Here is a 144179-nt window from a genome sequence, read left to right as displayed (position 1 = left end):
CTCCAAGTCAGCGTGAAAGGGATTCATTGAAGAGCGGTACATGCCCATGCCACATACCCAGTCCCGCACCCCCAGTGAACCCATGTCGGCGTCAAAGAGGTTCGTTGAAGAACGGCACATAGATACACAGTGCCACATATCCAGTGACCCAAGGTGGCATCAGAGATGTTGATTCGAGACTAACACAGGCCGAGTGACCCATACCCGGCACTACAAGTCAGCGTGAAAGAGATTCATTGAAAGGCGGTACTTACTGATGCCACATACCCAGTCCCGCACCCCCAGTGACCCATGTCGGCGTCAAAGAGGTTCGTTGAAGAGCGGCACATAGATACACAGTGCCACATATTCAGTGACCCAAGTTGGCATCAAAAAGGTTCATTCGAAACTAACACAGGCCGAGTGACCCATACCCGGCACTACAAGTCAGCGTGAAAGAGATTAATTGAAGAGCGGTACTTGCCGATGCCACATACCCAGTCCCGCACCCCCAGTGACCCACGTCGGCGTCAAAGAGGTTCGTTGAAGAGCGGCACATAGATGCAGAGTGCCACATATCCAGTGACTCAAGATGACATTAAAAAGGTTCATTCGAAATTAACACAGGCCGAGTGGCCCATACCCAGTACTCCAAGTCAGCGTGAAAGAGATTCATTGAAGAGCGGTACATGCCCATGCCACATACCCAGTCCCGCACCCCCAGTGACCCATGTCGGCGTCAAAGAGGTTCGTTGAAGAACGGCACATAGGTACACAGTACCACATATCCAGTGACCCAAGGTGGCATCAAAGATGTTCATTCGGAACTAACACAGGCCGAGTGACCCATACCCGGCACTACAAGTCAGCGTGAAAGAGATTCATTGAAGAGCGGTACTTACTGATGCCACATACCCAGTCCCGCACCCCCAGTGACCCATGTCGGCGTCAAAGAGGTTCGTTGAAGAGCGGCACATAGATACACAGTGCCACATATCCAGTGACCCAAGTTGGCATCAAAAAGGTTCATTCGAAACTAACACAGGCCGAGTGACCCATACCCGGCACTACAAGTCAGCGTGAAAGAGATTCATTGAAGAGCGGTACTCGCCGATGCCACATACCCAGTCCCGTACCCGAGTGACCCATGTCGGCGTCAAAGAGGTTCGTTGAAGAGCGGCACATAGATACACAGTGCCACATATCCAGTGACCCAAGGCGGCATCAAAGATGTTCATTCGAAAATAACACAGGCCGAGTGACCCATGCCCGGCACTACAAGTCAGCGTGAAAGAGATTCATTGAAGAGCGGTACTTGCCGATGCCACATACCCAGTCCCGCACCCCTAGTGACCCATGTCGGCGTCAAAGAGGTTCGTTGAAGAGCGGCACATAGATACACAGTGCCACATATCCAGTGACCCAAGGTGGCATCAAAGATGTTAATTCGAAAGTAACACAGGCCGCGTGACCCATACCTGGCACTACAAGTCAGCGTGAAAGAGATTCATTGAAGAGCGGTACTTGCCGATGCCACATACCCAGTCCCACACCCCCAGTAACCCATGTCGGTGTCAAAGAGGTTCGTTGAAGAGCGGCACATAGATACACAGTGCCACATATCCAGTGACCCAAGGTGGCATCAAAGATGTTTATTCGAAACTAACACAGGCCGAGTGACCCATACCCGGCACTACAAGTCAGCGTGAAAGGGATTCATTGAAGAGCGGTACTTGCCGATGCCACATACCCAGTCCCGCACCCCCAGTGACCCATGTCGGCGTCAAGGAGGTTCGTTGAAGAGCGGCACATAGATACACAGTGCCACATATACAGTGACCCAAGGTGGCATCAAAGATGTTCATTCGAAACTAACACAGGCCGAGTGACCCATAGCCGGCACTACAAGTCAGCGTGAACGATATTCATTGAAGAGCGGTACATGCCCATGCCACATACCCAGTCCCGCACCCCCGGTGACCCATGTCGGCGTCAAAGAGGTTCGTTGAAGAACGGCACATAGATACACAGTGCCACATATCCAGTGACCCAAGGTGGCATCAAAGATGTTCATTCGAAACTAACACAGGCCGAGTGACCCATACCCGGCACTACAAGTCAGCGTGAAAGAGATTCATTGAAGAGCGGTACATGCCCATGCCACACACCCAGTCCCGCACCCCCAGTGAACCCATGTCGGCGTCAAAGAGGTTTGTTGAAGAGCGGCACATAGATACACAGTGCCACATATCCAGTGACCCAAGGTGGCATCAAAGATGTTCATTCGAAACTAACACAGGCCGAGTGACCCATACCCGGCACTACAAGTCAGCGTGAATGAGATTCATTGAAGAGCGGTACTTGCCGATGCCACATACCCAGTCCCGCACCCCCAGTGACCCACGTCGGCGTCAAAGAGGTTCGTTGAAGAGCGGCACATAGATGCAGAGTGCCACATATCCAGTGACCCAAGGTGGCATCAGAGATGTTGATTCGAAACTAACACAGGCCGAGTGACCCATACCTGGCACTACAAGTCAGCGTGAAAGAGATTCATTGAAGGGCGGTACTTACTGATGCCACATACCCAGTCCCGCACCCCCAGTGACCCATGTCGGCATCAAAGAGGTTCGTTGAAGAGCGGCACATAGATACACAGTGCCACATATCCAGTGACCCAAGTTGGCATCAAAAAGGTTCATTCGAAACTAACACAGGCCGAGTGACCCATACCCGGCACTACAAGTCAGCGTGAAAGAGATTCATTGAAGAGCGGTACTTGCCGATGCCACATACCCAGTCCCGTACCCGAGTGACCCATGTCGGCGTCAATGAGGTTCGTTGAAGAGCGGCACATAGATACACAGTGCCACATATCCAGTGACCCAAGGTGGCATCAAAGATGTTCATTCGAAACTAACACAGGCCGAGTGACCCATACCCGGCACTACAAGTCAGCGTGAAAGAGATTCAGTGCAGAGCGGTACATGCCCTTGCCACATACCCAGACCCAGACCTCCAGTGACCCATGTCGGCGTCAAAGAGGTTCGTTGAAGAGCGGCACGTAGATACACAGTGCCACATATCCAGTGACCCAAGTTGGCATCAAAAAGGTTCATTCGAAACTAACACAGGTCGAGTGGCCCATACCCGGTACTCCAAGTCAGCGTGAACGATATTCATTGAAGAGCGGTACATGCCCACGCCACATACCCAGTTCCGCACCCCCGGTGACCCATGTCGGCGTCAAAGAGGTTCGTTGAAGAGCGGCACATAGATACACAGTGCCACATATCCAGTGACCCAAGTTGACATCAAAAAGGTTCATTCGAAACTAACACAGGCCGAGTGGCCCATACCCAGTACTCCAAGTCAGCGTGAAAGAGATTCATTGAAGAGCGGTACATGCCCATGCCACATACCCAGTCCCGCACCCCCAGTGAACCATGTCGGCGTCAAAGAGGTTCGTTGAATACACAGTGCCACATATCCAGTGACCCAAGGTGGCATAAAAGATGTTCATTCGAAACTAACACAGGCCGAGTGACCCATACGCGGCACTACAAGTCAGCGTGAAAGAGATTCATTGGAGCGGTACTTACTGATGCCACATACCCAGTCCCGCACCCCCAGTGACCCATGTCGGCGTCAAAGAGGTTCGTTGAAGAGCGGCACATAGATACACAGTGCCACATATCCAGTGACCCAAGTTGGCATCAAAAAGGTTCATTCGAAACTAACACAGGCCGAGTGACCCATACCCGGCACTACAAGTCAGCGTGAAAGAGATTCATTGAAGAGCGGTACTTGCTGATGCCACATACCCAGTCCCGCACCCCGAGTGACCCATGTCGGCGTCAAAGAGGTTTGTTGAAGAGCGGCACATAGATACACAGTGCCACATATCCAGTGACCCAAGGTGGCATCAAAGATGTTCATTCGAAACTAACACAGGCCGAGTGACCCATACCCGGCACTACAAGTCAGCGTGAATGAGATTCATTGAAGAGCGGTACTTGCCGATGCCACATACCCAGTCCCGCACCCCCAGTGACCCACGTCGGCGTCAAAGAGGTTCGTTGAAGAGCGGCACATAGATGCAGAGTGCCACATATCCAGTGACCCAAGATGACATCAAAAAGGTTCATTCGAAACTAACACAGGCCGAGTGGCCCATACCCAGTACTCCAAGTCAGCGTGAAAGGGATTCATTGAAGAGCGGTACATGCCCATGCCACATACCCAGTCCCGCACCCCCAGTGAACCCATGTCGGCGTCAAAGAGGTTCGTTGAAGAACGGCACATAGATACACAGTGCCACATATCCAGTGACCCAAGGTGGCATCAAAGATGTTGATTCGAAACTAACACAGGCCGAGTGACCCATACCCGGCACTACAAGTCAGCGTGAAAGAGATTCATTGAAGGGCGGTACTTACTGATGCCACATACCCAGTCCCGCACCCCCAGTGACCCATGTCGGCGTCAAAGAGGTTCGTTGAAGAGCGGCACATAGATACACAGTGCCACATATCCAGTGACCCAAGTTGGCATCAAAAAGGTTCATTCGAAACTAACACAGGCCGAGTGACCCATACCCGGCACTACAAGTCAGCGTGAAAGAGATTCATTGAAGAGCGGTACTTGCCGATGCCACATACCCAGTCCCGTACCCGAGTGACCCATGTCGGCGTCAGAGGTTCGTTGAAGAGCGGCACATAGATACACAGTGCCACATATCCAGTGACCCAAGGTGGCATCAAAGATGTTCATTCGAAACTAACACAGGCCGAGTGACCCAAACCCGGCACTACAAGTCAGCGTGAAAGAGATTCATTGAAGAGCGGTACTTGCCGATGCCACATACCCAGTCCCGCACCCCCAGTGACCCATGTCGGCGTCAAAGAGGTTTGTTGAAGAGCGGCACATAGATACACAGTGCCACATATCCAGTGACCCAAGGTGGCATCAAAGATGTTAATTCGAAAGTAACACAGGCCGAGTGACCCATACCCGGCACTACAAATCAGCGTGAAAGAGATTCATTGAAGAGCGTTACTTGCCGATGCCACATACCCAGTCCCGCACCCCCAGTGACCCATGTCGGCGTCAAAGAGGTTCGTTGAAGAGCGGCACATAGATACACAGTGCCACATATCCAGTGACCCAAGTTGGCATCAAAAAGGTTCATTCGAAACTAACGCAGGCCGAGTGACCCATACCCGGCACTACAAGTCAGCGTGAAAGAGATTCATTGAAGAGCGGTACTTGCCGATGCCACATACCCAGTCCCACACCCCCAGTAACCCATGTCGGTGTCAAAGAGGTTCGTTGAAGAGCGGCACATAGATACACAGTGCCACATATCCAGTGACCCAAGGTGGCATCAAAGATGTTCATTCGAAACTAACACAGGCCGAGTGACCCATACCCGGCACTACAAGTCAGCGTGAAAGAGATTCATTGAAGAGCGGTACTTGCCGATGCCACATACCCAGTCCCGCACCCCCAGTGACCCATGTTGGCGTCAAGGAGGTTCGTTGAAGAGCGGCACATAGATACACAGTGCCACACATCCAGTGACCCAAGGTGGCATCAAAGATGTTCATTCGAAACTAACACAGGCCGAGTGACCCATACCCGGCACTACAAGTCAGCGTGAAAGAGATTCATTGAAGAGCGGTACTTGCCGATGCCATATACCCAGTCCCACACCTCCAGTGACCCATGTTGGCGTCAAAGAGGTTCGTTGAAGAGCGGTACATAGATGCACAGTGCCACATATCAAGTGACCCATGTTGGTCCGACGGTTGGTTAGCATGGGTCGCAGCCCGACCCGCTACCCATTCAACCATGGACTATCGAGATACCAGGTTTTGGGGAATACGGTTCGATAGATAGATAGATAGATAGATAGATAGATAGATAGATAGATAGATAGATAGATAGATAGATAGATAGATAGATAGATAGATAGATAGATAGATAGATAGATACCGCAAAGTGCGTGAAATAATTTGAGAATGCTAATCGCATTAAATATTGGCGGTGCATTCATATTTAGAGATGATTGGCGACTTTAATGCTATTGGCAATCTATCTTATGGTTGTTGGGTAATTGTTAATGATATGTTCTATTGCAAAGCAAGAGAGCCGAACATTTACATCTATGAATCAGCTCTCCTAAGGATAAAGTCACACCCAGGAACGACGTGCATGCTGAGAGAGACGCTAATCCCTTTGATGGAATTTGCGCGTTCGGCTGGATTCGCCAGCCAGATGTGAAGCCTTATTCCCTTTCTTTACCCCTGAGTGAGGATATTTTTAGCCGCATATATTTTAGTCGGGCGAGGAGGAAAGGGCTGGCGGCGAACTTCTCTCTGATTCAAGAGGGGGGAACTTTGGGTCAGTTGGTCCGAGATGTTTGAAGAGGAAAATAACCGCGACTTCAGACGGGACAGGATGAGCGGACAGGACTAGCGGTAACTAGCAACTTAGGTGTATTACCATGAAACACATAGCAGCAAAATGTCGCATCTGCGCGCAGCGCGCCTTGACATACGGATGAACAAAATGAAACACACGTGGCAGAAAGCACCTTAGCACTATGGAAAGTGCCAAGGGGCAAAAAATTTACTATCACAGGCTAATCAAAAACCGAGTTTCTTTATCTAGGAGAGCCACCGACGGCTCACTTACGCACGTGTCTAGGCCAAGTCTGCGCATGTGTGCCGCTTCCATAATTTCTCAGGTCAAGGCACGTTGCGCGGCGATGCAATATTTTGCTGCTATGTGTTTCATGGTAATAAACCTCAGTCGCTAGGTACCGCTCGTCCTGTCCAGTCCATCGTCACGTCCCGTCTAAAGTCGTGGTTCATTTCCTCTTTAAACTTCTCTCTGGCTTGTGCGAGCGGGCGCGGCGCTACTTGAACGTGTTCCCGTCACGTGCAGCGGAAAGATTTTGAGATGTTTTAGTTCGTTCTCCGTGAAATTTACGTGAGGTCAATTCATACGAGCCCGTCGAAGCACCATTGTGCAGCGTTTTGGTGCAACGGTAACTACAGCAAGCGGACTGCGCAGACATGCGACGCGCATCATCAGCCGCGGTGTGTGTATGTGTTGTGAACTATTCTGGAGGTATCGTATTTTACTCGACGAAGACGAGCGGCGTCTGCGAATCGCCAGCGTGAACTGGAAAATCTTCTCACTATCTGATCGCTTGGCGTAAAAACTAAATCATAAGAGGGCTCGGGTACGGCCCACCTAATGATCCCTAAAGATGTAAGCACCAATCGTTATAAAATGTTTACATCAGCCGTCGGCATCGTTGTCACGCGTTTCAAGTCTAGTCGACTTGAAATCGGTATGCTATGTCTACGTTAGCCTCCTCTATATGAGGTCAATGGAGCTGCTCAACACAGCGATCACGGCGATTGGTAAACCAGCATGATACATATAAGCTTTGTGCTTCGGCATTGGCTTTTGCCGAGTAAAGTAGCAATATCCAAAGGGAATCGCGTAAAAAGAATCTCATGGCTATTTGTGAGAGCACAATTTCGTAAAACGGGTGAGTGCGTCGTAGAGGACGGAAAAAGGATTTAAAAAACACGGTGGAAAACGATTTTAAGACCTACGGCATTCGGTCGTCAGCGTTCTGAAAACCGAACATCGTAGGTCTCAAAATCGTATCTTGCACCGTGTTTTAGAGCGCAGCTCTTAGGCACCCGTTCCTGCGGCGAGCGTCGGCGTCGGCGGCGCAACAGAGCGAACGAGCACAGCGAAAGGTAAAAGCCAACACGAAGCGCAGCGGGGGATGAAAGACGCGAGGAGCAAAGCGAAGCAGGAGGGTACAGCGAAACCATGAGGCGGAAAGTGGAGGAGGAGGGTACAGCGAAAGCGGGAGTAGAAAAGCGTAGTGCGGCGACGATGGCTACGAGATGGCGCCAGAGTAGCGCGCGTCGTCTAGGATGTCTGTCGGCGGCGGCTGCTGCGAATCGCGCCCACACGTCACCCACGCTCTGGCTCTCGCAATCTCAAGATTAGTGAGGCAATCGCGGCACACTTCGCTTCGTTTGCAACGTGCCGCACTAGACTGATTGTCCGCGCCAGCCAATATATCGGGAAATGAAAACACGTACGGAGCTGCGCTGTAATTTCGCATTAGGGAGTATCGTAATCGTCAGTAAATTTTTTTAAACTTTCTTTTTCGTTTAATAGCTTGGCTAACGTTAGCTGGGGCACCCTATTTATTGAACATTGGTTGCTGTGCTTGCTTTCCAGTTGAAGTTGTGGTTGCTGCATGTTGTTAGAGTTGTCGGACGATCTCGCCGCTGCCACCAGTTGAAGGGGTTGTAGGTCGCAGAGAGGAACTTGGGAGGAATTAGGCGTACAGGGTTTATTTACAGATAGTTACATCAGGACAAGAGATACATTCGACAGTCTGGCGTTACTCCCAAATGGAGCACGCATGACGAAGCATACAGCATGCGAGCACGAAGCTTTAAACACACCCAGCACACTGCTGGTCGAGCACGATGACGAGCACGAGTACATTGACGAGCATACAGCACACAGCTTACGAGCACGATGACGAGTACATTGACGAGCACGAGCACACCTTAGCAGCCGACAAACAGCCGCTTATAAACACTCCGTTCTCCCTAGATCCCTAGGTGAGGGAAAAACGGCAGTTCACCGCCGATTCGCAGCGTCAAACGTCAACGCAGTCGACCCGCCGGTTGTCCATTATCTTGAGTATTGAAAGGCGCGTTGGGTCCCCGAGCTGACCCCCGCAGCGTGGCCGCCAGTTGTCTATTGTCTTGCGTCCTGTAGTCGCCACGTGTGTCAGCCGACTGTGACGAATCCTGGGGCCCACGTACCACAAAGCACCCTTTTGTTAGGGAAACTCTTCTTGGTGCAGAGAGACCATGAAGACCCGGCAAATCAGCCAACAATAGACGGGGCACCAAACGTGGCCCGCCCTGCTGCCGTCACCGATTCTCCGAACGAGGCGCATGGTGGAATAACGCTGCCGTAGTCTGCAGTTCTCCGAAGGAAGTTCATGGTCGGTTAGCGCTGTCGTCCTCGCTGGTTCTCCGAAGGGCACCGCCACCGCGGGTCGATCGAAGCACGTGCAGCGGGCTGAAATAGCTTTGCAGAGCAATACCCCTGCAGGCCGATCCCAACAATGTGAAAGTCAGCTTGAAAAAGCCCATCTGGCTACTGGCTGTTTGCTTTTCTTGTACATAATAAAAATTAAACTTCCTGCAGGCAAGCGACGTACGGTGGTGCTTCCCACCATGCGGGTAGCACAAGTTCTCCTCTACTCGCCAACTGTATTCGAGCAGTTGTGCAGGTATACTGCGTGCTCGAGGGAAGCCGCGGGCTGGCAGCGTCAAGAATGCAATGGTGAGTAATTCCGTCCAGAATTTTGATGTGGCATGCAATATTTAAAGGAAAGGAGAGAAATATGATACATCCATATTGTTATATGTTCTATGTTGCAGCTGTATCTTGTGTGTACTACATATTCAAGAGCCAAGCACTAGTCGGCTAAAGAAAAAAAAGACGTTCAGTGCCTATGACGTTTCGCTCTGCTGAGGACGAGGTAGTGGGTTCGATTCCCGGCCATGGCGGCTGCACTCCGATAGGGGTAGGGTGTCGACGAAACTCTCGTGTACCATGTTTTGGGCGCGCCTTAAAGGTACTTTGCGAAAAGGGGCCCAGGGTGCATGTTAAGGAACCCATGTTATTTTACTGTAATTTCCCTTGCCCTTGTACATTATCTTTCCCTATACCTTTCCCACAGCCGCGGGGCAGCTCAGGTGTCCGTGGGTAAGGAAGACAGTTAAGGTGGCCACGGCCGTTATTTTTCTACCTTCTTTTTGTCCTTCTTAGTGCAATAAAATACTGATATCCACTGCCCTAGGTAGTCAAAATTAACCTGGGGCCATTCACTATATTCCTTCTTAGTGCAATAAAATACTAATATCCACTGCCCTAGGTAGTCAAAATTAACCTGGGGCCATTCACCTTGGCTAACGTTAGCTGGGGCACATAGGGTGCCCCAGCTAACGTTAGCCAAGCTGTTCAACGAAAAAAAAAATCTAAAACACGGTTCAAGGTACGATTTTAAGACCTACTTTTAAGACCTACTTTGGTCATCAGAGTTCTGAAAACCGAACACCGCATGTCTTAAAATCTCATCTTGCTCCGGGCATTTTTAATCTTTTTTTTTTCGTTGAACAGCTTGGCTAACGTTAGCTGGGACACACGGTATACGGCGTCCCTCATAACCCATTTTGGAGCTCGGAACCAACTCGGACGTCGCTTATTGAAACAAATTTGAAACGCAGAAATGATTTTATGGGACAACCACTAGACCAATTTTATTGAAGTTTGTTGCGATAGAGAGACAGAGCGAAAAGGGAGAGTTAAATTCTGGTGACTGCAAAAGCAGAATTTTTATTTAGGAATCGGAATTGCAATTGTTTACAAGAATTCCTGAAAATCAGCAAGTGTAAAAAAAATAGAAGCACAACGTTTAAAATCCATAACTCTGCACTCATAACTCGCACTCTGCAAGCCAGGTATCGCAGTTCTATAATATGCCTCTATTAGAGTATACCCGTATACACTTGTACAGAGCGCTTAATGCAGCTTGGCATTCATAACACTCTTGAAGAGATTGCAGAGGCCCAGGAGCGCGCACAGCTAACTCGCCTGACAACAACGAAGGCAGGGAGATCCATCTTGCAGGAACTCGGATATCACCCCGATAGAGTAGCGGAGGAGTTCTCTGACGTTCCTCCGTCGATTCGTGAGAACATTACGGTCGCGCCAATACCTAGGAACATGCACCCCGATCATAATCGCGGTAGAAGGAGGGCAAGGGCGGCCAACCTCCTTAGGCAAATACACCGTGATCAGCGACAGGTCAGCTTTCTGCATGCCGCTTCTTGTAAGGGACGTCGGGCGTTCACCATCGTCACTGTTGATGATCGGCAAGGAATCACCAATGCTGCCTCGGTTCGGACGAGGGACTCCGAAATAGCTGAACAAATGGCTATTGCACTAGCCCTGCTGGATAGCTCACGGGATGTCATCTATAGTGATTCAAGATCTGCAGTCAGAGCATTTGAAAAAGGCACCGTTTCCAAACAGGCCCTCAGACTTATTGGGGGCAAGGCAATCACGCACCACTTCATTTATTCGTTTCCGGCACATCAGGGTCAGATAAAGGGTGCTCCTCCCAACCTCAACGAGTCGGCTCACGGGGCTGCGCGTGAACTTGCCCACCGCGCTACCCTCGACCAATCGGAAGCCGACTCCCCAGAGAACAGGGACACGCCCTCCACCTACAACAAGATTACTAAACACTACTATCTCAGCTGTAGAACCTACTTTGTTCCTCATTCGCGCCTCAATAGAGCTCAAGCATTAACGCTCCGTCTACTACAAACGAATACCTATCCGAATCCGTCACTCTTACATACAATCTATCCGGATACTTACACCAACGCTACCTGCCACGATTGTGGAGATATAGCCACGTTAGACCACATGCTCTGGCGGTGTGCCCGATCACGCTCTATCATCGCTAACAGCTCGGCCAGATGGGAGGCGGTTCTCCTTAGCCCTCTTCTGGCTGACCAACTCTGGGCTGTCCAGCAGGCCCACGATGCGGCCGAGAGGCTCGGCCTTCCGGTTCCCACGTGGGAGCGGCCCGCTTCGTGAAAACTCACGATCTGCAGGACTTCATTAAAGTTTGACCATACTATACTATACCATTAGAGTATCCAAGGTGGACTAATTTGATATATGAATTTACAGTTTATGATAATTATTTACGGTGCTACAATGGTCTTGCAAAAGTCCTACTCGCGAATCTGGGGTACATTTCAGAGGGGTGTATAATACATCAATTTTGCCCGCTTTAAATGTATTATTAGGCGCAGTTTACATAATTTTTATTGCTGAGTAACCGAGTTGCAAACTTGATAGATTCGTTTTCCGAGATTTCTCAGTGTTGAACAATGATAAAAAATGGACGACCTAAATAAAAGATCAGCTTGCAAAAGTCGCTAGATTTTAACTTTTTCTTTTAAATGCAACAAACCTCATCGAATTTGGTGCAGTGGTTGCCGAGAAAAATAATTTCTCCGTTCCCATGCATTTACGTAGATAGGAGTCCTTGAGCTAAAGCTTCCTCTTAAACCCCGTAATTTGTTTTTTTTTTCAGTACTATAGGGGCGGCTGGGCCCATGCACTGCACTGAGTGTTTTCGCATATAATATGTCCCATTGAATTCAGTCAATTGGTCCCTATGCTCGACCTTGGTATCGGCGTCATGAGAATACTAAACACCAACTGCACCGACGCAATTGGCTTTCTGTGTTGGTTGCTCATTTAACGACCTCAATATTGCGCGTTTTTATGCTATTTCTAGCGAAATACTGTTGAACGCAAGAGTTATTTCAAAGTTTGTCGTTTCCGGATATCCGACAAAGACAATAAGGCGCGGCTATAATGCCAAAAGGTGGCAAATGGAGGCTTCCCCTTCGAAGTCTGTGACGAAGAGTAGTATACTAGATGAGCTCATCTTTAAACATTTGTCGATATCCCGATCACGGTCAGCCCACACCGTTCAATGAACACTGTTCGAGACGTGACCTGGGGCTGTGTCTGTAACGATCCATATATTTTCCATATTCAGCTCGTGATCATCCATCGCGCCGAGTAGTCAATACTGGCGATCTATGAAGCATGGCCGTGACCGAGCCAATGTCTAAACATAAAATAAAGAGAGATAAATATTATGTAGATCGTTATAAATATGGCCCCTTGAGGATAATTTCACACCCCTTTTGAAGCAGCGCTTCTAGAAGGATCCAAGGAACCCAACGTCATCATCAATATGGAGTGGATCATTATGAGGCACAATATACTATAAAGTTCCTAATCAGTCCCTAACGCTTCTGTTTGGCGCTGATAGATGTGCAGAAAGGACAGACCCAACGCTATTTCGAGCATGAACGGTGGAGTTTCAGAGGGAGGATTACATCTGAAAAAATGTGATCTGAAAGAGCGTCCTGCTAAAAACTGTAACGCTTCGCTCACTGCGTGAATTACTACGTGTACAGCGAAGAGCAGTGAAAAAAGCCTGATTTTATTGTAAGCATAATTTATATTTACTTAGGCTGTTCAAGGATGTTAGCAGTTGCCAAGCGCCATATTTATATTAATCTATTTAGCTTACGCTGTTATTGTGCGATGCCTTTATGAATATGCTTGAGGTTATACTCCGGAATCAGTGTCTTTGATTTGTGTGAAGCACCAACTATATGTTTCGTCTGCTGGTGCTATGTGGTCGTTTTTCCAGTTCAGATTCTGGAAGCCCAGCGCTCAGACTAAGCACGCAGAAAAGAGCGACACGCATGCGCTGGTTAGCAACCACAGGAGTTTATTGTTTTTTGCCTTGAACTTTATGCATCCACACAAAAAAAAAGAAATAAAGAAACACTAGGGGTAGGGAACACATAGCAGACCTTTCACGATAGATACAATATATATTTTTTGCGCAGGCATTAAAATCGAAAAAAAAAGATATTGTATTTATCGTGATAAGTCTGCTAGCGTCCAGAATCCCCCTTTTTTCCCTTTCTTTGTTGTTTTTTGCGGATGTGTAAAGTCTAAGGCAAGAAACAATAAACTAGTACGCTTGCTAGCCAGCGCAATGTGTGTGTCGCTCTTTTCTGTGCGCTTCGCCTGAACAGGTCTTCCAGAATCTGAACGACGCTACTCCAACGAGTCCAAGTTTCTACCCTACTGTCGTTTTTCTGGAGCTTGATTTAAAGATAAAGAAATCAAAACTACTCTGACCACAGTGGTAGCAAAGTTACACATTCTTTTCCATATTGTTTTTCTTTCATTGAGGAAAACCATTAATTGCTTCTCAAGGTGCGCGCAGATATCACAACTTGCGGTGCTGTGCACAACATCACTCGCGCATAGCTTTATCGATGTAAATTTTCCATCCGGACCAATGGTCGCATTCTGGTTCAGGATTTTTATTAACATCCCAGCTATATCTTTACCGACACCTGGCCAGGTTCACCAGGGCTGGCCCACCAAGACTCCGCGTGGACCCGCGCGGTCTCAGATTCAGTTCTGCCCGGACCTGCTTACCCGAGCGCATATGGGCTGGCACTTCGGTGGACTCGCTCGAGCTCACCCGTGAGTACGAGTTGAGCTCGATTTGGCGAGCGAGCCCGCTGCCGCGGCGGCTCCCAGCGCATTTCTCACGCCCACTCTCGATCGGTGCACGAAGGCGAGGTCCCGCAGTGATGACCGCGCGCGTGACGCGGCTCCCGCATGCCCCGGCCTGACCGACGTCGACCGAGCGCAGCTCCCAATAAATCTACGCGAAAAACATCTGCCGGTGCGAAAGGCATCCCTTGATTTACCGCGCTCCGCCCCAACTGTTGGCGCGCGGCGGATGCCGTGCCTCGTCACGAGGACGTCGCGCTTGCTTGCTGACCGCTGTAACACTGTGGAGGAGCCAACATTTCTCCGCAGGGGGGCAGCGACACATGTGTCACGTGGGCCGTCTGCACAAGGGTCACCCACGTTACGTGGGCAGGGCACAGAGTCCCTACTTTGCGTTTCTGCCGCTTTGCAATCATAAGAGGCAAAGTGGATCGCTTCGGAATAATTTAGAACCTGTGTCTTATTTACTGAAACATACTTCGGGTTATGTTCACATTGGCGTACAAATTCTGAGGTCGAACTCATAAACGTTTTCTTTCGTAAGTCTTAGTTCCCCCCTACTGGCCGGCCACCTTCGCTAATATGTCCCAGATAGCGATCAGCTGGCATCTGTCGTTAAAATTTTGCCAGCAGTTTCGTCTTAAGAATGTTCGTGAATGTGAGCCAGGTAGGCCAGTTTTTATGAACCGTCTCTTACGCAATCACCGCCCGCGATTGGCCCTCGCCGCAGCGGCCGTCTTCTGATCATGCCGACCAGTGTCGTGAGTGGAGAGTGCCTGTACGCCGGTCGATATGGAAACGATCTCACATGCAAGAAGTTTTGTGAATATATACTGTCCCTGCATTCAGTTTACCCATTCCACCACCATTCCAACTGTTTCTCATGTGTGAAATGCATGTCTAGAAACAAATTGTGAACCGTAAGTGCGTCGAGCGAGGCATATTATATGCTACTAGTATGGGCGCATCACTATCTGCCTGGAACAGACTCTTGAGCAGGCAGCCTGTTGGGCTCATCTTTTGAAAGTGGCACAACATTGCGCCGTCGCGCGCTGGAGGACTGCTTCTGTTTCCCCAATTAAGGGTAAAAACTCGCATAATGCTGCAGAATTTCAATATGATATTCCTCCGTTGATCTGCACGCGAACTGGTTTGGTAGCAATTCGGACGCATAAAGAAAAACAACCGCATCGCAATTTTATCTTTGCTGCAGGCAGCGCGAAAAGGCCAAGGTATCTTGATTATCAGAGCAGGAAATGGAAGCCCAATTTTTTTTGTTAATATTGCGCAAAAAATAGCGGCACCAACGAGATAAGATGATTTGGCGGTACACTTACGCGTGTTAGTACCATACTTATGCAGAGAAACTTGACAACAGGTGCGTACTTTTGTGTGTAATGTGATCCTTGTTCACGAGAAATTAACTATATATTGTTACGGGGATCTTGGGAGTATAGAAGATTGTATTTACGATATATATATAAAAAATGAGTCAGAGTAGTTAAGATGGCTGACCACCAACAACACGTAGCAGCCAGCGTCCCGCAACCTTCTTCTTCCTCTTTTCTTTCATACTTCCGTAACAATATGCTCCTGATGACTTATAAACTTGAACGCATGTCATAGAGTACCGACCAGCTCGCTCTCAAGTCTTACCCCTGGTGACATCAGTCTACGACGCCACGCGTAGCCTTGCGTGCAAACGGAAAGGCGGCCTCGTCACCCGTCTTTAGATTTAGGGTCCCTTCGAGCTTAGCAGACCAGATAAGAGGGACTTGGGCCAGTATAATCTAACGATTCTATTCCAATTCTTTTCGTTTTAGTGCTTCGTCAGCGGTGCGAGCTGCGTTCAGGCAGTATAGGTTTTTCGTGACCCGTGGATGAGAAGAATAGAATCACAAATCGCTGCATCCGGCCTTGTTCGACATTGCGGAAGTGAAACTCTAAGCTATTTGATTTTACGGTGCCAAAACCACGATCTGATTTGATCTGATTGTGAGACACGCGGTAGTGAATGACTCGGGATTAATTTTGACCACCTGATGATCCTTAACATGCACCTAATGCATGGCATGTGGTTTTTTTCGCATTTCACCGCAATCAAAATGCGGCCGCCGTGGCCTGGATTCAATAGCGCGACCTCGTGCTTAGCAGCGCAACGCCATAGCCCATAAGCCACCACGGCGGGTAATATTTCAGAAATGTAAGCTGTCACACTAGGTTAACTTAACTCTACAATGTATCTTTAAGATGGCCGTATTCGTAGCCGAAATCTGCATCCGTAACAATATCGTTGATCCATACCCAGGAATTCTCGACATTGCCCCTTCACCATTCTGTAGAACTTCACGGCGATGCACAAGCGTAACTGAATGGGTGAAATTTTTAGAAAATTATATTTCAATATATCGGACGAGTATCAACAAGTTTCAACTTACTGCGCCGATAGGATAGTCCCTTCTAAATACATATGCGTTTATGGCACTTAGTCGGAACATTGGTGGGGCGTTATAGCAGTGTGTTGGTCAGAGATGGGCGGTGAAGTCACACCACAGGAGCAAATCGTTTTGCACCCTCCCGGCAGAGGGCACATTGACTTGAAGAAGTTAAAGCCCCTGAAACTTCGTTTCAGGCGGTTCAGAAGCTTCAGGGGCTTTAGAAGAAGCGCCAAATTTGAACCGTAATGTGATTTATTATAGCTGGAGTTGGAAAGGTAACTGCAGAGCGAGTGTCATCAGTCTGTTTACACGCGCAGGTTTTTGAGAGGTAGAAGGAAGGGAGAGGGAGTGTATATGCGTGTGCAAGTAATGAGCGCGGGCGTGTGTTTGTGTCACCGTATTTGAATCTGCGTACGCACCAGCACGTGTATGCGTTTGCGTGCGTGCGTAGATTTTTGTGCGTTTTCGTGGGAGCGTGTAAATTGGGCTCATATCTGTGTGTGTGTGTGTGTGTGTGTGTGCGTGTGTGTGTGTGTGTGTGTGTGTGTGTGTGTGTGTGTGTGTGTGTGTGTGTGTGTGTGTGTGTGTGTGTGTGTGTGTGTGTGTGTGTGTGTGTGTGTGTGTTGTGTGTGTGTTTTTTTGAACGACTTCCCTGCTCACACTTACGCTCGGGAACGAAGATGATATAGAGTTTATTTAAACCAATATTTAAATCCACGAGACCAGAAAGAATGACACCACATTTATAGCATTATCTCTTTCTGAAAGCGAAACCAACGAAAACCAAGCGCCTGAGACATCAAGATCCCCGCCCCAGATTTCGTCACGATAGGTGCCATGCTGTTTACCTTCGTTATCTTCCATCCCTTAGTTTCTGCGACCAAGCAAGCTTTCGGCGGCACACGTCGGCTGCTATATTGACATTAGAACTTGAAACTGCTTGCTTCAAAAAAAAATAAAAAAAATAAACAGCGTGAATAAAAATCGAAAGCGGACTGGCCGCAAGGAACATGCTCACGGAGCCCTGCCATTGATGACAATATCACAAAAGGCTAGGTGCGGTCTAGTCGATCTTAGACACATGTTCGCACGCATGCATACTGAAACACGAGCACACACGTTCGTAAACGTACACATTCACACGCGCCCATGCATGCACCGCAAGCACTCAAGCGCACCACCAGCTGGCGCACGCACGCACACATACACTAACACGCACGTATGCAGACACGGCGCGAATGCTCATACACGCATACACGCACTCGCGCGAATGCAAATGCAAATACGGATGCACACGCACGCGCACACATTCACGCGCGCACACGCGCGCACAGTCATACACACTCACGCTCCAAGACGTGCACACGCATAATCACTCTCTCTCGCTCCCGGCTGCCTCACAAAAACTTGCGCGTGCAAACAGACTGCTAACTGTGCCATAAGCTCCAATAAATCGATTTACGATTTGAACTCGCGCCTTTTCAAGCGAGTCTGCCCTTGCCGAGTGATTGCAGAATGATTTGATCCTGTCGCGTGACTTCCCCGCCCGACCCTGACCATAACACAGCTTCAACGCAGCACCAATGTCACGACTAAGTGCCGTCAGTGCAGACGTTGTTACGAGGGCGTACCCTCTCGGCGCTGTCAGCTGAAACTTGTTGATACCCGGCCGATATTTTTTGCAACATAATTTTGCAACAATTTTGGCCATTCAGCGACGCTTGTGCATTGCCGCGAAGCTCCACAGAATAGCGAAGGTGGCAAAGTTCAGAATTTCTGGACATGAAAATATTGTAGTTCATTTAGCTTTATTTTGACTAATGAGGCGTGGCGCTACGCGAGAACGTGGAGGGGTAGCGAAGGCGGGCGATGTGTTATAAGGACGCTGCGTCGTCGGGCTGCTCGGCTGATAGTGGCTTATCAGACGTGGCTAGCCTGAACATCAATCAAATCGAGCAGGGTAATCGGAGCAGGCCTCACTGTTTCAAAAAGCGGGAGTCAACGTATCCGATAGCGCTTGAGCGCAGGCTCTGAGTTTCTAAACAAAGGGGCGTGGTGATGCAAAGTTATAGCAGGCGAACACTGCGCTATATTAACGCGAAAGCGTTATGGGCCGCGTGTCGCAGAAAATCTGGTGTCTCCGTCTAGCGTCGGCGCCGGGCGTCCTGTGAGCGAAATTGCTCTACGAAATTGCTCTATATTCTATAAGGCACTAAAGTTCTCCTAGCACCAAAGTTGCTCGCACCTGATCTTGCATTATTTACAAAGTTATTCCTCCGAATTTTGAGAATGACAGCCCAAGAACAAATGTCATGAAAAAAAAAAAAAAAAAAACACAGACAGTGCATGCCTTTTATGTTAAACCTTCTCAGACTGAAATATAAGAAGTACGAAACAATAACAGAAGATTGGCCCACGCAAGGGGCCGCGCATATACCAGAAAGCTCGCCTCCGTGCATAGCGCTCGCCGCCAGCGTTTCACGGTAAACTTTACGGTTACATAAGCTGTAGTTGTCGGGAGGTGTGAGAAGCAGTCAGGGATCTTTGAATGCTATCACGTTCCACTCTTAAAGCCGAAGCTTAAGCGTCCTCCAAATTTTATCTTTGCAGTTCGCCATGCCATGAATGATGGAACGTTTATTGGTAATTTGCACCTAAACATTAACCCCATATTTAAGCATAGTTTGGAGAAATTTATTTTGCTTGCCCTGAAACTTCCGGTAGTACCACCGCATTTCCGTGAAGAATACGAAAGTTAATTTGCCTTAGATGTTGTCAAAATTCAACTTGCAATTTAACTATATTTAAGAAACTCAATAAGTTAAACGTAATTATTAAGTATCTGTTAATCGCGTAATTTAAAAAGTTCTACCTAAGTTTGTAGCTAAAACAGTGCCTCGAAAACTACTACTCCGTCATTCAACAAAAATATCGGATACCGGGTCGCGATCTTCCATTCCTGTTTTTTCGCGATATCACAAGGAGGAGAATAAGAAAAAAAGAGGGAAAGGCAGGGAGGTTAGCCAGTGTAAGTACCGGCTCGCTTTCCAACATCAGCGAATGGACTGTAATGGGGAAAAAAAGGAAGCTCCTGAAATTTTTCGCAGTGTAGTATCATAAGTATGACACAACGCTGGTCCATTACGTCGATGAAGAAAGCCTGGATACTTTCCACACAAGCGGAGCAAGCACATACTGCTACTGTGGACTTGACCGATCCAGATTGGTTACCCACCTTGTAAATACTATGCAAATATGCATTCTATTTCATTCCTTCTTCGTCTCTCTCTCTGTCTCTCTCTCAACATCCTGTTTGTTGTCTTTTCGCAACAACACAATCAGAGTGGTCTCACTGCTCTGAAAGCAATCATGCCAACAGGAGTTAGTGTAGTTCACATATGGCTGTAGAGTGAGTTGTTAAATTTCGGGATCAGGATGGACTTTTGACACCGAATCTTTCAGCCATTCTTAATGCAGAGCTACGATGTGCCCATTTTTCCATAGGTTAAGCCTCTGCAGAGAAACAGACTTCGCGTGAACAGCTAGTACACACTAGAGATACCAATCCTCCAGGCACAAACACTCACACTACCCAACGATGTTATCCAATCTGAGAACAGACCTTGCAAGTAAACCGGCGTTTCAAGCACGCTTGGTAAGCACCCCACACACTTCATAGTTATGGGTGTGCGCCAGAGCACTTCCTTCTTCGTATATTTTAACAAGTTTAACACTCCTAGGGCTTGATCTAGTACACATAAATTGCCAGATTGACAGCCGTCGCCCTAGCACAATCGGTAGCGCAACGCGCACATATTGCGAATGTTGTGGGTTCGGATCGATCGCGGGGGCAAGTTATCTTTTCGTCCACTTTAATTTTCTCTGCATCTTATTATTTTCTACATTTCAATAAACCACAGGTAATTTGCCCCATGCTTTCCTTGGCTTCATTGTCTGTTGTATTTATATGGTCGTGATTGAAGTTCCGAGGATGTCATTCTTTAAATTGCCGCATGCTTTTGCGCTTGCCAAGCCCACTGAAAGACCCGCGCCCGTATTCCCCAAGACGTCTTACGATAGAATTGTTCGTAAGAGAAAAGTTCAACTAATCCTGATGCTAGACATATTATTAGCAAAGGCGGCCGGCCAATGGCAAAGATCACTTTGAGAATTCGAGGCCTGGGTACCTGCTAGGTACGGGGTATTCGCGATGCAGATAAGCAGTGGCTTACACATAATATTTGCTGCCCATTTTTTACACGCTCCCAAGTCCCTCTACGAAATTCGCCGACTACCTCGCAAGCCACACTTTCGAAAAAGTTAACGTAATTTGTTGTGCCCCCTGCAAAGACGCAATTGCGCCATCCGCCAAAGGCGTTTATTTGATAATTCTTATCCTGAATAAAAAAGAAAGACATCCTGTGAAGATATATCCCCTAATGTGTAGAGCGGTGCAGGTGTGCTACTTAAATGTTTAATGTTACCCCAGTTCTCGTCGTTACCGATGATCCGATGCGAATAACATCAAGTTTTGCCCGACATTGGAGAACACAGCAGTTTCCGAGACCTCATAAACCTACATAAGTAACAAACCTTTCAGGGTAACTACCTGTGCTACGGAAGCATGCAGTAGTTTGCTCCGATTCTACAAGGAGTAATTCTTTTCTAACTAACCAACAACACCTGAGCTATATACCCACTCGTCCGAACTTGTTCAATTTTTTTGGCAAAAATATTTCGAGTTACAGAACTGGAAAATACGTAGGGAACGTGTTGTGCACATAGACTAATAATAAGCCTCTTGCCCGTTATTCTAAAGCAAAATTAATTTCGGACGGCGTTACAGTTCTGTGCAGAAATGAACATTTGCTCCTACCTAAATTAGTGACGCGCCGTTATTGTAGCGAAGCTGAAATCTTTAGAAACATAACACTACAGCGTCTAATGATCATCTTCAAGCTTTTTAAGTTAAGATATCAGGAGGTAAACGTTGCAGCTTTAATTTCCATCTTCGTCCGACTGGCGACAGCTTATCCTCCTCGTATGCACAAGGTGGAGATGGATGCCAGCCGAGTGAAATTAAAGGCAGGCCTCAAAACGCACGCGCCTCGACTCGCCTAAACATCCGTTGAGACTTGTGTGCACGCCTACCATAGCTTAGTCTTCTACGTTCGCTTATGAAACACTGTTAATCCCTTTCTTTTATCCGAGCACCGTCGCTGTCCGTCTCCATGTTAGAATGCGAAATTGCCAAACGAGCGTTTCAGGAGAAGAGAGGTGTGCCCGATGGATAATATGCGTCGAAGGACGGGCAAGGACACTCGCGCCACAGAAAAAGATAGGTTTCACAACGCTGGAAACAACGGAGAGAGACACTTCGCGCAATGTGGCTGTACCGTGTCTCTCGAATCCACGCGGTTTCATCAGCGCCGCCTTGTTCGGTGCTTCCAAGGCGAATCCGTGTTCGCGCGAGGGGGGAATCATCAGCCACCGCCTAAGACCAGCACACGACACGAGAGAGCGAACGCCACGAAACACACAGCCGCACCGTCAAATGCGAGCGAGTGCGATCGACGGCTGTCACACGGCGCGACGCATTTCGCGCATGCGACGCCACCAGTCAGTAAGGAGCGGCCGGGCTTCCGAGAAGGCCAACGCCTGCATGTCGCGCCAAAGCGCGAAAACACAACAGGTCCGCGTATTGGGACAAAGTCGCAGAGAAAGAGCTGACTGTAATGGGTGCCGGAGATGCTCAGCTATAGTGCCCGAAAGGCCGCAATGCCTGCAAAGGTGTACATGCAAGACAAGATGGTCTGCGCAAGGCCGTTCCGTTCGCTGACCGCTCTCGGAGCCGCGTTTGCGCAAGTGGGCGTTTGCGTCCACATTGCCGTTGTTCGCCTGCAACGGGGCGTGTTGTAGTGGCAGCAATTAACGCGCTTATTTCTCGCTGGGCGGCGACAACAGGTGCGCCGCATGCCTATACCGCAACTGTCACGGGCCATCGCTCTCCGTAACTGTACACACGCACATGCTCCGGGCAATGTCGCGGGCCAGAGCCGTCGTTGCGATACGGGTGGCGCACAGCAGCCGCGGGCCTTTAGGAGCGCGCTTCAGAGTGAGGGGCCTCTGGAGACACCGCGACCTTAGATCTGGCAGCCTAGAGCGAAGGGACCAGGCTGTTGCGTGCGTGCACGCCTAATCTACATTAGCGACTCCTGGGCAGTCGGCTCACCACGCCAGCCAATTAAGGGGCTTTCAGGGCAAAGCACGGCATAGAATTAATCGACAAGCCAACGAAAATGCTGCTTCTGATGCCGAAATGGTTTAGGAAATTACCCATCATGGCTAGTATATCGGTGAAACGACATGCCTCTCCATCCTTGTTGCATAAAGAAAACCTTGTCGCACGCTCGTAAGTTTGAGCAGGAGGCCTGTCGAATTTCTCTAAACGTAGCCGAGACCCTGCGTTGCTGCGTATAAACAGACACACATTTTTCGACATAAACTGAGCATCGTCGCAGATTTTTTACCACAGCGAAAACAAGATGCTTCCATAACCTGCTCCTTATCAGTCCTATACTTACGCTAAATAGGTAAGACGCTCTTATAGTTGGAGGTCACTAACGAAGCGTTGTTCTTTTGGCATCGCTGGCCAGCACTGCAACAGCGGGCAGCAGCTGCCTCCACAACTTCAGTCACTGATGCAGCTCGCTCGCTGTACTTCCACTAGCCACTAGACCAGAGAATACATCGAGCTGTTACTCTGTCATCGCCAAGTGACTACAAATAAAACGCCGTGAAAACGCGATACCAGGAAGACGTACAGTGCCAATGTTATTCGCACGAGGACGATGCTCCGCACTTTTCCGCAGGCCAGCTTCCCTGTCGTGACGTACGCTCTCTGTATCAATGCAGGTACGTCTACCGGCGGTAAGTGTCTTCAAACAAGCTCTGAGGAACGCTTCAAAATGAGTAGTGGCAGAAAATGAATAGCGCGTTGCAATTCTTTTTTCTTTCTATTTTACTGTGAAGGAATATCGCGTTTAGCAAAATAACTTTCGACTTTCGAACCACGTGATTAATGCCGTCATACGCCTCACACGTGTGAACATGAGTGTCAGCAGACTCTCAGCTACCTTTACCGAAATTTCGTCAAAATTTAATCAGGTTTGCTGGTGTGTCAAGTGAAGCACGTTTTTATTTTTCCATCTTTGACACGCAGAGAAAATGCGTTTCCAAGACGGACATCTCGCAAGTGAACAGGCGTGCTCTGAAATACGTGTTTATGACAAGATGAAAATTAACTGATCGTGCGAGCATTTCTAATATGCTTGAGAAAAAAGAACTTTATTTGTTTGATAATTTGCAGCATATAGTAAAGACTTGGTGAGTACCGACGTAAGTACATTTATCGTGATGCGTTCTCATATTGCCTAAAAAAGGCATACATGAAGAATGTATTGGATTGCTAGAGTTCGCATCACAGTGCATGCAGTAGTTTCAGCAGTGTCATCTATGACGATGTACGAGTTGTATTGCTCTTAAGCTCTGGGGCCTGATTTCTAGTGTTTTATTCATTTTTCTTTCGTAAATTCTGTTTGTCTTTGGCGTACCGGCTTGGCTAACGACAGGTTTAACTCCACGATTTGTTGACATCTGTTCATACAAACCGTTCTAAAGCGTAAGAACATTTTTGTGAATGCGGGCCTTCTTCTCTGCTAACAAGTGTTCGAACATGCGGCCGATTAGAGCAGCGCAGAGATTCCTCAAATGACAAACTAGCATTTCTATCGGGCAATATTTTGTCAGAAATGTAATCCGGCCTGCGAGATTGGCTAGTATGCTATCATTACAGTGGTGTTCGTAAGTGCATTTTGTTGCTTTAAGTAATAATGAAAAATAATATATACTCAGGCTGATCACCACTTGATTATTAGCGAGAAGAATAAGCACAACCGAGGCGGTCGATGTTTTGTTACAACCACATGAAGCCAACTGTCATGACCTTAAGACAATCCCAGGGCTAGGTCTAGTACACATAAACAAATACTGAACAAATTATACGACAGCCAGAGCATATTTCAATGTTATAGCATCGCACGCGTAATACAGAAGTAGTGAATGCGGCTCCCACCGGTGGCAAGTTACCTTTTAGTCCACTTCCATTTCCCTGCCCTTTTCTTATTATTTCTATATTTCAATAAAAACAATTATTCCATTTATTTAATAATTTCAGACAATTAGAATCTGCTGGCTGGCGCCACATGAAATTACGATTTTTCAGTAACTCGTACTTCTGGCGCCAGTGGGCAATGTTTTGCGTAATTAAAGTAGTTCATAATGAAGGTAACAAACTTTGAAACATTTCTAGTTAAGTATGCACACGCAATTTTGCTCCTGAAGCAGTGCATCCTCATCCGCAAGGCGAGAGAAGGAGCCACGAAGAAACGCGGTCTACGTGTAGCAGTTCTTTCATTTCTCGCGTTTTAGAGTGGCAATTAGGTCACAATGCCAACAATAGGCTTGAAGCCTTTCATTTTGGTAACAACGTAGGGCTCCCTACACTCGGTACCGGTTAGTCCTTTATTGACAAGAATGTAGGTTAGAGGTCTAACTACCGGCACTTTGCTTCGATGTATGACGCCATTTTTGTAATGCCATGTTCCACAGTCTTCGCGGCTTCTTAAAGAAGCTATTTTGCTTGAGATAGATGTCCAGTATACTGATGGGCTTTGCAGCACCTACTCTAAGCTTTAGAGCAACTTGCGATATTTCACCATGCCAGATATCACTGCAAAGTTAAATATTGCAACTCGACTATTACTATGGATGTCATCCATCGGTTCGTGATCAGTTCGGACAAGTGAGTCGTTGTATAGAAAAAACAGAAGTAAGAAGTCAAAATACGCGCTGGATATTTGCAGAGGACGCAATAGCGATTCGCAGAAAGTAACAGTGTGCAAGTAAGGGCATTTACATCTAGGCGAAACTTTGGCGACTATTCATTTGCATACCACCTCGGCTATGTTTAGACACCGTTGGGCAGATTGTCCTAAAAATCATTAGTAACTCTAACAGGTCCCCACAACTTATTTTTTCCTAAACGAAACAAGCTCGAGAACTCCCTCAGCAGTAACCACAATGCCACTAACCTGCTGTTGAGTGCAGCTTAATTGCCAAGTGTTAGAGTTGTCCGTAGTGTGTACGGAAGAGAAGGAAATACTGGACGTAGCAGCAAACATTTTCGTCATTGCCAAATGTTAGGATCATAGTACAGCTTTGGTTCTTTTTAGTTTTAGTTTTCTTTTGTTTTAGAAATCTGCAGAAAGTGACATTAAATAAATACTCCCTGCCAGTGTCAGATTCCCCACGGTTTATTCTTTCTTTGAAGGAAAATGCGGATCCAAATATGACATTATTATGAAGCGCCGTCACTTCTAATTTATTGCTCCCGAAATTATCCTCAGATGTCCTACTCTTTTAGGCGAGAAGAAAAAAAAAGCTTTCATTAGATGGAAATACCTAGAGCATTTAATACTGTCACGACAGCTAGTTGTTGTTTAATTTCCAATTTTATTTTTTAATTCATAAATAGAAAGGAAGCGGTGTCGCCATGTAGAGGTTCCATGAAGGCGGTGAAATGGGTGGATACGCAGTTCAAAAGTCCTAAATCACAAGCGAAACGGCTATCAGTGAAACTCGGCAAGGGAAGTCAATGAACCTCAGCACTGCCATTTGTTGGGCGTATTGGTAAACTGACTTGATTTATGTGGTGTCGTCTCCCTTCTGTCCTTCTTCGCTGGCGCTAAATATGCTTTCCAAGCCAATAAGCTGCATGCCACCACATTTTGTTTTTCACATTTTCTTTTTTGCAAACACAAACGACAGAACAAGTGCGTTTTTCTATCTAGTCTCATGAAGCATACTGTAAGGAACCTTTCCCGTTCTCTCAGCCAAGCGCGCTTTCCTTCTTTTCAAATGTTGCATTGTAGGTTTCGCTTTCTCATTTAGCGCCTTCATTTCTGCATGCTTAAAATTTTCTCATCATTACGACAGCCTGCATACATACTCTTCAGTGCGTGCATCGTGCAATCACCTCTTTGTATTGCTATTAACAACATCTCTGATTAATATTTGCAAAATATTTCCAACCCCGAGTCTGCAAGACAAACCTTCAAGAGATTTCAACTTAGAAAAAGGAGCTTTGTAGAAAATACCGTAATTGTACTGTACACATATCAAGGTAATAAATTATAAAACAGCGCCAGGGATGCAGACAGTGAAAAGAAACAATAGGACGGTGCTCTATACGTATTACACATTATGCAATACATATTATGAGCAAGATAAGTTATTACATTATAATTATTGTAAAATACCAGATTATGCAAAATATTTGCAGAAGGGCTGTACTTTATCGTTTTACGCCTTAAAAACATGTTATAAATGTATAACGATCTGCATAAGAAACAGTGACAAATATTTAATTATTAAACAAAGCTCTATCATTGGTTCTAAATCGACAATCTTAGACTTACGTATACTAAAAATATTTTCCGAGGTAGTCCGCGCATAGGCTTATGGCGGCCAGGTAATAAATGGTAGAATAAATGTAACTGTCACGAGTCCACGACGGCTGAATGGCTGTGGATAGCACAGGCGTAATTTGGCTGTGTACTGTAGAAAACGTAGCTAGTGCTGTCACTTGGCTGTCTTGCATTATAACGCTACAAAACAAGCTTGGCAAGAAGCGCTAGCACAATACGAACCTCTTTGAAACAGTATAAGGAGAGGGGGGAAGGCTTTGGCGAGGAGTTATTTTGAACAGACCCGGAAATCGCTTTTCAAACTACATCTTTGTGTTGTTATCTGACTGCATCCCAGAACCCGATTTAAACTACTCGTGTGAAAGACTTCTTGATGGCGCTAATTGTTACGTGAAGCACTGTAGGCGAGAGATGACGAAAGAGGACGAGCGCTCGAGATTCACGTTCGAAACTGTTCGTGTGTGTGGCACGCGACCTCGGATTGGTTTTTTTTATCTTGATGTTATCGTACCATAACACACGCATACTATAGCGCATAGCACTAGTTTATAGATATTCTACTAAGAGCCTCAGCGCTAACATGCTCGTCGTTCTTTTCTTTATTACCTCACGTAACCTAAAATAAATGAATAAATAAATAAATAAATAAATAAATAAATAAATAAATAAGAACATGGGCCCTATAACGTAAAACTATTCCGATATGTTTCTATTCCAATCTCCTGACGTCAAATTTGCGTAACCACCGACGCAAGCACCGGGCGGTCACCCGCAGTGTTGTCTGAAGAGACCAATCAAACACTCTCCTCGTTCATAGGAGGTCACTTTTGTTTGCTTGAAAAACGAATAACATTGCCTACACTGAGTGGCTTGTCGTATCTAATTGGCTGACGAGAGGCGATGAGCATGCTCAAGTGGAGAGGGATTCACTGGGGCAGAGCCAGTGCACTGAAAATCGATAACCGGATGAAGAGGGTGGTGCCGGCGCCTGCGATTGGTCGGCTTTCTCTTACTTATCTTGCGGTGGCTGGTCGAAAATCGCGGCGGCATGCACCGGAAGCTTAAGAATGACGCTAAAAGGGACACTCGGCAAAGAAGAGTTGGCAGAATGAGGTGGTAAACGTGCCGAAAGTGCTCGAAAACGTTACACGGCCACGCAAGAAGTTTTATTATGTGCAAATACACCCATGCTCTCCGGCAGGTGCGAGTAGCCAGCGCCTGAGCGATCGGCGGCAGCCATCTTTTGTTCCTTTCGGAACGGGGCAGCCTGCGGCTATTCAGAAGAAAATTCGGTTTTGTACGGCATATTAATGCATCTTTAATGCGTACACGTCACTTGGACGCGGTGAGTTTTCGCGGTTTTGTGACGTCGCGTGACAGGCAGGTGAAGTGGGTGCAGCCCGAAAACTTTTTACCAATAGCCGAGGGCTAATGGCGAAAAGGGGTCGAATCAAAAATAACTGTTTTTCTTTTTTCTGTCAAATCATGCATAATCAGTGTGTACACATCATATCAGATGGGGATCTATCGCGGTTTTCGTGACGTCGCGTGACAGACAGGTGAAGTGGGGGTGGTCGAAAAATGTTTTTCACCAATCGTGGAGGGCTGATAGCAGAATTGGAATAGAAAAGTTTGGAATTGTTTTACGTTATAGCGCCCCATATCCCTGATATCTGCCCATGTAGGCGAAGCTTCCTTAGCTTTGGTGAACGGTGCATTGAAACACAAGACATGTTATGTAAAATGTGCACGGTCCCTTTATTTACAGATTGCGATTTGTTCATGGTTTCGGGTCGCTCCCTTTTTTCTTGTTCCGCAGCTCTCTCAATCTTCCGAGGGGGTACCGTTCACAACTGAGAGAACGGGTCCTCTGCAGCATCTTTTATATGCGCATAATAATAATAATAATAATAATAATAATAATAATAATAATAATAATAATAATAATAATAATAATAATAATGTTTATTGCCACATAATATACAAAACAACACAAGCAGGCCGGTCTAAGCCTCAGTTGGCTTGTAGGACCGTGCCAATGAATATGATAGACAAGGCAAAAAAAAAAAATCGTCGTCATCGTCGTCATCATCATCCTACCTTATGTCCACTGCAGGACGAAGGGCTGTCCCTGCGATCGCCAATTACCCCTGTCCTGCGCCAACTGATCCCAACTAGCTCCAGCGAATTTCCTAATTTCATCGCTCCACCTAGACTTCTGCCGTCCTCGAGTGCGTTTCCCTTCTCTTGGTACCCATTTTGTAACCCTAATGGTCCAACGGTTATCAAATCTGCGCATTACATGACCTGCCCAGCACCATTTATATGCGTATTATGACGTCAATTGCCTCTTTATGAAACACGCCGTAGTGTGGGGCTTGCTACTATGCGCATGCGTCATAAACCACATTAGTGAACTAAGAACACATGTAAAGCACAACCTAAAGTCAAACGCCACAATCGACCGGGGCTGAATAAATATTCAAGAGAGTTAAAAAAATTATGGGCTTTTACGTGCCAAAACCACTTTCTGATTATGAGGCACGCCGTAGTGGGGGACTCCGGAAATTTCGACCACCTGGGGTTCTTTAACGGGCACCTAAATCTAAGTACACGGGTGTTTTCGCATTTCGCCCCCATCGAAATGCGGCCGCCGTGGCCTGGATGCGATCCCGCGACCTCGTCTTAGCAGCCCAACACCATAGCCACTAAGCAACCATGGCGGGTAGCAAGAGAGTTAAGGGTGCGGAAAAGGCGCAGGATGTGTGGCCCGAATGATGCACTATATACGTATAAGCCGGTACAAGACTATATATATATTTTTTGGCATAATTTCCACAAGTTGTGGGAGCGCGGCGTTATGCTACAAGTGTGCACTTGCGCAGTGGATAGAGGTTAGAGAAAAGGTATCTCAACAACCGCATAATAGGGCTAAGAACGCTTCGCTTTAACGAAAGCCATGAAGACAACTTGATCTTTGCCGGAAGGTGTCATGGTTAGCTTTTGTGATCATGCCTTCACTGGTTGTAATTTTTCGTTGCTCGTTAGACGCTAGGCTTAAATCACCACGTTGACCAACTGAAGAGTACTTCGGAAGCAAGTCTCTGCAGAATGAGAAAAAGCTAATGCTCACAAGGAAGCTCAACACCGTCGACTGACAACGTCTTCCCAAGGTCGCGCTGTCCTGCGAAGCCTGAAGTTCCACTAGAACGGGACACTATCTCCAATAAAGCTCCACTAAAACGGGACACTATCTCGAACATCAAGGTCCTACCCAACCCCAAAAATATGAATGCGGACATTCACCAAGGCACATGACAAGCTCGTGCTGATCGTTTAGTCATATGTGACTCCTACAACTAATACGTCGACTCTGGTCATAGCCCTGAGAACGCTACTACAGCAGTCGTGGGACCAAGAAGCCCAACAACTCACAGTCACGAAGCAGTACCGTCACCTATACACGCGGAATTCAGGCCATTGCCGAAGCCACTTGCCTACACACATAAGAAAGTGACGTTGTCATATTTCGCTCGGTGAGTCAGGGAGCATTATGCGCCTTTACGAAAAAATGAACTCCCTGGTCATATCCGTACTGCACTGACCAAATACGTCCACAAACACAGTACATAACAGGTTCTTCTGGAGTGGTTACCAAGCCACAAAGGAATAGAGGGAAATATACTAAATATAGCTAATGCCTTAGCTCGCCATACCAAAACACCGAGCAAGCCCATGAAATCGCCTGGGACCTATAGCCATCGAAGTTTCAGAGCAAAACATTGAAAGCAACGCCGTAATTGGCTCAAGGATAAAAAGAAGAAAAAAGACATACTCCTCTTACCAGAGTCCCATCGCACACACTAGAGAAGACGCTGTATTAATCCGCTAGACATAAACACTTACACTGTCCGACGATGCTATCCAACACCACCACATTGAGAACAGATGTGACAAACCAGTGGGTGTCAACTCTGAGAATACCCCAGAGCACTCTCTTCTCCGTACTCTTTAATTCGCTCAAGCTTCCAACTCTTTCCTCCGTACACCTGCGGGAGATGGATGGCTCCAGTTCTTTAGATCCGCTAAAAATATAGCGCAAAAAAAAAAATCGCACGCACACACACACGCACACGCACTGACTGAAGCACTGAAATTCACTAATGACTGAAGCAAGGATGCCCTCTGTCTGCACTGTTGTTCACGATTTATGTTAAAGACATAGGAAGACAGCTGTAAAGCGATAAAGTAGGATTTGATTTATCATACACGCGTAGTAGGCAAATGGTGCAACAGAAGGCCTCCGCACTGATATGTGCGGACGACATTATGCTACCAGCGGACAATACAAGAAATTTACAGATAGCGGCCAATATTTGTGGCAAAGCAACAACAAATGTAGGCCTTACATTTAGCGTAGAGACATCTGGAATTATGATCTTTAATGATGACACGAGTAACTATGTGATGTCGATACAACAGCAAGTCATACCCATAGTCAAGAAATATAAATACCTCGGCGTATACATAAACGTAAGAAAGACTTACTCAAGCACCCACCAAGTTAATCTGAAAATCTGAAATCTGAAAAAATCTGAAAGGAATCTGGAAAGGAGTAATGGCAGCGCTAACGTTCGCAAATGCTATTCTGTGCCTAAATTGGATATATCGTCGGGTTTGGAAGTTAAAGAAAGATCGATGGGCCAGTTGGCTTCGGCAGCCCTCGGCAAAACCACAAATGAGGCAGTGCAAGGGGACATAGGTCGGGCCGGCCGCGTTTGAAGTCAGAGAAGCGCAGAGCAAAATTAGTTTTGAAGAAAGACCCAGGAACATTGATAAAAAGAAATGGTGGCTAAAATGCACAAGTATCTGTACCTAAAAAGCGTGGACATGGAATGGAGAGGAATAGGTCAAGAAGGTTGGCAACCAAGTACAGGCTAATTGAAAGTGTAGATAAACAAACAGGAACAATCAGAAAGATAGTGAGAGAAACAGAGACAGCGAATCGGATGCAATGAATGGAAAAGAAGAACACCATAGAGATGTATAAGAATAAAAAAGGAAACAACAACCAGAAATTAGAAGGGGTACTATGTACGATAACGCGAATGGACGTGCCTTGTTATTTAACTACGGCTGTGTCGTGCACACAGCTGGTCGGCAGGAAATGAGAAAAAGTGTGCGCGCACAGCACTCGTAACAGCAGTGGACGCTGCCGTTGGAGCAGCGGAGCGCGACGTCCATTTGACTTCGTCACTTTTGCAGTCGAATGCACAGCCCGTCCACGGCGACCTCTAACCGTCCAAGCTCAGGCCGCGCAAGCGCGTCAGTACCGGGACAGCAGCACGACTACGGCGCCAACGGTGACGGTAGAAATGCGCCTCAAGCGTCCGTATCATTGCTAGCTGAATAAAATATTAAAATTTCAGAACAAGCGCAGCGGCGTTTATGTGCGTACGACCGTTGCGGTCTCATGGTAACCGTGTATTAGGCTTCAAACTTAGTTGCAACGAAACAAAGGTTTGACTTTTGCCCCAGTGTGCACTTTTGAACACTTAATTGGACACTTTCGCACGCCGACAAACATAAAGAGCAATCGAAGCTATCTGTCCAAGCATGGCTGAATGTGTTTCCTCACATTGTTTTGCCGCATACAACGGGTCTGGCAAAATTTGCAGTGACCGAGTGTCCTATCACTATGCAGCGTGATCATTTTTAACTTATACAAAATTTTTAAAAAATCCTCCGTTGCAGATAACATAATTCTAGTCCTCGAGTTGTATTATTCAGAGAGGCGGACATTACTTGCACGAAAAATTGAAACACACATTCAATAAATTAACAGACTCACTAGTGACCTTCTGAAATAATTATTTTATGGCACATATTGCAAGTCACGAATTGTAGCCGGTGAGTTTGCAAGGCGTATACAATTAAAATCATTTCCCAGAAGTACACTAATTTGGAGATACGCGCCATCAGACTCGCCGTAAAAATACCCTGTTGTTGCACTTGCTCTTTTAAAGAAACACTCTTTTATGCACGGAAGCACACAAAAGTAACTGGAACGCCCATGTATTTCGTCCCACACTTTGGGAAATATCTCGAAGCTGATCTCATCCTGGACATTTATTTCAAGCGTATGCGTCTTGCAAACTCAGCGGCTACAATTCTTTATTGCAATGCCTGCCGTAAAATAATTAGTTATTTTTGAATCTACGTTAATGAGTAATGTCCGCCTCTTCGAATAATCCAGCTCAAGTACAAGAATTATGCTATCTGCCACATAAAACTTAAGAATTACCCCCCCGTATACGCTCACGGTCGAGCACACGTATAGTAGAGTGGAAGATCACAAATGCTGTGTAGTTTCATTGCGGGGAACACATCACGGCTACATGTCAGTCAACCGCGGTTTGGAGTCGGGTCTCTCTGAAGCGAACAGCTTCACCTTATGCGGGTTTGGCACATTGCGGGTTTGCGGGTTTGGCACATGCGGGTTTGTCTCCGGGTGATGGTCTTGTGATCGTATGGTAAGGTGGCAATGTGGTCGACACGTTGCGTTACCACATTGACAACATCGCCGGCGCTGTGGAGGCATCAGGAAAGACAAGAAAGAACTCAGTGGCGATTTAGTTCTTAATGGGAGAGAAATGCGTTAGCATAACGTCGCGCCACTTTGAGGCACGGGGTCCATCATTTAAACCGCGTTCACCACATGTTACAAAGTGTTGTTCGGGAGCTCACTCAACACACATCCTGCCTCTTCAAGGAGCGAAGTGAAACTTTCGTTCTCTCTCTCTCTCTCTCTCTCTCTCTCTCTCTCTATATATATATATATATATATATATATATATATATATATATATATATATATATATATATATATATATATATATATATATGTATATATATATATATATATACTCTTCAAGCTCCCCTCCCGTCTCCTCTCTATCACCTGACCATCTTCTCACATTTCCCACAAATACATTTTTCCACTTTGACACAACACATTAAAGAAGACAATATACGTACGGAAAATCTAATTGTGACCCATGGCAGTGTACGTAGTCCTTATGGGAAATAGAAGTGTATCCTATGGCAGCGGAAATTCTTGACAACGGCACTCACCGGCACTAATACTCCAGGCCTCCTGCAGAAAATAAGCAGTTGTAGACGGATTGAGCTGACGGAACCGCTTTTACGTAGAATTTACTTGCGCTCGCGTCACGTAAGTGCGTGCCTATATGGTTCTGCTCGTGTCGTCCGACGGACTCAAGTGTGGGTCGGAGGAAAGAAAAGAAAGCGAAATAGCATAGAACGTGATCCGAGGAATTGGAAGGTAACCGTCGCAAAAACAGAATCCGGTGGCATAGGGGAATCTGTCAACGGTGCAAGGGCCACCACGAAGGCCGTCCCCGGAGCTGGCTCACTCACGACCTCTACCACGCCTCGTCATTACAGTAGCGCCGCATCCATTCATTCGGCCAAATGACGCTTATTTTGCTCCCTTGCCTAAACGCGCTCTTGCGAGCAGGACCTGCATCCGTCCGCACAGACCAGTCGCGCCACCGTCGGGGGACGCAGCCTCCGTCGAGTGTTGATGCTCGTTCTCTTCAAAAGCACGGACATTTATGGGAATAAACTGCGTTTGTCATTCGCGCTAAGAGGGGCTGCCCTCCATTCAAAGTGAAGGTGACAGAGCCACTTTACCGAGATGAGGATAGATGCAGGCAACTTGTCCCTCAGCTCTCGGGCGCTTTGTGCGTTTGTCGTGACAATTCTGCTCTTTATTATTAAGCGATAACGACTTGCCTTAAAGCATAATGTTTGGTGTATATTATATGTGTGCTGTAAGTCCTGTGCTGCCTATGAGTTCAGGCAGCGTTTTGTGGTATCTCTTGCCATGTGCCCAGCGATAATAGCTAGTCGTGCCACTGTAGCGGAGGCCCGCTTGCAGTAGGAGACGGGAGCGTTCCGCTTGCAAGCCTGGACAAGTCCGTACTAGGTGGTAGGCATCTGCTTTCGTCACTAGAAGGAGACAGTATGGACACGTTGCATAGAGTGGAAAGTTCGGCCAGTCCCATGTAGAGGTGAATGCTGGTGTAACGGCTACTTCGGCCCGAAGCCTCCTAAACACAACTTTCCCCGCCTTAGTAAGGTGACTAGGGAAGGAGCGACCTACGGTGGGTTAAGAGCATGCGTGTCCTGCCGGAAGGAATTTTTACGGGCGCGGAGTGAGGTGAGGGGTGGAGGTGGGAGGGAGGATTGACAGCAGATTACAGGCCTGCGTGCCTTCGGGTCTGCAGCAATCATGTGATACTCGAGAAGACACTTTCCGAATCGAATGATACAACACCTATTCAGGTACAGAACATCGAAAAAGTTTACAGTACAAGTTGTCGAGAGCCACTGGCTGGAGATATCTACCAGTACAACAGTCAGCACATGCCTTTTGATATAAATCGCACGTGAATCAGGCTAGCCGGCGTTTGGGCGAAGGCGGGCAGGAAAAACGGCACATCAAAGTACTTCGGTGTTCAATACCGAGCACTACGCAGAAAAGTGAATAATGTTTAGTAGCGTGGAGCAAAGGAAGAAAATTTCGTGATTGGTAGCCATTATATTGAAGGTGTGCAGGAGTTCCTAACGATTAGAGGGGCGCAAATGGACACAAATTCATAGAAAAAGACAGGCCAGACAAGTACAGGAATGTGTTCGAGCCTTCAGGCCAAGTAGTCACAGAAGACCCGAATCATTAGAAGGGACTTTCAGGGGAATAAACATGGCTTGGAGCGCATATGGAAACTATTCTAGCTCTTTCAAATCATGAACGATAGCTTACCGATATCCTTTGAAGCGAAACTATGCAATCGGTGCATTGTACCACTACTAACCTATGGGGCTGAAACTCAGAGGACAACAAAGAAACTTGAGTCTAAGGATCGTGCCACGAGCGATGGAAGGGAGAATGATAGGAGAATGAAGAATGAATGTAGAGACTGGAAGACAACAGTGGTGGATCGGAGAGCCAATGCGTGTAGCTGAGTGTCTAGTTGAGATTAAGATGAAGTGAAGTTGTGTAGGTCATGTAATGCGTAGAACAGATAACCGGTGATCCATTAGAGTGACGGTATGGAGTGCCAATGGAAGAGAGACTCAGTCGAGGATGACAGAAGATTAAGTGGTATGATGAGATTGCGAAATTCACAGGAATAGAGTTGGCTGTTGCAAGACGGGAGTAATTGGAGATCGCTTTTATTTAGCACATTTATGAAAAGAAAAATTGGGGATAGAACTGTCTAATAAAATATACAAAATGACGGGGTGATGGACCATAGTTGATGGGCAGTTGCTATTATATGCAGTGCAGCGCAAACAGAGCCCACAAAACCACAGACAGCGCCCTCGTCTTTTCCGTCTTCTCGCATGCTCTGTTTGAACTACAGTGCAGATAATTCCATAACCTCATTGTCTTTTCTCTTATTCTCGTTTTGTAGAAAGCAAACAATTTAAAAAAGTGCAGCGCGCTTTCTATACAGGATGAAAATTAGGCAAGTATGCTCTACCGTGCTGGTCTGACAAGGAGCAATAGCTATCCAAGGAATTTATCGGTAAGAAAGTGAAGCACATTTTCTTTCTTTTGCTCGTCAGCAGGCTCTGCTGAATAAAAATATGAAGGAGAGCTTTCCCAATATTATACGTACAACACACTTTTAGGTATGTCACGGACTTTCCCCGATAGCCACGAACGGAAAAGTGTAAACGACTACATTTTTGCGATTTTAGCCAGTCGCCTACCATTCGCGAAAAATTTGTCCAGTGAATAATTCGCGCTCCTGTCATAGTAGACACGCTGTTCTTCCGCATGACAAAATTTACCATTCGCGCATTATTCCCAAACTTAAAACCGGCCCATAAAAAAGAAATATCGACCTCGCGAACAATATCTCGCTTATAGTAACATGAAGCGCGATATTTGACGTTAGGACCGGTAAACATCAGTACAACATATGAAATATCCTCGCACGTCGTACGCCGGAAAATAACGCATATGTGGGACTCAGTATAGTAAGAACCAGCAAAAAAAAAAAAAAAAAAAAAAAAAAAAAAAAAAACAAAGAAGAACGTATATGAGAATAAAAAAAAAATTGCTCATGTAACATACACATTCCCCAAGGCGACCGTTGTCTCGGTCATTAGGCCTGAGGGTCATGTGCTGGTTGCATTCACTGCTCGTCGACAGCGTCTTGAAGCTAGACGCACTACACGAGTATAATATATAATGACGGTAATTAAGCAAGCCTTCTTTGCTCTTTTTCACAATATACGCTTTCGGTATACCTAGTGGGCGTGTCCTTTATTACACGAAAGTAGGATTCACGGAGTTTGATGAAGCGTTTTTCTGTTTTTGCTTTGTTGTGATGTAGGTTTAGTGAGTCAAAATTTAACAACTTATGCGCTGGCGTTTGGCTGGTAAAATCCCAGCATACAATGCAACGCATGCACATGTGCGCGCGCATACTTATTTGAGTGGTTATAGCTGCTCAGTGCTGCCTCTTAATTACGAGAAGCAACGTTATGCAGTACATGAGTTGTTCCCGACCCTGGTATTCTGCGGTGCAAATCTTCCCGTTCGACATTGGAGAATGCGCCATTAGGAGAGTTAATATGGGAAAAGCCAAGTGCGAAGACGCAGAAAAGAACCGTTAAGTGACATCAGCACACAAACATGCGAATGGAAGTTTCCGCATTGGCGGAAACCTTTCTTTGATCAAAACGGAAAAGAGCCAACATGGTGGCTGACACTATTTCTAAAGATTATGCGGGTACATCAAGACAAATCTTTTATAACTGCACTCTCTTTATACGGCGGATAGCTAAATTAAGCGCTCGCGCCGAGACGTTCCCAACGCTAAAGCCGTCACAGTCGGTGACGTCGGGGGGCGGTGTGACCTCGTTCGGGCAAGGAGCCGAGAAAGTGTATCAAGCGCCGCGGCGCTGATTTGATCTGGGTGACACGACCCTTGTGAAGACCCTCTTTTCGCCGCGAGCAGCGTGGAATCCCCCGGCGCGGCGTCCTTTTAGCGCGCGAGACGCGGCCGTTCGCCGCGGGTGTCTCAAGGAGCGCGCAGCAAAAACAAACTGCGTCAACTCAGCCCACTCCTCTCCCCAGGTAGCCAACTCATTCCGAGAGTCGCACGTTTTTTGGCGACACTGGCCAGGGAATAGAGCGAAATGGGTGATTTTGGGTCGGTTTCCTAGTAGTTCCCCCTGGGGCGTGTTGGGTGGCACGCGCCGGTCACGACGCACCCCTGTGGACGGACGCCTCGTGAGGAGGGCCAACCGCGCATTACGAGTGGCGTGGTTCCGAGGTCTGGCACTGTCGCAGCTGCACGCCAGCGTCGCCTGTCGCTGTTGGCGCAGCGTCGGCGCTCGGTGCACCAGATAACCTGCCGCAGCACGAGCGCGGCAGCGCATCTGCGGAGAGGCCTAACGAGCCCCTCCTCCCCGACCGAAGCGCTGTCGTCATTTGGAAGCGCATCTGTTCCCCTTCCTGCCTATGCCTGGCCGCGAGCCGTGCAGCAGCCACTCGGCCGCAGACGGTCCGCCGACGACGCGAGCCCATGCCGCGACCTGCCGCCGCCCTCGCCCCCTCGGGACTCCTGGTCCTGATGCTGTACGCCCTCGCAGGCACCGCGGCCGGAGCGGTCTCCCTGTCCAAGGCCGAGGTCGACGAGGTGAGCACTGCCCGCGCTCTTGGCGTTGCGTCACACGCTCGCTCCGTTTTCTCACTCCTCGCTTTCGATCACACCTCGAGAAGACCACGTGCCCCGCGCGATCTCGTCGCTGGAAAGAAGGAAACCAGTTGCCGCGATCGAGGCCGCAAACTGGCAGCGCTGCCAGATACCAACTTAAAAGATTTAATGGTGACGCTTAACGCTGCCTTGTGAACCAGAGAAAGTGAACGGGTATGTTACAGAAAATATTCGAGTGACTGTTGTACGAAAGTGCGCTTGCTAGCGCTGCTCAGTAACTGTCTCCATTCGCTTACAATGAGGATAATCTTGGATTTTCTTCATTTAGCCATATATGCGTGCCATTGAGCTCTTTTCCCAAATAGTCTGAAGTGCAGTTTAATTTACGGATGTCAAACAGTTAAGTTTCATCTGAAAATTCAAACATTTATTTCTTTACTTTTGTTCATAATGAATTCAAATAGGTCTACATAAGCACTTTTAAGCGCTCGAAATAAGTTCTCAATGGAGCTCACGTCTGTCTCGGCTAGCGAGAGGAAACGTTGAAACCATTTAACAACGCTCCTGCTCGCCCAGTGGAATTCACCACTATACACAGCTCGCAACATATGGACTTCTACACTCGTCAAATTCTTTGCACAAAACCAAAAACTGGCACCAGAAAAGCCTCCGCTACCAGAAATTTGCATCATAGTCCATACTAACAGCATTAAGGAAAGGCGCTGGTGAAGCAGTGCGTTGAAGTAGCGAAATAAAAAAAAGTTATAATTTTTTTTTTAATGAGCAATGTAATGTGCTGTGTGTTGTTACACTGACAAAGATCACCGCAGTCACAGATGCTGAGTTGTTTCCTCCAAGATGTGTTGCCTGATGTCACCGTGAAACTTGTTGTAAACAGCACAGGTAAATTCAACAGACCTACGGAATTTGTGCTTAGCTCTTCGTAAGACCAAGCGCCTTCAAGCGATGCTTGAAGCTGTTTCCTATAGGAAGACAGCTTCAAGGACACATGCGGCGACTCAAGCTATTCATTTTCTTTGTGTCCTCTTGATCCGGTTAATTATGTATAGTTGTTTCATATGCCTGTCCGCTTCTTTTAAGCAGAGAGTGAGATGCATTCATAGTGATAAGAGCTTTCCTAGCCCAAATAACGTGATATTGATTCTTGTGCACAGGTGAACATTTCGAATGCGATGTTCCACAATAAGCAGATTACATGCGCGGCGTACGCACGTATTTCTATAGCGTAAGGAATGTGCAGCTCATAAGTGTCACACTGACCAACCGCTGTTTGCGACATGTGTCGTCCTGCAAGTGACAACGTTTAAAGCTTGCTGTTGAAATACACGTACGCGTGTCATAACAGACGAACTTCACTCGCAGACTGTTTTACCATGTGCTTGTACTGTCCGAAGACGCATTTTTTTGAGAAGGAAACACTGAAATTTATTTATTTTTTCTGGACAAAGTAGAGGACGTCGGTAGAAGCAGCAACAGATCTTGCTTGGGTCCCGTGCCCCACATGACAGCGAATGCGGCACCAAAGAGAAGTACATCGTACAGACATTACGGAAGTAGCGTCCAGCGCATCCAACACGAGGGCAGTGGTAACAAGCGGCGTAACTAACTCGACACCTTCTGCCCATGAAGTCAGTATATAATCCAGGAATGTTCATAAAAATAAAATTGGCATTAGAGCGGAAAGCATTACTCGCTTTTCCATAAATAGCCGACTGTCAACGAAGAAAGCAGTTCCGACCTCCAATGTAGCTTCAGTAAGGATATTATTCTACAGTACCTTGCCCTGTGGTCAGATAAAATGCGTCAGTGATCTGGAAATACAAGGGGAAAGTGACAAACACAGCTCCATGGTGGAAAAGACACGTAGAGGCAGCGGCAAAATAACGAGGCAGAAGGATACTCTCTCCAGCGCTTTTGCCCGTACAAACCTGTGCCGTTGCCTCTGCCGTTGTTCGAACGCGTTCTCCTCCGGCAAACTAGCGGGCGCGAACCGAGGTCTCAAATGCAGTATAAGGAGCTCGCGCCTTCAATCTCGCCTGAAGAGACAAGGTGCGTCCATAACACCACCGACGTGCACGAGCACTGTTCGTTTGACAAAGCCCGACGCGGACGAGATTAGGACCGAGGCTTTCGCTTCCACATTGATGCAGCTGTTGTGGGGCAGAACAGCTGCGAGCGGCGAAATCGCTCTGTCCGAGGAATTTACGGCGACGCACACATACCAGACCATCCCGACAACGGCCGGCGGCATGGGTTTCGCGCTCGGGGTCATAGAGCACGTGACGTCACTCGTAATGTTTGTGGATTTGCTTGCGAAAGAGGCGCAGGGCCACTGAACGCGTCGCGATCTCTTTCCTACAGCTCAGGAGTTTACTATTCGCACTGATGAAAACATGTAATTTCTATTGGAATCCCCTTTTGAAACAGGGCGGCGACAACTAGTCACCTAGACTGCTTGAGCTAATAAGCTTTTGCTACATGTATTGGAGTCTAGCATTTTGCTTATCTATTCTTGATTATGTTCCTCTCTCCATAAAATCTCTACGCCTGTAACGACTCCGGCTATATCAAGCTCTTCCTCCCCCCCCCCTTTTTTTTTTGTTACCAATACTCAGAAGGCCTCTAGCTTGCCTCAACTGCTGTTTGGTTAACGCTTCCATCCGCTTTGAATCCCTGCGCTTCTGGAATGTGGACGTTTCCTACGGTTCTTGCTAGGTGAACATGTTGGTATTCTATAAAGATGTGCTGAGTTGTCTCCAGATTTTTGCTACAGCAGACGCATGCTTCATCCTGCTGTGAATATTTGCAGCGATACGTTTTTGCCCTCAGACAGCAAGCTCGGGGGTCAAATAGCAAGGCACTGCCCGTTGTGATATCGTACAGGTTTTCCCTCCTGATTTGTTGCCGTATTTGTAAATCTCTATGGAAATTTTTGTTACGATGCGTTCAATCAAATATACCGTCTCTGTTTCCGTCACGTTCCCTTTGACGGCTTCGGGTTGTCTTCTTGCACTTTCGATTACACTGCACTTGGTTTCCAACCTTCTTGACCTCTTTCTCCATTTTGGGTCCACGCTAATCAGATATACATAATTGTGCACTTTAGCCGCCCATTTTTTTTCATCCATGTTCCCGGATCACTGTTCAAAACTAACTTTGCTCTGCGTTTCTCTGACTTCAAAAGCGGTCCAACCCATGTCACCCTCCCCTTTGGTTTTACCGTGGACCTCCAATTATAATTGGCCCACCGGCCTTTTGTTAACTGGCAAACCCGACAGAATATCTGATTTTAAACACATAATGCAATTCGCGAAACTTAGCGCTGGAACCATTACTCCTTTCCAAATGTCTCTCGCCACCCCATATTTATTGTAGCCCTAATGTGCTCTATATTTCATTATAGCTGCATTCGGCTTCCCCTTCATTCTGAGAATATCTTGCCGAGTTCACCATCGTCTCTTTCGCGGAAGCCTATTCTTGCGAGCCGTTCGTGCCGGCCTACGAACGGCTCCGAAAATTCTGGACCAGGAAAACGAACATAGCCTTCGACAATGACAAGCGACTATCTGTTTACGACCCCAGCTAACGCTTAACCAGCCTGCTGAGGGGTGTAACGAGGCTCTCGCAATCCAGGGAAACTATCCCGCGCTATCGCTGCCCGCATGACTTTCTCTATGCCACGTATAGAACTTCATTTCACATTTGATAAACACATCAAAACTTGTTTTTTGAATGACGTAGGTTAAATCCGCCTAGGCTCTATTCCACGATGAATGCAGACTCTGATGCGTCATATACTCATTGTCGCTGTGATAAAAGCGAGCGAGGCCTGAGAGGGATAGGTCGTGGGCCTAATTAAAAGCATGTACGACGAGAACGACATATCGCTCATATACACAGCACACTCCTTTTCGCCAGATGTCGCAAGGACGGCTTCGTTCAGACCCACGAGACGTCGTACAAAAAAAAAAAAAAACACACCACAACACAAGCGATGCTGTGTGCTCAGAATTCATGTCAACGGCCCGCTCGTTATGGAAGTAACAGTTGGCGAAGGAAGACACGCGCGGCATGGAAGCACTGCTCAGACGTGGCTGCAGCGAGTGTGTTGCACGGTGCAACGCGCTGCGAATATGCTCGCGAACATCTATACTAGGGATGTCGCCCAGTGGGTGCGGCCGGGAAGTGTGGTCACTCGCCAGTCACTGCCGAGCCCCATAGATGGGCTGTATACAACAGCAGTCATTGCGCACACTGATGAGCGACGGAGGGAGTGTGGTTCGCCGACCGCCTGCCTACTTTCACTGTTGCCGCCACGTGGTTGCCGACGTATACGACGGTGCCCTCAATAGAGTAGTTGGAACATGACATGAACTGAGAATGAGTTAAGCAGGAAACAATCTCAGGAGCACATGGAAACAGGTTGAAACGGCGCAAGAGCGGAACGCTATAAAAGCGGACTCATCGCAGGCACAGCATTCATCAGAAGTACACAGGCGCATGGTCGCAGCTCTATTGAGGAATGCATATGGGATGATAAATCAGAATTTCTGGCCGTGCCGATTGGTACTATAGTGTTGTGTCACCTATGGCTCCCAAACGCATGCATGATCTACGTCTGATTCCTTTGTTTAATGACATAACAGACGGGTGTTTCAACTATACTTAGCGCCAGACCTGCGTTGAAATGGCACGACAAACTCACATGTTAGCAACGCACGTGGCTGCATCACGCAATAAACTGCACAAAATGGCGCACAAATGGTCGGTGGCAGACTACACGCATATGGACATCTCCGGCAGCATCACTCGCTACTTAAACGGCCGTTCCTCCCGCTCGCGCACGGTTGTCGCTTCAAGCATCATTCGTACACTTGTGTCTCATGGTACAGAACAAAAAGCAGCACAATCAATCAATCAATCAATCAATCAATCAATCAATCAATCAATCAATCAATCAATCAATCAATCAATCAATCTCTTCACGTCAGTAATAGTAAAACTGACAAGATATGTATATATAAGACGTGGTCCCGTAGTAAGAAACTGAATTGGGACCTCCTCAATGAATGAATGAACGAATCAATCAATTCATTTATCCTTTTTGAATTTTTCAATAAGAAATTGACTTTCTGGTCATTATAAGTGCTCAGCGCTTGTTAGTCCAATGGACAGTGCTAGAACTTCTCAATGCCATACAATAATAAGATTAAAATTATTTTAAAATATTTCTACGTTTTCTGGAAACCCGAAACAGAATAAAGTGGAAATGCACTTTGCACGAGGGAAAGACATGCCGCTCTTCCGCACCTCGTCACCAAGCTTTTGGAAAGCCCTCACGACCGTGCACATCGCAGCCAGCTACGGGAAGACGCCAGGTCGTCGGGAAGTGCACAGTCGGCTATGTATCGTGAGCCTAGGTCCAAGAGCTCGTCAAGCTCGCACCTCAGTACTCTAGCCGCCTTCCCTCGTTCGAAAGGCGACGTGTGTTGGCAGCTCCCGCTCCTCTCTCTCTTTCTTCTCCTTTCTTCCTTTTTTTTTCTTCTTCGTTGGTACACCGTGTAGCTCGCCGATTGATGATTTTTTAAAATTTGTTATTATTTTTCTGCAGCGAAGCTGGTGGGCTCGCGCCAAATTCCAGCAGCTAGTGGTCGTCGTTGCAGTCTTCTTTGCTCGATGCACCGCGCTCGTGCACTTCCCACTCCTCCTGTTCCTCCTCTTCCCACAGCGGTATCAAAAAAATTCATCACTACACACAAAGCTGAGCAACTAAATTCTGAAATAAAAAAATTGACAGTCACTTAGTATCCTTATATGACTTGAATAAGAAAGCATTAGGACTTTTCTAATTGATTGGCTACGCCCATGATACGAGACGACACAGATTTTTACATTTCCTTCACAACTCTACCTTAATCCACCTTAATCATCCTTGCTTTAATTTGTACCAACCTTAATCAATATTAATCCATATTAATTCACCTTGATCTAATTTGAACCAACCTTAATCCACTCCAACGTCGCTGCGACGTGACGTCTGCAATGACTCACGCACTAGGCACACCTTCAGCCTGCCAGAACCGTGGAGCTGCCGTGGTGTCGGGGAAGCGTGCGCATCCCGCACCCCGGAGGCCCGGGTTCGGCTTCCACCTAGGCCCAAATTTACTCGTACTAAATTTTCTTTTCAAAGCCATTATTTACTTTGTTTACAGGAACCTGCATGAGTAATCTGACGTCAACCGGAGCATTTTTTCACTCTTTGCGCCGTCGGCCACATTTTTCCAACCATCGCTTGATCATGCCGGATTTTTTGCCTCAATGGACATAACATGCTTTCGTATTAATAATTTTTTTGTTTGTGCTCTACATTCGTTTGTGATCAGCAAAAATCTACATTTGCTGCAATTTCAAATAACCCGACATTTCTGGGGCCGAATTCACAAAGCTTTTCCTTCAGCAGTACCGTTTTCCATCGAACCTAGGCTATAGTTGACATGGCAGACATCTGCTCTTATAAATAGTGTTAGCTTCAGCATAAATTTTGTGAACATGGGCCGTGACACTTTTACCTTAGCACAAAAAAAAAAAAAAAAACGTGCGTATAGACTCTTTCTATATTTACAACCGCAGGGACGCTATTACGTAAAACTATTCCGAACTTTTCTATTCCAATTATGCAATGAGCCATCCACGATTGGTCAAAAAATTTTCCGTCCACCCCTCTTCGCCTGTCTGTCGAGCGACGTCACGAAAACCGCGGAAACGCCCCATCTGATATGGTATGTGCACACTGATTATGCATAATTAGACTGAACGAAAGAAAAATAATAATTTCTGATTCGACGCCTTCTTCGTCGTTAGCCCTCTGCTGTTGGTCAAACGTTTTCGGGTTGCGCGCACTCCGCCTGTCTGTCACGCGACGTCACGAAACCGCGAAAACTCGCCGCGTCAAATTGGCGTGTAGGCGTTCAAGACGCTTTAATATGCCGAAAAAAGCAGATTTTTTTCTGAACAGTCGGAGACTGCCTCGTTCCGAAAGGAATAGAAGATGGCTGCCCGTCGATCGCTCTGGCACTGGCTACTCGGAGCTGCCGGGGAGCATGGATTTACTTGCATATAGTAAACATGTTTGCGTGGCTGTATAACGTTAACGAGCCCTTTCGGCACGTATACGACTTCGCTCTGACAACTCTTCGTTGTTGAGGATCCGTTCTCGTGGCATTTTATCCTTCCGTTGCACGCCGCAACGATTTTCGACCAGCCACCGCAAGCCAAGTAACGGCAGGCTGGCCAATCGCAGACGCCGGCACCGCCCTCCTCAACCGGTTATCTACTTTCACTCTGCTGGCTCGGCCCAATCGACCCTTTCCACTTGAGCGCGCTCCTTGCCTCTTGTCAGCGAATCAGATAAGAAAAACTGCTCCATGTAGGCAATGCTACCTGCTTTGAAAGGAAAAAAAAAATGACCTCCTATAAACGAGGAGCGAATTTGATTGGCTTTTAAACAACGCTGCTGGTTAACGCCTGAAGCTTACGTCGGTGGTTATGTAAACTTGACGTCAGGAGATTGGAATAAAAACATATTGGAATAGTTTTACGTTATAGGGCCCCAGGTCTCGAAAGTCTTCCGGGTAAGCCCTCTGGAACCACACAATTATCTGTTGATATATGGAACTCTCCAGGTGCCACCAGTTCTGTTGTAGAGATAGAATGTTTGACAAATGAATTTTGTTGCTAAGTGCAGAAAGAAAGCCACGTACATGACTGCATGAGCTTGACGCATGCGGCACGTATATTATATCTGAATCGATCGAGACCATCTTCAGTCGACCGGTACTTTAACCCTTTAATTGGCAGCTCAACAATATTGTTGACCTTACAAAAATATCTGCAAACAATACACAAAATCTAATATTAGTCTATGCATTTCAATTTACCTTAATTCATGTGCCTGTTGAAGAGTGGTAGTCACAAAAATGTCGACCGTGAGCAGCCGCAGATGTTTTGGCGACGAAACTCAAAGATCGTCGGTATCGTCTTAGCGGACGTGGTGGTCATATTATCGCTAATGTGAAAATTTTTCACTTTGTTTAAGAAAGCTATTATATTTTTTTCTTCATTGAGGTGCCTCTCAACAACATGTACATTTACCTTGTCAAAGCAAGTACCAAACAGAAGTTTTAGACCGTACATTTGCCTCTAACCAGCTAGTCAACAATATTTTCGACCCGCTGTATCTCACTTAGTTTTCAGAGAAACCTTTTCATATTTCATTTGGTATGTATTTGAACAATATCAAGGAGAAATAAAGCAGTAAAAACATTATAGGTCAGGTCTTCCTTGCCAGTTAAAGGGTTAACAGCACCGCGCGAGCGTCGAATGGCCGGCCGGTAAACGCCTTCTAACGGCGCGAAGCGACGCAATCAGCAAGAACGAGAGAGACCAGCAAGAGATCAAGTTCTTGCTGACCTGGTCGCTTCGCGCCGTTACAAGGCGCCCACCGGCCGGTCATCGCGCGGTGCTGTTAAAGAATCGATCGACTGTCCGTATAGTAAACTATGAGGCAACATGTTATTTTTCATTAGCTAACTTGGCTGTGTTAAATGCACGAACGGAAATTTTCTGGGGTCATCAACACACTGTTGCCACAGCGCAGATAAAATTGGTCTATAGTACATCAGCTTGTGCTGTCCATCTAGCCTGAGGCGTTTCGACATCTGACAGTGCAATTAAAAAAAAAGGTAGATTTAAATAGGATTAATTAAAACTGACCCGAAATGAGAAAAGCAACCAAAGGACGACAATTAAATTACTCCTGTGGAGTAGAGGGGACCACTTTATAACGCAGTTAGAAAAATAGACCATGATTATTTATAAGGCTTTAAGACTATATAAAAAAGATTCTCAGACAGGGAGTGAACTCACGAATCTTCTCGCTTGTAACTGATTTCCGCCATTGGTAAATCAGCATCAGGATTGGTAGGAATTTTCTCGTACGAACAATTCTTTCGTGACAGTTATTTATGAATACGAGCCCACATTCTGACGAGGTATGCTAGGTTATTAGGTTTAGAAATATAGGTGAAAAGATCTCCCCGATAACCTGTGAGAACTTGTGAAAATTACAAACTATAAAAAACAACTGAATCGTCAAATGCATGCAGTGTTCTGCCTTCAACAAATCATGCTAATTGCATTTTAGCCTCTGAATACGTTGATATCGTCGAATATGTATTAGTGAGAGATAGCGGCAGCTTTTATTTATTCTTCCTTTAAGGCAGGTAGGTTGTAAGCATAGGTCTGCGCCGACTCACTGCAATACAACTTCAACGGAACTTACGTCACAACGGGACACATTCCTGCCGTCGCCTTCTAACTTGGTACAATCGCGTCATTACAATGTGTAGGTGTCCTGAGTAATACAGTCTGCATCGTGGTTCCTGTACACTTCATTTTGGGTTGTTTCAGAGTTTTTTCGTCCGCTCTCATTTCCCCTTTACCCTATAATATCTACACTCGAATTAAAAGCGCAGGTAATAGATCGTATGCTTTCATTGAACTTATTGTGTGTTGACTTGGTGTGATCGCACCTAACAAAATATTTAGCCACTCGGTTTCTCTTCTTCTCGTCCATTGTACCGCGAAGACCTCGACTCTGTAGTCTTTGATGCCTTCACGTAGCATACGAGGGTATATTGCCCAGTTTGCTCGGTTCACGTATTACGGAACGCCTGCGGTTAAAGGGACGTCCGCCGTCATGGCCTTGAGCGGCACTGGCTAACACTCCCAGGTCTTGTACACATACACAAATACGCAAAAGGGTGGATGCGAGAAGAGTCGTTACCCTAACTGAATAAAAAAAATATTGGAGGACGCTTAAGCATCGCCTTTAAGAGTGGAACGCGATAGCATTCAAAGATCCCCGACTACTTCTCACGCTTCCCGGCGACTGCAGCTTATGTAACCGTAATGTTTACCGGGAAACGCTGGCGGCGAACGCTATGCACGAAGGCGAGCTTTCTAGTAGAAACTCGGCCTCTTGCGTGCGCCGTCATTGTTTCGCACTTTTAATATTTCAGTCTGAGAAGGTTTAACATAAAAGGCATGCGCTGTCGGTGTTTTGTTTAATGACATTTGTTTGTGGGCTGCATTCTCAACATTTCGAGGAATAACTTTGTAAATAATGCAAGACAAGGTATGAACAACTTTCGTGGTAGAAGAGCTTTAATGCCGCATAGAATAGGGTAATTTTCGCTCACAGGATGCGTGACGCCGGATGGCGACACTGGATTTTCTGCGGCACGGGCCCCTTAACGCCATCGCGTCAAAACCCGCCTCCCTTACACCCTGTGAAAGTGGACGTACAGCGAAGCTGTTGCCGACGTTAGACAAGCACGACCCACGTTAGACGACGTTAAACAAGCACCACCACTACAAGCGACATATGTCACGCACGCATGGACGTGTGCGGAAGTGCAGCATACATGCTCATTCCTCTAGGCCCTCTGCCAAGCGCAAGTGTCTTATTGAACTAATCCAATTTTTCAAAGTATATTGCGTCAGATAATTTGTAAAGTACGACTTACAAGCTGCAGGCATGATAGCTTCGGGTTGTAATTCGAATATGCGAGAATAACGGAATCGTTGAGTAGAACTTGTTGCTGAGCGAGTTGGTTGGGATCTAATGAATACATTGATGTGCCAAAAAGGAAAATAAAGACTTAGGAGGGAGAGAATGAAACGACGGATCGAGCGCTGAACTTCAACTGATTTTATTCTTACAGCAGGGCAGGGAGAATGAACAAATGCGTACATCAGTGTTGCCTAGAGCGATTACAGTGACGTTTTTAACAGCCGCATCTCGTTGTCAAAGAGAAAAACAGACGTATCACTAATACAACTCGTGCCTCTTTCTTTTATGTGATCAGCTCTCGATCTGTCGTTTCATACCCTCCCTCCTAAGTCTTTATTTCCCTTTTTTGGCGCAACAATGTATTCATTAACGGAATCGTCACGTGACGATGTCACCTGATGACGTAATCTGATGATGTTATCACGTCAAATGTTAGGCCACGTGATGACGTCTTCGTCAAGTGATGATGTCACCTGATGATGCCATGTGATGCCTCTCGGAGAAACAGCACACTGTGCGCTTCGCGCTTATTTGCACAGTCTCCGGAATCAGCTCATATTTTCATGTGAGCAAGGCGCACGCGGCCACAAAAAATCCCGACCTGCTAGAGGGTAACAGCTTGGCTGTAAAAAAGAAAGAAAGAAAGAAATAAAGAAAGAAAGATATGAAGAAAGAAAGAAATAAAGAAAGAAAGAAAGGAAGAAAGAAAGAGAATACTTATGGGGTTTTACGTGACAAAACCACGATATGATTATGAGGCCCGCCGTAGTGAGTGACTCCGGATGAGTTTTGACCACCTGTGGTTCTTCAACGTGCACCCAACGCACGGTACGTGGGCATCTCATCCCCATCGAAACGTGGCCGCCTCGGTCGGTATTAGCTCAATTGGTGGAACATCGCAAGTGTAATGCGAACGTTGTGCGTTAGGCTCCCACCGGCGGCAAATTGTTTTTTGTCCACATTCATTTCTCCTTACCTGATTATTTCTAGGTTTTAATAAAACCAAAGGCAATTTCCCATGTGCTTTCCGTGGCTTCATATTTTGTTTAATCTATGTGGTAGAGACAGAATCGACATTTCTTATTTTCTTTTTTTATTGTGCGGTTTGCGTAAATCGCACACTGCGCGCGTATTATTTCACCAGAAACAGGGAAACAGGTCAAGGAAAAGCCATAGAAGTAAAACATGCTGCAGCCAAGTGAACAAGCGAAAAGCGTGAGTGGAGATCAGCACGAGATATCGGTACGTATTCCAATATCATACGTTGATCACTGAGCAACGTATTTTGGAATATCCGCTACTTTTTGACGCGAACGTCTTACCAACGGAGTCGACATATATACACACGACGAAGCGCGAATAGGTGTCGCGCTAGAAAGTCTTTGGTTCACCTTTAGCAGAGAAAAATTACAGTCTACAACACGCCCCTTGATGCACGGCAATGTGACCTCATATTGCTCTGAGGTGAAAGGCGCGTAGACGACGACACAGGCAAGAGAGGTAAAACACACACAAGGCGTCCGTTTTCCAAGAATGTCTCCTTATGTGTGCCGTCGTCTACACACCTTTCACTTCAGAGTATGCTAAGCCAACACGCCCACCATTCCATCCTAACCTCATATACCGAGCTTCTACAAGTAGCTTTACAAGGAAATTGAGTAAGCGCCGTGGTAAAACCTGCAACGAAGCATTTGTCCTTGTATACCGTCCCTGTGGACGCCTTTATCCAAAAGAAATTATATGACTATATTTTATTTTAGAACCAAGACAATGAGCATAGATGCCACGCTTTCATTCGTACCTTCAGTACAAAAGGAGCCTGACGATTCAGGGCACCACTTCACAAATATTTTTGCTCATAAGTACTTTGCCAACAATCGGCTAGCCGCCTTCGTTGATAATATGTCTGACATCGCAATTGGCTGGCGCCAGCTGCTCTTACAAATTTTAGCGTAAGCATACTTTTTTGAGTAAGGGCCTATCGATGTGCCACTGGTGGCCGAAGTTCTTTTTTTATCTGTTCATATCGCATCAGAGCGTCGCCCGTTCAGTCTCGAACGCAGCTTCGAACGAAGCTTCCAGCGCAAAAACATGGTCACAGATTCCACTTTAGTGCTAGATGTTGTGGGTGCAGTACAGAAAGAATTATCTGGTAGATGCAGCCGCAGTGCGGTACATGAACCGTCCAATGAGTGCTGCTGAGGCTGTATGGGGCACTAGAGTACAGATATGGCGTAGCCAAATGCCCCACGAGTGACACTAATTCACGCGTTACAAAACTTACGAGCTTAACTTATGATACAACTAGTCGGGGTCCTACGGTGTAATCTTGCAATCGTGTTCGCTCTTTATTCGTAGTGGCCCTCCGTGGTCAAGGTTGGTGGTCGCTCTTGTCTATGCTGTCCGAGTTTATTCGCGCCATTTATGGTCCTTACGTGTCTAACGCGGGGGCTATAGCCGAGCGATCGTCCAATTTCTGCAACAAATTGCACACTTGTAAGCTTTATAACTACACATGAGCGCAGGTTTGAGTTTGATAGATTATACCCACCATGGCGGAGTGAGCTCTCCGAAATGCGACCACTGCCGCTCGGATCGACGAACGTAGTGCCAAGCTGCGCCTCCGCGAATTTAGCTCCGATTGCGCCATACGTGGCGCGACAACGGTGCCATTTGTGTACGCGACCTATACACGTTCGAGTAGTGGCTTTTTTCCCTCTACAAACGATACCAAAGTAAGGCGCGTGGGTAGTACGCGTTTGCATACATATAGGCAATAATGGAATAACATGTTTCCTTTAAATGCGTAAAAAAAGCCTATGCTGACCGAACTGACGTTTTAACGTGAAGAAAAGAACAGAAAAGAAGGAAAGAAAAACGTGGCTGCATTGAAAAATACAAACAGCGCGGATCCAGCCACAATGGGACGGCGAAGGAAAAAAAGACATCGGCCACTTGGAAGAAATGCGGGAAATTAATAGGAACATATATGGAGCGCGAGGAAGGCACACTTTTTTGTGAATGGATCACTGAAAACGCTTAAAAATTGGTACGTGACTGAGAATGAGCCTTATTAATTCCTGTGAAAGGGATCTGAGTGCCAAATGTAGATACACACGCCAGGAAGTCGACGAGGAGCGCCTTCTTTTCGAGCGTGTCTGTCTTTTTCGTGTGCCAATCCATTTTATAACGAATTGGCCCGACAACAGGTTCTATTGAAGCTTCTTAAGTACCAGGCGGGTATAATGCAAGAATTCCTTTCTCTCCATTCTATTGCTTTCTGGTCATGCACCGTTTCACGGCCAGCCGATCCTCGTGACACCGCAGGCTGAACGCCGTCCTGACCACCGGCAAAGCGCGATAAGCGAGTGCAATGGAATAGAATAACGTTACAGCACCCCGGCGCTGATTTGCTATTTTTTTAAATCTCCCTCACAAATTTAACCGTGTCCAATTGTAAGCTCTCTTACATATATTCACAGGAGGTTTGCGGGAGACCCATAGGAAGCACCCCTTAGCGTTATCAAAAAAAAAAAAAAAAAGAAAGAATGATGCGAAAGTCACACGGTGCTCAGCCATATCGACGAATAAAGCTGAATGCGAAGATTCCGCAAGGAGAAACCGTTTAACTGCACGACTTCAAGCCAGTCACAGCACTATTTTAGTGCATATGCTATGGGCTACCTGACAGAATATGAGAGCTGGAAGTTTCTTCCAGTGTGTGCGCCCACTTATATGATATTATTTACAATTTCCATTTTACAGTTTCCAAACTATTTTAGCAACCACGCGATAGCCATCCATACTATCTCAGGCTGTATTATCGCTGCCTTTACCATCGTTCTCTCTCACTCTCTTGTGAGTTTCCCAGTACTGCGTAGCTTTTACAGCTGAGGAACCATTTTATACGACTAACTGATTAGATAAATGTTTCTTCAGTCTATTATCTCTCACTATTTCGTCTAAGAGCTCGGTATCAACGGCGATTAGCGCTGACAGCCTAAACCAGCCACAGCCAAATAAACTTCATCAACATCGGGTTTACTTGCGATTATCAAGTTAATTTCAGGAAGTGTTAGTCAATTTTGGTGCATTAACCTCGGCGTGCAAAGCATTCTGCAGCGCCTCTCGCTGACGCAGCTGTTCTTGGCGCGCCCAACCAGGCGAAAGCGCATTGGCTCGGTCCCGTCGCAGCACGTGCAACCATCGCGCGACACAGCCAGTCATGCGCACTCAGGCGATGCATTTTCCTTTTATTCGATGCGCCTGTGAATGTGTTCTGCTCTGCCGCCCAAGAAAACCTGCCAATGGTGACACACGTGATCGCCTCGCCTGCTTTCTGGTTGTCTGTCCAATATCAACGTTCACAAAGCCGAAGTTTACCTGCTTCTGCGCTACATTTCTTGCCCATCGGGCTCTTTCTTTCTTATCTTTTTTTTGGACCCGAACGTCTTCAACAGTGCTTGTATGTGTACCTTACTTCGTCCTCGTCTTCTTCAGAACTGCTTGTGCAATATGAACTCGTTATATTGTAGAAGGCCATCGCCCTCAGCGACATTAGTTAGCATTTATGCCGGTTGTCCCACGTAACTTGAGACGAACCTTAAAGATATGCAAATGTCACGTAGCTGGACAGAACCAAGGTAATGTTGTTTGCGGTTTTGCGGTCGCTTCGAGGTGCTCAGATTATTTCTTGCATTCCGCATAATTACATAATTAGCCTTAATGAATTATTGAAATGCTCAAGAATTATAATTAGATGAAAAGTGTCAATGAGAAAATTGTAGAGTAACGTGAAAAACTCCCGATACAGCTTTCTGTTACTCAATACTGCTACATAAAAATGTTTTTCCAAGCATAAGAGAAGCCCGCGAATACATACAAAATTGCCGCGCGGCTGGCCGCTCGATGCACTATATATATATATATATATATATATATATATATATATATATATATATATATATATATATATATATATATATCACTAGGAAGAAAGGCTCTAGGAAAAGCGAATTATTCCTGGTTGATTTGGCGGGTATTTCATGTAACCGGAAGGTAAAAGAAGTCGGTGCTCCTTGACCAATGCGAGCCAAAAATCTCAGCAGGGCATAAAGCAACTATCCTAAAGACTACATTATATGAAATTTTTGAATAAACTACGACTGAAGCAAAAGAAACGTTCGATGCTTATATGAGGTATCTGATATACGCAGTTCCCATAACTTTGTATAAATGTCAGAGTGTATTGACATTTGATGCAAGTGGCAACAATTAAGTTCTAAACATAGTTGAACTTTTGGTCGTAAAAAAAGGAACGCATCGATGGGAATCGCTTTTATTTACCATTCCTGCGCGAAGTGCGGATGAAAAAAACCGTTACAGTGCCATTCATTGTACGTATACACCAAGCTCTCGAGGATGTTTCATTTCCGCGCAGATGCCAACGCTGTGGTTTTATACTGTAAGAGAGCGCCCTATGCTCTATTATTAAATTGTAAAAGAGCACTATAGCTTGGGCTGGTTGATACACACCACAGCTAAGGAACAGAATGCACGGGAAAGGACATACAGAAGGAAAAGACGAAGACTGCAGGGCCATAGCGGGAATAAGCAACTTAGCAAAAACAAGTTTGCGGGAAGTGCGGAATATATATATATATATATATATATATATATATATATATATATATATATATATATATATATATATATATATATATATATATATATTCGCTTTTCGAACAGCAGACGCATTCAGAGGAAGCCTGGCATGTTCGAGATGCTTGTCGTTCTGAGACGAAAAGGAGCCCATCTGGTGTACCTGTACATCCCAAGTTTGCTCCGTCCTAATGAAGAACTCAACAGCGTAATGCCGTACAAGCCGCCTAAGACACACCAAGTCTAACGGCCCATTGGACGGGCCGTACTAAAAAAAAAAAAAAAAACTCCGCACCACCGCGCATGCAACGGGACTTCAATAATTCGATTCATCGACGGCATGCGAGTGGACATAAGCATGCCATGCACGGGACTGAAGTTCTCCACTGTTCGATGCCGATGAAAAATGGGCGGCCGGAAGCCTGCACGGCCAGCGAAAGCAGGCATGAATCGAAACGACGTACGCGCACAAAAGAACTCGCGCGGCCAGGCCGGTAAGCAAGGCTCGCCAATTGTTTCTGGACTGGTTTGTTACTGCGAAGACCAACAATGACTGAGAAATCAAGGACACGCAATGGATTACATCATATTACACCGCAATTCAGCGCCCCCTAGCCTTTTGCAGTTGCCAAGAAATGTGCTGCAACGGCGTGGGATGTTTTGTTAATTTTTGCTAGCGGACATCACAAGGTGCCGGTGGCTTCACTCACTCTTTGCTCCCGGATTGCGAAACATTGCTCGCTCCGATGCGCTGTCCGCGCTGGCAAGGAACAACGCCTGTAGTTTCATTGAGAAAAAGCCTACAGCAACGGCCGGACTGGGAGGTGATCTACACGGTGTTCATCGTAGTAGGAGAACCTCAGGCCGTCATTCATGCTTCTATTTAGAGCGCAGCTGTTAGGCGCCCGTTCCTGTGGCAAGCGTCGGCGTCAACGTTGTCCCTCGTAACCGAGCGAACGAACACAGCGAAAGATAAAAGCCAACGCGAAGCGGGGTATGAAAGACGGTGATAGCGAAGAGAGCGCGAGGAGGAGGGTGCAGCGGAACCATGAGGCGGAAAGCGAAGGAGAAAAAAAGCGTAGTACCGCGCAAGATGGTCTTTGCGGCGACGATAGCTACGAGATGGCGCCAGAGTAGCGCGTGTCGTATGTGTGGAAACAAAGAGCTGCATGAGCGGAGGTCTGACTGCGGCAGCTGCTGTGAATCGCGCCCACGCGTCACTCACGTGCTGCCTCTCGCGATATCCCGATTAGCGAGGCAGTCGCGCCACACTTCGATCCGTTTGCAACGTGCCACACGAGGCGGATTGTGCGCGCCAGCCAATATGTTGCGAAATGAAAACGCGTATAAAGGTAGGCTCAAACTTCGTATTAGGGAGTATCGCAATCGCCGGTGAATTTTTTCGTCCTGTTTTATGACTAAAGGTTACGCCACAATGCCAAGCAAGTATTCACTGAAATATTTTTACACGTCAAGGCTGTTCGCAAAAGCAGATTCTAGCCGCTCATAATGCTGGACATACCATTTACGAAAGAGGCCGGCAAATGGCAAAGAGTTGCGAAAGAGAGGCTTTGTGAATATCTAAAGCTTATTTGTCAAGTATACCATTGGCTGTCTATGAGTGGTAGGCATCTGTGAGGGGCACAGTGTATTCACAAAGGTCGGCTCCACGTAGAAGCGTTAAAACGCGTTTGCATGCAACCTTAACTGAGTGGGCCCTCTCGGGCTTTTATGCCGTGTGGCCGCAACTTTACGGTTGCATACTAAATATTTTCCCATCTACTTGCCGCCACACTAACATAAAAACAGGATGTCACAATATATGTTGCACTCGGATAAACGAAACAGAACATGGAAAGAACAGCTGCTTTACTTGAAGGTACGCTACTACGTTCACTTTCCTAAAGAGATGCACTGAAGCAATTTACTATCGAATGACGCAGATATCGTGGGCTTACTCACATTGGACAACAATTTGGCTGATACTGTCCGCAAGTGTACGTTAAATGTGCTGCCGGCGGCCCTGTCCCCCTGGACAATGTTTGAAAAAGTGTTCCCAGCGAACACCGAACAACATGTTGGACAATTGTTGCCCGAGAGACATGTGATAACAAAAAGAAAAGAAAAAGAAAAGCGCTCTGTGCGGCTGTTCCATCGTTCTCCCTCGTTCTTGTCACGTGTAAATAACCACGCGACGGATTTCTTAGGGAAGCAAGAGAATGAGATCACGGCAATCAGCAACTTGTCGGATCCTAATTAGGTAAACCCCGCGTGCCGTGCTAGGTGTAAGCAAGCGGTATCGCCTGTTCATATGGCTTCAGGTGCCTCATATACCGTTGTATTGAGCACAGAACACAAACCTTTCACCGAGGAGCCCAAACGCGCTAGGTAGCGCAGGCTTTTATATCGACGTCGCAATGATGGTAATCGATGACGTCCCTCGTGAAGAGCCATTCCTTTATAATCGATATCATATCGCCTTCCTTATCGGACGATATAGCATGCATCTTGAAGACAATCGCAAATGTAGCGTTAGCACAGCTCGCCGCGTTAACGCAATGTGACTGCGGCGCGGTTCAGTAGGCGACCGCGTTCATCAGCGTTTGTAAATTAGCAATGTGTACGTTACACGTACCGGGATGAAATTAAAGGTGCTATTGCGTCTTCGTGGCACGTGTCACGAAATGTGCCACGCCCACAATAAAGCACGCTAATCCTAACGAGGCACCATAGCGTTCGCCGCAAGGTGTGCGACGGAACTAAAAAGGACTCGGCCACACGTGTGGTCCAGCGCTGTTGTGAATTTTCGTGGCCGAGGCTGTCACACTGGGCAACATCGCTGCAGTTTCCTACGCTGTGCATCGTGACGAGATGTTCGGTAACGCAGAGTTGATCAACACATTCTGATGGGAAATACGTGCTCCAGGGTGAATAGGCCTTAAGGATTTCCACCAACTTAAGATGCAACCGTTCTCTTTCGTCGCAGTTTTCACTTTGCTTTCAGACTGATATCGTCATTACAGTATAGTTAATCATGTGACCTACGATGCGCACTTTGATGCGAAATACTCGGTTCAGAAGCCCTGCAGGCTCCGAGCTCGGCTCCCATGAAGAGCTCTTACACTATAATTGTTGAAAATTTCAGCCAATCCTGATGCCGGACATATCATTGGTAAATGACCAAGACCAAAGAGCGCTTGCGAACGAAGGGCTTTGTGAATTCGATCCCAGATTGTCAGTGACATTTTTTTATTGCAGATCTCGTGCTCCGAAAACATTTACTGTTGGGAATACATGCTGGCTGATATTTGGGGAAAAGTCTCAAAAAGAAACGCTTTCACTAGGAAGAAAGGCTCTAGGAAAAGCGAATTATTCCTGGTTGATTTGGCGGGTATTTCATGTAACCGGTAGGTAAAAGAAGTCGGTGCTCCTTGACCAATGCGAGCCAAAAATCTCAGCAGGGCATAAAGCAACTATCCTAAAGACTACATTATATGAAATTTTTGAATAAACTACGACTGAAGCAAAAGAAACGTTCGATGCTTATATGAGGTATCTGATATACGCAGTTCCCATAACTTTGTATAAATGTCAGAGTGTATTGACATTTGATGCAAGTGGCAACAATTAAGTTCTAAACATAGTTGAACTTTTGGTCGGAAAGAAATGAACGCATCGATGGGAATCGCTTTTATTTACCATTCCTGCGCGAAGTGCGGATGAAAAAAACCGTTACAGTGCCATTCATTGTACGTATACACCAAGCTCTCGAGGATGTTTCATTTCCGCGCAGATGCCAACGCTGTGGTTTTATACTGTAAGAGAGCGCCCTATGCTCTATTATTAAATTGTAAAAGAGCACTATAGCTTGGGCTGGTTGATACACACCACAGCTAAGAAACAGAATGCACGGGAAAGGACATACAGAAGGAAAAGACGAAGACTGCAGGGCCATAGCGGGAATAAGCAACTTAGCAAAAACAAGTTTGCGGGAAGTGTGGCCGCTCAGCCGCCGCGGGTTCTGTTGCGAAAAAACGGGCGCGGTAGACCAGAACGCAAGAGGAGTTCCACCCTTGAATATGATCAACCGACAATACGTGACGGAAGACAGAAAGAAGCGGAGGTAAAGGCGACCAAGCCCTCTTGATCGACGGTCCACATATTATAATGAGAGTATCCGTCCAAGCGAGTCAGCGGCTTCCCTTCCCGCGTGGTCAGACCGGCAAAGAGAAGTGACGAAGCTAGTGTGTAATAGCGTCACTCCATTAGCCGCCGTGCCGTAATACGAACGCTGAGCGCCTCAAGTTCTCTCTTTGCGCCATTAGTGCTACGCTAAACCTTCGATAGCACCGCGCGTTCGGATGGGAATTAAAATCTTTGGTGAAGAGTGTAAGTGGGGACTGGCTAGTGCATTTCCTGATGGAATTTTGAAGGTTCCTCGTTTCTTCTCTTTCTTTTTCTTTCTGTCTCAAACTATTGCGTTACTTATCGCAAGTGTCATGCGGAACTGGGTTCGACTCTGATCAGTATTCGGTGTGTCGCGCGCGCACGCCGTCATACCCATTGCGACCAATGTCAATTAACCGCCAACGTGTCACCGTGCCCATGAAATACAGCATTTTGGAATATCAAGGTTAGATCGGGCCTACCATTCTTTTAACAAAACCTAGCGTTCCTCCTCAGGAAGACTACGCTTATGGCTGTGTGAGAAAACAGAGAAGTCACTTGTGTTCGTGCTGGTGACTTGTGGGCTTGGAGAAACAAAGCGAAACTTCCATGTTGTCCATCTTGGCCTGCAGCACAAAGGGGCGACTAAACAAAGCACCTGCTCCAGAGCTTGATCTTCTCACAAAGGTCAACATTGTTGTCCTGCTCCACAGCGAAAAACAAACAAGACAGGGTCAGGACCTCCAATGCACATGCGCAAGCTCGCACTCTCGCTCGCACGCACGCACGCAACAAACACACATTTACTCACATTTACTCGCTCGTACGTTCATACCGGCTTGAGCACTTTCATCCAGCAATCGCTCGACGAAAATTTCTCATTGTGGCTCACCCACGGAACTAATCTTTCCTCGACAAGCTTTACTTTAGGTGGAAGTAAGGCTTGCAAAGAGAGTCGCCAATCGTAGAAACAACCTGGTGCGAAAGGCATGCATAAATTTTGATTAACTTAAGTTAGGGTTGTTTTCTGCAAACGCTCATCATTAATGACTATAAATGTGAGAACAAGGTTGCGAAAAAACAAATATTACAGCGAAGCTGTTAGCCTCTAGGTGGTCGGTACTTTTCGTATCCGCGTCCGCCAGCAAAAATGTGGGCCGATCCCGGCGGACGTGCAGGGCCAGAAGTAGTGGCTCGTACTCCCGTAAGGCAGAGGCTTCAAGCACTCAGCAACGTGAAGCGAACAGTGCATACATTCTGTCACCATCCACCCGGGTTCGTGAACAAGGGAGGGCTCGAGGCACCCTCCGTTAGACGGACGCTCCGCAGCGTGGTGGTGCTGAACGATGACTGACCGCCGAGCAGCCGTGCTCGTCGGTATTTATTGCGGTGCGGTGACCAATGTTGCCTGCCGAGCTTAGCAGGCCACCGAGCCTGGCGGCGAACGAACATTATGCCATTATTCTTTGGAATCACGCATACAACATACAGAAAAAGATTCGTTTCAATAAAGAACAAGCAGAATACAAGCATCCGAAGCACACAATTGACGATAAGGTGCTCCTGATGATGTTGCGAAGCACGCTGCGCTCGCCCCATAGGTTCCCCGGTAAAGATTACTGTTTCGCAAGCTGCCGCGGCGACGGCAGCTTGCGGCGTGGGGATTTACGTTCCTAGCCTTTCGTATATAAAAGAACCAGCTTAGCAACTCGTTTCGATGTTGCTGCAGCACCGCTATGGGCGGCGGCATACTGTCTAAATTACCATTGCTCCCATTACTGCCATTACTCCAAATTGCCATTAATACCATTACTCTAAAGCAATAAGGCATTGCATACCCCCCTCAGCAGTTGTAGTGGTAGTTTTCTGCAGCTTCGCTGGACATATACTTTCGCAGAGCCGGGATGGCGAGTAAATTTTTTGAACTTCGCTAAATTTAAGGTTTTTACTTGCCTTAAGGCTAAACAATTTATGCAGATTTTCTGGAAAGTTTTTATAACAGAGTTACAAATAGGGAAAAGACAATATGTTCGCTGTAACGGTAAAGGGCTGCTGTAGCAAGTAAATCAGGAAACAGACTTTTAGGTGATTCGGAATGTATTAGAGTAGGTCAGGGAGACGCTGCCTGAGAGTGTCATGTTTCAGCTGTCCATTATATTTTCCATTGAACTGTAGATTAACATTTTTTGGAAGGCTACAGTGCAATAGATATGAAGAGAGACAGAGAAAACGATAAGAGAAAAGCGGGGGTCGAAGTCAACTTGGACTGAGCCCGGTATGCTACCCTACACAGGTTGAACGGGAAAAAAAAAGAAGAGTAGGAGAGAAGGTCATGTCTTGGTGTAACAATGTAGTCGCTGACGTAATGAAAATGCTCAGCGCTCATCCTGGTGGGCGGTTCGCACCTGAACAGATGCACTCAGGCCACTCGCAGCCTCACGCAGGAGCGCATTTTCCGCTCGAAGCTGTCGCACATCAGCGGCCAACGCATTCATTCGACTGGCCATTGTTTGCATCCTCTGAGCAACACTAGACGAAGCGCTGATGGAAGCCGCGTCCTGAAGATCGAGGGAAAACGTAGTTTCCTCGGGGGCCGTGTCTGTGCAGCCGTTATTGCAGATGATCTCTCTCGACGACGGATCGGGCCGCTTCACACACTGAACACATTTGTATACTTGCTGGTCCCGGATTTCATGAGGATATTGTATTCCTCGGCCTGTATGTTGAGGCATTTTCAACAAAAACGTTGCCGGCAAGATGCGCACGGCAAAAATTGCTGCCTATGCCACGAACGGGCTGGAAGCACCGCGCAGATCCGTCTGCCACGGGCGCCATCATACATTCGACATGAGTGAAGTCAAGAGTGTGCTTCAGACTCGAAGCACACAACTGTGACATGCGCGGTTTATTTGGCGGCTTTCCGCCTGAGTTCGCGATGACGAAGCGGTTCTTGTGGCTTCGACCAGAAATTCTACGAAAAAGACGTGCTGGATATTTGCATGCAGGCGAATCCGTCCACAAGGAAGAGTCAGCTAATTGCCGATGTCCAATACCCAATTTAACGAGCCAAGAGGTGATTATCGGGAGAGAAGCTGTTCCCTTAGGTGAATCTGTCATTCCGTTCCGTCTCATCGCTGGATCAAAGCGTCTTGCTTCCTAGGAACGTCTCCCGTTCTCCCGTTTGTGCTCGGGGCGGCGTGCGTGCTGTTGTGCGGACATTTCTCTCCACGAAGGAGGGGTTCTACGACAGCTTCGGACTACCTCAATGGATGCACATGACATCACTGGTTTCCTTCACGGAGGGGATCTGGGGAAAACTGACGGTTAATGTATGGGACATCCAATGTGTTACGAGTCTACTGCTTCGATATAGCAGGTAACTATCAGATAGTCCCGTATTCCTGCGCTTATGAGCCCTCCTTAATTCATTAGACATATGTATGCTCTAATAACTTCCTGTAACAATGTGAATAAACCCTTTGCTGTTCTTTCTGTCACGCAAATATAACTCCTCACCAGCAAGCAACCCTTTGCACGAAGTGACGGACGATGGCGTGGGCACGCTTAGCAAACTTCGTAGGTGAGCTACCACTTCTGAGACGCGCCAACGCCGTAGGCAACAGAGCGACGCCCGTCTCCCATCTCAGACTTCTAACAACAATAATAATAATCTTTATTTGCACTGAAACAAGAAGATGATCGTGGCAAGAAAAAAAGAACTTGGAAGAAAAGGAAAACGAAGGAAGCGAGGAAGAGGGTGATCGCTCCGGGTGGCGTGCTATTATTATAGGCTTGGCAGATAGGTGCAAACCCGTAGCGCCTCCCAGCCAACTCCCCACAGCGAGGTCGCTGCCTGTTAACTGATCCAGAAGCCACTGAAACACGATGTTGTGCCATTTCGTGACCATGTGGTGGTGCGCTTCTTGTATCTGTGACACGAGTTCTTGCCAGGACTCACCACAAGTAGCTAAACAATGCAAGGGCTATACCGCAGAAATCCCATGAAAACCAGTCCGTACAGCTGCAGCATTGAGCCCACTGTTGATCTCAAAGTATTACCGGTGATTAAAATGAAAATGTGCACAATAGATGCGAGTAAGCAAGATGAAGGCGCCAGGAGAGGGCCCGGCCAACAAGAGCACCTAAACACCAAGCGGTTGTCTCATAGCTACTCGAGATGAAAGTAACTAATGTTATATCGCACGGACAAGTGTGGCAAATCTCTGTTCAATATTAATACATTCGCTTCTGCACTGCATTAGACTATGGCTACGCAGAGTATAATTCCCCACAAATAAAAAAGAAAAGAAAATGCGCTTAACGTGAGTGGATGGAGGTAGGCTAAATAAGGTGTGCTGCACTGAACAAAGTACGAAGACCAGGCCCTCCCTACTGCTCACATTTGTGGATTTAAAAAAAAACGAACAGAAAAAAAATCATTTATGAGGTTAGCAACACAGCTAATTTGTCATACCTACGTCGGTGTTTACTTTCCAAACAGGTCATTGAGCGTGTGTCGATTTGGTGAATCAAGTCAACGAGCCCCTAATTTTCACAATATTGCCGGCCCACTTGCCTCTTAGTGTGACATCACTTTAAGCAGCAGCGAGAGAGAGCTTTCCGGAAACATCTGTACCGCTGTACCACGCCGCGTGGGGTGAACGCCCAATTAAGACAGGTGGCAATTTGAGCTGCGACCACTAGTAGCAGCCAAGCGCAGTCATTTTCCCCAATCCATACACGTGCGGAACAGAGGCGGCGAGCCCGACGGCCGTCGGACGATAAGAAGAGTAATCGAAGTGGTGGTTAATCGTTATGGTATACCGAATGTTTGAGGCGGCTAGTAACATTAGATTGGAAGCGCATTACTGTAGCGGTGGCGTGAGAGACTTTCTTTACTGCGCCGTCTTTTATGGACCGATGCCATGTCTATAACGTCGCCCGCTATCATAATTGGCCAACCGGCGTGGCTTAGCGGCTATGGTGTTGCGCTGCTAAGCACGAGGTCGCAGGATCAAATCCTGGCCGCGGCCGCCGCATTTCGATGGAGGCGAAATGCAAAAACGCCCGTGTCTCGTGCTTTGGGGGCACTTTAAAGATCCCCCGGTGGTCAGAATTATTCCGGAGTCCCCCCACTACGGCGTGCCTCATAATCAAATAGTAATTTTCGCATGTAAAACCCCAGAATTCATTCTTCTTCTAGCTGGGCAGTACGCTCTGGCTCCCTGGCGTCTTCCGCTGCCTGTCGTGCGGCCTTCAGCCGGTTTTATTCTTCCAGCTGAGCAGCGTCCATATGGGCCAGTGCACATTATGGCGTGGTGTGCCATTGCGAACATGCACTACACCCATTTTAAGAGTGTAGCTATAGTATCATCTCCAATCAATCTGCATTACCGGTTGCCATCTCATGCTCACATCTACGCTCGATTACGGAAGAGCTAGCATTTTTTTTTTTTTTTTTTTTTTGCATAGGGACGTGTACAAGCCGAGTAACTATTCTGATGCTTTGGTAAGCGATAGGAGTAAATACATTAAATCACCTGTAACTGGTCAATGTTCACAAAGTTGCTTCACTGAAAGGCTTCAAGTAATGCGCATTAGGTTGAACAACCAGCAATAGTTCCGTTCTTTTTGCAAGCTCGCATTAAAAGAAGACGTCCGAAGTCGTTTATTTCATTATGCACGCGGCACGTTATGCCGCGTATCTTGGCGAAGGATTGGTGAAACCGTAATGAAATTGAATGTAGACCGATGTACACAGCCACCGCCTTCGCTCTGTGGCTATAATGGCCTGCTGCTTTGCATGAGGTCGTGGTTTGAAACCCAGCTATTTCAGTCGTTTTTTCTTTAGCGACAAACTACAGGCACGTGCATTTTTACGTAGTAATTAACGCTAAGAAACCCTAGATCAATATTATTCCGTAGCCTCGACATCTCCCATTGCCCCCTGTTCAGATTCGGGTCGTTAAAATTCAGCCAACGAAAAGCGCCGATATTTTACGCCGATCAATACATATCAAGCAATTGTTTCTCGTGGTGTCCGCGTTTTTTTTGGCTATCTCACAGCCCGGGAAATCCACAGCATGATTAGGTACTTAATACGGCTGTGGCTAATGTCGCCTACCACGTCGCACTGGGTCTGAAGTGTTCAACCAGCTTGAACGGGAAGTATTTTCTCTCTCTTTTTTTTTTAATAACATGCATACTAAACCATTACACTAAAAGCTGTATGCATTGGCAATTACAGAATAAACTGTTGAAGTGGGGTGGCTAGCTTCACCTGAGCTTATGGCCTGAAATCTAGGCTACGTGATATCCAAATAAATGGCTATTCAATCAGCTAAGACACGCCGTTCATCGCTCTGTACTTACAGGAGTCGAACAGACGCCTATGTTAACGTCAGAAACAGTAAGGATGCAAAACAGCCTAGCGTAGCTCAGCTAAAATTTCAGATATACAACCAAGATGATTTAATTTCTCACCACCATTGTGTTTTGTTTTATTAATGTAAAGTTATCTGACACATTCTTCTCGTTTGCTGCGAGCTACCTATCCGCAATAGTAAATAATTTCCAAAGACACTAAACAGCGCCACACATCCGCAAGCGTTCCGCGTCGATTTGCGGTAGATGTACGTATTTGTGTCATTTTTCAACTGTTAAAATATAAGTGCAACTCCTACGACCACGACAAGAGCTCCTTGCGTTTTCGGAAGCTTCATGCAAATGAATAAGTTCACTGAACTGCGAGCCCAATGTGACGGCGAATTTACTTTTCCAGTTTATACAACGCATTTGATACTCTTAGCGTAAGGCGTAAGCGATCGTTGGCACGCTCGTTGAGCGTTATATGTCACTTCTACAACCTGTGCTGCCGCCCTCTCATTTCGTGTTCCATATGCTGAAAGTGGAGGCAGCATAAAAATTGCACGCTCAGAAGTGCTTTGCTTTTCTGCCAGTCATCTGTGACAGAAGCCGCGACGCCATAGGAGCCTCTAAATCTAAATAAACAGCGAAGTTGCCTTGCGTTATTTATTGATTTAGGTGCTTCAGTGTCTCCATCTCAAATTTGCGTCCGTTTCGTTTCTTCTACTTCACCCATGTTAACTCAGGTCTATCGTTTTCACTGAGCGACAACCACTGACCATCACAATGACCGCGTAAAAACGAAAGTGGCACCACCACCACCACCACCACCACCACCACCACCGCCACCACCACCGCCACCGCCACCGCCACCGCCACCGCCACCGCCACCGCCACCGCCACCGCCACCACCACCCACCGTGGTTGCTCAGTGGCTATGGTGTTGGGCTGCTGAGTACGAGGTCGCGGGATCGAATCACGGCCACGGCGGCCGCATTTCGATAGGGGCGAAATGCGAAAACACTCGTGTACTTACATTTATGTGCACGTTAAAGAACCCCAGGTGGTCAAAATTTCCGGAGTCCTCCACTTCGGCGCGCCTCATAATCAGAAAGCGGTTTTGGCACGTAAAACCCCCATAATTTTTTTACTACTACTACTACTACTACTACTACTAATAATAATAATAATAATAATAATAATAATAAAAATAATAATCCATCATTCAATCAATCATTTATTTATTTGCCGTGCTCAGGAACAACCATGAGGTCTAAGTGCTAGCTGGCGCACACATACATTAAAGAAGCAAAATTGCCGGGAAATATAAGTAAAACAAAACAATAAATAAAAAGGAACAATCTTGAAAAAAGAGTGTAGTACATACAGTTAGCGCAAGGGGACTAAAACAGAAAAAGGAGGAGAAGGCATTTCAACAACGTGTGAAACTATGACTCAACATCGCAAAGCTCGGAAAAGAACAATGACAGCGAGTTATGAAAAATTATCGAGATGATGAAAATAAGCGTTATAAAGACTCCGTATTCTGTGGACAGTTGAGTGTTTGTGACGACAGGCAAGAACATGGACACGTCTGTGTTCTCTGGTGACCTTGCGCGGAATACCAAACGTGATACAACTGAGGAGTTCGGGGCAGCTGACGATACGTTGAAGGAGTTTGAATAGAAACAGAAGGTCAGTGCGATTACGCCGGCAGCGAAGTAAGGGCAATGACAATAATCAAATGATCAATTATCATTATGTAGGAAGAACAACAACAATGAAAGCTTTGCGTCAGATCCAACGCAATGTTTGAGTATAACTGATGCGAATGTTCCTTTGTGTCCATAGAAAAGTTTTCACGTGTCAAATATGTGGCAGGGCTGTCATTTTGATGCAGATTGACGGTGGAATCGACATTCTGTGGCTTATTTATCGTGATTTTTTTTTTATTTCCCATAAACAAGTTTCCCATATCAAATATCCTATAGGTGAACTGGAGTGGACTATGGGCTTGGGTTTGCGTATACTGCGTAGAAATGTAAGCAGTTAAAAATTTTTGAAAATTTCGAAAGAGAAACGCTTGTTTTTTCGTTTTTTTTTTCAATCAGGATAAAATTGAAAAAAAAAAAACAGAGCTCTTCTGGATCTGGATCCATCCACGTGGTTTCAAGTGCTTTGCTTAAACCAACCCTTGAGCCACCTCGCCTGTCGCTTACTGCAGATTCCCCCTTTCTTCTGGAGCATATGTGAAAGAAACTGGTCCGAGTTTGGAAATGTGCATGCACACCAAGCTACGCAATAGGCTCGCAGGGGATCGCGTGCAAAATCTTACGTGCGTGCACTTGAACCTCAATGTCTGGAAGGTTTCGTCCCCTGAACAGCGAAGCGTTGCTGCGTCAAGCGCAAATGAATCCGACACTGATTGTTACAAATGTCGGTCTTGACGGTTTGATGTGAAATCAATGCCTTGGCGTGAAATCGTGCCTAGATTTTGAACCCGGAATTTCCTTTCGCGCCCCCCAAAATTTCATGGAATTTTGCATCTCTGATACTGAGGGATCGCGTCCCTGTGTATTCTATCACACGGCCTTTATTTTCCTCGCGTCTACCCGCCGTGGTTGCTTAGTGGCTATAGTGTTGGGCTGCTAAGGACGAGGTCGCGGGATCGAAACCCGGCCACGGCGGCCGCATTTTGATAGGGGCGAAATGCGAAAACATCCGTGGTACTTAGATTTAGGTGCACGTTAGAGAACCGCATGCAGGTGGTCCAAATTTCCGGAGCCCCCCACTACGGCATTCCTCATAATCTGATCGTTGTTTTGGCACGCAAAACCCCATAATTTAATTTCCTCGCGCCACCCGCACCGCCGCTGGCCGAGCGTCATCACGTCGTTGACAAGTGATTTTAATCGTTCTACTCGATAAAAAGAAGCCAACCAGGTGGAAACCCCAACACCGGCTTACGTACCACTTGCTTCAGCTCTTATGCCATCGGTATCGGCAAAGGCACAGTAGCAGCATTAGCCCGTGCCTTTGACTGATTCGGCCAGAGCAGCGGTCTCACTTTGTCGTGTGCACTGGTGCAGTATATACGCTCACCCTCGTCGCCGCGCGACACCATACGTGCAGCATCTCTGAGCATGACGTGGTGCCGCGCACCGGGGCTGCACGAATCACATTGAAAGCGCGGAAGATGTTTACTCCGTGGCGTGCGGACGAACTGTTATTAGCCAGTTTTAGTTCGGCGTCCGCAACCACCCCCGTACGCAGCGCGCGAGGTCGTGCGTACGTAGCGAAGCGCGCGCGCACGAAACGGCAGCAGCTGTATATATATATATATATATATATATATATATTGGAGGCCGTGCATGACGGTCAATGGCAGACAGTAGCAGAATGCTAGAGGTGGTGCCTATATAGGCCGGGGAGTGTTGCGCCTCCTTGTAATCCAAGCATGGAGGCCGACACAACCGTCCGAAAGGTAGGTTCGGGATGACAGGCGAGGTACGTCTAGATCCCAGGTGTCAGGACAACCTTGCCATCTAAAGCTGGGGGACCTTGCGAGCCCCTGTAATCCAGCTCATTGAAGGCTGCGTGAGTGAAATCGAGCTAGGTTGCACGTGTGGTGTCTCACCGAGGTGCAGGAGATCCACACAAGTCGCAGGTGACTTCGCTGCGAGAGGTGGCGCTCTCGTGTAATCCAAGCCGGTGATCAAGATCAACGAAGCGTTGCCTGTGTCTACCCTCGCCCCCCTCCACGTGGGCGCCTCGGGCAACACTGTAATGTGGCTAAGAGGGTGAGGAAGCGAAACCAGGCCTTCGGGCTTGGGAGTAGTACCGTAAGGTGACAATCGGGAGTTTCCTGCTGTCAGGACTCGGCCTCCTGTCACTGACACGGGAGGTCCTTTTGGGAAAGGGCCGATGGTCAACCCATCCGCTATCTAAATGTGGGGAGAGATGGCTTCCCAGCCAGAGGTCTGGTGTACAAGGGAATCACCAAGCTCGAGGACGCTTCGGCGCCTGGTAGAGGTGCCTTTCACTGGGGTCATTCGGGGAGTTATCGCCCCCGCCAACTCGAATACGTGGGTTGCCCACAACACGACCAACGAGGTGACAGTAGTAGGGTGGGCCGTCACGCTTGATGGTAGGACTTCGATCCGACGATGACCCAAAGTAAATGGGTACAGGACGTATAGCTCTGGCTAGCAACCCGGCCCTGGAATGTGGCTCGGTAGGTCGACATGCGGAGCTGCACCCAATATGAGCAAAGGTCCTAGGAAGGGTGCCCGGCCCTGACCGAACCTTGTAAGGTCGGGGGGATACTGTTTGGTGGGCCAATACTTCTTGATATATATATATATATATATATATATATATATATATATATATATATATGCTGCGCCTCTAATTCCATAACATTAACTTACCATTACCATTCCCATTAAAAATGCAATTTTCGTAAGAGTGCTTCTTCGTTTCTTCAACTATATATATATATATATATATATATATATATATATATATATATATATATATATATATATATATATATATATATATATATATATATATATGGAATTAGAGGCGCAGCATTCCTCTTAATTAAATCTTACCTATCGTATAGAAGACAGTATGTCCAGATAAACGAATATAACTCATCTTTACGAACAGTTTCGTGCGGGGTACCCCAAGGGAGTATCTTAGGACCATTGCTTTTTAACCTGTACATTAATGATATCATCAGTGCGGATACTAATGTTCGTTTCATAATCTACGCCGATGATACTCGTTTGTTTTTATCTGACGGTAGCAGTAGTAAGCTAAGGACAAATGCAAATGTGCTCCTGGAAAAAATACATATATGGTCCGATAAAAATCTTTTGTCTGTTAATACTGCAAAGTCAAAGGCATTACTTTTTCGTCCCAAGAATAATAAATGCGGTGATTTCGGTGAGTTATTTTATAACAGAGACCAGATTGAGTTAGTAAGGTCATTCAAATCACTTGGCGTAACGTTCAGCGAAAACATGCTGTGGGACGACCACATAGACAATGTAGCATTAAAGGCACCTAGAGCCAAAGGATTTATAACGCGTTCCAAAAATTATTTCCCACAAGAGGTAAAACTCTCTCTATATTATGCATTATTTCGCTCACATCTAAACTACTGCTCATTAGTATGGGGTACTGCTACACAAACCGGTCTAAAAAAACTAGGAACTCTCGAAAAACGGGGCCCTCAGATTAGTTCATAACCTGCCAAGTAGACACTCAACAAAAAACTTATTTTTCAAGAACAAGATCATTAACGTTTTCAGCCTCTATGCTTATTGACTACTACGCGCCTACAAACTAGAACAAAGAAGATGCATAAGTAATATATCTGACTTAGCCCCGATTGAATTATTTCATTGCACATATCCACGCCGGCATAAACCACACTGGGTATTACCGAAAGTAAGAACAAACTATGGGCGCAAAATGGTAGCAATTCAACTTCCATCCTTACTTAACAAATTAATTGATGAAAATATAGACTTAGGAAGCATTAGCTGCTCTAACCTTCGAAACTACTTTCTCCTTAACGCGTCCCTTTGATTGTCCAACATTTAGACATATGTGAACGTTTCTGTGTCTAATTGTGTCTAATTGTATTAAAAGCGCATTTTTGGTTGCTGTTCTTTTGCTGTTTCGCAAGCGTTTTTGTTCTCAGTTGCTGTACTTGTGTTTCTTTTCAATCGGTTTATATTTTTTTCACACACGCAGGTGATTGTGTATTTTGCATACTTGTTTTTACACTAATGCTTTGTTTGACTTTGTATTTGCTGTCGTGACAGAAGTGCCGTCGCATGCCACTGCTCACCTGCTGTAGGGGGGGTGGGAACTTAGTCAAGCGTCAATCGCTCTTATTCCCATCCCCTCCATCAATGTAATGGTGATGGAAATAAATCATTATATATTAATGGTTTAACGTTTCGGCCGTGGCACGGCCTTCGTCAGAATAAAGACAGATACAAGTGTGCACCCGCTTTTATGGGCATTCCCACGTGGGCATAATCAGCAGTGCATGCACGTGTACACTTGCAAATAATAACAGAAAAAGTGCAGCAGTATGTATAACTGAAGCACGATAAATGATACGTATGAAATATCATTATGGTATCGCGATGATTATACATGAAGTTACAGAATGATATCAAGTGCGACATGGCAAAACTAGCAACAAATTGATTTGGCATGATTTGTCAATGCTGTACAAGAACAAACACATCAAGATATTGTCGTGCCTTCCTGCCATATGCTGCCTGCACTCGGCTGATGCTCGCAGTGTTTTTTTCTCCCTATATTTAGGTGAAAATGCGATACTAAGGCCACCTCCCTGCCTTTCATTTCTCCCTCTCATATATTTTATATCCTCCTTGTTCATAATCAGTTAACGTGCCTTGGAAGCTTGTAGGAGTCGTCCTGTCCATTTTTTTAGCAAATACTTCTTTCTCGAAGAACCAAAGCGTTAGTCTTGGCAGTGCCGCTTGAGCTACTGCCTGCAGTCACTAAAGAACAAACTGAAATAATCAACGAATGCAACAGTACCAGGTGCATAAATGGAGCACAAATGCCCCTCAGAACATGAAAACAGCCACCGTATTAACGCACAAGCGCTGTTAAACAGGTACAGCATGCTCGGGTCGCGCTGTGGCGCGCTGACCAGGCAGTAGAAACGACGCGTACCGATGAAGTATTCGACACCTGTCTAGCACGCAGAGCGACGGCAGGTCAGAAACTGAAACGCGCAGATAAGGAAAGGCAGTCAGAACATGAAAACCTCTCCCGCATACACTGCACTGCGCTAGCTTGCGCTCGTCGTGACGTCAATGACAGGGGCTAGCGCACTGAGCGGCTGTGGCGCTGATGTCACCGGCACCAGCTGCCTCTGGCACAACGTAGACTGCAGTGGCGGAGAGCCGGCTGCTGAAACTTCCGCAACACATTTTTTTGCACCTGTTGTGAACGCGCAGCTAAAACTTTTTCCGGTAGTTATAGATGCTGCGCACTCTGTATCCATACACTACCTCGTCTCCCCACCCACCCCCACCACGAGCGTATCCTGTATCGCCACGTGGGCTGCCCTTATTGTACGGCGTTCTAACGCGCTAAAACGACGTACCTTGTACTTGACCTCAACCTTTTCTCTACCCTGTAGTCCGAAAACTATAAATGTTTCTTGTATACGATAGAAATCTGGGCCGGCATTACATGTTTTGCATGTTTATAAACATGGCACGCAAGAGACTTCAGAAAGTTTGACACGAACCAGTGCGAACACCACGTAACTTGTTATCGCAAGTAAAATTCAGCGTGATTACACATCTCGCAGCTACATACGACACAAAAGATTGCTTCATACGGGAGGCTTCGAAAACGAGTACAGAAGCTCAGTATGACTGCGCTATCACAAATAAAATTGCATGCCTTCGTTTGACTTGAGCAGAATTACATTGGATTGGATTGGAGAAACATTATTTATGCCTGCAGTTGGGCGCTCGCGCGCCCCGACGAGGGCCTACGTCACCCTCGAAGTTGCCGTTACTCGGCGCGGGTCTCCGCTCGCCGTTGCCGGCTCGCTGGCTCCGTGCCTTTCGTGCGCCTCGAGCAGCTGCTGGACGGCCCAGAGCAGAATGACAGTTTTCCTCGGTGAATAGCGTTAGTGTACCAAACCGGACCATCAACAAAATTTTAAGATAAGGCATTTCAGCCCCTTTTTGGCGCTTGCATGTACTTAAGTGATGTTACAGGTGACGTCAAACACTTGCCTTTGCTTCGTGTTGTCCACAAATTCGACTTCGCCCTGCCATCTACTAGCCGCCTGGTCAGCTCATATGGTAGAGCGGCTGCCCCGGAAAGGCGGTGGCCCCGGGTTCGAGTCCCGAACCAGGACGAATTTTTCTTCAACTCTGAGGCTTTTCTTTCGAGGAACCCGTATGGGTTTCCTTTGTAGCAATTGCTACAAACGGGTGGATGTCTGATTTTTCCCTTTATTTAGGTGATAGGAATCACGTTTTATGATTGGAAGGGCAAAGTCATAGTGTCGGTCGGTGCTGACCCATTTGGATACAACTTGCTTCCTTTCGCTGAGGCCACCCGCAAAGTATGACGTGTCAGGATAGCGCAGAACTCTCCACCGAAACAGAGCAAAGCAAAATCTGGCAGCAGCTGATGCGTTCAATATACGGTACGTTTGTACATGACGCTTGCACATAGCCACTTTCATCCGCCGTGGTTGCTCAGTGGCTATGGTGTTAGGCTGCTGAGCACAAGGTCGCGGCATCGAATCCCGGCAACGGCGGCCGCATTCCGATGCGGGCGAAATGCGAAAACACCAGTGTACTTAGATTTAGGTGCACGTTGAAGAACCCCAGGTGGTCTAAATTTCCGGAGTTCTCCACTACGGCGTGCCTCATAATCAGAAAGTGGTTTTGGCACGTAAAACCCCATAATTTAATTTTAATTTAAACAGCCACTTTCACACAATGCGACTTCACTCAAACAAAAAAGCACGCAGCTACGTGTAAGCGTCACTTGCTTCTCTCCGCTATCCGCCACTCTAACACAAAATAGCCATCATTTATACTATGACACCATGACACCATGCTCAAAGAAATTGATGGGAATGCGGAGCGAGGGTAAAAGGGGTGAAGCCTTCTACTCACAAACTACGAGTTTGTGAGTTTCGCACGCCGCGGTCTACCGTAGAGTGTTCGATCGGTTTCCAGTAACTATTGTTAGACGGTGCATAATATGATCACAAGTCCTAGTTTTTCATTGAAAAAAAAAACAGGTCGAGACAAGTACAAAGACATTGTTCTGGTTTTGCTCATCGTCTTGAATTTCCGTCTCCGCATTTTCCGTGTTTTCCCTGGATTTCTTATCGTCAACCACTCGCGACCGGCCGATGCTGGCGATAACGTAGACGTAGCGCCGCTCATACCATTGAATAAGCACGAAAAAGAAAGTAACCGACATAAAACTGTTACATTATCCCAGCCCTATTAACACCCGCGGTCAACCCGATGGATCGGTGACTTCAAAGTATGCCACAATTCATCACTGCCCTGAACTGCCAATTTCACCAACTTTCCCGTGGATCTGGGTACATTTAGTGCGGTTGAAGGGGAAAAAGAGATATTGGTTAAAGCCTGGTTACTTTTACGATGGATGGAGGGGGAGGGGTCATGCCACCTCTATTGGCTACCGCTTTCCAAGCAACGATTCCCGATGGCGTCAACCTCTCTTTCGTTGTGCGCTTTAGATGTCGGTGAGCCATATTGCATTTTCCAGACGATATCCCAAAAGCTTTTACGTAACAGGACTGGTATCTGAGCGTCGAACGCGTGGCAGGCCACAAATTCAGAATGTGGCTTACAGTTCTGGAATAATGAATTCAATTACTGAAGTTGCATTGAAGCTCTTATTGACGATCCTCGCACAACTTGCAATGTCCACCGCTGCCAGCTGTGAATTTCGGCCAGCAAACGCTCCTCTGAGTGCACCACCTCCTGCGCTCTAACACAAGTATACGCTAGAGGCTTCACGTCAGCTTCAGGTAAAGTGTCAAAACCGTGTCACCGACTCTAGGGCAGTACTTTTTCATTGTGGTTTGACACTATTTATTTATTTATTTATTTATTTATTTATTTTTTAGTATACCCTCAAGACCCAGAGGGCGTTACGGAGGGGGTGGGTACAATGCAAATACAAAACAAAACAATAAAAGAAATTTATAGGAAAAAACAACAACAGTTTGCAGCTACACCAGTAAGTGTTCAGTAACTGCAGACCTGAACAACGCTTGGTCCTCAGTGGTAGCGATGGAGGGGGGAAGGTGATTCTACTCTCTACTTGTCTTCGGAAGAAAATAATGTAAAAAGAGATTAGTGCGGCACAAAGGGACGGCTACTTTATTTGGGTGGTCAACACGTGATGAAAAGTAAGCAGGTTCTGTGATGAATTCCTGTCAAAGTACTTGGTTATGGAAGACAATTTATGAAAAAGCAAGAGGCAGGAAATCGTTCTTCTCATTACCAGGTCTGGAAGGTTAAGAGTGGATTCCATCAAGGTGACACTGGCAGTACGAGCAAAATCACTGAGTATAAATTGAGCTGAACGGTTCTGGACCGATTCTAAGGTGTCAATTAGCGTTGATTGAGCTGGATCCCATACGGTTGAAGCGTACTCGAGCTTTGGACGGATTAATGTTTGATATAGCTGTAGTTTAAGGTGTGCTGGCGCTTGGCGAAAGTTTCGGCGAAGGTAAGCAAGAGTGCGACAAGCATTGTTAGTAATGTAGTTAATGTACGTGAGAGTGCCATGATAAATCATTCGATATGTAAACACCAAGATATTTGTAAGTACTAACCTGCTTTCGTTTAGTTCCGTTCAAGGTGTAGGTAAAATGCTCAGAAGTATTAGAAAAACGCGAGATTGCCATACCTTTACATTTATTTACGTTAATGGTCATTAGCCAAGTATTACGCCAGTAAGAGACGCGATTAAGGTCAGCTTGAAGAAGGTAGTTGTCGTATTCGTTAGTTATTCTACGGTACATGACACAGTCGTCTGCAAACAGCTTTATGAATAACGATGTTGCGCGAAAGGTCATTGATATATATTAAAAAGAGCAAAGTACCTAAAACTGAGCCTTGCGGAACGCCAGATTTTACTGCACAGGAATGTGAGGAACAATCATTAGTGGTTACGTACTGAGTGCGGTTAGTCAGAAAGCATTCTACCCATTTGAGAATATTTGGGTCGATGTTCAGCGTGCTGAGCTTCAGTAGTAATAGTTGGTGCTACACTTTATCAAAGGCTTTTGCGAAGTCTAGAAACATACAATCAACCGGAATTCTATTATCTAGCGCTAAGATGACATCATGCGTAAAACACAGAAGCTGAGTTTCGCACGAGTGGTGCTTACAAAAGCCGTGTCGGAACCTGCTGAAGAATGAGTTGGTTTCAAGAAATGTTATAAGGTTAGAATAGATTACATGCTCAAGCATCTTACAGGGGATGCTTGTTAAAGAAATTGGTCGGTAGTTTAAGGCAGAGTGTTGGTTACCGTCAACCAAAGGACCAGGCAGGATTCCGTAAAGGCTACTCAACAATAGACCATATTCACACTATCAATCAGGTGATAGAGAAATGTGCGGAATATAACCAACCCTTATATATAGCTTTCATTGATTACGAGAAAGCGTTTGATTCGGTAGAAACCTCAGCAGTCATGGAGGCATTGCGGAATCGGGGTGTAGACGAGCCGTATGTAAAAATACTGAAAGATATCTATAGCGGCTCCACAGCCACCGTAGTCCTCCATAAAGAAAGCAACAAAATCCCAATAAAGAAAGGCGTCAGACAGGGAGATACGATCTCTCCAATGCTATTCACAGCGTGGTTACAGGAGGTATTCAGAGACCTGGATTGGGAAGAATTGGGGATAAGAGTTAATGGAGAATACCTTAGTAACTTGTGATTCGCTGATGATATTGCCTTGCTTAGAAACTCAGGGGACCAACTGCAATGCATGCTCACTGACCTGGAGAGGCAAAGCCGAAGGGTGGGTCTAAAAATTAATCTGCAGAAAACTAAAGTAATGTTTAACAGTCTCGGAAGAGAAGAGCAGTTTACGATAGGTAGCGAGGCACTGTAAGTGGTAAGGGAATACATCTACTTAGGACAGGTAGTGATTGCGGATCCGGATCATGAGACTGAAATAATCAGAAGAATAAGAATGGGCGGGGTGCGTTTGGCAGGCATTCTCAGATCATGAACAGCAGGTTGCCATTATCCCTCAAGAGAAAAGTATATAACAGCTGTGTCTTACCAGTACTCACGTACGGGGCAGAAACCTGGAGGCTTACGAAAAGGATTCTACTGAAATTGAGAACGACGCAATGAGCTATGGAAAGAAGAATGATAGGTGTAACGTTAAGAGATAAGAAAAGAGCAGATTGGGTGAGGGAACAAACGCGAGTTAATGATATCTTAGTTGAAATCAAGAAAAAGAAATGGGCATGGGCAAGACATGTAATGAGGAGGGAAGATAACCGATGGTCATTAAGGGTTACGGACTGGATTCCACGGGATGGGAAGCGTAGCAGAGGGCGGCAGAAAGTTAGGTGGGCGGATGAGATTAAGAAGTTTGCAGGGACAACATGGCCACAATTAGTACATGACCGGGGCAGTTGGAGAAGTATGGGAGAGGCCTTTGCCCTGCAGTGGGCGTAACCAGGCTGCTGCTGCTGCTGATGATGATGTTGGTTACCGGATTTAAGGACGGGAATCACCTTCCCCACCTTCCAATCAGGTGGCAAAGTAGAGCACTGGAGAGACTGCATGAAAATGTGTGACAAAATTATGGAAGAGTACACTTCAGTGTTCTTCAGAAATTTCGCGTTTCGCATCACTTCGCATCCTGTGCTCGGCTCAGCAATGCCTCAATCTTGCATTCGTTGATGGTTTACGTTACGTATACTGAATTCTGAGACCTTGATATTACGTAGTAAGACTCCGCTTGCCTATGCGCAATCTTACTCTTTCGACAAGAAAGAAGGGAGGATGCCAAGAAAGCCAGGGAAGTTAACCCGAGGTTGGCTACCCTGCATGATCGGAAGGCGGAGAAACAGATAGAGAGAGAGCGGAAGAGGAGGCTTACTACATGGCTTGCCAGGTAACGTAGCTGTATCACATTGGTTTCATCAAAAAAAAGAAGCGCTAAGAAAAAAAAAAGGAAAACTGGAACTGTTTCGATTTTGGTGTCATTATGGAAACATCCGGTCGTGCTTCCACACATTCCTGTGCAAGAACGACCGATTTGACGCTGCAGCAACGTCCGAACGCTTCAGTGCGTGTACCAGTCATTACTGAAGAGCGGAAACGTAAACATTACTGCTGAAGGTTCACTGCTCGCAGTTAGAGGTACCCGCATAGCGAACGTTGAGAGGTCAAGTTGATGATCGCCCAACGTGACTGGAAGTTAATAAACAGTGCGATTCTTCGAAACGCATGTACCGACGCCGCAGTCCCACTTTGTGATGCAACAGGTGTCTGACGCGAGCGGCCGCCTCGCGTGCCTCATCGTCACAGCCGGTGAAGCTGATTTCCCGGCGTCAAGGAAAGAATTGCCGTTGCCGAGCACGTTCCGAGTAACAGCCATATTCAGTGCCTCCACTTGTTTTAAACACCGATTAAGCTGCACCGTCTCGCAACACTGCGAACCGTCATTCATATATACAGGGTGTTTCAGCGAACGTTTTTAAAAATTTTCAAAGTTGCCTGTGGCAGATAGCACAATGCTAGTTCATGAGCTGGTCTGCTCGAAGAGGCAGACATAATTTACAAAAAAAAGTTGAAATGCGTAATCGACTAATTAAAAACTCCACTAATTAAGATTTTAACTAATTACTGTATGGCCCATATTGCAATTGACAAATTCTAGCCGCGGAGTTCGCAAGGCGGATCCACTTGGAACGAATTTTCAATATGACACCAGTTTCGAGATATCAATTCCCGAACTTTGCGGAGAAATGCATTGGCGTTTCCGTTACTATTGTGCGTCAATACATAAAACGAAGTTTTCTTAAGAAAATTAGCAGAACGACAATGCATGAGTGTGTTTGCACGACGGACATTCGCTGTGCACTTGTCAAACCTCCTCTCCCTTTCCCCCATATGCGATACCACTCTACCGTTTTCGTTCACCAGCTACCTGCACAAGCGCGGCATGATGTGGGTAGTGCGCGCGCTTCTAGACAGCTGGACATTCCCATTAGCCAACTGTGCAGGCGCGTCGTACATGTGCTATAGTCTTGTTCAGTTGTTCAAGAGAAATCAAGGCGGCGGAGGTCGTGTAAATACCAAAATTATTTCCATATGATAACTGGACATTACCATTCTAAAATAGCTTGCAGCAGGAAAGAAAATAAAAGAGCGCCCTCCACTGAACTTTGTCTCAACCACTGCGTCTTTTTTTTTTTAATGGAGATTTTCCATAAGGAATAATGGTTGGTACGTCTTACATGTCTGCTGTAAGGGCTACGTATGTTTGAATTCAAGGAGAGTTTATATGGTATACCTATCAACCGTGCAATTTCATTTCCAGATTCTTGCGAATTCTACATCTGTTGAGTGTATGCTTTCAGGACTATTTGAACGACGACATTCATGTGTGCGCAAACAATGTTTTTTTAAACTCCCCAGTGAACATGATCCTCTGTTAACACATGTGCATATGGGTCGTTATGGGATGTATGTGGAATGCAGTGGCGATATTTTTCAGCGTGCCGGCGCTGACCCGCAGCGTTGTTTGAGAGAGAGAGAGAGAAAGCAAGGACAGGAAAGGCAGGGAGGTCAACCAGAAGAGTATCCGGTTTGCTACCCTACACTGGGGGTGGGGGAAAAGGGAATAGAAAAAGGAGAAAGGGAGAGAGTGAGCACTGAGTACGTGTGGGCGGGACACTATGCACAGGGACACTACAAATGGTCTCTTAAACCGGTGTACCTCAAGTATTGCAGTAATGCACGATTCGCTTTTCGTGCCAGTGACGGGTGGGGCCACGGTCCGAGTATCTTTGACTCGGTGAAAGGTCGTAAGTCTAGTCGGTGCAAAGTTTCCCGCAGAGGGAGGCGTTGTGCATCGTAGCGGGGGCAGGTGCACAATAGGTGCTCGATGGTCTCCTCGCACCCACAGGAATCGCACATCGGGCTCTCGGCCATTCCCAAACGAAAGGAATATGAGTTTGTGAACGCTACTCCCAGCCACAAGCGGTACAGCAAGGTTGCTTCACCTCGGGAAAGGCTAGATGGCACTTGTAGCCGTAGCGTGGGGTCCAGTTTATATAATCGGCAGTTGAAGGCACCTGAACTCCAGAGATCTTGCGACTTTTTGCGTGTATGTAGGCGAAGTTACCTGGCAGCGTCCGACCTCGCCAGAGGTATTGAACGCGTCTGGGTATCTTCGTGGGCAGACCGGGCAGCCTTGTCTGCTAGGTTGTTGCCGACAATGCCACAGTGAGCAGGTTGTTTGAACCACCCAATAAAATGCTCTCCTCGTTTATGGGAGGTCACTTTTGTTTGATTTCAGAGGGAATAGGATTACCTACCTTGACAGATTTTTCTTATCTAATTGGCTGACAAGAGGTCAGGAGCACACAGAAGTGGGGAGGGTTCCTCGCGCGGCCTGTCGCGTGGCACTGTGTAGCACTTTTATGTAGCACGTATTGAGCAACAGGACGCTGTATAGGGAGTTTTTTCTTGTTGCGCTACAATTTTCTCATTGACACTTTTCATCTAACTATAATATTTGAGAAGATGATTAACTAAGTAAGACTAATTATGTAATTAGGCGGAATGCAAAAAGTAATCTGAGTATCTCCAAGCGACGGCAAACAACATTACCTTGGTTCTGTCCAGTTACCTGACATTCAGTTACCTGAATCTTCGTGCATGATAGTCGGGACAACCTGTATACCCGTAACGTTCGAGTCTGATCGTTTATTTTTATTTATTTTATTTTGTTTTTATTATTCTTGGGGTACGCACAGCAGAGGTCTTGATAGCGAGAACTGGCTTCGTGTCTCACCTGTGGGTCACCACTAATCCTCCCATGCACCACGGGTTGAATAGAGGATTCACGTAAGGATAAGCGGCAAACCACGGGCAAGTTCTTCCTCAGCGAGACACAGCTGAAGTTTTTTGCTCATTGGCTGACGGGACATGCAGTATTCGCAGTACTCTATCATCGCATGCATTTAGTGACTCTGATTACAGACTTATTTAGGGGAGGTCGCTTCTTAATTGCAGATCCAGTTTGTTCACTTGGCGTACAACAATTATGTTCCGGCTTAATGCGAGGTGTCCCGGGAAAGTGAGCGACATGAGAATCGATGCCACCGACAAAGTTGGTCGCTCTATACGTGCCCGCTACATGCATAAGTCGCGTCTGCAGCCGCAATGGCACGAAGCCAAATAGCGCGCATTCCCCGTCGAGAGGACCACGTACGCCCGCCCGTGATTGAGATTCCGTCCGCGCAGCAGGTGCCCCCGGCATTTAAGGCTTCCTAAGAACCGTTATCGGGGCAACGCTAATTAACTGTTCTTGTTGTACGCATGCCGAGTACCGGTAGGCATGCATTAGGTCTCTGATCTTGAGCAGACTCAATGCAATTTCGTCTCTTCCGTTTCGCGCAACGAACGTCGACGTAGCGACGTGAGACGCATAGGAAATAGGACCAGATGAGATTTCCCACTACGATCGGTGAACTTCCTGCATCCGAGTGGTGGCGGCCAAATGGAGTCGCTATAACATTCGTTGCATTCAAATACGGATTTGCATGTGCTACGAACGGATCGAACCGCCACGCTCCGAATTCCAAGAAAAATTGAGAGAGTTCATGACATCCACATTCTGTATTAGGCGTTATTTCTTGGTGTAGATTATGGGACTCGTGGGTATACCTTTCTAGCAATCGATGCTGTCCATGAGGTTGCTCGAACTCGTATGTGTTGTGCTACTTCATACTGCTTCGTTTTCTCAATAATTGAGCAACCAATATTCTGCGAACAAAAACAGCTTGTGTAACACACACACAAAAAAACATGGCAGGCTTGACAAACTATGGCCAAATTGGAAAGCAAGCGATCAGCAGCACAGGAAAACGATGAAGATGGGAAAATAAATAAGCAACCAAAAATTATGCAGATCCCCCAACGCAAGATATTGCAATGTATGAGAAGTAAAGCTGTAGTGACGCGGGTAATTAAACCAATGCGATGGCGAACAGTTGTGTTTATTTTCACCCTATCTCTCATGCAGTGCTCATGCGTAATGCTCATGTAAAGCACAGGTCACAATTTTATTGTCAACATTGTTTCTGTTCATTCACTACACACCGTTCACAATCTACGGCAACATGCAAACACCAAGTCAGGTGGATCCACACTTTGTAATGTGCATGCAGCGATGTCGCGAGGGCGATGGTTGATGTCTGTAGAAGGAAAGAGGGGTGAGGAGAGGTGTATGAAGGGAGAAGCACAACACATGTGCAAATGCATTTAAGACGCGTTACAGTGGCAAATGCGCATTCTGGGGGATTGGTCAAGAATGGCCACTTACCCAGTAGTACATACCTAATGGCCCAAGAATGGGGTAGGCCATATGTATAAGAAATTTATGACATTTGAATAAGCCGTCCAAAATTACGCGCTATTCGAGTAACCGTTTATTGACGAGTGTTGCCTACAGGCAACATACCAGGAAAAAATGTTTTTTTTTTCTTGACGAGTTTTCGTATTGAATGTGAAGTTTCTGGCTAAATGTCTTCGGTCGTCACTAGATGTCATGCAGCAGGCGTTATCTGTTGATTTGGAGCTGGAAAACTGGACGAAGAAAAAAGAAGTTTGCCACACGACTCGCTTTGTTTTGGCAGCATGATCAGAAGAGACAGATTGATGAAAAATCTTTGGCTGCAGTGGTGCCATACACGCGATGTGAAGCAAATGAAATGCATTCCTGTGGTTGGAATTTCTACAGACAGCTCTCGTCATATGTGAACCACAGTGTGGTTCACATATGACAAGAGCTGTCTGTAAAAAAAAAAAAAAAAAGAAAAGAAAAGAAGGGTGAAGCCCACTTCCAGTTGTCTGCTGGGTATTTCTTCCCTGTTGCTGAAAAAGTTTCCGCAAAATATTTTTTTGTTTTGGTTAATTATGCTTATTCTCGATGTGTTTTGCACATTTAGATAGAAAATATTTTTTCGGGCATCCATTTGTGCTGTAATTAAAGGGATAAAATGTCTATGTTTTAGAGACACCTAAGAACCGATGTGTGCAGGTTTTATGTTGTGATTTATTGCTTTATTACGGAGAAGAAAGGTGCGCTCCCTGGCACTACCTTGTTGGCCGAAATTCCGTGCAAAAAAGCACAGTTGTGCCCGTTTTGGGAACAAGTGCTAACCAAACGATCCGGGAGATTTTAGAAGCAGCTGAGATTGCGTGCCGTGTGCGATAATTGTGTAAGCAAAGAGTCAAAATAATTGTCAGATAAAGAGCTATGCTACTATACTATACTTGAGCATATAGTCCCGCGAAGCATCTGGCACTAGAGCACTTGGCGGTTGAACCCAGGTGTGAATACCACTGTGTGAACGAGGCGGTCACCGGAAGATCAGTCAGGACTGCCCCGGCGATCGCACACCATGTTTGTAACATAGCTGTTTCCAAGCAAAATATTTTGCTTTTATTTCCTAAATATTAATAAAATAAGAGTAAACTATTTTGAACTGATTTCGTTGCAGTGGTGTGTAGCGTACCGTGCGTCGTTCTCTCTCTCTCTTTAAAAAGCTGCGCCATATATTCAAGGCAGACGGCTTTTCCTCCCCGACCTATAGCTGTTGGGGAGGAATAATCCATACTGGTTTTACTCGCACGAGAGCTAAGAAACAGAATTGACTAACTTTGTTATGAATTATTTTATGGCACATAGCAATTGAACTGCAACTGGTCAGTGCTCGAGGCATGACTGACTGTCCGGTGACACGAATTCATCGACCAGTGCCCGTTTCGAGCAGTTGTTGGTTAAAGTTGCTGCGAAATGCTTCGGCATTCTACTTAATGCATCGCCAAAAAAAAATTCATTTGCAAACTGCGAAACAAAACTACGTGCAACGCCACTGTTTGTACTGGTACGCTTCGGGAAGGATTATCTAGCAACAGGTGCTAGAGCATTTTCTATTTGGTAGACAAGCGTCGCCAGTGCGATTTGCGATTTCAACTTGTATCCCAATTTAATCACTACTTCGATACTTGGATACTTCATTCACGTGCCTGTCGACAACCGAGTGGCCTCCTCGACAGTTCACGTTGTCATAATGAATACAGTACTTTTCACAGAAAATGGCGAGCTCGGTGGTTTTATGTCCTTATGTCCGTAGTGCCTGCGTCCGCAACATGAGTCGAATGTCTTTTGCTTTTAAACACTTCTTTTAAGCAGTCAGTAAACATTAAATATAAAAAGACCCACATTCAACAAATGTCAATTAAAAATGTAATCACAAGAACTGGTTATTCAGTTTTACTATTATTATTATTATTATTATTATTATTATTATTACCTAAACGCTCTAATTATCCCACTAGTTCTCAACTGAAATTAAAGCTGCCGTGAAGTATAAAGATCGCACGCACCGATAATCCAGAAGGCATGTGCTTAAAGAGTGGAAAGAAAAACTGCGCTTTTTTTTTCGGACTCTGCAAACGCCTCTATAAGCGGGATTGCGACTCGTATACTGCATCCTTGGAAAAGGGAGCCTCTAACCGGCCGGCGGAATTTCGATAATATATCCGCAAGCGCTCTAGTAAACGGGGAGAGCTTTTTAGCCTGCTCGACTCAAGCGGAGTAGAAGTACAAGCAGTAGCGGAATATTTTGCTCCCAATTTCTCATCCTTATATCAAGGTTCAGGCTTCAACGCTGGTGTCAGTCAGCAGCGAAGGACGGTTCCTACATCTATAGTGCTGTGTTGTTTGATAAAAAAACTCATCAGCGAATGCGTTAAGCGCTTGAAGCCTTTCCTACCCTGCGGCCCTGGTGGCACACCCTCCGCAATTCTAGACGCTTACGGCAAAATATTTGCATCAGTATTGACATCTATATATAATAACTCTTTCAATACTTCCACTTTGCCTTACATGCGGAAAACTGCTCGTGTTCTTCCTGTATTCAAGTCTGGCTGTAGAACCAATGTCTCGAGTTATCGCCCGATTTCGCTTCTCTGTTTCTCGCCTAAGATTTTCTAAGACCTGAGCAAAGCCTTTGATGTAGTCTGCCACTCACTGCTTCTGATTACGCTTGTGCACTCTGGTGTGGATTCGTCAATCTCTTGCGCAGTTATCTTCTTGCTAGATCATGTTATGTTAACGTCAATGGCCGAACTTCTTTTTACATGGTAACTAACGGCGTCCCTCAAGGATGAGTATTAGGACCACTCCTTTTTAAAATGTTTATTTATGACGTTCCCCCATTCCGTTATTCGGAACTCTGCCTTCCTTCTATATGCCGATGACATTAACATTTTAAAGAAAATTCTTACTGTTGATGACTGACGCGTTCTGCAGTCTGGCCTGTTTTCTTTTTCTAAATGGTGCAAACATAACCTCACCTTGAATGCTGTTAAGACCAAAGTCATGACTTTCACACGCATAACAGCAAGCATTTCTTTTTCTTATTCTGTAGATTTCTGTGCCATTGTGTAAAGCCTGTGAGATCAATGATGTCGGTCTACTTTTTGATACGACCTTACACTTTTCAGCTCACACTAAACGCGTTGCAATACGGCGTATGCGCTCTCTTGGCTCAGTTTGCCGACTATCGAGACAATTCAATTCTTCTACACCATTCCGCAAGTTGTACACAACAATCTGTCTTCATCAACTCCAATACGCGTCGGTCGTCTGGAATGGTATTTATAGATACAGCAGTGACATTAGGGTCGGGTCCATAAAACGTTTCTAAGCATCACCGCTTTGCTAACACGGACACTGGACCTTGTTCTCGCACGGTTGGATGATTGTCATTGCCCTTACTTCGCTGCCGACGTAATCACGCTGACCTTCTGTTTCTATTCAAACTACTTCAACGCATCGTCGTATTATGTTTACGTATTGTTGCTTTTTTTTGCAATTGCGTGATTGCACAAACAGAGTAAAATTCGGATAGAATGTGCGCATACACTTCCGAGTTTTGCCACCCGGAACACGAAAACGCAGCGATGGCGAACGTAGATCACAATCCAGCCTACCCATGCACAACTTGGCGTTTGTAAAAAGCTTATGTCGCGCCCAAGCCTCCAATCGGACAAATACACCAGTCCAAGATCCGTTAAAATACAACTGCATGCCGCTGTAAAACCGCCGGCGCCTGTTATACCTGTCATGTACAACCAATAAGAGTAAAATTTGTTTCGCTCTAAATGAAGTTCTTAAACTAAAGAGCCAGTGAGTCCAACGGCCCGGGTGCAAACTCAAGACAAAACTGCACAGTGGTGTAGTAGCGAACCGGGAAACAATGAAATCTACAAACTTTTTTTTGTGTTTTTGCTAAGGCACGAAATCACACCGAGCGCTCCTGGGGCTAGAATAATAACATGCGACACATGCAAGCGAAAATTGAACCTGCAGTCGATGTCAATATCATAGCCCTGCACACGATACACCCGCCGTGCTTTACCGCGAGAAAGATATCACCAAACATTAAGCAATTGTGTCGAAAGGCATAATTGCTTCTCGATACTAGCGAGCAACATCATTGAAGTCTTCTTCATGCTCACTTGAAGTTCATCTGTCACACACCATTGCTCGATGGAGAAGAGGTCATTCTGCCTGTAACAGACAGTTAGGCATGCTTTCAACCTTTCTGAACAGTTTTAGGTCGCCAGCAAACAATAAAGCCTCTGCGTTGAAGCAAATATTCTTTTAATTTATTATCGCATTAGACGTCATGATTTCTTACGAAAGTAATGCCAGCCTCTGCAACCTACTGAACTGCAATGGCAAAATTGCGATAGCTATCACAGGCAGTTTCATAAGTTTGGTGCACTTATTCAAAGAAGAAGAAAAGATTGTAAACGATATAGCAAACGGAAACCGCAAGCCATTCGTGATAGCTCAATGGTTCGCACCTGCGCGAAGCTAAAACTGCGCTTCCTAATTATGACATTTTGTTTTGTTTTCTGTTTTGCAGTTCTGGAAGCAATACAAAGATGACCAACGTAAGTGAATATCACTCGGCATTCGTTCATATTGCGCGAACGTTAGCAGAAGCTTGTAATTGCTGAACAGGAGTGACCAATCTAGGTTAATATACCTTGGGAGGCCTTGTATATTCAAAGGGTCTTTAATACTGGGTGTTCTTGCGAAGGCTAAACATTTTTTTAAATCACCTGTGGCAGATAGTACAATTGTAGTTCTTGAGCTGCATAGTTACCTAATTAATTAAATTTCACTAATTAAGTTTTACCTAAGTACAGAGCATATCACAATTTGCGAGATGTAGCCGGTGCGATTACAAAGCATATCTGCTTGGAACGAATTTTGAAGACGACACCAATTTCGAGACAAGCGGCGCCGAATGTGGGGTATGAATGCACTGTTCCACATTAAAAAAATAAAAAATAAACGCCGTTTGATGCGTTCAAGCACAAAAATCACTGGAACGCCAATCCATTTCGCCGCAAACTTGAGAATGTATATCTCAAAACAGGTGCCGTCCTCAGAAATCGTTTCAAGTAGCCTTGCGAACTACCAGGCTACAATTTCTAAACTGCAGTATGTGCCGGAAAGTAAATATTTAAAAAATATAATCCGTGAAATTTTGTTAATGAGGCGATTATGCATTTCGATTTCTCGTGTAATTAATGTCTGGCTCTTCAACTGAGTAATACCACTCAAGGAATAGAAATGTGCCGTTTCTTACAGGTGATCTTTAAAATTTTTTGACAGGCTTTGCAAAAGACACGATATACATACAAGTGCATTCAAAACGACTGCTCTCAGTCAACGCCACACAAGCGCAAGAATCTATGCCAAATTGCAAAGACTGAAAAGGATCAAGGAAAAGAAGTAACGCTGATCTGCAATAAACTTAGATAAAATAGAGACAGGGAAGATAAAGCACTGGTTATTTGCATGCATGACACAATCTCTCAATAAGTAAAAAAAATCGCATAGTTAATCAGCTAGTGAACAGACATCTAAAGGAATTTCGTTACCGCAACACGATCCTAACATCGTTGTGCTGAGACCTGGCTGCGCGAAGAAATAAGTGATGCCACTGAGAGGTGTTTCGAAAAGACAAATCTACTGCTAATAAAATAATAGCTGTTTTACTGGAAAGTGTTGCCGAGCGCGAATGTTCGGGCATAAACGTCCCCCTTAAGGCTAGCGGTACCAGCGTGCAATTTTTTACCGTTGTTAGACGGCGCTATCTTCGGGATCGGCACGCAAGAACGGTTACACATTCACCAAAATATCGCGGTTAATAATAATAATAATAATAATAATAATAATAATAATAATAATAATAATAATAATAATAATAATAGGAATAATAATAATAATAATAACTTAAGATTAGTTTCCAAACACAGCTAAACGCTTCAAAAATTTCATTCGAATCGGTCCTAGCGGTTGCCTATTGAGAGCGTTTCTGCGTTTCCAAAGCATTTGTGAATAAGTAAATCGGAGTTGACCCTGAGCTACAGCGTCCTCTTGAGTGCCGGATTCTAACTATGTGGCAGTCCATACGATGTCTGACTTGTGGAAATATTTCTTTGCGCGCTAATGTAGACGTCAGTATATCCCTGCTTCCTTTTGATTAGGCGCGGCTGCAGGAGTGCTATGTGTGTAAATCCAAGCTTATAACAAGGCGCACGGAGCCAGCAACAACAACTACAGTTTTCTAGATCTCCAAGACCAAGAATACAGTCTATCTCTCGTATGTATTCATGTACATTCAACCAATGAAAGTTTACTGACCGCAGTATCTGAGGAAACGTTGAACTTCCGAGCAGTTTGCGACCGTAGCCAGTAAAACCATACAACATCTTGTTGTTCCTATATAATACTACAACCGGGAAATCCAAACACCAGGCTGGGAGTTCCTAAGCTGCTCAGATATTGAGCTTTTCTTTTTTCAGATTCCGCGGTCCGTAAGCTTTTGTGGCCAGTTGTACAAACATGAACAACCACACGAAGCCAACAAGAACAATAACATAACACCAAGAAAATCATGGGTGAAATTATTCATTTATTTTATTGTTGAACTTTATAATCAGCTTTAGACGTGCACTAAGAAGAACAACTCCAGCGAAATTTCACATCGCATACAAATATTTGTAGTGAAAGTCTAGCTACCGAGAAGGCTCCCAGAAAAATTTTGTTTGTGAAGTGCGAACGGGTCCATCAGAGTCAACTTGCAAGAGATCGTGTTTCTTGAAACGAAACTAAAAAAAAAAAAAAGCCGGCATTACAGCTCTGCGCTCGTCCGTATCTGTCGGCTTACGCTCATCCGGTCCTTAACTGCGCAGTTTCTAAGAGTGAATACTGTACATGCAGACTGAATTAACAGCAGCGCCAGTATATATGCGTATTCAGGAGGCTGTGCACATCGCAAAGAATAATATTGCAGCGTAGCTTGTTTTGAAGTCCCGGCAGTTCTCCAGCTTTTCTTAAGATGCCAGGAATATTTTGCCGCATTTTGGGTTGTCGCATACACTAGAAAGGTGACAATGCTCTTCTAGCAAGCGTCAATGCTGATGGCAGGTATAGGCATGATGGATTAAGAGGCTGGCAAACGAGACGACGCTGACGAAACCGAGTCAAGTGCTTAATATGAATTTCCAAGATATCCAAAAAGCACATTTTAGTGATCAGATGATCACGAGAGAGCGAGACATGTCTTATCAATACACGTCATGCTCGGAGAAGTGCACGAATCGTGCTAGCAGTTCCCAGATATAGAGCAGGCGCGCTGTACCGCAGCGAGTTTCTGGTTTTCAATTGTAAGATTGCAACTTCAACTGCACAATTTACAGCCGAGAAATGCGAGATTAACAATTGTGGTCAGCAATGCATGTCAGCGCCCCGAAAGACATATCTGTTCATAATGGCTCCGAGATATCGCTGTGTTTCATTGTTAAAAATCGTTTAGCCATTGACGCGTAAGGCAAAAAGGTGCCGTATTAGTGGTAGGTACTGTACGTTAAACCAACAAAGGGGCACTTTCTTGGAGAGGCCCGGCCTTGCCTACGTAGGTACAACGACACTCTTAGTCGCGGCCTTTGTCCAGCATTATAATTCGTTGCCGAGCGTGAACGAATGGGTGCGCTACAGCTGATGCCATGCGCAGATGTCGCCAGCACAAATTGATAGCTTCTCAGTTAAAATCAGCAACTCGCAAAGACTTTTACGTGCCAAAACCACTTTCTGATTATGAGGCACGCGTAGTGGGGACTCCGGAAATTTAGACCACTTTGGTTTCTTTAACGTGCATCTAATTCTAAGTACATGGGTGTATTCGCCCCCACCGAAATGCGCCGCCGTGGCCGGGATTCGATCCCGCGACCTCGTGCTTAGCAGCCCAACACCATAGCCACTAAGCAACCACGGCGAGTAAATCGAAGAGACTAAAGAGCGCAAAGTAGGAACGCGTATACAGAGTTCACGTTACTTGAACCGAGGATTTTTAAAAAGTAAGTGGCTAACCGCAGCTGAATGAATGCTGAGAACATATAATGTAAAACTGTTCCAATATGTTCTTATTCCAATCTCCTGACTTCAAATTTGCGTAACCGCCGACGCAAGCATAGGGCGGTGACCCGCAGGGTTGTCTGAACAAACCAATCAAATGCTCCCCTCGTTTATAGGAGGTCACTTTTGTTTGCTTTAAAAACGAATAAAGTTGCCTACACTGAGCGATCGTCTTATCTAATTCAGAAGAAAATTCAATTTTGTTCGGCATATTATAGTATCTTTAACGTGCACACGTCACTGTGACGGGGTGAGTTTTTGTGGTTTTGTGACGTCGCGTGACAGGCGGGTGAAATGGTTGTCGCCCGAAAACTTTTAACCAATAGCCGAGAGCTAATGGCGAAAAGGCGTCGAATCAGAAATAACTATTTTTCTTTCGTTCTTTCCAATTATGCATAATCAGTGTGTACACGCAGTTCGGCAGCGGTGCACCTGTGTTCAACGTCACTGAGATTCATATCTGCTCTTTGCAGTTCTTTCATCGCAGAAGCCGTAGAAGATTGCTATCGGCCAGCACAGACCGCACTGCTGGGATCGACGTGAAGGCAAGACTGACGCCCCCCAGACATCGGCTGTTAACCGCAAGCATTGGTTTTGCGACGACAGAGGGCTGCAAGCATCTTCTGCTGGGCTTAAAAGGGATCGCCGAATCCTTCCTCACGGCAGTTCGGCAGCGGTGCACCTGTGTTCAACGTCACTGAGATTCATATCTGCTCTTTGCAGTTCTTTCATCGCAGAAGCCGTAGAAGATTGCTATCGGCCAGCACAGACCGCACTGCTGGGATCGACGTGAAGGCAAGACTGACGCCCCCCAGACATCGGCTGTTAACCGCAAGCATTGGTTTTGCGACGACAGAGGGCTGCAAGCATCTTCTGCTGGGCTTAAAAGGGATCGCCGAATCCTTCCTCACGGCAGTTCGGCAGCGGTGCACCTGTGTTCAACGTCACTGAGATTCATATCTGCTCTTTGCAGTTCTTTCATCGCAGAAGCCGTAGAAGATTGCTATCGGCCAGCACAGACCGCACTGCTGGGATCGACGTGAAGGCAAGACTGACGCCCCCCAGACATCGGCTGTTAACCGCAAGCATTGGTTTTGCGACGACAGAGGGCTGCAAGCATCTTCTGCTGGGCTTAAAAGGGATCGCCGAATCCTTCCTCACGGCAGTTCGGCAGCGGTGCACCTGTGTTCAACGTCACTGAGATTCATATCTGCTCTTTGCAGGTAAGCATTGTCCTTTGCTATTCCAAAACAATACCAGTGCACCGCTGCCGAACGCACCTGCCGAATGTACATGTGGCCTAGTCTGCTGCTGATTTACTTGTTGTAAATCTTTGTTTACTTTTGCATCGATTTATTATGCCAGGGGAAACGGCTAAAGCGATTGAGGACTTGCGGCGGGAGCTGAGAGCTGAGCTCAGGGCAATCAAAGATAGCTTGCAAGATGTAAAGACACTGAAAGAAGACATTCAGGACCTAAGGACACTAAGAGATGACATTCATAATTTGCTTCAAGAAAATAAAGATCTTAAAGCTGACAACGCGCGACTGTCACGCCGCATCGAGGAGCTGGAGCAATACCAGAGGGGAAATAACCTCGAAATTAAGGGAGTGCCACTTGATGGCGAGCCAGTGATCATAATTAAAAAGATTGGTGCGCTTGTGGATGAAGAAATTACCGATGCCGACATTGATGCATGCCACAGAGTGCCGACTGCAAGACATGATGAGACAAATATCATCGTTCGTTTTGTCCGACGCACAAAACGCAATGCTGTCCTTCAGAAGGCCAGAAAAATCCGGATTAACACTACAAAACTGGGTTTTGAAGAATCTAAGCCAGTCTACGTGAATGAGCATCTTACCCGTCATGGTAAGCAGCTTCTCGGTGCGGCGACAAAGAAAAAGCGTGAAGTAGGCTGGAAGTTTGTGTGGACAAACGGTGGCAAAATCTTTGCTCGAAGGGACGAACAGTCTGCAACTTTGCGGATAAACGCTACGAGTGACCTGGAAAAAATGTCCCGCGAAACTAAGTGAAGTGATTAACCACATGCCAGAAATAGCAACAAGCAAGAATATGGCAGCTTTAAACTCTTCTCACTACTATACTATAAACGCCTTCAATTCTTTGGCAGAGACTACTCAGAACCAATTGCGAGTGTTCCACTTGAACGTGCGCAGTATAAGAAACAAACAAGAAGAATTACGCGACTTCTTCACTTCATTGACCGTTGAATTTAATTTGATGTTATTCACAGAAACGTGGTTAAGAGTTGAAGAACAACCCCCATTCTTTCAAAACTATGCTTATCAAGGTGCTGTTAGGTCGCATGGAAGGGGCGGTGGCGTAGCCGCGTACATCAAACGACCTATGTCTCATGAAGTTTTGCGTGATTTTTCGGTCGTTAACAATGATGTTGAGTGCCTTACCATACATGTGGAAAACAATGTAGCTGCCGTTATCTATAGGCCACCCGCAGGTAACAAAACAAATTTCTTCGAGTTCCTAGACAATCTACTGCGACACCTTACTTGTACTGGTCTGTCTTTCGTGATAATGGGTGACGTCAACATAGATATGCTATCGCATGATGCCCCTTCAAGACAACTGACAGAATTAGTCACATCTTACGCATGTGTAAACACTATCGTCGAAGCAACAAGAGTGACACCCAATATTGCAACTTTGCTTGATGTATGTATTACGAACATACACCCACCGAATTGTGCTGCTGGATTGCTGACGCTAGGAATTAGTGATCACCTTCCAGTTTTTTGTCTTATCCCCTCTTTGTGTGGTAAACGTAGTCATGTACCAAAGAAGATCATCCGCAGGATAAATGATCAGTCATTGAAACTCTTTTACGTTCTGGTTGCTACCGTTGATTGGGCATGCGTATTAAAAGACGACCCTAGTAAGGCGTACAATATTTTTCTTGATAAACTTATTGCATGCTACAATCAAGCATTTCCAACGGAACTGAGTAGGCCAAGATGTAAAAGAATACGGAAGCCCTGGATTAACAACTCCTTATTAAAGAAAATAACAAAAAAGAACCGTTTGTTCCATATGTTTTTAAAAACGCGAGGAGAAGATGCCCTAATCACTTTCAAACAGTATAGAAATAAACTGAGCAGTGAAATTAAAAATGCTAAGGTAGAATATTATGAACAGGTTTTTGCCAAAATAGGTAAGGATCCTAGGAAAATATGGAATGAAGTAAAAAATCTAACTGGGAAGAAAGAACAATGTACCGTACTAAAAATAGTCACACCTACAGGCACACTAACCGGTCTTGAAGCGGCCACCGCCCTTAACGCCTATTTTGCCACGAGCGCAGTGTACGAGCAGGAAAATGATGAAGAGCATAACTTGGTTGATAACAGCGTTACGATAGTGAACTCTATGGTTCTCGCACCAGTAACTCCTCACGAAATCAACAAACTTATCAATGGGATTAGAAATAATGTTGCTTCTGGTTCTGATGAAATTAAAGCAATGCCAATTAAACATGTGTCTGAAATCCTATCCCCCATCCTAGCAGACATAATAAATGTTTGAGACTGGAATCTTCCCTGACTCGCTCAAGATAGCCCGCATCTGTCCTATTCACAAGGGTGGTGCTGAAGGAGACATAAGCAACTATAGGCCAATCTCGGTCCTGCCTGTTCTATCGAAAGTATTTGAAGGGGCCATAAATATAAGACTAGAAAAATTCTTTGCGAAATATGGGGTAATAAGTGACATGCAGTTCGGATTTCAAAAAGGAAAATCTACCGAGGACGCACTTCTCAGTATCAAGCATGATATTATACATAACTTTGAGCACAGGCTTTACACGCTAGGACTGTTTGTAGATCTACGAAAAGCTTTTGACTCAGTGTGTCATGATGTGCTATTAATTAAACTAAAAAGATACGGTGTTCGCGGCGTCGTCCTTAAACTGATAGAGAGTTACTTAAGCAATAGGCTTCAATATGTAAGTGTCCACCAAGGAACGACTACAAAAATAGTAATTAAACAAGGTGTTCCTCAAGGCTCTATTCTTGGACCGCTATTATTCTTAGTCTATATTAATGATCTCTGTAGCATCTATAATTCCCCTAAACTAATAATGTACGCAGATGACACGAATATTTTCTTCACTGCACGTACCCTTACAGAGCTTCAGGAGATTGTTAATAAGTATATGGAGTCACTTTCTGACTGGTTACATGCCAACAGGTTACAGTTGAATACTAATAAAACTAAATATATTATATTCGCTCCGATTAACAAACCAATGAAGAATGATATTCATATTACCTTTCGGGGCACTCCGTTAAAACAAGAGGTTAAGCAAAAATTTCTGGGAGTATGGTTCCAAGAAAATTTGTCTTGGAACACCCACATTGATAATCTTGCTTTGGAGCTCAGTAGATCGCTCGGCTGCTTGTATAGAATAAGCTCACTTATACCTTTGTGGCTTAAAGTTTCTCTTTATTATACTCTCTTTTATTCCAGACTTTCCTACTGTATTTTGGTTTGGGGTACAACCTCTAGTAGAAACTACCTCCGAATACTAAAGTTTCAGAAGCGTGTACTTCGCCTACTCGAAAGATATGCAGGATACCCACAAGACTTGCCAACAGGTCCACTGTTTGTAAAGTATTCTCTGCTAAGAGCTGATGAAATTTATTGCTTCAAGTTATTGCAGTATGTACAAAAACATAAACTACACGCATTTAGCAATCCCGCTGAAACACACACGCTCGCCCTTCGAAGGCAAGAGCGCAGAAAGCCTCGAACACGCACGAATTATGGAAAACAACATTTAAATTACCAAATTCCGGTGCTTCTAAATAAACTTCCAGATGATGTCGACCTCAACAAATCGATTAAGAAAAAAACATTCAAAACAATGGTTATCGAGAAAGAAATTCGCTACCAGTGACATCTCATTTAAAACCATATGTAGCGTTTGTCTGTAAAACAGTGCTCTTTTTACTGTGTGTTGGATGTCGCCTTTTTTCTTTTTTCATATGTTCGCTACGATGATTGACATTTTGCATTTGCGTTCATATGTTTTTTTTTTTTTTTTTTTTCCCGTTCTGTCACATCTATGACAAGAAATCTGTTTTATATATTTGTGTGCAGTGATATGAACTAGATCCTCTATGACATAGAACTGTGTAGAGTGTAACTACAAATGTGTGTGCTGTTTTTCTCAAATCTCTTTTGTAATATTGTCGAAACTGTATGCGGAGGGAGGGCCTCGTCAGGCTAGTAGCCTTTAGCTCTCCCTTCGCTTTTTCCTTGTATTGGAAAGAAACCAATAAACAAACAAACAAACAAACAAATATCAGATGGGGATCGAGTTAGCGCTGTTTTCGTGGCGTCGCGTGACAGACAGGCGAAGTGGTCCAAAAAAGTACTTGACCAATCGCGGAGGGCTGATTGCAGAATTGGAATAGAAAAGTTTGGAATAGCTTTACGTTATAGCGCCCCAAAATTTTAGTCAACCGCTGCGCCGAACAGGGCAACGCCTCTCGCACGATAGCGAACACTCCTCGCGCAGAACTGGACAGGCTCACTGGATACAATGGCATAACCAATGCATGTCTAAACGCGAGAAGGGTATACCCACCGCAGAGTCCCAAATTGAACAGGAGGCAGGCCGTCGCCTGGAAACAGCTCCAGACGAACAGCTTCCCTAACCCATTCCATCTGAAACGCACCTTCCCAGATAAGCATCAGGACGACACGGGCAAATTGTGCCAGGAGGGACCAGCACCACTCAAACACATGTTGTAGGAGTGCAATGTAATTATAAAAAATTAAATTATGGGGTTTTATGTGCCAAAACCACTTTCTGATTATGAGCCACGCCGTAGTGGGGGACTCCGGAAATTTCGACCACCTGGGGTTCTTTAACGTGCACCTAAATCTAAGTACACGGGCGTTTTCGCATTTCGCCCCCATCGAAATGCGGCCGCCGTGGCCGGGATTCGATCCCGCGACCTCGTGCTCAGCAGCCTAACACGATAGCCACTGAGCAACCACGGCGGGTAATGTAATTATAGGAAGGAGGCAGTTCCTCCAAAGACCCTGTCGTCGAGGTGGGCCGCCGATCCATCCATCCATCCGTCCGTCCGTCCGTCCATCCATCCATCCATCCATCCATCCATCCATCCATCCATCCGTCCGTCAGTCCTAACGTTGGGCCTATCAAAAGCGAAGGTGGCCGGAGAATGGCCAAGAACACTTACGAAAGAAAACCTTTGTGAATACGGTCCCTTGTATGGTGTAGCTAAAATCGCTTGAGTTGTTTTAGTATTTATTTGTATCAGTCATGGCGCTCTTTGGCCATACTTGGCCCTTGCGCCATTAAACAACACACATCCATCCATCCAGTATTTATTTGACATTGAATTTGCAATGCTCCAGTCATTCAGTTTACTAAGAATAGTACAGTATAGACCCGTGTAAGGGCGGCACCCGTGTAAAGGCCGCATCCCCAACTTGGCAGCCAAAAATTTGGAAAAAGAATTGCAACGGAGAAACAATCGCGTTTGGCACCCCGATGACGCGCGCGCGCATCGGCGAATTTTCGCTCGCTGACTTCCGCATGCCGCCACTATATGGCGAGAGCTGCGGGTTGACCCATGATGCAATGGTACATCCGGGCATCTGGGGGTGTGCACTAGTCAAGGCTGCACCGGCACCATTTTGACGAAAAGGTTCGGTCCCGTGTAGGGGCAGCACCTCACCAAAATTGTGAATAAACAAGTGCAGCCCTTACACGAGTCTATGCGGTACTAGCTGTTTCCAGCAGGATCAGGCTTCATGAACCTACTCGTGTAATCAGAATATATGATGCACTATAGTGACGCTTCTGTTTTCGAACGTGTTCCAAACATTTTGCGAAGTGAACTCTCAGCCTGCGCTATACGAAGGATGAGGAGAGCTGTTCCTTGGTGCAGGCGGGCCTATAGCCTTGAAAGAGTTGCCGGCAATTGCTCCGCCCGTATTAAACCCGATACAATCTGAAACACTTCGCAGTTCAGCTAACAAGAAGAAGAATCAAAAACAAGTTGACACGATGCCAAACACGTTGCGCGTTTTCTTAACTCCGACGACCTACACGGCTCAGCATTTCCAACCATGTATCACGGAGGAGCCAAAGCATCTATCTCCTAAATATCGAACAGCACTATGCGAACGAAATAACACACGTATATGTACAGGGTGACCATCTTTAAGTTTTACGGTATTTTAGGAATCGCCTGCGGCTGATAGCGTAATGCTTGTCGTCGAGCTGGATTATTCGAAGAAGCTGACATTACTAGCACGAGAAATCGAAACACATATTCAACTGATTAACAACAAATCACTAATTAACTTCTTAATTAATTACTTTACGACCTATATTCCGAATCACGAATTGTAGCCGTTGAGCTTGCAGGACGGATCCACTTGAAATGAATTTCCAGGGTGACACCAGTTTTGAGATTTTATTTCCCAAAATGTGGGACGAAATACACGGGCGTTCCAGTTACTTTTGTGCGTGAATGTATAAAAGAGCGTTATGTTAAAAAAGTAAGTGGAACAACAGTGCATTTTTACGGCGAGTTTGACGGCGCATATCACCAAACTGGCGTCATTCTGGAAATTCATTCCAAGTGGATACGCCTTGCAAGCTCGTCAACTACAATTCATAAATTGCAATCTGTGCCGTAAAGTAGTTAAGTCAGAAGTTAATTAGTGAATTTTCATCAATCAGTTCAATAGGTGTTCCGAATTCTCGTACAGGTAATGTCCGCCTCTCTGAATAGTCCAACTCAATGACTAGAATTTTGCTATCTGCAACAGGCTACTTTTAAAAATTCCATAAAGCTTAAGAGGAAGCTTTAGCTCGGGTGCTCCTATCTAAATACATGTAAAAGGAGAATTCGTTTTTCTCGGCAACAACGGCACCAAATTTGACGAGGTTGGTTGCATTTAAAAGAAAAAGTTAAAATCTAGTGACTGTTGGTTTCGAATTTTTGAGTTAGGTTGTCAATTTTTATTAAACATTGGCGAAAATTGAAAATTTTCAAAAAACAATACTATCAGGTTTACAACTCTGTAACTCAACAACGAAAAATGATAATACAATTCTGTGAATTATATCTAATAGTACATCTAAAGCGGACAAAATTGATATGTTACACATGAATCTAAAAAAATTTTCTAATGGGGAATACATTTTTTGCAGAACCCTTGTAACCAACGTAACAAATTCACGTAACATGTAAAATGACATATCGAATTTGTCCGCTTTGAATGATCTAATGGATGCCGTTTACAGAACCGTGATATCGGTTCTTCATGCAGAGCTATGAATTTGTAAACTTCGTGCTTTTATTCTTTTCAAACGGTCAAATATTTGAAAATCTTTTTAAGAAAATTCCAGCCATAAATCGAAATTCCGCTTCCAACAGTCACTAGAATTTAACTTTTTCTCTCAAATGCAACAAATTTAATCAAAATCGGTCCAGGGGTTATCTCAGAAAAACGTTTTTGCGTTTTACATGTATTTGAATAGGCCGCGTCGGAGTTGGGCCCGAGCTAAAGCTTCCTCTTAAAATTGATCACCGTGTATATTGCATCAGAAATAACATTACAAGAAGCCGCTAGTAGAAGGCTTACGCTGGACGACACGAGCGCATGCGGTCGTGCTACAAAAAGAGCGTTGATACTTCACACACACAGCGCCTGTGTGTGTGTGTGCGTGCGTGCGTGCGTGCGTGTGTGTGTGTGTGTGTGTCTTTTGTTTAATGTCTGTGTCCAGTTCTCGCTTCTTTGGTCGTACTTATGGAATAATAAAGTGCCCAAAACGCCACTCCGTTGATACTTTGTCGTGCAGTTTCCTGCACTTTCTTGCTCCAAGCCCATGCTGCTGACAAGCACATCTGTTATTATTAATAATAATTTTATTATTATTATTATTGTTGTTGTTGTTGTTGTTGTTGTTGTTGTTGTTGTTGTTGTTGTTGTTGTTGTTGTTGTTGTTGTTGCCGCTGCTGTTGTTGCTGCAGCTGCTGCTTAGTACCAAAGGGCTACACACATAGCGAACGTGCGCCGATTGAATCGCCACCCACCGCTGTACAGTTATACTTGATTTGTAACCTTTGCGTAGAAATGCGAATGAAATCGCACGTGTTTTTAAACGGAAAATAAAGGTGCAGCGAGAATAATTTATGACGATGGCATTACCGTACAAGACAGAGCGTACCGTACAGCTCCTTCCATGACATCGCAAGGCCAAATTTTCGCAGAGCCGTCGACTGGTATTTTTTCCTGAAGGCTGGCAAAAAGTACGAGACAAATGGCAACTTATTTAAGATTTGTTGTCGTGCCCGCCAAATCTGTGGCTATATAAACAACGGAAATGGCACCACATAAATAATCTGTACGAATGAACTATTGCATTAGCTGCAAAAAAGTGTTCGATGCCGACGTAGATCAACACTTGTCCTTTCCTTAAAAAAAAAAAAAGAAATAAAAGTTGAATAGTGTGTGGGTCACACTATTCACACCTGCAGCTGTCACACTGTCACACCTGCAGCTGGTTCAAAGTGCTCGCTACAGCGTGGGTTGCTTGTAGCGTGGGTTGCTTGTAGCGTGGGTTGCTTGCAGCGGCCAAGAGTGAATTATTGCTTTCGCAGAAGCCAAAACAGGAAGGCAATGCCCTATCCTTCATAATTCCCATGAAGATGTATTTCATCGCTTGAAAGCAACAAATTTTCCTCTACGTTCATTCACATTCTAAATATACCATTTAACCAAAGGGTGTTTACCCCCTAAATCTAGTGTAACCTGCAGATTTGAATGATTTCAGCCACTGCTGATGGAACCTTCAAATTGTTGTATAGAAGTGAGACAAGAAGACTCTCTTCGGATCGTGAGTAAGACTTACACTGCAAAAAAATGAGGCAAAGGTAGACAGACGACGCTGTGCCGTTAGCTCTTGTGTCGTGCATGCTTTTGGCACCTGTGTCGTCTGCCTTTATTGTGCTATCTTTTGCGCTAGCTGTTATTACAATGTTGACCAATAAATGCGTTCAGGCTTCATACGTAAAGAGACAGACGATACGCTGTCCGAGGGAAAACTAACAATCACAATGTGACCGCGGCGCGATAAGCTTGTGATCTGTCGGCAGAGGTAGCTAGCGACGGTGCTGCAAGTCTGTATGCCTTGACTAAGTTTTGTTCAGGCTCTGAACTGAACTCTAAATTTCTCATTCAGACTACATTAAATGCCGCTTTCGCGCGCCTTCATTTCAGAAGCACACAATCAGTTGTGCGGATAGTACCACTTTTTGTGTTCAAAGCTCAGAAATGTTACATGGGAAATACAAACTGCCTAGAACCGCGGCGGAATACACTGACCAAGCCGTGCGCCCAGCGCTTCGGAACATACGAGCACGTCCGCGAACTCACTCATGAATCGACTCCCTCAATTTCAGAGCCGCTCGTGAGTCAGAGCCCGAGTCAGCCGAAGTGAGTCCCAGTGTGTGTAAGTTGACATAAGCCCCTGTAAAGTTGATCATGAAGCGGGGTGACTCGAGGCGAGTTGAAGTGGGCGTGAGCATGCGTTAGAGTGATACCCACGTCAATTTGAAATTGTGTGTCTGAGTGAGTTCACAACACCAGGAGACAATGAAGCCACCGAAAGCATAGGGGATATTATTTGTGCTTTTAATTGAAGTGTATAAATAATAGCGAAACGTGAAATGAAAGTGGACGAAGACACAACTTGCGCCAGTGTGTCTGAATCACATTTGACCCCCGTTGTTTTTAAGTCCACAAGACTTCGTGCGATGCCAAGTCCCCATGAATCAGAGAGAATCTGACTGTGGTTCTACGAATGTAGTCGAGCCCATGATTTAGTGAGTCTGGGTGAGCACAAGTGAGTATGGGTCCATGAGTGTGAGTGAGCGTACCTGAGCCTGATTTTGGCGAATGAGCCTGAGAAAGAATATAATGAGAGGAAGGTAAAGAGATTAACCAGAAAAGTGAACGGTCAGTTACATTACAGAGGGAAAAAAAGGATGACAGAATAGAAAGTAGGTCAAGAAAGAGAATGTTCCGCGTACAAGGGAATGTTCACCATATCAAAAGGAATCGTACAGGACAGTTGTCCTATGCACAACACAGAGTCCGATGTACAGTACATGATTCTGTCCGATGTGTAGGATAGAAAGTGATCACAGCGTTGCGCGCCCATAAACAGTGTGGTCTACGTTCCAGTATCCTGCTTGTAGACAAATACCTATTGTTTAATTGTGCCAGTGTAGGAGAAGGACTATCTCTGTGCATCAAAATAAGAATTGCCAAATAATAGATGACCGATGATCGATGAACGGCTCTGTCCTCGATGTGGCGCATGACGCGTTCTGGTAATCATTTCTTGCACGGTTGTTCCCCTGCGCGAAGTGTACAAACCATGGGCGCTATAACGTAAAACTATTCCAATATCTTTTTAGTCCAATCTCTTGACGTCAAATTTGCGTAACCACCGACGCAAGCATCGGACGGTGACCCGCAGGGTTGTCTGAACAAACCAATCAAACGCTATCCTCGTTTATAGGGGGTCACTTTTGTTTACATTAAAAACGAATAACATTGCCTACACTGAGCGGCTTGTTTTATCTAATTGGCTGACAAGAGGCGAGAAGCACGCTCAAGTGGAGAGGGATTCGATGGGGCCGAGCCAGTGCACTGAAAATCGATAATTGGATGAAGAGGGTCCGCTTTTCTTTACTGAGCTTGTGGTGGCTGGTCGAAATTCGCGGCGGCATGCAACGGAAGGTCAATAATGCCGCTAAAACGGATCCTCAGCCAAGAGTTGGCAGAGCGAGGTCATGAACATGCCGAAAGTGCTCGAAAACGTTACACGGCCACGCAAAAAGATTTATTGTACGCAAATAAAGCTATGCTCTCTGGTAGGTGCGAGTAGCCAGTGCCTGAGCGATCGGCGGCAGCCATCTTTTATTCCTTTCTGAACGGGGCAGCCTGCGGATATTCAGAAAAAAAATTCCGTTTCGTTCGGCATATTAATGCATCTTTAAAGTACACACGTCACTTTGACGGGGTAAATTTTTGTGATTTTGTGACGTCGCGTGACAGGCAGGTGAAGTGTGTGCAGCTCGAAAACTCTTGACCAATAGCCTATAGGGCTATGGCGAAAAGGCGTCGAATCAGAAATAATTTTTCTTTTGTTCGGTCCAATTTTGCATAATCAGTGTGTATACGCGTCATATCAGATGGGCAGCTATCACGGTTTTCGTGACGTCGCGTGGCAGACAGGCGAAGTGGGGGTGGTCCAAAAGAAAATTGGCCAATCGCGGAGGTCCGATTGCAGAATTGGAATAGAAAAGTTTAGAATAGCTTTACGTTATAGCGCCCCGTATGTCTCTAACTGATCGCACCACCTGCACGTTTGCTGTAGTTACTAGGCGGCATAGCATTCCTGATTCGTTAGCGACTGGGTCTTAAAAAGGTTTCTTCGGTGACTGTGGCAGCTAGATGCGCCAGTAAGCAGCTAGGTGCGTCCCCGTGCTTACGTGGCTCGTGGCCATCGGGTGAGCGCGGAGACCCGTTCCGCTATATTTTCCTTCCTCTCTACTTTGAGTGCTGTCCTAGCTTGCTGAAAGTGTCTAGTGTATCTAGCCGCCTTCACGGTCGCCTGCTGACGTGCGGTTCAGAACCACGATGTTAGAATCATTTGTAAATTTTTTCTTCACTTTTTCACTTCTTTATTTTTTGTTTCTTCTCTCGTTTCTCTCGATGCGGCCAGAGACAGTGGAATGGAGTCGAATAAATAACATAGTGCTACCTACCGCGATCGCAAAACCAATCTATCGCGGATAATTCAAGTGAGTTTTGAAGCATGTAGGTTCCTCTGGGCTGGTCTTGTGCGCCTTGAGGTGGCCTCGCTACCTACAGGGTTATCTGACTGAGCTATTTCGGATGTTCGGATGCTATAGTCAACAGTTCAAATCCTTTTCTTTTTCTTTTATGGAATTCAGCCACCGCTGGAAATTAGCCTTTCGCTAGTACGGGGGCGCTTTTGCTTTTGCTGATTGCCTCTTTTACCTTCTTTCGGTGGTGCGCGATATCCACTAATGCACATGTCACTCAGTAAACACTTGCCCGAATCAAGCGTCATACCTGCGGCTCGCCGGAGCGCGGGTTGGTGGGGTGTTCCGTTTGTAGCTATGTGAATGAAGCGGTGGCGTGGGGCAGAGGTGGAACGCCGGGCATCTAATCTAAATGTCGTAAGCTCGAATCCTCATCCAGTACACTACACATTCAGGCTTCGAGTGGCGCCTGACACGAGCAAAAAAAAAAAAAAATATGCCGAGAGCCAGTGGGACCAGTGGAATACTAGTTCAGGGGCGCTATAACGTAAAACTATTCCAAACTTTTCTATTCCAATTCTGCTATCAGCTATCCGCGATAGGTCGAAAACTTTTTTAGACCAGCTCTCTGTCACGCGACGTCACGAAAACCGCAATACCTCCCCATCTGATATGATGTGTGCAAACTGATTATGCATGATTTGACAGAAAAAAGAAAAACAGTTATTTCTGATTCGACCCCTTTTCGCCGTTAGCCCTCGGCTATTGGTAAAAAGTTTTCGGGCTGCACCCACTTCACCTGCCTGTCACGCGACGTCACAAAATCGCAGGAACTCACCGCGTCAAAGTGACGTGTGCTCGATAAAGATGCATTAATATGCCGAACAAAAGTGATTTTTTTTCGGAATAGCCGCAGGCTGCCCCGTTCCGAAAGGAATAAAAGATGGCTGCCACCGATCGCTGAGACGCTGGCTACTCGCACCTGCCGGAGAGCATGGGTGTATTTGCGTATAACAAAACTTCTTGCGTGACCGTGTAAGGTTTTCAAGCACTTTCGGCACGTTTACTACCTCATTCTGCCAACTCTTCTTTGCTGGGGGTCAGTTTTAGCGTCATTCTTAAGCTTCCGTTGCATGCCGCCGCGATTTTCGACCAGCCACCACAAGCTAAGTAAGGGAAAGCCGACCAATCGCAGACGCCGGCACCACCCTTTTCATCCGGTTATCGATTTTCAGTGCACTGGCTCTGCCCCAGTGAATCCCTCTCCACTTGAGCGTTCTCCTCGCCTCTTGCCAGCCAATTAGATACGACAAGCCGCTCAGTGTAGGCAATGTTATTCGTTTTTCAAGCAAACAAAAGTGACCTCCTATCAACGAGGAGAGCGTTTGATTGGTCTGTTTAGACAACCCTGTGGGTGACCGCCCGGTGCTTGCGTCAGTGGTTACGCAAATTTGACGTCAAGAAATTGGAATAGAAACATATTGGAATAGTTTTACGTTATAGGGCCCCAGGTGCAACCAAAGCAGGAAGGCCCACTGAGCTTCAACAAAGACACTCACTAAATAGAACAGGAATTGGCCTCCCTGGTGCAGTATTCAGCCACTACGTCCTTCGTGACCACTACAATTAACCCATGGCCCTCAGACCCCAGCGGCTGCGGAGCACCTGACCAAGGCGGCAGTCAGACCTGCGACGCGGCAGAGGGTGCTAAGTATTTCTGGATCCGGAGAGGCCGCCACTGTAAACTGGACCTCCCAACGTTTAACACACGAACCCTCTCGAGTGAAGCTAGCTTAGCAGGACTCTTTCAGGAATTATCAGGCATTGCGTGGGATATTATTCGCCTTAGTGAGGTTAGAACTGGTGAGGCTTATACAGTGCTGACTAACGGCCACGTCCTCTGCTACAGAGGACCTCGAGATAAGAAACAATACGGGGCAGGACCTCTAATCTATGAGGACATAGCGGGAAAATTGATGCATTCTACAGCATTAATGAGAGGCTAGAGGTAGTAATAAAAGCAAATAAGAGGTATATAATAAAGGTAGTACAAGCCTACGCTCTAACCTCCACTCACGATGATGAAGCAATAAAACAGCCTTATGAAGATGTTGAATTAGCGATGAGAAAAGTGCAAACTCAGTATACTGTAGTCATGGGCGACTTCAATACAAAAGTGGGGAAAAAGCAGGCTGGTGAACAAGCAATTGGCAACAACGGTATTGACTCTAGGAACACAGAGGAGAGATTTTGGTACAATGCGCGGAAAGTAAGCTCCTAAAATGAATACCTTCTTCAGGAAGCGTAGCAACAGGAAGTGGATCTGGAAAAGCCCTAATGGATAAATAAGAAATGAAATAAATCTCGTACTCTCTGCCAATCCCAGCATAGTGCAGGATGTAGAAGTGTTAGGTGTGGTAAAGTGTAGTGGTCATAGGTTAGTGAGGTCTGGGAGTTCCCTCAATATGAAGAGAGAAAGAGTCAAGAAGAAACAGGTCGACCTAGACGCAGTAAGAGCAAAAGCGGACCAATTCAGGCTCGTGCTTGCAAACAAATATGCAGCTTTAGAACAGACGTATGAAGATGACATAGAGGTAATCAATGAGACCCTAACTGGGCTGATTTAAGCGGAAGGTAAGGCAGCAAGGTAACCAGTAGGTAAGCTCTCCCAAGTAATAAGGGACCTAATAAAGAAACGACAAAAGAGGAAAGTGTCCAACTCAAGAGATCAGACAGAGTTCGTGGAACTGTCAAAACTGATCAACAAGGAGAAAGTAAGGGATATTCGGAGTTATAACGTGAGAAAGACTGAGGAATGAGTAAAAAAATTGACGCAGGATGAAATGATTGAGAAGAAAACTTGGGATAGGACAAGACAAGATGTATGCACTGAAAGATAAGCAGGGTAATATCATCAGCAATTTGAAGATATAGTAAAAGAAGCGGAAGAATTCTATACTGACCTGTACTGTACCCAGAGCAGCCATGCTACCCAGCTTCATTGACTGATGATGATGATGAAATAGACTGATGATGATGACGACGACGATGACGATGATGTGATGATGATCTCAACGAAACTGTCGGCAGTGCACGCACCATCAACAATTCTAATGAATTCAGAGTAGACTTTCGTAAACGCAACTCCGAACCATAGCTTAAGCAGGACAGTTGCCTCGCGACTAGGGATCTCGGCTGGAGTTCGGAGCTGTAGCGAGGGGCTCCGAGTGTGCTTTCTGGCGCCTGTTTAACTTGGATGATTCTACTCCTTTAGCGATTACGGATCGTCAATCCGATGAAGTTGTCTAGCAGCGTTAATCCTTGAAAGTGGGATAGGAACACACTATCTCTCTTCATGCAATGTTACAGCAGTTCCATCTGCGCTATCATTGCCAATTATGCCACAGTGGGAGGCAAGAACTTAAAGATAATTTCGTCTCCTATTTGTGTGATGTGGTGATAAAGGCCTGTATTTTCAACCATCAACTACTGATGGTAGTCGCGTCAGAGGAATAACTGCAGACATTGTGATGGTCGTTTCAATTCACGAAATATTACCCGCTGCTTCGGAGGTTCACGATCAGTAAACTGAAGAGCGCCACGCAGGACTGCAAGTTCTGCGAGTGCCGACGTCGTAACATGAGAAATCTTTACTCAGGTTATTCTGAGTCTAGGTGAGCCCTAAGCTCAATGTCTATTTTGTGAGACTGAGTGAGTTTAGTTTATTTTGCCGACCTATGGTCCGAAGAGTTGTGCGCTTCAGATGCCGCGGATAAAATTTCAGCCATTGGTGAAGCTGTTTGCTGCGCCGTCGCGCCATGCAGCGGCTGCACGATACGTATAGGAAATGTTAGTCAAGCAAGTTCACCGTTCTCCGATAAGCTGATTTTTTGACGACCATGCATGGACCGAGAAGTTTGGCGAATGACAAAGGAACTTTCCAACCTGACGGTCAGACACAGAATAGGAATGAATATAACTAACATTCGGGATACTCGACCACAGCTTGGAGATTACAACGAGTTGTTTGTTTAGCCTTTCGTTCCTTGGCTTTCATGCTGTAGTTAACCTGCCTTGCACTACTCGAAACTGCCAAAATTAAATCATAGCTTTGAAAGGCTTCAAACTTATAGCTGAGTGCTTTGGCTGCGACAGCACGTCAAAAATTCGGCAGAGACACTTAAGACTGCTTACGTGTGGGAATGCGAAAGCACTATAGTCTCTCTGATGAAATGTTTTTTCTGTGCGTTCCTTGTCCGCGCAAGCTCTCGCCTGCGTTCAAAGTGCGCGCCTCTGTAAGGCCAAATAAAAACGCGCCAATCGTCTTAACGCGCTCGCTTGCCCGCGAAGAGTTCGTAACTCGAAGGAGCGCTCAGCGCCGTTCGAATGGACATTAATGTTTTTTTATACGCTCATTGTACACACGCGTGACGTGGCGCCACCCCCTCCCCATGGTCTGCGCCGTCACGTGACCAACGACGCACGCACTAGGCACATAACCGTGGAGCCGCCGTGGCGTCGGGGAAGCGTGCTCGCCTCGCGCCCCGGAGGCCCGGGTTTCCCAACATTATTTTTAAAGGAATTAATTTACTTTGTTTACAGAAACCTCCCTGAGAAATTTGACGTCTATCCGAGCATTGTTGGACGTGTTTTTACTCTTCGCGCCGTCGGCCATTTTTAGTACCATCATTCGGTCACGCCGCCGACTACGACGGATTTTCGTGTAATGGAGCACATGGTGCTTTCGCATTATAACTCTGCGCTTTCGAAATTTGCTCAAATAGTGGTGCTTCTAAACTTAACAGGCGTTCAAATGTGATACCCAGAGAACCGCCACTGTGTTTACTATTCTGACTACAGGGCCACTTTGCCCGAGCGCTGCCTCGGAGCAGCACCGCTCCAGGAGGGTGGTCGGAGGCCGGGATGCTGGCGAGCCTATCCCATTCATGGTACGCACAGCAACCATTTGTTCTTGTACATCCAAGTTTTGTTCATACGCCGTACGAATTTTCGCACAGAACAGCAAGGGGAACATAAATATATGTGCATAATAACCTGAAAATGGTCGTTTCCCGAACGACCGTCTTCCAGTACAATAACTATTTTAAATGGTGAAGGAAATACATTACGTCAGCACATCTAGCACGGAATAAAATGAGGGAAAATGCAATGAGGGAAAATGCAATTTAGGTACATGGCCAACAGAAAAACTTCAAACCATCGCTGCGCGCCTTAGTACAATTTTTGGTGGAATCAAAAATATCACAAAAATACTAAGTCATACAATAGCTCTAGCTCGCAGTGTTATTATTAACAGGCACCATTAATTACATCTTCATTGTGTCTTCGTGTTCATGTAGCATTTGTATTTGTTGCATTTAGAGTGTGGTATTCAAATGCCCAACATCTTCTGTGTAAATATCTTGGTTTTGTGAACATTTATGCTGTGTTAACTCATGTGTTGCGTGTGAACATCTCGGTTTTGTGAGTGTTGATGCTATGTGGACTCTTCTGTTGTGCGGGCATTTACTTATATTGCAGTACTGAGGCTTAGTACCGTGAATGTTCGTTCATGTGTTTATTTGTCCAGTTTGGTGATTGTTCACAACTTTCCGACGATAACTATCACGCAATAGGAGTAGCCGGCGCCACACAAAGGCACCAACCTCTCCTTAAATAAATTTATTTTTAAAAAATGGCCCTTGACTTTGCGATAATGCATCAAATTACCATTTTGTGGACTAAGATATATCGAACACCCACAAACAATATAGAATCTGACAAGTGACTCACCGAAAGGGACAAGCCCAAGTGGGCCTCTTATACAGGCAAACGCCTCTATAACGAAGCGCTCGGGACACCCAAAATCCTTCGCCAAAGTTGTAAAGATCGTGTACCGCATCGCTCGCAATCAGGCAGGCTGAGAACGTTCAGCAAAATAAAACCGTTATTTTAGCACGAATTCAAGAGACACTGAGTGAATTAAATCGCATATGTTCCTCCGCACACTTAATGTGAGGGAATGTGTGACTGCCGCCGACGCTATGGCAACGAGGTTCGTGGTATGCTAAGCAGCAATATCTAGGAGCCACGCAAAGTACAGTTACAATGCTTGGTTCGTCTGCTGGCGCTACACGGCCTGCCATATCTACTGAAGTGTTTGGACCTTCCCGCACGGTCTTTGTTGTGGTATCGGCCGGCGCTTCCTATGCCCACCGCCGTCCTGTGGCGGCTACGGAGGGCATACTGGCAACGCCCCTATGTCCATTCGTCAGCCGCTAGGGACGCCTATAGTCCTTCACTGTACAGACAAATTCGTCGTAGGACTCTTCGCTGTAGAGGCGTCTAGAAAAAGTGGAATAAACGTGAGCAGGCGAGCACTGCGAGAAAAGAAGTTGGAACGATGAGTATCTCTCTGGTTTCTTGACGCCTCGTTAGTTTTCTACGTTTTGGTGCCGAAAACCTCCGTGGGGACACGTTTCCTTCATCATCGCACGTCTCAAGGGACCTTGTACTCCCCCTCTTCGCGTTGCGGGCTGCGAGGTCTGACTGGATAGCGTATTGTTCATGATCGGCGTGGAGACTAGACCTCTATCTCAAGAGCTAATCGGATGGATCGCCTCAAGACCAAGCGGTCGGCTCGACAAGCACACAATGCGAAGATTCTGCGGGAAGCCCGGTTGCTACTGACAGATCCTACCATGGACAAGCCCAAGTTTTCATGTATTTTCGACCGCCTATCTACTAGCAACAACGAGCTCTCGAAGCTTAACGATGCGATCGAAGAGCACATAGCCGATGATGAGCTCGAAGCAGAATACGTAACTCCTGCAGACTATAACGATGAAGCTATCAGCATGCTTGCCGAGATTCGCTGCAAGATCGCAGCTTTGGAACGCGTGGACAGTACACAGGAGCCTGCTCCTAAGAATGCGTGCAACATTAACAGTTCCTGATGGTATGCCCAGAATCGGCCCAAGGATACCGAATCTTAATATGCCAACATTTACAGAAGACATTCACAAATGGGCAGCTCACTGGGAGCAGCAGTTCGAACAGACTGTTCAACTCAACAACGCTATATCGACAAAGACGAAGTTTTTCTATTTACAGCATCATCTTGCGGGGGAAGCAACAGCGGCCATTTCCCGTTTACCGACTTCTGAAACTTGGTACGCAGATGCCGTGGAACTTCTCAAAAAACGCTTTGGTGATCCTAAAAGGATAGTGCAGCAACACCTGTCACTGCTTCGCCATCTACCTCAAGTCGGGAAGAGACGCACGAGGCCTCAGGCAATTTTATGATGCCGTGCAACTAAATATCCACTGTCTGCACTGAACGCACGTACTCTCAGTTTACCTGCAATGCTGATTAATATTCTACAGAAGGCATTGCGATATGAGATCGTTCTAGCATATACGCAAAGAAAGCGGAGCCAGACTTTAAGACAACATGGGTCTGATACGAACGTCTCGGAGCCAGCACTGGCCTCATAATCAGAAATTGGTTTTGGCACGTAAAACCCCATATTTTTTTTTCGGAGCCAGCACTAGCAGCTGCAGCATCGGAAGCAGAGTTAAAATAGCTGCTCATGTTCACAAGTATTGGATTAGAAAGCCGAGAACCGTGCAGCCCATCGTCACAACGATCTGTCGATGACCGTGCTGAGACAACTCGAGGCAGCAGCACCGCTTCCGTACTGCACAGTGCATGCTACAGCTGAAGCGAGTGTTTCTTCTGCCGATCAAAGAAGCACGGCACACGCGTCTGTGAGGCCAACCTCGCTCTTGTTTCTAAAGAAAGAGAAACTAGCTAAAACAACCACTGCTATAGATGTACATCACGAGGTCACCAGGCACGGTTTGGACACGTCAAGCTCACGTGCTCAGCTTGTCACGGTAGACACACCTCGAGTATGTGTGACCCTAATTATACAGAAACAAAGACACTACAGCGGAAACTTAGCGACCAACGGAGGCTTCCGATAGCACAGCAAGGATAGCCTCGTCGAAATCAGTAATGCTATGCGACAGAGATTCCACAAATGCTTGCGTCAAGAAGGACAGAGAAGTGTACCTGCAGACTTCTCGCGCCTTCGTCGTTAAAAATAACAGGTAAGATACATCAGAGGGGTTCTGGATGGAGGCAGCCAGAGACCATTCATCACATGATAGAGCGTGTAAGCGTGACTGAATGCGGACGTAGAAAGAAGCTGATACACAGAGACAGCGCTGTCTCTGTGTATCTGTTTCCTTCTATGTCCTCGTTCAGTCGCGCTTACGCACGCTATCATGGATTCAAATTAACTAGACCAACAACGTGTTTTAACCATTCATCACAGAAGATCTCGCTGTCAAACTGCAACTGCAAGTACTGGGAGAAACCCAAATTGCATTCAACACGTTTGGCAACGCAAAGCCAAGTGCTGCTGAAGTACGAAAGGTTGTTGAAGTGCCACTGCGTGGCTAACACTGTTCCGACATCCATATCGTTCAAGCACTTGTGATTCCAGTTATCTGTCACGACATTGCTGCGCCAACAGCTAATGACAACTTCTTTGAGAAGTTGCGATTTGAAGGCAAATTTCTTGCTGACGAAAAGAATTTACTTGAAGCGGAGACAGAGAACGGCCTCAACTTATCGATTGGAGCTGACCATCTTTGGAAAATTCCAGGATTGATCGCAGTCAACGCGGCGTTTGGATGAACACTGCCAGAGCAGAATCGCTAAAAAGCCTTTCTTGACGGCGACGCTAACCTTATGGTCTGCGAGTGGAAACGATTAGTGATGATGAAACCAGCTCGCAGATTCTATAGTCGTTCTGGCTACTCAAAGCAATGGACATCACAGATTCTGGAGAACCTCCCTCATATGACTCCGTTGCGCGCTTCCAAGGAACAATTCGCAAGAATAATGGCAGAAGAACTGCTGCAGGGTAGGGATATCACTTCGCATACAGGTATTTGGTTCCCGGCGCACATGGGAACATTGGAGGGAGCCCCGCGTAACCTCAACGAGGCGACGCACAGGGAGGCCCGAGGATTAGTGTGCCGTGTACTCCCTGAAGGGGCTGGATCTCCCGCTCCTGAGTTCAGGGACCAACTGTTAACCTACAACGAGATCACCAAGCACTATTACTTAGGGTGCAGGACATTTCCCCTGCCACATTCTAAATTAAATAGGCCACAGGTGGTTACATTAAGGCTTCTGCAGACACGAACGTACCCTAACCCGGTCATCATCAACAAAATTAATCCGGACTGCAGGGTTTCAGTCTATTGTAGTAAGTGTGGGGGTCTGCTCGATTTAGAACACATGCTCTGGCGCTGCTTGGCGTTGGCCGGTGATGGTTGTAGGGGTGAACAGCGGTGGCAGCGGATGCTGCACAGTGAAATGCTGGCGGACCAACTCAGGGCTGTCGAGAGGCCCCGCGTGACAGCAGAGGGGCTCGGCCTCTCTGTCCCAACGTGGGAGCGGCCCGCATCAGTCCCAGACTGATCCCTCAGGACGTAAATAAAGTTCTTCATACCACATACCGTGGCTCTGCCTTGGAAAAAAGGTTAGAAACAACTACTTGGAAGCAACTGTGATAACGCGCTCACACGTCTACGAAAACTTGCAAAGTGGCTATCGATGAATGAAGGATTATTAGAGCTATACGACACAGTCATCCGGAAATACCTGGAGCTAGGACGTGCTGAAGTGGTACCTAAGAATGTTCCTATTGATCAGGCCACCTATGCCACACATATGCCACATAGGGAAGAGAGGAATCGCTGACTACCAAGCCCCGGGTCGGGTTCAACACATCGTCCCACGTTCAAGGCTTCCCATCCCTCAACGACTGCCTGTACAAAGGGGTCAATCTCAATCCAGCGTTGCTACAAGTACTACTTCGCTTTCGGTGGTTCCCGGTCGCCATCAACTCAGATATCGAGAAGGCATTGTTACAAATCGAGATACTGGAGACCAACCGAGATGCATTCCGGTTTCTCTGGTTTGATGCCATTCCCGTCAGCCACAACAGTAATATTGTCGAATGGCGCATGACTCGGGTACCACTAGTATCAACATCAAGCTCTTTCTTGCTCATGGGGACTATCCATCACCACATGGACAACGCTTGTGAGGAAAAAGCGCGCACTTCGATTCTGAAGAAGGCCTTTTACGTAGACGGTTTACTGGTAAATGCGGATACATTCGAAGAAGGTCTGAGCGTCTATAAGCGGTCGAAGGAAATTTTGAGAGATGCAGGAATGAATTTCAGAAAATGGAAGATTAATAACCAGCAACTACAGAACATTGTCGACAACCATAAGGAGCAAGTGGAAGGCGCATCAAGGTAATCAACTACAGTTTTGGGAATGCAATGAGATACAGAAACTGATCCCTTCGAATTTTCTACCAAGTCTGTGGCCGACAGAGACTAATAGAAGTTTACAAGTAAGTTATGTGGTCCTTATCGAGGAACCTAACATGTCTAGCGGTATTTGGCAACTCAGACGAGTCGTAGGCGTCTTCCCTGGTCAAGATGGAGTAACCTGAGCCTGCCGTGTGAAAGCTCAAGATGGAAAGTTTATAAGAAGGCCACTGCAGAATTTGTACAAGCTCGAATTTGACTACACTACTAGGGGGTGGGAGTATGTAGGGAAAAAAAGGAATTAACGTGGGCAAGCGAGCACCGCGAGAGAAGTTGGACCGATGAGTAAATCTCTCTCTGGTTTCTTCACGTCTCGTTAGTTTTCTACAAGGCGTTCACAATACACATGAAAGACAGGAATTCGGCCGGGACATACGAGATATTTCGTTATACAGGTCATTTCGTTGTAAAGGCGTTCGACTGTGTACGAAACTTTTTCAAACCTGCACGCTGCTCCTTCTAAGGGCGCAGTATGGCGCACGCCGTCATGATCGCTTCTTCATTTTATCCCTAACGTAAGTGCCCGAGCATGTAACCACTATCTATCAAAGCAAGAGCAATGACCATAAACCACGATAGGTCAGGTGGAGTGAGGGGGAAGCGGGAGTGCGAAGGATGTAAAATTAAATTATGGGGTTTTACGTGCCAAAACCAATTTCTGATTATGAGGCACGCCGTAGTGGAGGATTCCGGAAATTTCGACCACTTGGGATTCTTTAACATGCACCTAAATCTAAGCACCACGGGTGTTTTCGCATTTCGCCCCCATCGAAATGCGGCCGCCGTGGCCGGGATTCGATCCCGCGACCTCGTGCTCAGCAGCCCAATACCATAGCCACTGAGCAACCACGGCGGGTATTCGAAGGATGTAGGCGGACGCGGCACTTGTAGCCCAGACGGGAAGGCTATGACGAACGCACTTAGTCTACCGTGTGTCCCAGCCAAAGTTATCCAAGCTGTTCAACGAGAAGAAAGATTAATATAATACAGTGCAAGATATCATTATAAGACCTAAGGTTATCGGTCGTCAGACATCTGATAATCACACACCGTAGGTCTTAAAATAGTATCTTGCATCGTGTATTGTTAATTTCTTTTCGTTAAACAGCTTGGCTAACGTTAGCTGGGACACCTCATATATAATGCTTACATAACGGGCTACTGTTTCTATTTTTGCATCCATTGCAAACCCATATTGCGCTCGTGTTTGATTTATCTTGAATTAACTGATTTCAAACACTTAAAGCCGTTTAGATTATATAATCTAACTTTAAATAAAACCTGGGCCTGGACAAAATGACATTGAGTGCCCTTATTTAGAAAGCCGCTTGTAAAGGCGACGTCATAAAACGCGTCGGATAGTGAACGAGACGATAGCGAAAGTACTGCGTAACGATAAAAAGTTATCGCAAAAGAAAAGCTCTGTATGTTCTGTACATCTCAAACAGTGCTGTTGGAGACTGTCTCACGGTCGCTTCGTTATCCGTGCAAATAAACAGTTTCGCATAAACGCAGGCCAGCCTCCAGAAGAACGTGACCGGGCTGTCCAAACCTTTCCCGTTCTGCGGTGCCAGCATGCTAACCGAGAAGCACCTCGTCACTGCTGCTCACTGCCTCAAAAAGTGAGTGCTCGACTGCAGGGGCTCTCCTGACCAGCCGCCCTACCACCAATAATGCACAAGGAGGACGTAGGTCCCACAAAATGCTAAATGGTACCATTGGTACTTTACATGTCGGGAGCAAATAAACCCGAGCCTTTCTTATGAATGCGAGGAGCTGCGGTATATATATATGGCCATCCAATCTGCGCTGCGGTTTTCGGATAATGATAGGCGTTCCAGGATGTTCTGTCGCATGCAGTGTACAAACATCGCGAAGGAACACGCTGCACGAGAAGTCGTAGAAGCCACACGATGTCAAGCTGCAACAATCTGTGGCGATGCTTTGTACGACCTCGCTTTACGCGCAGGAAATCAGAATCATGGCACCTGAACAATGATGCGACTACCTGACCAAGTTGGAAGTTAGCGCTTGTGCACGTGTGACTGTTTCTTTGTGTATATGTTTTAGTTCGCAAAACCAATTGACTGGCCCAATTGTTCACCTTAGTAACTGACCAAGCTAAAAAATTGAGATCGCTTGCTAGCGTTCGCCCCGTCACTACTCGTTTACACAGCTTTGTTGACGCGATACCAATGCACATGACGTGCACCAGTGTTTGGCCGAGGTTGTCGCGTGGTTTCGTAACACGATGGGACAAATATCGGCCGCCCGTAAACTGTGCGCTTTAGCAAAGTTTAGCGCGGGAGCAAAGAAAGGCGTCTGGCCCAAAAGCCGGGTGAGTAAAGTTGTATCCCTTGTTTCTCACACACACAGCTGAGCCGACTTCGTCACATGTCTCTCATAGCTGGCGGCACGGTGGAAATTGTGCAGGTCAGCAGTGCAGCACATGACTGCGTAACTTTGCCTGCTGTGCCCCCTGTTTTTCGCCCCCCTTTCTTCCAGGTGCTTCAGACATTTCATAACCACCGAAAATTTGTTATTCTGGAGAGTGATATCCTCGCAGGCGTCACAGAAGTTCCGTTGCGATTGCTGTCACAGGGACATCGGTTGCTCTTTTACTTTACAAGTGCTCCTGTGGTCACCATCTCGAAGAGTCTCTGGTAGAAACTCCTACCATGCTGTCCACTCCTAAAAATCTGCCCGTGATTCCTACCACGGACAGACTGTTTCGTAACAAGTCTGCAACAAGCAAGCTAAGCGCTTATAACTAGAGTTGTCGTAATTAGGAACTCGAGAGTTTAAGTGGCAATGTTAAATTTGCAAGATATTAACCCAACAATGCTGTATTTGCGCTTTTTTATCGTTCTAAGCTTTACAGTAGTGGCGGGTTGCTTCTGCACCGCATGATCAGCAACATTCGCAGCTCTATCCGGCTCGGTGTATCGAATTGAGGTATACGCGCAGCAGTGCGCTCGAACATTCCGTACACTGTAGTGCGAAGTTGACGACTCGCACGGTTTTTAAAAAACTCGGGTAGGGTGAAGCCAGCCGTCCGTGGCGTGGCAGCAGAGCCCCCAGCTGGCGTCACATGAGTGAGGGCGCCACTCAAGTTACTCGAGAAAGAATTTCTTACTTTTCGCAAGGAGGCGAGGCGGAAGCAGCCTCCAAGTACCGACAGAAAGCGCACGGTATCTGTACGTTTCTTACAATTAATAGAGTTTCCTACAATTACTATAGAGGGAATTCTGGCGCTGCGATCATTCAGCCACCATGCGAATGATGGGCAGTACATGGATCTGTCTGATCTTCGTGCTTGAGGCTTCAGGCGTTCTTGCTGCTTCGTTTATTACGCTTTATCTGGGCCTTAATTGGCGTAAATTTCCAAGCACTTTACACTTTTTTAAATGCAGAAGGTGATAAGACTCTGCAAGTACACATAATCACTGCTAATTGTAGTGGTTCCGCTTGTCCATGCGTCCGCGGAGTAATGATATCAATATTGGGCTTTTGTGCTAGAGGTCCTGTTCGAATCCTGCCGTCGGAAAATTTTAATAATGTTTATTTAATTATTTATAACGCACTGCTTTAAAAAAAATGACCACTTCTCAAAGTCACGAAGCCATTTAAAGCCAGAAGAACGAAGTTTAGGCAAATCCATCTACTACCCATCATTCCTATGCTGGCTTTACAGCTGCCGTAGACACTAGCGCCACAGTTCCCTCTAGTAACTGTACGAGACGCCGGCTTGAATCGGCCCATCACCAACGTTAGGTTTGCGCAGATTCAGTTCAGTGCGTGCTTCGCGCATACTAGAAACGGTAAAATGGTGTCGGCGAGGAGGAACGTAGCCTAGAACCAGCGCGCCGCTCTCCTCCTCGCACTGGCATGTGCGGATTCCGTTTTCTCCCAGCGGCAGCTTGTAATGGTAGCGGTTTAAATGCGAATTAGTGCGATTCTAACGGGTTCTGTCTGGGATTTCTGCGATGTCAGATGGCTCAAGGTCGCCGGGCTACCACTCTGCTGTATTCGGCTGCATGCTTTGACCATTGCATTTGACCATCATGCGTTTATGACCATTTACAGCTTCAAAAATCATTTTCTAATTTAGGTTTTGGTGCGCTACCTGGCAAATGACAATTAGCATCCGTAAAACCGTCGTTATGACTTTCACTAATAAAATCACGCCATCCGTTTTTCTTACAAAATTGGTAATAGCCCCATTCAGAGCGTTAGTGAATATAAATACTTTGGTCTTGTTTTCACACCCAGTATGTCTTGGTCCAAACACATAGATTTAATAACCTCAAAGGCACTGAAAACGTTAGGCTATCTGCGCCCCACATTAACCACGGCCCCAAGAGATACTAAACTACTGACGTATAAATATCTAATCCGGTCTTTACTAGAACATGCCTCTCCTGTGTGGAATCCGCACAAGCAACGCGACGTTAATGAAATCGAGGCCGTGCAAAAGAAGGCGACTCGCTTCATGTGCCGCAGGTTCGTAGCGTTTCCAACCCTAGGCTTGCAACCGCTCTCAGATCGCCGACGCACGGAATCGCTAATGTTTCTGCATTGCGTTATTAACTCCTTGCGTTATTAACTCCTCTTGCCCGATTTCATCAGATAGTTATCTAACTCCTGCTAAACCATCCAATACTAGAAGTCGCCATCACCTAAACATCGCACCTTATTTTGCCCGTAAAGACACTTTTAAATACAGTTTCTTTCCCCACGTTATTAAATATTGGAATTTTTGCCTGGTAATACTCGTTTTCTGCGTTTAAACTTACTTTTAGCGACTATTGAATAGGTAGTTATTTTCATTGCGTCTGTATTGTTCATACTGCCTTTGTTATTTGTCATTGTTCGGATTTTTATACCCACTCCTGCAGTAGCCCAATAGGGCTGCAGTATGTACAAATAAATAAATAAACAAATAAAATAAAAATAATTTTCAGAAGCGAGCGTGAAGTGCACCTTCAGCCACGGCAACTTCGTGGACACCGCCGCTGCGATAGCAGAGAAGCGTCCGCTTTGTATTGCCGCCAGCATTAAGAGAAAGGGCTTGATGCCATGTATGTTCGGAACATTTTGTTCCCAGTGAGCGATCGGCGACGAACTCGGAACACGGCACACATGCTCAAACTGTGATACCAAAAAAAAAAAAAGGGCGCGTATTCGAGGCGGTCAACTATTCCTGATAAAGTCAACTATTTCTTCGTGCACATTTAAATTATTCTGTTCAAACGTGCTTTAAGATTATTATGCTTCGCAACCAACGTTCTGGTAGAAGTTGAGCGAGGACGTATTATGAAAACAATACGTGCCGACTAAGAAATGGAGGTGCGTTCTTTTCCATTCTGCACCCGCCGTGGTTGCTCAGTGGCTATGGTGTTGGGCTGCTGAGCACGAGGTCGCGGGATCGAATCCCGGCCACGGCGGCCCCATTTCGATGGGGCCGAAATGCGAAAACACCCGTGTGCTTAGAGTTAGGTGCACGTTAAAGAACCCCAGGTGGTCGAAAACTCTTTTTCGTCACGTTGTACCAGGCGCACTGTTCCAGAAGTGCGTTTTAAATACTGGCATAAGGCGTCCTTCTGTTTCAGACACAGCCTGTGTTTTCGCTGTTAATAAAATATTGCTCGTATTGTAGGCTTTTTCTCAGATGGAGACACGGTAAACATTTTAATCAGTGCAATTTGTTGTTTATGCTGCTGACCGATGAAACGCGCTAAAATTTTCCCTCCTTTCGTTTCTAGCAAACAGCACCAGCGTAGCTTCACCAGAATTACCTTTTCTTAGTTTCGTAGTATGAAACTGCATACAAATATTGCGTTTAAGCGGCAGACGGAATCACGAAGACGTCAAACTTGACCAGGACAGTGGCCTGCGTAAACCTAAGCAGCGTGTTTGTTTCATGAACAGAACCTAGCGACAGGGCCTTTCAGATGAACGTTGTTCGACGCAGGAGCTAACTACGAGCGTGACTTACGAAGCTGACGAAGCACTCTGACAAAAATTCTTAGCATCTCTAAAGGAAGGGGAAATCGATCCTTTCCCACTGAAATCGGTCGGTGTGCGGTCAGACTAACTGCGCGAGGAGTTCTCGGGAGAAACCGACGCAGTGCCTTGGGAAAGCAAGCGAGCTGGTCCAAATATCGCACCTCGCTTGTGCAGCGCTCCACTCTGGAATACGGGTCACGTTCCCTTATTGCCTGCGCGGAAGATTGTATCCGGATGAACGGCCGGTAGGCGCCCGTTAACTGAGAACAGCCCGCAGAAACTAGACTGAAGGAAAGAATATGGCGAATGTTAATGCGATGAAAGGCTATAGTGATGCTTGCGGACATGTGGCACGAAGCCAATAGCCTCAGGTATTTATGGTAGCGGTCTGCGGCGTGTGGCTATACAGAACCACGATGGAATCATGTAGAACTCTTGTCTGAGGTTTCTTCATTCAATTCTCGTCAGGTATATTCCCCCAACACGAAATACACGCCATCGGCACGATAACCGTGAAATGATAAAGAGTCTCCATAGAAGGAAAGTGAGCCACTATAAATATGTAATACACAAATAGGCACAAACTATGGAGGAGAGGGCCCTGGGCCAGGTTGGATCGGTCTTGACCCGGTCTTGGATCGTCTTTGCTACTTTCACGTCCTTGTTTGAATCGTTTGTTCCAACGCTTCACAGTGGCCAATGAAATGAAATGTTCAATGTACACGGCAGCCATACGGCAAACACCTTCAGCTGTCAAAAACCTCACGACACCACGCTGTTCAACTTTTGGAGCGTCCATTATGTAACGCAACCATATTCAACCCAGTGTATGAAAGCATTAAATAACATTTGTACTCACACCTGCGTGTCACTTTCCTAAATGAGAGGTGTCTGTGATACGCGCATGCCTCGTAGATAATGGACCGAACTATTATTGCGTGGGGTATATTGGCTCACTTTCATTTGACCCGCCCTCGTACATTAGAAAAGCGAAGATACAGCTTGATAAAGGGCAAAAAAGTGCCACTGGAAACAAAGTTCACTGCACGTATGCAGAAAACCTCGCAATATGATATTTAAGTATTTTTATTTTTTATTTATTTATACAATACTGCGCACTCATGGTCCAAGCAGGGTGGTCGATACAAATACAAGAAATACAAAAGAAACAGCAACGATAACACAGGCTCACAAAGCTTATTCCACAGTTGGACCACTTGTTTTGATAAGGCAGTTCCATTCACTAATGGTTCTCGGGAAATAAGAAAACTTAAATATGTCTGTGCGAGCAAAATATGGGGTTAGGGCGTTTTCATTGTGGTGTCGGGTGGGCCTGCTAGTTAAGGGTGACAAATATGTTGATGCATCTAGCGCTAGTTTGTTTTCCAGAAGTTGGGCAAGAAACTCTAATCTAAATTTTTGCCTTCGTGCCTGTAATACGCGAATGCCATTTGCCTGTATTAAATGAGAAGGTGAATCTAATGTTGAAAATTTGTTAAAAATAAACCTTACGGCCTTTCTCTGAATACGTTCAAGACAATCAATGTTGCGTTTAGTATGAGGATCCCATATAATGCACGCATATTGCAGTCTTGGCCGCACAAGAGCAGTATAGCAGAGCAGCTTAACATTAGTGGGAGCAGTTTTAAGTTTATGTTTAAGAACACAAAGCTTGCGGAAGGCGGATGAACAAACATTATCAATATGAAGATTCCAAGACAGGTTTGAAGTGAGTGTTACACCGAGATATTTATAGCAATTAACTTCTTGTAATGGTGAAGACCCCAATATTTAGGTATATGACAGCGGATTTTTTTGGCGAGTTATTGAAAGGGAGACACATTTGCTCGTGTTAAGGGTCATTCCCCATTTTATACACCATTCATGTATATTGTCCAGACTAGTGTTGAGATCGTTGTAATCGTTAGTGGAACTAATTTCTTTAAACAAAACACAATCATCAGCAAACAATCTTATTTCTACACCAGGGCGAACAACATCAACAATGAGGTACACCGGATGTGACTGGAAGACAGCCCGAGTGTTGACCCGCTACATCAACGTATTGTTTGCGATTACTCAAATAGGCTGAAATCCAGTCAACAAGTATTTGTGGAAAGCATATTGCTTCAAGTTTGAAAATGAGTTTACTATGGGGAACTTTATCGAAGGCTTTGCAAAAATCTAAGAAAAGCATGTCTATCCTACCGTGTCCATCGAGGGTCAATGCCAGAGGATGAAATAATGTGACGAGTTGAGTTACGGTTGATAAACCCTTCCGAAATCCGTGCTGATATTTGGTCAATATGCAGAGTTCCTCGAGGAAGTTTGTTATACTAGTAGCTATGATATGTTCAATAATTTTACAGCAATGCGAAGTTAGTGAAATAGGACGGTAATTTTCTAGTGTCAGGCGGTCTCCCTTTTTAAAGATGGGTACAATTCGGGCTGTCCTCCAATCACTGGGTAGTTGTGAAGTCAGCAAAGAAGTGCGAAAAATAATAACCAAAAATTTACCAAGAGGTAAAGCATATCGTCGTAGGAATACGTTTGGGATATTGTCAGGACCACACGATGTTTTGGTTTTCAAATTTAGTAACATAGATACCATACCAGGATAAGAAATTAAGTATACGTATAATTCTCCAATAAATCTACGTATCTAAGAAAAAATCACTGGATATAATGCATCAAACGAAGCAAGTAAATACGTTGGGCAATCACAGATTCACAGATCACAGAATCCTAAGCCCCCCTCCCCTCCCTGCATTCACCCCTATGTCGCGCGCAGCGGAAGGCGACGAGCCCGCTCGCCACCAAGACGCCCTTGAAACTTTGTGTTTGGATGAGGTTCCTTACGTTATGTGACTCCTGGTGCATAGGCGTTGCCGCGAAAGTCAGCCCGAGTTTGCAATTCGCGCTGAAATGTCTTTTCGAGTGTGAAAAAGACATTCTAGACAAAATCTAGAATGATTTCCGGCGCCGGGGGTTGTTTTGGTCGGCGGCGCATGACAGCACGAAAAAACTTCGAGGGGTGGGGGAGGCTGAAGCCCCATAAGCCCCCCCCCCCCCCCCCTGGCTATGCCCCTGCTGGCAGTGAGGTATTGCCTGGTTTACAAATCACGGCACAGTTGCCCCCGTCTCGGTCGTCTCGTTCGCCCGTTCCCAGCCACCGGTTCACGCTTGTTCTCATGTGGTTAAATTTCCTTGAGGTAATACAAGTAAGCTCTACACTAATTTTAATTATCTAATTAGCGCATAGTAATTACTTTGTTGCACATACCTGTCCCCAAAGTGTGCCAAAGAGAATGTACGGGTATGGACGTGCTCTCTATTCGCTTCTGTTTAAAGCATTCGTATATTATTTTTCACCTGCCAGTAGCCGTCGGCTAGCCGATCATTTTCGTATCTTGTTCCATATCCTCGAGTGATTCAGGCCTAAAATTGTGTCAGACATCATGACACGGCAACGCGATTTCCTTGCATGTCTTCCTTTCGGTCCCGTGCAGTAAAACGGCGTCCATGCTGTCGGTGAACGTGGGCGACTACAACCTGTCATCGAGCGACGACGCCCAAAATGTGGTGCGCAACGTGCTGAGATTCATACAGCACGAGGAATACGTCATCTCCACGTACGACAACGACATTGCCGTGCTCACGCTCGAGGAGCCGGTGCCGTGGGAGTCTCTCACAACAGTAGTCCTCCCACCCGTCAACTCGGACCTGGCGCAGGACACCACGGTCTGCGTCATGGGCTGGGGAAGGCTCCAGTACGGTACGTCACGCAACCGCAGCCCCGAACTTTTCTATCCCGTGTTTTAAGAGGATATTCTAATGCAAAAGCATTATATGCCCCATTGAGCTGAAATGCGTCGTATAGTCAGCATGACCGAAAGATGGAACCAAAAATAGCCGACGGCGCCAAGAGTAAAAACAAGAAGTGCTCAGACTACGCCAAATTTCTCTTTGAATATAAAATAAATTTTATGAATTTCGGCCTGGGTGAGAATGGAACCCAGGCCACCGAGGTGTGAGACCAGCACGATTCCCCGATGACCCCGGCAGCTCCACAGTTTTGGCTGACCGAAGGTGCGCCTAATGCGTGCGTCATTGCACAGTGCCACGTCACATCGCAGCCATGTGGGTGACGAAACGTGTGACCTAAAATCTTTCACCTATCGAAAAATCTTTCACTCATCATGGAAGGCTTGTATCAGAAATGTAACAGAAACAAGTTGCAACAGCTTTGCGTTTATAGCGCCCCAGTAGTACTTCCTGCTGCGCACGCTGTGTGCATGCCGTGTCCGAGCGCCAGGCACAGTCAAGCTGCAAACGCCGATATGCGTGCGGGCACGTGACGGCGCGGCCAAAAGGGTGGCGCCACGTCACGAGTGTATAACATGAGCGCGTTCATGGCGTTCCGAGGTCTACAAACGGTATAATGCTTTGGCATTTCCACACGTAAGCAATTTTAAGTGTTTCTGCCAAATTTTTATTTGTTTAATCACAAATCTAACTGCAGTGTCAGACGGCGAATTATTGGCGGTGGCGGTTATCGGGCAGTGCCTGACACGAACTGCCAGGAGCATACCAATGAATACCACTATCGCAAACACCGAATTCGAAGTGCGTGGTCGACATTGCTGCTGTTTATGGCGCCGTCCTATCGCGTTCACAAAGGAAGAAACAAAAATCACGCGTAGGAACCGCGTTCTCACAGGGCACAGTGACCGTTTTTCCTGACAGAGTCAGTTAGCGGTCTTCTTACCTAAATTTAATGAATTAGCCTTTCAGCGAATGGCTCCAGGCTGTACGTGTCACATTCTAGAAGTAGAAGCCAGTTCGAGAGATGCCCATTTAACGCGACAAATTCCGAAAACCATTCCACATTAAGAAAACGAACTTGTTCACCTTTATTGTAAGCCGTGTAAAGTACATTCGTACAAAAAAGCAATGAAATGTTATAGTAAAAATTAATTATTAAGGTAATTCACTATTATTGGTTTGCTGAACTATTCACAACTGTAATCTCGCTCGAGTGTACCAAAACGCTACTATGGGCTTTGCATTAGGTTCCTCACTTTAATCAGAATTTCAAGGTATCAGACTTAGCGCAGCAAAATAAAAAAGGAAAAAGAAAATAGATGTATTGGGCTTTGTGGGGTAACTACTCAATACAGCAGTCTAGCTTCGATACATGCACCACTAAATATCTTAGCGTTCCACATAAGTACACGTCCTGAGAAGCCATCCTCGCGCATTCCAGGCACTCACGTGCGCAACGTTCGCTCACGGCATGTTTTGGGGACGGCTGTGTTCAGGATGATCTGAGACACCTTCTACACAGGCATGCTACACAGCTTCAGTTCTTCACTCACGTGTGCCACAATGTTATTGATTAAATATCAGTGTTTTAGCCGCTTCTTTAATCAGAATGCTTCGATACTTCGGCTAATGAACTATGGCGGAAAAATCGCACTTTATTTATACCGCTACTAAATTATGTTGAAAGATTTTCCATAATATCCTCGCTAATAAACGTCGAAATATACTTTTTTGCAACTTTGACTATATAATTGTGACCATATACAAATCTAAGAGGCTATGAAGCCAAGGAAAGCATAGGGGTAATTACTTGCGATTGAAATTGAGGTATATAAAATTATGAGGAAAAGGGAAATTATATATATATATATATATATATATAATGTACACGCACACAAGAGACTGCGAAACCACGACGTTAGAACCATTGAGACATACTATGCCGGGCCACCTCCGCGATCATCAAAACCCGTATACCGCGGATAATTCGGATAATTCAAGCATGTTCTCAGGCATTTGAGGTATACTAAATGAACTTAAACTGACTCTACCGACATGCCTCGCGCTGACTTTCTAATGAGAACTCCTCCCCCCCCCCCCCCCCAAAAAAAAAAACATTGCAGCGCTAAAGCAAGAGAAAAAGTGATGAGAAGGTTTGCAGTAACACGCAAACAATCAGAAATAAATAACAACGTCAACAGTTGCAAATATCACATACAGATTGTCATCAAGTAACAAAAAAGTCGTAGTTTGCGTCCAGTTATTTCTTCTACATTTGCGCTTATATTCGTTTTCGCGGGTTTCCGTTTGTACTCCCGGTCGTCGGTACGCCTGTAGGGTTTGCCTAGCCGAGTTCACGGCCGTCCGCGCACGTGCGACTCCGGAACCACGAGGCCAGAACCGTTTAGAAATCGTTCTATACTCAGTTACCCATAAAAAAAACACATCTATCGCGGATAAATCAAATAAATTTTTAGGCACGTAGGGCCCTCTGGCTGTACTTGTCGGCGATGAGGTAGCCTCGCCGCCTATGGGATAATCTGACTGAGCTACGTCAAATGCTCGGTTGCCATAGTCGGAAGTTCGAATCCCTCTGTAATTTTTTTTTTTTTTTTTTTTTTAAGATGGTGAACTTGAAATTCACCTCCTCCAGTGCACAACATCTGCAGGCTTGGAGTGACACCTGTCTCCGGCGAAAGATGCCGAGACCGAGTGGGGCTATACTAATCCAGGTACAACCAAATTAGGAAGGCCCACTAAGCTTCAACAAGACACTTCCTCATCAGAACAGGAATTGGACTTTTTGGTGCAGTATTCGGCCACCACTTCCCAAATGATCTCTACAATTCACCCGCGGCCCTCAGTCCCCAGCAGCTGCGGAGCACCTGACCTAAGCGGCGGTCAGACCTGTAACGCAGCAGAGGGTGCTAAGAATCTCTGGACCCGGACAGGCCGCCAGTGGAAACTGACCCTGGCAGCCTTTAACAGCCGAACTCTGTCGAGTGAGGCTAGCTTAGCAGGACTCTTTGAGGTACTATCAAATATTGAAATTTGGGATATCACTGGCCTTAGCGAGATTAGAACTGGCGAGGCTTATACAGTGCTCACTAACGGCCATGTCCTCTGCTATAGAGGTCTCCCAGATAAGAAGCAATACGGGGTAGGATTCCTAATCCACAAGGACATTGCGGGCAACATTGGCGAATTCTACAGTTTAATGAGAGGGTAGCTGTAGTGGTAATCAAACTTAATAAGAGGTACAGATTAAAGGTAGCACAAGCCTACGCACCAACATCCAGTCACGATGATGAAGAAGTAGATCAGTTTTACGAAGATGTTGAAATAGAGATGAGAAAAGTGCAAACTGAGTATACGGTAGTTATGGGCGACTTCAATGCAAAAGTGGTGAAAAAGCAGGCTGGTGAACAAGCAATTGGCAACTACGGCGTCGATTCTAGAAACGCTAGTGGAGAGATGCTGGTAGAATTCGCACAAAGGAATAAGCTTCGAATAATGAACACCTTATTCAAGAAGCGTAGCAACAGAAAGTGGACCTGGAAAAGCCCTAATGGTGAAAGAAGAAATGAAATTGACTTCACACTTTCTGCTAATCTCAGCCTAGTGCAGGACGTCGAAGTGATAGGCAGGGTAAAGTGCAGTGATCATAGGTTAGTGAGGGCTAGGATTCACTTCGATTTGAAGAGAGAAAGAGCAAAATCGGTCAAGAAGAAACAGGTCAACCTAGAGGCAGTAAGCGTAAAATCAAGCAAATTAAGGCTGGTACTTGCAAACAAATATGCAGCCTTAGAACAGAGAGATGATGATGACATAGAGCTAATGAATGAAACCGTAACTAGGCAGGCTTCAGAGGCAGCAATTGAAGTGGGAGGCAAGGCACCAGGGCAACCAGTAGGTAAGAGAGCGAGAGAGAGATAAAGAGGAAAGGCCGGGAGGTTAACCAGATACCAGTCCCCGGTTTGCTACCCTCCCAAGTTCTCCCAAGAGAGCTCTCCCAAGTAACAAAGGATCTAATAGAGAAACGAAAAAGAATGAAAGTGTCCAACTCAAGAGATAAGATGGAATTCGCGGAGCTGTCAAAACTGATCAACAAGGCGAAAATAGGTGATATTCGAAATTATAACGTGAGAAGGACTGAAGAAGCCGTAAGAAATGGACGCAGCCTGAAATCCGCGAGAAGGAAACTTGGCATAGGACAAACCAAGATGTATGCACTGCAAAATAAGCCGGGTAATATCATCAGCAATCTCGAAGGTGTAGTAAAAGCAGCGAAATAATTCTACACTGACCTGTACAGTACCCAGAGGACTCAGGATAACTCCATTAGAAATAGTAATGAACAGGGTACAGAAACTCCTCCTATAACTAGCGATGAGGTCAGAAGGGCCTTGCAAGATATGAAACGAGGAAGAGGAAGATCAAAACGAACAAAACAGGTGGACTCACCGGTGTCCCGGAAAGCCATGGAGTGTTTGTTTATTGTACAATCACCGAGACATGAAGTTTGTAGAGCATGAAAAAAAAAATATGCAGACAACTTTCACACTCCATTCCTTTCGTGCTAATTACAGTTCATCCGCAGAGTTGATTTTCTTGATTCTAACCAACACGGCTTCAGGAAGGATCTGTCCACAACAACACAACTAATCGAAGCTGTACATGACTTCGCGACGGCTTTATGTAGTCAAAAGCGAATACATGCAATATTTCTTGATCTGTCTAAAGCGTTTGATCGAGTGTCCCACACTTATCTAGAAGCTTGTGTTAATTCTAGGAAAAAACTGCGTGACAATCTGGTTGGAAGATTATCTTAAAGATCTCAGTATGTATTTGTCGATGGATGCCCTTCTGATCCTGCGGCTGTGTTGTCTGGAGTTCCGCAAGGGGCAGTTGTAGCTCATATGTTTCTTTTTCTGTATATAAATGACATTACCCATGGCACGCGATATTGGTAAAGGCGATGATGGCAGTCAATCATTACGTCACAATTAAAAGACGGCGATAAACGTCATCTAAATACTCTGATGATGTAACGGTATTGTTTCCACCTGCATCTACACAAATGATGGGCTCTCATTATTGTTTTGTTTGCTCCTGTTCAGCAACAAAATTCTGTCGAGAGCTCAAAACGAACAAAACAGGTTTATTTATTTATTTATTTATTTAGCATACCCTCGGGGCCATTACGGCATTATAGAGCGGAGTGGTTACAAGCAAAATGGGTAAATTCAACCAAGTGGAGTTAATAAAGCAAATATATATATATATATATATATATATATATATATATATATATATATATACAAAGACAAATAACAAATGGCACCTAGAAATACAAAGTTAGCTATGGCGTTCGTGACTACAGGTTGAACAATGTTAAAAAAATAAGATTCCTAGTTATACAGTGACGTTCCTAGCTATGACGTTCTTGAATAATTGGTGATCTGCGATGGTGGTCGTCGAGGCGGGAAGGCGATTCCACTCATAAATGACTGCAAGAAAGCGTTCGATCTGCATAATGGAATGCTGACCTTATGAATGTTATCTAGTCTGGGGGATACACAAGGAGGCGGGAAAATAAGTTTGTTGCGTAACAGCGTGTGATGAAATAACTTATGAAAAAGGCACAGACGGAACGTTTTGCGACGTGATGACAAGGATGGTAAGTTAAGGCTAGATTTCATGGCACTGATATCGCGGTTCTGTTATAGCTAGAAAGAATGAAACGAGTAGAGTTATTTCTGAACCATCTCCAGTGAGTGTGTTAGGTTTATTTGATCTGGATCCCAGATTGAAGCAGCAGGATACTCAGGTTTGGGTCGTATTAGAGTTTTATAGAGGAGTCATTTTAAGGAAGAAGGTGCTTTGGAAAAGTCACTTCGTAAGTAACCTAGAATTCGGTTAGTGTTACTCATTATATGGGCGATGTGGGTATTCCAAGTGAGATAGGATGTGATGTGAAGACTAAGGTACTTGTAGGTTGTTACCAAATCTAAGGGAGCGTTATTAAGGGAGTACACAGGTGGTTCATTGAAAGTCTTAGATACGGGCATGAATTTACATTTGTTAACATTTAATTATATTAACCATGAATTGCAGCACGCAAAAACGGCGTTAAGGTCAGCTTGAAGCCTGGTTACATCATCATCGCAAGTTATTGCGGTGTAAATTACACAGTCGTCAGCAAATAGGCGAATTTGAGATGAAACACAGGAAGGTAAGACGTTAACATAGATGAGAAATAGGAGGGGTCCAAGCACGGAGCCCTGTTGCACACCCGAATAAACAGGACTGAGATTAGCGGTTACTTTGTTAGCTGAAACAAACTGTGAACGATTAGTGAGAAAAACCTCAAGCCAGTACAAAATTTTGGGATCAAGGTTTAGTTGGCGCAGTTTGTAGATCAATAAGCTATGGCACACTTTATCAAACGCTTTTGCGAAGTCTAAAACAAAAATGAGGTGTGCAACTGAACAGTGGTCAAGCATTAGGTTCAGTTTATGCGTGAATGATACTATTTGGGTGTCACATGAATATCTTTTGCGGAAGCCGTGTTGAAACTCACAAAAAGACGAATTTGCTTCTAAGAAGTTGGCAATGTGAGAAAACAGAATATGCTCGAAAATTTTGCATGGTAGATTGGTTAAAGAAATAGGCCGATAGTTCAGTGGGGAATGTTTAGTACCTGTTTTGTAGAGCGGAATCACCTTGCCCACCTTCCAATCAGCAGGCAGTGAACCTTTGTCAAGTGATTGCTCGAAAATCTTTGTAAGAATAACGGAGAAATATGTGTTACTGTTTTTTTAGAAACCTTGCATTAATTAAGTCACAGCCAGGGGCAACTGAGAGTTTCAGTGATGCGATTATTTTTTCTACGCCGACGGGTTCAATTAAAGGGTACATTGCGGCATGGTCGTAAGATAGTGCAGTTGGACGCGTTTCATGAGCGTGTTTAGAAAAGTTACGCGTAAAAACGTCATTTAAAACGGATGCACAATCGGGAGAGGGAATTGCGTTATCAGTGCTATCAACAAGACTTAGCGGTGCCCCGAAAAGCCAATAGGTTTGTTTGTTCAGACGAAAGCCTTAGATCTATATGTTCAAGGTCGCGTTGTGAGGTAGAGAAAATATCACGTGATCCAAGGGAGGCCAGAAGCGAACCAAAGCACGTCCAGCCGTGCATAAGAGATGATTAATGATTAGCAAAGTGAATTAATGATTGATTAGTGATTGGATTAAAGTGAATTAAGGTCGATTAAGGTGGATGAAGGATTAACGTGCATTACGGTGGGTTAAGTAGGGATATAATGAACTAAGCTGGATAAAGGAGTATTAAGGTGGATTAAGGAGGATTAGGATGGATTAAGGTGAATTACAATAGGCTTTACAAGGCTTTCGCCTCCGCGTCTCTTAGGCGATAGCTAAAGACACCTGGGATTTTTGTCAACCACTGGAGATGAAACTTGTAGCGTGTGAAAAAAAAAACATGCTGACAGCTCTCACACTCCATTACTTTACAATTAATCCGCAGAGTTGATTTCCATGATTCCAATCAACACGGCTTCAGGAAGGGTCTGTCCACAACAACACAGCTAATCGAAACTGTGCATGACTTCGCGACGGCTTTAGTAGTCAAAAGCAAATTGATGTAATATTTCTTGATGTGTCTAAGGCATTTCATCGAGTGTTCCACACTAAGATTATCTACAAGCTTGTCATAATTCTATAGGAAAAAACACCGTGACACAATCTGATTGGAAGATTATCTTAAATATGACAGTATGTATTTCTCGATGGATACCCTTCTGATCCTGCAGCTGTGTTGTCTGTAGCTACGCAAAGTACAGTTTTTTTATATATATATAAATGACATTATCCATGGTGTCGATGCAAATGTGCGAATGTTTGCTGATGGTTGCATTATTTACAAAATTATCAATACGCCTGAAGACCAAATTGCGCTGAACAACACACTCAGAAAAATGGCTAACTGATGTCATGAATGGCAGATGCTAATCAGTTTAGAAAAGACAGTTTCGATGATAATATCTAGAAATATCTAGTTTCGATGACAATATCTAGAGCCCATCAGCTACCAGTATGATACTACAAGATGGGCTCATCAGGAAGGTTGACGAATACAAGTACCTTGGAGTATTTATAACTTCAGATCTAAGATGAGAAAGAAATGTTTTTTATACTAGCGGGAAAGCTTTTTCTAGTCTTTATTCGTTAAAACAAATGTTATAATTCGCCTCTCCCGATACCAATATATTAACCTACACTTTCCTTATAAGACTGATGTTAGAGTGCGGTATAATTAGTTGGTTTCCTCACATGAGTTCCGGAATAGCAAAATTAGAAAAAGTACAACGTAAGGCAATCAGATTTACTTACAATAAATATGACCGTTATACTTAGGCTTCTGAACTTCTAGCTAAGGCTAGAATCCCAATGATCAGTAAACGTGTGAACTTGTTATGCAAGTTTTTCTTATAACCTTTAAATAACCTAATCAGAATCGACCGCGACACATATGTATCACTCACACAAACTAAGTTCACTAGAGATAAACATAACAAGCAGTTGACAGAGTACAGATTCCACACAAACACTTATAGTTATTCCTTTTTTTCCCTGCGCAATCCGAGACTGGAACTTTTTGCCACCGGAGATCGTAAGCTGCAAGTCTGTAGAATTATTTGCAGAAAAAAAAAAATCTGAGTTTGTTTCCTAACCTCGAGGCAGCGGCCTAGCGCACATTATCCTGTATTTATGATGCCTATGTATTTAGAATTGTGAATACCTTTTGTGCATATTGTTGAGTGCTACATGCCCCCACTTATTTCTTGCATTGATTTCTCAATCCTGCCAGAGCCTCAAAAACTGAGCCTAGCAGTGCGTGTAAACAAATAAACAAGTTGCTCGGTAGGCGCAGACAAGGCAGGTTTTACATAGCCCGGTGTGTCCGTTGCAGAGGGCGCCAAGCCGACTACCCTGCAGAAGCTGTGCATGCCCTCGGTGAACAGGACCGAGTGCCAGCGGCCACTGACGCACAAGGTGAACACGAACATGATCTGCGCCGGTGGCCGCGAGGGCCAGGACGCATGCGTGGTGAGTGGCAGCTGATCCCGATAGCCGGCTCATGGCTTCCATCCATGGGAGCCACGTACCGGCGTTCTGTGGAAATTCTCAGTTTCGCCAAATACGCGGAGCAGTTACACTGACAGCTTGCATAACTGCGGTGACCCGCCGCTATGAACGTTTTATTGGTTCTATTTCATGCAACCGTGTTTACACAGTCTAACGTATCTGGGCTTACTATTCGCAGCCTTGTGCGGCGCGGACTCGACGGTTCACGCGGGTCGGTTTCCTTTGTCAACTCTTCACGGTTACACTGCGCATGCGCCGTAAATCAAATCGCCGTTGAAAGCTTTAACTCAGGAGCTCCTATCTAAATGCGTAAATAGCAACGAAGAAATGCAAGAGGTCGCCGGTTCGATCCCGACCGCGGCTGCCACACTTCCATGGCGGCGAAATGCAAAAAAAAAAAAAGAAAAGAGGACAAGAAAAAACGCTCGTGCGCGTTAAAGAACCCGAGGTTGTCGAAATTTCTTCGGAGTCCACGACTACGGCGTACCTCATAATGAGATCGTGGTTTTGGCACGTAAGATCCCCTAATTTAATCTAAACTTTAATTAAACGAAGAAATGGTTTGGTTCGGCATCCATGGCACCAAATTTGAATGGCAAGGAGCTCTGACGCGACATATTCGCTTATCAATTTTTTTTTGCGTTCACTGAAGGTTCTGGACTTGAAACCCTGGAAAATATATACTGGTAACACCGACTTTAGTATCAGTTTTTTTACGAGCTAGTTTCAGTTTTGCCCTGACGTCATATGACGCAGAAAGTGGTCACGTGGGAGCAAAACATGTGGCAGTTGCCCCAGCCGCTGGGTCGTCACTCGTTGTACGCATAAAGTTGTTGTGCGGCCCGATACAATAGCATAGTTGGTGACCGAGTGAGTCGGAGCAAAGCACCACCGATGTTTTGCTTACACGTGGACATGTTCTGCGTCATGACGTCAGGCTGGGGAACGAAACTGAAACTGGTTCGGAGGAGCTCTTCAGTAAATTTTATATGGCGCTCTGAGCCCTGCCGTTTTTTTTTTTTTTTTCTTCTTCTAGGATTCCGATGTTTAGGATCCTTCAATTAACACAATAAATCAGAAGTCAAAAATGTCATGTCAGTACCCCTTTAAGATGTACCGATTTATAGGAAGCAGATTTATTTAAAGAAAATGGCTTTCTCAGCATGCTAGCCTACTTTTCCGTAGCACGTATGTTTTTCTAGCCTCCTTCGTGAGCCGTTCCCGAAGGTGGTGATGTCTAAAAATGTGGGCCGATCCCGTGGGTATGTGCAGTTTAAAAATTTAGGCAGTCCGACGCTCCTTACACTTCCCTCACGCCAGGAGTGATGCCATAGAGTTCCGTGCGTAGTGATTCCGTCTCATTGTCACCCCTAACTCACTTAGTAAGACATTTCCTTTGATCGACTGCAACTAGAGGTGGAACCGACTGCCAATGTTTTAGACACTATTTCCTGCAGAATTGGGGCATTAAGCATTGAAATGAGATTTTCGGCTACGTTTCTTTTTATTTTTCACTTTGTGACGGTGCAGTCATTTAAACACTAGAATAAATACTGGTAAGCGTCAGAGCGACCCAAATAGTTTACTATAATACAGGCGAATCTCGATGACACGATCAAGGTTCAACATAATTCAGGGTGACACGAAGTTCGAAAGCGTTTTGTTTCGGGATGACACGAACGCTCCACCGGGTCGCGACGGGTAATACGAACCTTTGAGTCGTCATCCCGAAACCTTTCGGAGTACACAGCCGCGGTGTACAGCTGCGAAGTACTCATAAGGAATCTTAGTATTTCAACATGCTAACGGAGGCCTTCGCACTTGAAAAGTGCTCATACTGCGGCGTGCAACGAGCGCAGGCAACGTAGATGACGAGCAAGAAGTTTTGCGCATTACGAAAATGCTCGACAACACCGAGAAAACAGAAGTCCATAATGCTATGAATAACTTAGTAAACTCAAAATAATCTCCATAAATATCAATGCCTTCACTGATCGTTATGGATCATATAAATTTCGGATTGTACGAATATTTTTCCAGGCAGACACGACGGTTTATTGTAATTGTTTTTACGAACCTGTTTCGGTACACTCGCTCCGTCCCTGTCATCAGTGCCACACGCAAGCGAAGTCAGAAGGGAATTACGCGCGTAGCATTTTTAATGAGCAATGTCATCATATCTAGCGTTATTGATACACGACATCAGGAAACTTCGTTGTGGCATCACGTCACGACAATGTAGATAATACCATATCCAGAATTTTGAGGCAAACTTAAGAACAAAATGAAAATTATAAGTTAGGCGAATATTCCAAGTTTCGAATACGAATCGAATGTTACACACTAACTATACGCATCGAAAAGAAACTATTCGTATTTTCAATTATTTAGAACTGTAGCCAAATATTTCGCAACAAACTACTGTTAAAATCGTGTTACCATTCACCATCTGCCGCCGCGTGGGCGATCTCATCTGCGCTTCCGAGGGGGAGGGCCAAGGTGCCGTGAGGTGGGGAGGGCTACGGTCGCCCGCGACGTCAGGTTAGTCCGTGGTACCAGCGTGTGTGATGCGGTACCGCTGCTATCACTGCTTCTGCAAGGGGCAGTGGCGAGCGGCTACGACTCGATGTGACGCTCCCTTGGGTGTTGCCGCTGACATTGGTTGCACAATATCCCCGCGACGAACGGCCGCTCTCGTCATTGGTGGAACGAAAGCGTGAGAAGGGTAGCGTAGTGCCGCGCGAAACGGGTTGTGCGGCGACGATTGCTACGATATGGCGCCAGAGTAGCGCGAGTCGTCTGTATGGAAACAAAGCGCTGCATGAGCGGATGTCTGTCTGCGGCGGCTGCTGTGAATCGCGCACACGCGTCAACCACGCGTTCTCGCGATATCCCGATTAGCGAGGCAGTCGCGCCAGACTTCGCTCCGATTGTAACGTGCCGCACGAGACAAATTGTCCGCGCCAGCTACGCTACTCACAGAGTACTCTTCCTAACATAAACCGTGTACCTATATAACCATAATACAAAATATTGACACGCGAAATGAAAGCACGTATAGAGGTGAGCTCAAATTTCGCATTAGGGAGTATTGTAATCGTCGGTGAATGTGTTTACGGCACGCAATTCCTTTACTGTTTTTTTCTTTTGCTACTTCTCATCTTTTTTCGGCAACCATTTATTTAACGTCTTTGTAAAGCTGAGCGAAAACGTTGAATTTTAGTGACTGCACGAAGCAAATTTTTATTTAGAATCTGGAAATTTAAGAATTCACGAAAATCTGTAAGCTACAAAAAAATAATTTAAAAGAAGAAGCGCGAGGTTTACAAGTCTAACTGCACCAAAAACAAATATCGTAATTCTGTAAACGGCATCGGTTAGAGCATCTAAACAGGACACATTTGATATATATGAATTCACAGCTTACGTGAACTAGTTACAAGGTTTACAAGAGTTTTGTAAAAGTCCCACTTACGAATTAGTGGTATGTCTCAGAGGGATGTATGATCAAATTTGCCTGCTTTAGATGCATTAGGCGCATTTTACAACGATGCGATATCGTTCTTCATTGCCGAGTTACGGGGTAGTAAACTGGATATTTTCGTTTACCGAAATTTAGTGATTTTTAACAATTTTCATCAGAAAGGTTGACAACATAAACAATCTATTTCACTGGATTTGCGATTTTTCTTTTAAATGCAACAAGCCTCATCAAATTTTGTGCAGTGGTGGCCAAGAAAACGATTCACACCTTCCCATGTATTCAGATAAGAGACTACGAACTAAAGCTTCGTCATGAATTCTGACGTCCTTAGAGTAAGATTAATTTGCTTTCGACACGTACGTAGATTTCACATTTCATGTAAAAGTACAGGAGAGTTGTGACTTGATATGGAACTCCTTCCGCAAGTACATACATTCCATATGTCGAACTACATCAACTGCGCCCCCGTAACGTACGCTTTTCCGTAGCACTTGTCACGCTGGTTCATGCAACGCCTCCGTCTGTCACGCGTTTAGGCGTAGCGTTGCCGCGATTAATCAAAGGTTGTTTTCAACTGCGGCTAGCGTGGTAACCAGCCGCAACGTATTACGCGCAAAATGCCTTATGGCGATTTCCAGTGGGCAGTCAGAATTGCTTTGTCAGTCAGTCAGCAGCTTCGAGTGACCCGGTAGTACAGGCCTTACTGCAGCCTGTACCCATGCACGGACCCACGTGCACCTCGTGCACTCGGAGGAAGGCAGCATGGCTCTTATAACGTGGCTAATTTGATGAATGCATATCTCACGTACCGAATTACCACAACATCGAACTATCTTAAGACTACATATAATTGACATACATGCGCGCGTGCGTGAAAGGTAACCATTCGACTAAAATCAGTCTGGTCGGGAAATACGGAGACCATCGACCACGCGATGAACTCGTTCGCACACCTTATGTACCTGACGAATTTTGTGTCCAGGCGGCGTGAAAGTGCGCACGTATCAATGGTACCCACGATCGCAACCTGCAAGTCAGCTGTAAGCCGAGGTTTGTAGTTTGTTTGCCTAAGGTAGCCGCCACGTGCAAAGATGAAAGTGTTAATGCAAGAGCACTTCAGTCAGGGACGGGTCACTGCATAGTATATATATATATGCATCTCCATATACAGCGTAAAAATACCTTGCATCGCTCGCACGTATTGCCTGGGATCTCTTGCGGCTATTCGATTTGGAAAGTATCTTAACAAAAAAAAAAAAAATAGAGCTTTCCGCGATACATCTGGTACATGGTACACTTGTGCTCCTGGCTTTACCTCTTCGTTTCCTTTACAACGCAACGCGTTGAAACCAGTGCATAATCCTGTTGACAGGGTGACTCTGGGGGCCCCCTGATGGTGCAAGTGGGCAACTACGAGGCGATCTGTGGAATCGTGTCATTCGGCAAGAAATGCGCCCTCAAGGACGTGTACGGCGTGTACACGCGAGTCGGTATCTTTGTTCCGTGGCTGTACGCGAAGACTCGGGACGCCAAGTGCAAGCCGTCCATCAGCGACGAAGCAAGCTACCCCGACCTGATCCAAGTCACCACCAAGCCCGCTCTACCGGAGCTAGACCCCGACAACCACATCTAGGCCGCATCCCACAGCCTCCGATATAGTGGGTGTTAAGCGATTCGCAGCACGTTTCCTTGAAAAGTGCGTATGGTAAGGAGTCCTGGCGCTCAGACGTACGTTCGTGGAAGGAGCTTGCTTGTTTACTCTCAAGTGCAACAATTCAGGACTGTCGCTTGCGTATGTCACCAATTATCAAACTACTACAAATCTATACCTTATTGCAAAAAAAAAAAAAAAAAAGCAGGGGAGTGGGCGTCGACACCAGATGTGGTTCTCTAAAAATTGCCATAAAATTACATCTCGGCGCGAAGTTTGAGCGCTCAAGGCACGGTCCAAGACGCACTTTTCAAGCGAAATACAGTTGTTTTTGCAAAGCCCGTGCAGAGGTAAGAAACTGCTCTCGGGGGCTCACCTACACTAGCAGGTTCAAGTGAGTTCAGTCCCTGAGTGGCGCGGATAGATGCGCGGCCACAGCTGCATGACCGCGTCTCGGCTAGCGCAACCGCCAGTGCGCGTGGGCCCCCAAGGTGGTTGCTGGTGACGTTACGTTTACGAATGTGTTTAGTGTGGAAGATGATTATGTCCAAAGCAATGTACACGAGCGCATGAGGCTTGCTTTGTTTTTCTTTGTTCAAAGCAGAGCGCCAAACCTACGCACGTATCGTGCAACGAGACGGATGCCAAAATGCCCAGCCTCATGCCGAAGGATAAACGAACGAAATTTCCCCGTGTGACTGCGCTAATGCGTTTTTTGGTGCAGCTGAAACATTCCGTAACCGTTTTCTGAGAATGCGGTAGCCCCCGTGCGCTCCGTGGTCTTTCTGTAGAAGCTTTCGGGCTCATAAGCTTTGGCAACGAATGGCGGGAGAAAGAAGTCCCCGGGTGGCGGCATCACTACATACAGTTGCACCAGCGTCGCCAGAAAATCAGAAGGGACTAGTTTTCGCCCTCAGCTGACGGCGGGTGCCTGTCAGTCTGCCGAGCAGCGATTCTCCCGCCTTACAAACTTTCGGCAGCGCGTCCGCCTCATTTAGGCAAAACTGATGTCGCTCAAAATTAATGTGTGCCAAAGATAACGGTGATAAAATTTGGGGGAGGCTCGTCCTTTCAATACACCACGTCTCATATCTAGTCAACTAAATGTCCCCGGCTGTGTGCCGCAGCGATCACAGGTACGGGGCAGTCGCCGAGGGCTGACGCCCAAGTGACACCATATGCTCCTAGCAGAAAAACCTATTTACTAAATATTTCAAAAGTTTGAAGTCTATCATTGTTATTGCATCTTATAGCTTTTGCATGACGGTTTACTTGCTCCATCTTTGCTACTATCCTGTGAAACAAATGGGGCAAAATATAAACGTCGCACATGTTAACATTTTGTGCTAGACAAAAAGTAAAGCTTAACATGTTTTTTTATTCTTCAGTTGAAGAACGATTGTTTGCAAAACGCGTGCAAAAGTATATGCAATTTAGGCGCATATGACAGCTCTATGCGCAGTTCAGAAACGTGTGTTAGCGGTGTGTTAAATTGTGCTAGTTCCGAAGTTCCCGCTACCCAGTTCTTAACACTTTCCATAAGGTTCCGATGGTTATACTCGGGGTGACTAACACTGGAGCGGCGGTCACCACAGTAAGCACGTGATTAATTAGAAAAGGAAATGGATACGATTTCGTGGGGCGATCGAGCCTGCTGGGCAAAGCACGCCCGAAATCGCGAGCGAATTTTTAACTTGCCAAGTGCATACAACCACATCGCTTTCCTCCTCCCTCTCATCATTAAAAGTCGTGTGCTGACCGATTTTCGGTGCGCGACCTGCATCCGTGCTCTGGATATGACGGCCGCCCCGCTGCCGTGCACCTGCAATAAATCGGGCTGTTCATGGCACACGAAAGATCGGCGGAAGCTCGAATGAGTGCGCCAGCATGCACCCGGCACCGTGTGCTCACAGGGCAACTGACGAAAGAGGCCAACATACACGGGCACGCATACGCCGTGCCCAGAAATAGCAGCTTTAGGATCTGTGCCAGCATGGCGGCACCAAAGTCTGCCAGAGTCGTGAAGCCATGCAAGGTTCAGCAATACATGAATACTGCTTCGATCTCAAGCTGGTGGAGACAGACATGTGCTATCTGGGTTGACCTGTACCGACCTATTGAGCTTTACGCTCGACATGACTGGCCTAGTGCCTTTTCGTCCCGTTTATTGAGCCGCCAAGCCCACCGGCTTTCGCTTGCAAAATTCCCAGGCGGCAATCGGGTAATGCGCGCTGCCTAGCCATTTATTTTATCGCGACGTTCATTAGTACGCGAGCAGGAAGTAAAGCTCGTCGAGAACCCGGGCATTACCATTATTCGGGGCATTATTTTCTTACCACGCCATTTCATAAGAGACCAAAGTGATTCTCCGCGGCTAACGCGACCATGACAAATTTTGACCGCAGTGGATCCACCATTTGCGCAATGACCGCATAACCACCGCTAACCTTAGAGCAGTGATGGAGAGCGCCACACCACGTTTTTAGAATGCACTAAGGACTGCACAAGTCTCTGCTCCATCTCAATAACTCCGTGCAGTGCAGTGAAGCTTCACATCACATTCAGTGACGATGAGTCGGGTTCCGAGAATGGACGGGCACTCGCACATTGTGCGCCTCTGATCCTTCCATGGAATCCTCATTCAGACCAGAGAAGGACTTTTCTATATTCTGGTTGGCTACCCGTAGCTTTCTCTACACAGCACGGAGTTGGCGAGATGGAGTTGGTGAGATTGTGTAGGTGTGGTGCATCAATGAACAAGTTTGCGGAGAACATGGCCTCCGATCTCGGAGGTCATACTGAGAAGCAGGTTGTACATACGTCCGCAGCTAGACCAGATTACACAATGATACGTACTGTACAGGAACCAGTGGTGAACTGCACAGCTGATCAAACATCACGCACATGCTATAGACGCAAGACTTTTGTAATGCCAGCGACGTATGCACTCAACGATCTTCAACGCTAACAATGTCGTTTGTGGCACAGCCAAGTGGCGCACACCCTGAAGACCATGCTTTCTTGAATAGGGATAAAGTGTTCGCACAACACCAGAACATGGACACAAGAAGGTACAACAGAGTGTGTCTGCCCTTCCTTCTTGAGTCCATGTCCTGGTGTTGTGCTACTTCATCCCAATTCAATATGACTGACCAAGCCTACATCACCACCCTTGTCAATCGTGCCTTCAACAGCACAATTGGTGGTCAGAAGTGTCGGCCTGCAACTACCATGTGGTGTCATGTGGTGATGTTTAGATGTTCTATTGTTGCTGTTATGATTGGAGGCTCGTTAAAGGTACACCTTAATTGCTAGACTAAATTTTTGCTATTTTGTTTGTTATACATTACTAGCATTAAGTGCATAAAAGTAATGTAGTGAGAGAAGTTCTCCATAAAAGGGATGCTAAATAGAAAAATTATTTCAGCTATGTTAGTAAATTACCCTTCTGTAATACGAAAAAAGCCACTTTTATTGCAAAAGGAGGCTTGGCAAGCCAGAAAAGACGCAACCACGAAAGACGGGTGGTGATGGTACTTTGACGCTCCCGTGCAAGCTTGCCATGACATTAAATTTGACAGCATCTGCTCAGGCCCAGTTAACTTATTTTATTGTTAAAGATTAACTATATCTATTCTAAAGGAACCACAAACTGAACTTGACAAGTTTCGAAAACACTTGATACACAACTGCTCAAATACGGGAAATAGACTGCTGTCCCGTTGATGTGCCAGCTCTCAGGTTTCTGTGCGAAAAAAAAGATTAAACCATTATCTCCATCTTTTCTTTTATTAATCAAGCTATATTACAGTGCAGGTAACAAAAATAGTGTTTCAAAGAATAATCTAGGGATCAGTATAAGCTGATTTAATTTTTCTCTTTGATGTCCCTTTAATGTTGTTAAATTACAGCTGATGCGAGCGACTGCCGATTTTAGGGCATGCAAATACAATGCGAAGTGCCCATCAAGTACCGTAATGCGCAAATGCTATGCAGTGTAGCCGTTGAAGGTCCAGTAAAATATGAGTTATGCATGATAAATAGATTATCTGCATCTCAATCTTCCTTTCAGTGCCACCACATGTGTGGCGTAACTATTGGTTTAAAGAAACCAGATACTTTCTGCATATTCAAACTTAAGCCTTTGCTTTTCCACTTCATTACAGACAATAAGCATACATGTATGCATACAAAAAAAAAATGATAAACTAAACGTTTTTAAAACAAGATATGAAGCTCATATTTTACTGGCACTAACACAGCTTTCGTGTTGGAGCATTTGTGGATGTCAAGAAAAAAATGCAATGTTTTGGTCATGCCAAAGAATTTACTGTTCCAAGACAAAATGTGTTAGAGTTATAAGACAGTACACCTGCTCCTGTACTTAAGTGTATTAGTCACCTACAGCTTAGCAACAAATGTAACTGCACTGCAAAGTAGTTGTGAAATATGTGGACAATAAATATATTTTTGTTTGTTAAAATAGCATTGAGTAAGTGTCAAAAATACTTTTTTTAAAAATATGAACAACACTGTCCAGTAACATGCATACTTGTTACTCATTGGCACACACAAAGAAGATGCACTATACTTTCTGGCCAGGTCAGGTAAAAATGGACTGATTAATCACACACTTGGACACATACAATAATCGAGGCACTAAACTTTCATGCCTGACAGGTTAAAATGTGCAAATAAAGATGTGCTCATGGAATGTTTAAAAATATGCGCACTGAATTGCAGCTGGAGTGTACAATGCAATGTCACAAATACAGTAGAACCCAATCATATTAGTAAACCAGTTGAAACACTGCTTAATGTTTACTCTGGGCACTATTGTTACTCCAGTGAACAGAATTGCACACTGAATGAACAGCTCACTAACAGGTCAATTGATATAAATATTGACACAGAAACCTGGAATGCACTAACACGATTACCTAAGATCCCAGTGCGCTGAAAAGCATGCACACCACCCATAATAGAAGAGCTGCTATTATGGTGCACAATCCTCCAGAGAAACATCAGGGCATGTCACAAAGTCAACAGTGAATACTCGGAGCTTGGATTTAGCCTGCTGAGCAGCAATTGATTCAGGAATGTGCATTTCCCATGTGCAACAGCATAACTGTGGCTGCTGGTATTATTTACTAGTGAGTTTGCTTTTCTACAGTGGCAGATTTCTGCCACAAAACAAACAGGCTGGCATTTTAACTATAACTTGATTCTAACATATGTGATGTCACTGTTACGGGGTCCTCCTGTATGATGGTAACATGAACATTCGAATGCTGTCAAAAGAAAAATGAGTATGTAAGCTGGCCAAAGATTTTTTTTTGAAAAACTGAAAAAGATGAATTTCCTTGCAGCTTAAGTGAACTGCCAGAAATCAAGGGTGGGTGATGCAGCTCCATTCAAACCTGACGCTGCAACTGCAGGCCCTGCATCCAGGTTGCGAAAAAGAGCTTTTTTTTCATGGCTTACACGTTGCTATAACATAAGCGAACACTAAGATGAATGTGGGAATACTGT

General features: G+C 45.7%; 1 protein-coding gene across 1 annotated transcript; it reads left to right on the top strand.

The window, feature by feature from the left end:
• Positions 1 to 38828: 38828 nt before the first annotated feature.
• LOC126544999 (trypsin-1-like) lies at positions 38829 to 143135 on the top strand. Its single transcript, XM_050192592.3, has 7 exons — positions 38829 to 38976; positions 87634 to 87661; positions 108947 to 109035; positions 116023 to 116129; positions 124026 to 124291; positions 133337 to 133473; positions 138369 to 143135. The coding sequence occupies exons 1-7, from the start codon at positions 38863 to 38865 to the stop codon at positions 138627 to 138629; spliced, it is 1002 nt and encodes a 333-aa protein (XP_050048549.1). The 5' UTR covers positions 38829 to 38862; the 3' UTR covers positions 138630 to 143135.
• Positions 143136 to 144179: the final 1044 nt, after the last annotated feature.

This window comes from Dermacentor andersoni, chromosome 1, assembly GCF_023375885.2.
Source record: "Dermacentor andersoni chromosome 1, qqDerAnde1_hic_scaffold, whole genome shotgun sequence".
Taxonomy (NCBI): domain Eukaryota; kingdom Metazoa; phylum Arthropoda; class Arachnida; order Ixodida; family Ixodidae; genus Dermacentor; species Dermacentor andersoni.
The sequence above is the reverse complement of the archived record's forward strand: the minus strand, read 5'-3'. Positions and strand labels throughout refer to the sequence as shown.

Excerpts from the sequence above, each read along its gene's own strand:
- LOC126544999 (XM_050192592.3), top strand. The coding sequence starts at position 38,863 with ATGCCGCGACCTGCCGCCGCCCTCGCCCCCTCGGGACTCCTGGTCCTG. Across the intron at positions 116,130-124,025 it reads GCTGCTCACTGCCTCAAAAA|TAAAACGGCGTCCATGCTGT; the intron begins GTGAGTGCTCGA and ends GGTCCCGTGCAG. Across the intron at positions 133,474-138,368 it reads AGGGCCAGGACGCATGCGTG|GGTGACTCTGGGGGCCCCCT; the intron begins GTGAGTGGCAGC and ends TCCTGTTGACAG.